Source organism: Polyergus mexicanus, unplaced genomic scaffold, assembly GCF_030449975.1.
Source record: "Polyergus mexicanus isolate NDT 795.1 unplaced genomic scaffold, iyPolMexi1.0 SCAF_15, whole genome shotgun sequence".
Classification (NCBI taxonomy): domain Eukaryota; kingdom Metazoa; phylum Arthropoda; class Insecta; order Hymenoptera; family Formicidae; genus Polyergus; species Polyergus mexicanus.
The window spans coordinates 2,346,953-2,469,864 of NW_027223335.1; the positions used below are offsets into that span (position 1 = coordinate 2,346,953).

General features: G+C 33.7%; 16 protein-coding genes across 39 annotated transcripts; 6 read left to right on the forward strand and 10 right to left on the reverse strand.

Moving 5' to 3' along the window:
- Positions 1–498: 498 nt before the first annotated feature.
- Letm1 (Leucine zipper and EF-hand containing transmembrane protein 1) lies at positions 499–5,390 on the reverse strand. 2 transcript variants are annotated; one of them, XM_070307659.1, is made up of 8 exons: positions 5,176–5,390; positions 4,199–4,656; positions 3,944–4,114; positions 3,376–3,690; positions 2,827–3,300; positions 2,287–2,727; positions 1,714–2,137; positions 499–897 (listed from the first exon to the last, which is right to left on the reverse strand). In XM_070307659.1, exons 1-7 carry the CDS (start codon positions 5,234–5,236, stop codon positions 1,739–1,741), a joined length of 2,319 nt encoding a protein of 772 aa, XP_070163760.1. In that variant the 5' UTR covers positions 5,237–5,390; the 3' UTR covers positions 499–897; positions 1,714–1,738. The 2 variants fall into 2 exon arrangements, with proteins under 2 accessions (XP_070163760.1, XP_070163759.1); XM_070307658.1 differs by lacking the exon at positions 499–897 and having other exon boundaries at positions 1,672–2,137.
- A 550-nt stretch (positions 5,391–5,940) lies between these two features.
- Endos (endosulfine alpha) lies at positions 5,941–8,049 on the forward strand. Its single transcript, XM_070307663.1, has 3 exons — positions 5,941–6,364; positions 6,832–6,951; positions 7,071–8,049. The coding sequence occupies exons 1-3, from the start codon at positions 6,323–6,325 to the stop codon at positions 7,242–7,244; spliced, it is 336 nt and encodes a 111-aa protein (XP_070163764.1). The 5' UTR covers positions 5,941–6,322; the 3' UTR covers positions 7,245–8,049.
- A 695-nt stretch (positions 8,050–8,744) lies between these two features.
- Bgm (acyl-CoA synthetase bubblegum family member 1) lies at positions 8,745–17,840 on the reverse strand. 2 transcript variants are annotated; one of them, XM_070307661.1, is made up of 12 exons: positions 17,713–17,839; positions 12,424–12,475; positions 11,965–12,172; positions 11,530–11,664; positions 11,166–11,361; positions 10,983–11,084; positions 10,746–10,892; positions 10,135–10,610; positions 9,797–10,011; positions 9,511–9,662; positions 9,313–9,438; positions 8,746–9,181 (listed from the first exon to the last, which is right to left on the reverse strand). In XM_070307661.1, exons 2-12 carry the CDS (start codon positions 12,470–12,472, stop codon positions 8,987–8,989), a joined length of 2,001 nt encoding a protein of 666 aa, XP_070163762.1. In that variant the 5' UTR covers positions 12,473–12,475; positions 17,713–17,839; the 3' UTR covers positions 8,746–8,986. The 2 variants fall into 2 exon arrangements, with proteins under 2 accessions (XP_070163763.1, XP_070163762.1); XM_070307662.1 differs by lacking the exon at positions 10,746–10,892 and having other exon boundaries at positions 8,745–9,181; positions 17,713–17,840.
- A 777-nt stretch (positions 17,841–18,617) lies between these two features.
- Positions 18,618–21,411, reverse strand: LOC138939778 (translocon-associated protein subunit gamma). The gene is made up of 4 exons (XM_070307947.1): positions 21,123–21,411; positions 20,472–20,599; positions 20,275–20,366; positions 18,618–20,081 (listed from the first exon to the last, which is right to left on the reverse strand). Exons 1-4 carry the CDS (start codon positions 21,250–21,252, stop codon positions 19,883–19,885), a joined length of 549 nt encoding a protein of 182 aa, XP_070164048.1. The 5' UTR covers positions 21,253–21,411; the 3' UTR covers positions 18,618–19,882.
- Positions 21,412–21,940: 529 nt separating this feature from the next.
- Positions 21,941–24,630, forward strand: LOC138939730 (TBC1 domain family member 20). Its single transcript, XM_070307820.1, has 5 exons — positions 21,941–22,576; positions 22,826–23,069; positions 23,159–23,362; positions 23,443–23,662; positions 23,731–24,630. Exons 1-5 carry the CDS (start codon positions 22,153–22,155, stop codon positions 24,034–24,036), a joined length of 1,398 nt encoding a protein of 465 aa, XP_070163921.1. The 5' UTR covers positions 21,941–22,152; the 3' UTR covers positions 24,037–24,630.
- Positions 24,631–25,168: 538 nt separating this feature from the next.
- Positions 25,169–28,263, reverse strand: LOC138939787 (lysosomal phospholipase A and acyltransferase). Its single transcript, XM_070307958.1, has 7 exons — positions 27,910–28,263; positions 27,578–27,720; positions 27,257–27,491; positions 26,908–27,135; positions 26,550–26,721; positions 26,346–26,468; positions 25,169–26,233 (listed from the first exon to the last, which is right to left on the reverse strand). The coding sequence occupies exons 1-7, from the start codon at positions 28,013–28,015 to the stop codon at positions 26,014–26,016; spliced, it is 1,227 nt and encodes a 408-aa protein (XP_070164059.1). The 5' UTR covers positions 28,016–28,263; the 3' UTR covers positions 25,169–26,013.
- Positions 28,264–28,614: 351 nt separating this feature from the next.
- Fam92 (CBY1 interacting BAR domain containing protein Fam92) lies at positions 28,615–33,331 on the reverse strand. Of its 6 annotated transcripts, XM_070307959.1 has the most exons (10): positions 32,940–33,331; positions 32,743–32,844; positions 32,500–32,628; positions 31,923–32,103; positions 31,503–31,727; positions 31,298–31,330; positions 30,964–31,125; positions 30,783–30,887; positions 30,579–30,715; positions 30,199–30,445 (listed from the first exon to the last, which is right to left on the reverse strand). In XM_070307959.1, the coding sequence occupies exons 1-10, from the start codon at positions 32,969–32,971 to the stop codon at positions 30,394–30,396; spliced, it is 1,158 nt and encodes a 385-aa protein (XP_070164060.1). In that variant the 5' UTR covers positions 32,972–33,331; the 3' UTR covers positions 30,199–30,393. The 6 variants fall into 6 exon arrangements, with proteins under 6 accessions (XP_070164064.1, XP_070164061.1, XP_070164060.1 ...); XM_070307963.1 differs by lacking the exons at positions 30,199–30,445; positions 30,579–30,715 and adding an exon at positions 28,615–29,731 and having other exon boundaries at positions 30,760–30,887; positions 32,940–33,329; XM_070307960.1 differs by lacking the exon at positions 31,298–31,330 and having other exon boundaries at positions 30,198–30,445.
- On the forward strand, positions 29,202–30,575 carry LOC138939790 (heat shock factor-binding protein 1). 2 transcript variants are annotated; one of them, XM_070307966.1, is made up of 3 exons: positions 29,220–29,552; positions 29,643–29,709; positions 29,991–30,575. In XM_070307966.1, the coding sequence occupies exons 1-3, from the start codon at positions 29,454–29,456 to the stop codon at positions 30,077–30,079; spliced, it is 255 nt and encodes an 84-aa protein (XP_070164067.1). In that variant the 5' UTR covers positions 29,220–29,453; the 3' UTR covers positions 30,080–30,575. The 2 variants fall into 2 exon arrangements, with proteins under 2 accessions (XP_070164066.1, XP_070164067.1); XM_070307965.1 differs by having other exon boundaries at positions 29,202–29,709.
- Positions 33,332–33,611: 280 nt separating the features above from the next.
- Positions 33,612–36,495, reverse strand: Sergef (secretion regulating guanine nucleotide exchange factor). 2 transcript variants are annotated; one of them, XM_070308257.1, is made up of 6 exons: positions 36,221–36,495; positions 35,501–35,531; positions 34,961–35,386; positions 34,351–34,608; positions 34,112–34,270; positions 33,612–33,820 (listed from the first exon to the last, which is right to left on the reverse strand). In XM_070308257.1, the coding sequence occupies exons 1-6, from the start codon at positions 36,296–36,298 to the stop codon at positions 33,651–33,653; spliced, it is 1,122 nt and encodes a 373-aa protein (XP_070164358.1). In that variant the 5' UTR covers positions 36,299–36,495; the 3' UTR covers positions 33,612–33,650. The 2 variants fall into 2 exon arrangements, with proteins under 2 accessions (XP_070164358.1, XP_070164357.1); XM_070308256.1 differs by having other exon boundaries at positions 34,961–35,531; positions 36,221–36,494.
- On the forward strand, positions 36,452–39,196 carry Cdc23 (cell division cycle protein 23). Of its 2 annotated transcripts, none has more exons than XM_070308254.1 (8): positions 36,452–36,664; positions 36,755–36,887; positions 36,965–37,620; positions 37,793–37,972; positions 38,062–38,226; positions 38,307–38,553; positions 38,626–38,893; positions 38,952–39,196. In XM_070308254.1, exons 2-8 carry the CDS (start codon positions 36,787–36,789, stop codon positions 39,060–39,062), a joined length of 1,728 nt encoding a protein of 575 aa, XP_070164355.1. In that variant the 5' UTR covers positions 36,452–36,664; positions 36,755–36,786; the 3' UTR covers positions 39,063–39,196. The 2 variants fall into 2 exon arrangements, with proteins under 2 accessions (XP_070164355.1, XP_070164356.1); XM_070308255.1 differs by having other exon boundaries at positions 36,452–36,648.
- A 542-nt stretch (positions 39,197–39,738) lies between these two features.
- Positions 39,739–44,924, reverse strand: LOC138939773 (kinesin-like protein Klp61F). Its single transcript, XM_070307931.1, has 16 exons — positions 44,740–44,924; positions 44,306–44,453; positions 44,048–44,197; positions 43,568–43,728; positions 43,350–43,499; positions 43,017–43,253; positions 42,492–42,867; positions 42,138–42,409; positions 41,864–42,003; positions 41,664–41,782; positions 41,229–41,582; positions 40,857–41,084; positions 40,538–40,717; positions 40,238–40,460; positions 40,051–40,172; positions 39,739–39,928 (listed from the first exon to the last, which is right to left on the reverse strand). Exons 1-16 carry the CDS (start codon positions 44,802–44,804, stop codon positions 39,872–39,874), a joined length of 2,982 nt encoding a protein of 993 aa, XP_070164032.1. The 5' UTR covers positions 44,805–44,924; the 3' UTR covers positions 39,739–39,871.
- Positions 44,925–45,305: 381 nt separating this feature from the next.
- LOC138939861 (probable oligoribonuclease) lies at positions 45,306–47,371 on the reverse strand. Of its 3 annotated transcripts, XM_070308111.1 has the most exons (6): positions 47,355–47,371; positions 47,021–47,178; positions 46,444–46,493; positions 46,191–46,352; positions 45,831–46,051; positions 45,307–45,649 (listed from the first exon to the last, which is right to left on the reverse strand). In XM_070308111.1, exons 2-6 carry the CDS (start codon positions 47,031–47,033, stop codon positions 45,523–45,525), a joined length of 573 nt encoding a protein of 190 aa, XP_070164212.1. In that variant the 5' UTR covers positions 47,034–47,178; positions 47,355–47,371; the 3' UTR covers positions 45,307–45,522. The 3 variants fall into 3 exon arrangements, with proteins under 3 accessions (XP_070164213.1, XP_070164212.1, XP_070164211.1); XM_070308110.1 differs by lacking the exon at positions 47,355–47,371 and having other exon boundaries at positions 47,021–47,325; XM_070308112.1 differs by lacking the exons at positions 46,444–46,493; positions 47,355–47,371 and having other exon boundaries at positions 45,306–45,649; positions 47,021–47,325.
- Positions 47,372–47,756: 385 nt separating this feature from the next.
- Positions 47,757–49,224, forward strand: LOC138939746 (histone H2A-like). Its single transcript, XM_070307860.1, has one exon. The coding sequence runs from the start codon at positions 47,818–47,820 to the stop codon at positions 48,190–48,192; it is 375 nt and encodes a 124-aa protein (XP_070163961.1). The 5' UTR covers positions 47,757–47,817; the 3' UTR covers positions 48,193–49,224.
- A 939-nt stretch (positions 49,225–50,163) lies between these two features.
- On the forward strand, positions 50,164–75,309 carry LOC138940025 (protein jim lovell). Of its 7 annotated transcripts, none has more exons than XR_011447932.1 (8): positions 50,172–50,779; positions 51,542–51,982; positions 52,063–52,165; positions 55,609–56,033; positions 56,132–56,350; positions 59,413–59,607; positions 72,371–72,574; positions 75,122–75,309. XR_011447932.1 is itself a non-coding variant. In XM_070308500.1 (6 exons), the coding sequence occupies exons 1-5, from the start codon at positions 50,282–50,284 to the stop codon at positions 56,348–56,350; spliced, it is 1,686 nt and encodes a 561-aa protein (XP_070164601.1). In that variant the 5' UTR covers positions 50,171–50,281; the 3' UTR covers positions 57,448–57,763. The 7 variants fall into 7 exon arrangements, 3 of the variants coding, with proteins under 3 accessions (XP_070164602.1, XP_070164601.1, XP_070164600.1); XR_011447934.1 differs by having other exon boundaries at positions 72,371–72,456; XR_011447933.1 differs by lacking the exon at positions 72,371–72,574.
- On the reverse strand, positions 57,069–78,888 carry Ninac (STKc_myosinIII_N_like and MYSc_Myo21 domain-containing protein ninaC). Of its 6 annotated transcripts, none has more exons than XM_070308496.1 (25): positions 78,773–78,888; positions 78,073–78,408; positions 74,684–74,974; positions 74,358–74,539; positions 71,420–71,524; positions 65,862–66,241; positions 65,678–65,768; positions 65,192–65,287; positions 64,924–65,109; positions 64,480–64,668; positions 64,212–64,411; positions 63,493–63,833; positions 63,179–63,389; positions 62,900–63,041; positions 62,235–62,693; positions 61,711–61,997; positions 61,304–61,560; positions 61,131–61,199; positions 60,702–60,880; positions 60,263–60,477; positions 59,957–60,054; positions 59,411–59,634; positions 58,398–58,585; positions 58,231–58,321; positions 57,069–57,750 (listed from the first exon to the last, which is right to left on the reverse strand). In XM_070308496.1, the coding sequence occupies exons 3-25, from the start codon at positions 74,904–74,906 to the stop codon at positions 57,442–57,444; spliced, it is 4,722 nt and encodes a 1,573-aa protein (XP_070164597.1). In that variant the 5' UTR covers positions 74,907–74,974; positions 78,073–78,408; positions 78,773–78,888; the 3' UTR covers positions 57,069–57,441. The 6 variants fall into 6 exon arrangements, with proteins under 6 accessions (XP_070164597.1, XP_070164595.1, XP_070164596.1 ...); XM_070308494.1 differs by having other exon boundaries at positions 78,769–78,888; XM_070308495.1 differs by lacking the exon at positions 78,073–78,408.
- Positions 78,889–81,968: 3,080 nt separating this feature from the next.
- Wnt10 (Wnt oncogene analog 10) lies at positions 81,969–97,575 on the reverse strand. The gene is made up of 4 exons (XM_070308140.1): positions 97,336–97,575; positions 89,790–90,040; positions 84,811–85,094; positions 81,969–82,966 (listed from the first exon to the last, which is right to left on the reverse strand). Exons 1-4 carry the CDS (start codon positions 97,440–97,442, stop codon positions 82,442–82,444), a joined length of 1,167 nt encoding a protein of 388 aa, XP_070164241.1. The 5' UTR covers positions 97,443–97,575; the 3' UTR covers positions 81,969–82,441.
- Positions 97,576–122,912: the final 25,337 nt, after the last annotated feature.

Below are 122,912 nucleotides of genomic sequence, written 5' to 3' on the forward strand. Positions count from 1 at the left end.
AATAGGTTTTTTTATCAAAGAACAGCAAAATATCTGTGTATTTAATTTTGATACTTTTGTACTGTTGATATTGATTGTGCCTTTTAAGTGTTCACTGTTAAAGTATAATGAGAGGTCAATCAAATTTTAAGATTATTTAGGGAAGAGTTTTATGAACATTTAGATGCAGATATATTACACCAGTATTCACATTATTATATATACCTTTGCAATTCTATATGTTTAATATGCTATTTTGTCATAAATTAAAAGCCATTTTATGTCATCTCACCATATTTTAATTGATTATTTAACCATGTCATTTATCTCTTCATTTGTATCCAAACAATTTAGTGACTAGCAAATCTCTATTGTTAAAAAGTTGTTAAAATTTATGCAAGATAAATAACTATATAAAATTATTTATTTGAATATCAAAAAATTAAAAATAATTTTTTTCAAACTATCTTTGCATTAAATGCAAAGAAGCAACAAAATGAAGAAACAGAACAAGTAAAATAGAAGCATGCAACAATTTTATAAAAATTCTTTGCTTTTTAGGACACTTAAATTTACAATTTTATTTTTGTTTTGAAATAGTATCCTATAAAAATTTAAAAAAATAATACATGTTTTTTCTTATTACATATACATTTGGACTTTCATGCGCAGAGGTAAAGAGATAGGTTATTCTAAATGTCCTTGTTGAAATTCATATCTATAATACATCTTAGATACGGTATTCATCCAGTCAACATATATTATAGATGCAATATAATGCAAATATACAATTAATATTTTCTATTTTCTTATATACATATAGCGTCCAAAAATCGATGTAACATAGAAATGTTTTTTTGACAAAATTAATTTTTTCTATGTATATTCGTGTACAAACTATTTTTACATTGCCCCTTTCTGTAACAATAGAATAAGTAGATATTTGTTTTCCTGTATTATATAAATGATAAAATAAATTGTAAATTTACACACATATTTATCTTGTTTTACACAGCTCAATATTGAGATTGCAAGATAATCCATGTGCAATGTAAAGTTGCTGTTCTTAATTATGATATATGTTCAAAATGGTATATCACAAATGATATACCAACAATATTAAGACAGATGGAATGATTATTATCTTGGTCTATACTGAAATTAAACTGCACTGCAATAGAAATCGAATATCTCTCTCTCATTTCTCTATCCCATAATTTATTATCAATGTTAAGAGTAATGATATATTATATATAATATAGGATTAAAACAAGTAACATTGACAATGAATTTCAGAATAAAGATTTTATGATGTATGTATTATCAATATAAATTTATTACCGCAGATGAAGGGGAACAATATAAATGATGTTAAATGCACCATAGTCCGCAATGAGAAATTTTAGGTTTTTATGACTGCTTATAATGAAATATGAAATTAAGATTAATTAAATATAAATCAACTATTTTGTACGGCAAATATGTAACGTATATCCACATATATATTTTATGTACATCATACCAATAAAATAGTAATGATTAATTATATTGATGAAATCATCTTTTTTTTTGTGTAAGTATAAAACGCTTCTCTTTCATTATACATTCTATTTGTTGAAAATCATGTCGGAAATCTTTTCGTACAAAAAGATGAAAATATGTGTGGGATACATACAGACGAAAATCCATATCTTTAAATCAATAAAAATATTGTTTTAATATAATTATACATACTAATTTATTCTTCATTGTACGTTAATCACAGGTGTTTTGAACCTTCTGCCTTTTTTGCTGGTGGACCTGATGTAAGTGGAGGATTTTTTATCTCATCAGATTTAATATTACTTTTTAAAACAGCAGCCGATTTGCCTTCCTCAATAGACGGACCTGTATAGGATTTGCTGGTTTCCCTACCAACATCATCTACTAACTCCTCCTTTCCAAATCCTGGTTCAATTGTTACTGGGGTAGCTGGAACTGTAGATTTATGTGTAGCTTTTATGTTATCCTCCCCCTGCGATGCCTTAAGATCTTTTTCTAATGATTTTTGTATTTGTTCCTCTACTTCTAATACTTCTTCTTTATCCATTAGCTCTATCAATTCATCCACTTGCTTTTTACTTAATTTAATATCTTCCTTTCCTATTAATTCTATAACCTATAAAAAATTATGTTATATAATTAATATAAAAAGTATATTATTATAATAAATTATATTAGAATATGTAGTTGTGTTTATGCATGCATACATACATACATATATAATGTATTATTGTAGTTAATGTAAGTTTATGATTTATCTTATACCTTCAAGACATCTTCTATTTTGATTGCACCATCTTGATCGTCATCAATTTTTTCCAAAATTTCTGCTATGCGTTTTAATCGATATTCATCAGGTACATTTTGAATTTGCTTAATGGCTGCAACCAATTCATCTATTTTAACTAATTCTTCGACTTCTTTGGCATCCCGTTTTTTGTCGGGATCTAATGATTCCAATCTCTGTTTAACTTTTTTCTCAGATTGTTCAAGCTCCGACAAAACGGCATCCATTTTCGAGATCATTTTGTTTACTTTATTAAATAGCCGTTTAGCACCTTTTGATACTTTAATATTCTCTATATCTTCTTGACCTTTCGCCTCTGCCTTAATTTGATCAAATTCTTTAATATCTTCTTGATACTCTGCCATTTCTTCTTTAAGTTCTTTGATCTCCTCTTTTTCTACAGCCATATTTTTATTGTCCTAAAAATATACAAGATTATATAATATTTTGAAAATTTTATAAATATTAGGGAGAAAATTATCTGTTACATATACTTATAAAAATGTATCTTTACTAACCTTGCCAATTGAATCCAGAGCTTGTTCCAAAACTTTGACATCTGTAATAGTAATTTCATCTTCTTTTACCTTAGATGCCAAGATGGTTGGTTGTGGTTCTGTTTCTTTCTTTTCATTTCTCTCTTCTTCGATCTTGCGTTCTTCCATTTTTATAATTTCAATATTTGTTTTAGGATCCATTTTACCCTCTTTCTCTCCAATAGCACCCTTTGTACGAGCCACAACCGCATCAGGTAAGGCCGAGATAGTTGCTTTTAACTTGTCTGACATAGGTATTGTTTCTGGTATCATAAGTGCTCGTGATAATAACAGTAAGGAGGGTGAAACCTTTTTATTTAAACTCAAATCTAACCACATTGATAATTGATCCCTTAACCTGTTTTCTGTCATTCCATAAGCACGCATACCACGTGCTCTGCATGCTTGTTGCAATTCGCCTCTAGTTAGAGTATCAACTCCTTCTTTTTCAATTAGCTGTCAAAAAAAATGTTTTAAATATTTTTAGCTGTATTAGTCTAAAATAATCACAAGAAGATTGTAAATATATACTTTATCATCTGCAGTAAGACTTCTTAATCTCATCCTGAGTAAGAATCGTAAGAAATTAGTAGTTCCAAGTGTTTGTACATCTAACACACGACATAAAGCAATTAATTGCGGTCGTGACAGAGAATCTAGCGTAATTTCATCCTCGAAAAGTTTACTAAATTTCATAATTTCTTCGTTACTGGCAACAGTACCAGTTGTTCGCACTTTGTAGAAGAATTCTGCAAATTCTTTAGCCTTTTCAGATCTGTAATCTGATGACTGTACTGCCATTTCATCCAATGTTTTTTGTAAAAATTTTGCCATTTCTATTTTGACCTGTTTATAAAAAATATTTATTATATTTTTTATTAAATTTTTATTGAAATATGCTGTTTATACATATAGTAATTTATATAATATACACATTTTTTTTACATGCAATAAATCTGGCTTTATACACATAAAAATTCATATAATTATTACATTACAATTATTATATTACAATTATACACATAATTCTTCTTATATTAAATATGTATTCTATAATATTAATTTTTTTATTATAAAATTAAATTTAGTACTTTCATACCTTTAAAGCCTGTTTAAGTTTGTCTTCCTTTTCAGTTGCTGTTTGAAAAGTAGAAGGTAGCATACCAGGGAACAATTTAATTGCTACTGGCAGTAAAAATTCCATAAATGGAACAATAATAAAAACGGAGAAAGGAATCAATCTGAACATATCTCCAGTTGTTTTTATCAGCTGTTGGAAGAAATAATTGTTTGAAATAATTTTAATATTATTGTGATATAAGATTTATGTAATAATTATTGTGCCATAACATACCAAACGATGTTCTCTTCTACTGAGCTCTTTTCCATGTAAAATTCTCCATATTAACTTAGCTGAAATTTTCATGTCAAGTCCTAATAACCGAAATCCATGATAATAATGCAATATTTCTCCCTTAACTTTTTGCCATATTGTGACCTTAGTAACAACTTTTTTTGGCTGTTCGCTATTTATTTTTATGGCATTTTCTGCCATTTTATCTTTAAGCTCTTTTTCTTCCTTAATATTCTTCACTGTCTTCTCAACCTTAGATGATGATTCTTGTCCCTTCCAATAAGGAGTTATATAAAACGTACGAATATGTAGATGTGTTATATTATTAATATATCTTGGTGACACTGTGCTGCTGTGTTCCAGCAATAATCTTTTTGGATCCTTCAAACCTGTATAAATTAGAGCTACACCACTCATTGTATGATTGGTATTATACCATAATTTAAATGGGGAGTATCCTGAAACAATCAAATGTTTTATCACTTTATAATTGTGAAATATTATAAAAGCAAAAGTATTTAGATCATTTATTCCAATGCAACTTAAATCTAATTATAAACACAAATTTATATTACTATAACCAAAATAAAATAATTATTAAATATTCGTCAGTTAATAAATTTACAAAAAATTGTAAAACAGCGATGGAAGAGGCATTAAATGTTTTGCGGTGAGTACAAATTATCAAATATCATAAATAATATGAAACATGTGGCAATATGACATAACCTGTGATTATATCTTTTTTTTACTATGTAATAGCGACTGAATTATAATAGAATATCGAAATTTGAGAGAACATTTGAACGATTTAAACGAGATGCAGATTTACAATAACGGATATATTCTAAATATATATATATATATAATGGAATTGCTTTATCTATGACGCATTATAACACAAATATTAAAAGCATTACAAAAGTGTGTCTTTAATCTATAATAGGACATGAAATAATACATATTGACACACGCACGTCGTATGACTCCACCGGGATGGCCGGTTATCATCGTCTTCGTATGGATTAGGCTATTCATAGCGTCTTATATTTTCTCTAATCGAATTCCTTAAAATCGTTATATCGTTTCGCAACAAATCACGACCATCATATACCACCCTTCACTTTGAACATAGCAGCTAGAGCCAAAGATCAGCTGGTGCTGGTACCATTATCACCGGTGTCACTATTCACTATCGTACAAAGATCATGGATCACTAAAGAGATGAGAAACTCTGGCTACATTTGATTCGAATTGTTATGAGTTGACCAATCGGAATAAAGAAAACTTTGCTCCTTCTTTCCTGATTGGTCATTAAAACGACGAAATATTTGTAACGTCAATTAGCATCTAATAATTACATTTTATCAAAATCTGACCCATTCATGTCAAATCCAAACTCATTACATATCGAACATTTGAATTTACGACAAATTGGATTTAATTTAATTAGTTCAGTTTAATCCAAACCTCAATCGAAAATAATAATAAATTGTTTTTATATTTTCAATGGTAGAAAAACAATAGCTCACAGACGAATCGTGATCAAACTCGCGCGTGATAAAAAGGAATCAATACCAATTTTCATGAATGTTAGCGTTTAATTAGAAATGTATTTGCATATACGCATATGTAAGCGTCAGCGCTACGCATTTAGAATTTTTTATTTTATATTCAAAATTTACTTTTCATCTTGTCAGTTTTCAAGTGTGGCTATGAAAACTGAATTGAATTGTATGATAATAGAAACTCGCCACGAGTCGGAATAACGGTCATCAGGAACACATGACATGACCCTGCATGTGACGCCTGATGCCGTTGCTGATTTTGAGTGTGTATAGGAAAGCGTTTTCATTGTGACAGTCGTTTGCAGCAGTTGCAGTTACTTGTTTTCTCGGGGTGTGTGCGTATATTTCGTCGGCTAAAAAAGCGTAACGTTTCGGGGATAGAAAATTTAATTGAAAAAAAAAAAAACTGTATTTGATAGCATCAGCCTTATTACGCCGCTTTTACTTAGCTTATGTATGTTGTATACATTAGTGTCGAAATTAGTATTCGGAAGATAATTGGTTATCCCTCCAAAAGAAGCGATTACTGACGAGAAGTGTCTTAAAATTTATAACAATGAGCGACGATCAGACAAACGAGCAGAGTCCGACTGCAGAGGTAAGAATTTGATTTATCAATCGGATAATAATTGATTTTAAGAAATGGGTTAAAAGAAAATAAAATAATCATAATATGATGTATCACAAAATTATTAAGTTATTAACAAGCTGACATATGATTTTTTTTATTTTGTTGTTTGAGAATCACTTCATTGTTCATCGATCGAATATACTAAACATTTTTCTTGCATTATTATGTACAAATACATAACATATTTAGGTGAAAATAAACAGTAATTTAGGTAAATTATTTGTATGTAGTAATTTCTAGATATAAATATAACATATATATGACAGCAAAAAAATAAATCATAAATACAGTACTGTATATTAATATAATTTTTAGTACAAGCTACAATCCATAAATAGAAAGTTGTTGATAAAAATTTTGCTTGTATAGAACATTTTGTTCATACAATTATTGTGTTTATGTAATGAACATATCTTCATTGAATTTTATTGTAGTTGTCATCGACTGATATAGAAAAATTGGAAGAAGCAAAGTTAAAAGCAAAATTCCCAAATGCAGCTGGTCGACCATTTGGTGGTCATTCTGCGTTTCTGCAAAAAAGGCTAGCAAAAGGAGTAAATATCAACTTGTTAACATTATCTACAGTTTTGATATTATAATATTATAGAGATATTTATATATGTTTCTTCAAAACACTCTGCTTTGTTAAGATTGATGATTACGTTGCTTTTAGCAAAAATATTTTGATTCTGGGGATTATCAAATGGCGAGACAGAAATCTACAGCTAAGCCAAAGCCAACTGGTGTTCTGCCAACAGGGGATGCTATACCAACACCAGAAACAGTACCACAACGAAAAACATCTATCATACAACAAAAATTTAATACATCAACAACATCTTCATAAGATAAGATTGTCATTTTTTAATCTATATTTTGTTAAATAGTCTTATATATTTGGATGCTGGAGTAATATGGTTCCTTATAAATAACTGGAGATTTAAACACAATCTCATGTTTAAAATTTTTTTAAATATATTTCTTTAATTATTTTATATAATATCATAAAATTCTTGTGTTTTTAGTGAATCAATTATTTCCTAGCTACTTATTCTTAAAAGAACATCTGTAATATTAGAATAAAAAAGATGTTCTTTATATATGTGCCACAATGGTATATCTAAATTTTATAATATATGCAAGTAAATAAGTTATTATTTCTTTCCCTCAGTTCAAAAATTTGCGAGCTTTTCACATTAGTACATTTTTATTAATTATTCTCAAATATCTTTATTTCGAGTATTTATTCAATATACAGTAAAAAACCAAAGATAAAAAATTTATAAATGTATTGAGATTATATTGTTAGTCATTAATAAATATACATTTTAGATGCATACATGTGTAAAAATTTATATTGAAAATATGAGAAAATAAATGAATGTAATAAGAATTAATATTTACTAACAATACAAGAACTTGTCTCGATGACATATAATTATGATAACTTATAATCCACTTGTGCATGATAAAATTGAGGGTAAAAAGATACACATAGATCTGCATTTTCAAAGCTGCTGTGATGTGCTTAATAAGACTATTTTCTTATGAAATATTTCGCATATATTTACTATGAAAATCTGTGAAATGAATATAAAAATTTTAAATGTGACTACAGTTTTGCTTATTATATATATATAAACCATATTTAGTATAATATATTGCAAATAAAAAAAACTTTCCTTTATTATTTATTCTTACCTTACCATTACATTGATTGATTTAGTAATTATAGCTGATTCATTATGGCACAAAAAATATTATAAAGTATATTATGTCAAAATTTTTTATTTCAAATTTCAACATTAGCATAAATACATTAATGTATTTACTTTGAGCATTGTCTTAGTACTTGGTTATTTTTATTTAGACAAAATACATTATACAATTAAAAAGAATCACATTATAATTTTTTATTTTACTATATTTGATTTCTATTATTTCTATATTGTTAATATTATAATTTAAATGAAGTTTTAATATAAATTTTCAGAAAACAAAATGGTTTTTGTACTTATTATTCAAAAAAGATTATATCCAGCTATAGCATGAAAATATATAATTTCATTCTCAATAATATTGCATACGCACGATTTCATTGATATAATTACTAAAAATAAACATATTAATTAAACAAGATGCACAATCTATATAATATTTGATCAATAAATTGTGTTAAAAAATAATTTTATTTAAAATAAATATAAAATCGCATTAATAATAACCGAAAAATATATTTATGATTATGGTAAGAAACATATAGATTACGTATAATGTAAATATAAACATATGATTCATTAGTATGATATTTTACTATGTCTTACACACACAGATAGTCTAAGTCTAAAATATATGTATATAATCCCACCTATAAATATATCTATACATATATAAATATAACAAAAACTTACATTAATTAAAAATTATTTTTTTTATACTTTATTTTGATTACACCTGTATTTAAAATATATATTATTTATATAAAATATCATATATTTTATATATATTAAGGCATTTGTATAAAATATACAAATTATATATTTTGCGACTTATTTTGATACTTATAGTTCCTTTATCTGTTCATATTATTCATTGATACATTTTCTTTATTAAATCAGCATACATGTTTATAACTATATTCCTTCTAAGCTTTAATGTGGGCCCTAATTCACCAGTTGGAATTGAAAAGTCATGCGGAAGAATCTCAAATTTCTGTACTTTTTGAGCATTACTTATAGCATGTGCGTTTGCTCTTTTGATCGCTTTGTCGATTTCCTCATATATCTGAAAGAATATGTTTTATAATATATATTATTTTCTGTATGACATGCGAGATATAAATGTTGTTTTAATCGCTTAACACATGTACAATAATATTGTAATAGTTATGAGATTTTTTTAAATATCTAACTTACGAGCGGATCACGAGAACTTATGACATCTGTGACTGTCTCGGCATTACTACCAATAGACTTTGCCCATTTTAATACATCGGGGTTCAGCGTATCTAAAGGTTCACCAGTTTCGGTGTTCATATTGCTCTGAAAATACATGATACAAATATCCAATAATTTATATTGAAAATTTGCATTTATATACTTCTACATTTATACCTTAAGTGTGACAAAAACAGTCAAATATTTCCTTTTATCTCCAATTAACATAGTATTACTTAACGCTGGTAATTCTGACAATATTGCATGCTCTATATTTAATGGCGCTACATTCTCGCCTCCACTTGTGATTATAAGTTCTTTTATTCTACCTGCAAATATATATAAAAGTATATATATTACTATTGTTTGCTTACATAACTCTATATATATATGATTATTCTTATAGGTATATTATTACATGATGATCGTTAATTGTATTCATTGACAAAAACAATGTTTTTACCGGTAATGGATAAAATTCCGTTTGAATCTATTTTGCCAAGATCACCACTATGTAACCAGCCATTTTTATCTTTAGCTTCTGCAGTTTTCTCTGGTGCATTTAAATAACCCATAAATACATGTCGTCCGCTCATGCAGACCTCCCCTTCACCGTGTTCATCTATATTGTCCAATTTTGTATATACTCCAGATAAAGAAATTCCAACACCATATAATCTAATAAAAAGAATTTTTGAATATGTTTATCAATTCTCGAAGATATTATATGAATAATAGTTTTTAAGAGCGAATACTTTTACCGTAAATGCAATATAAAGAATGAAAGCAAATACGATTTACCTATATTCTTTATGATTGCCTACGGTATGAGCACCACCACATTCCGACATTCCATATGCCTCTATTATAGGTATGTCTAAACTCAAAAAATATTTTTTAATATCTATATTTAAAGGTGCTGCTGCGGTAGCAAATAATCGGCATCTTTGTAGACCCAAAGCTGCCTTTATTTTGTCAAAAACAAGCCGTTTCGCAAAAATATAGCTCCAATTTTTATATTCCACGCCATTCATTTTATTCATGTGATAATAAAGCCCTTGCGATTTTGCCCATCTAGCAATCCAAGTCTTTATCGCACCGTTACTGCGCGCTTTTTCTTGCATTTTTTCATATATCTTTTCCCATACTCTCGGTACCGCTATCAAAATAGTTGGTTGCGCCACAAGCAATGTTTCTACTAACGAACCTCTGAGTGCATTTTTATCCGCAAAGTATACTGTACTTGCTGCGAGTACATTTCCTATAATGTCACACATCTGAAATTAATTAGAACAATACATTATTACAAATTTTATTTTTCTCCTCATCGCGGTAAATATTACTATTGTGCTAATTATTATATCCAGATTAATAATTTCATTTGAAATATATATAATTTCGAAAAATCTCACCTGCGCTGCAATATGAGATAATGGCAAATAACTAACTACAATCTCCGCCTTTATCTTTAACTCTATCGTGGTAAACAACGATTGTGCATTATACAAGAGATTATCATGACTCAACATCACAGCTTTCGGTTTTCCAACGGTTCCTGACTATAGGAATAATTGTAAATTACAAATTAAATATATATATTGTATTAATGATTAGATATCTATTTGATTGATGTGATGAATTCAACGTACGGTGTAAACTAAAGTACAACACTCGTTTGCTCCAATCGTCTTTAACACAGACAGTAATTTACTGTCCGATACCCTTTTACCTATCTCTAATAAATCGTTCCACTGAAAAGCACAAATACAATAATAAATCATATATTCTAAATGAAAAAAGAAAAAAAATCTTTTGGATAGTCATATACGCACGCTTAAAACATCTTTTTCGGTAGGTATTCCACTGTATTGAATGATCGCTTTCAAGTCAGGCAGATTTTTTTTTATTTGTAAGATTTTCTCCAATTGTTTCTTGTCTTCAACGACTATTATATTTGCTTTACTATGTTCAGCGCAATATTGGCATGCCTCCGGAGAATTTGTGGTATAAATTCCTGCAGCATGTCCGCTAAAATAGAATAATAAATCATTTATTTTAAAAATTAATAAGAATAGTAAAAGTGCATGCTGTTAAAAATATTATTATCGTTTTTTACCGTCGTATCGCTATAAAAATAATAACGTAAATCGTATATGTAGTGCATTATTTAAATATAGAGCGATCAGAATCTTTTACCCAGCATATATAGCTGCGAGATCGGCAATGAACCATTCCGGACTATTGAATCCTAATAAACAGACACTGTAATGTCGCTCTAAACCTAGTTCCAAAAACGCTTTAGCGACGATTCTTACAGTCTGTTCGTATTCTCTGTAATAAAGATTGATGCATTGTTGATCATTATATTGTTTATCATATTAAATAAAATTTTCGAACTTGTCGAATTTTTATCCATAAATTAATTCGAGATAAGAACAAGAAAGAATGATAAAACGAATTTATATAATCATATCTCGTGAAATTAGAATTAAAGAAATCAAAAAACAAAAGAATAATAATGTTAAACATTGTTATATATCATTCGATTTTATATTAATTTTATTATTTAATAATTTAAATAATAAGATAATTATTATCTAAATATTAACAAAATTTCTTTTATATACATACCGGTAAGTATACATGGTCCTCTTGCCATCGTCACCAAGACTAGAAACCAACGCAATATGATCGGGATAGAGATTTGCTGTTTTGGTGAAAGCTCCAGGAATTGATACGGGTATGCATGAATTACATTCGTTCTTGTCTAATTTTATTCGAACTTTACCATTAAATTCACACGTAGTATCCACGTCCGTAGCTAATACCTGATCAGGCCCTGAAAATAATCAATCAGCATTTTATGTAATGCGATTGCAAGGACATGGACCCATACAAAATCATCGTATAAGAGGAAAAGAGGAAGATGTACATATTTTATTGCAGGAAAATTTCATAAATGATATTACTCATCTAAAGCATGAATAAATAAAAACTATTGTGCTATTGTGTGACTTTAATTACGAAAGTCTATAATTACAAAAGTCAATAAGATGCAGATATAAAAATTTAAATATATAAGAGTATTACCATCAAGTCCAGTCTCACTAGCCGTTGCATATCTGACCGATTGATTCATTTCCTATAAATATTCAATAAATGTTACATATATATTTTAAATATAAAGATAATATAATATTAATATTTTAAATAAATTGAAGAGACTTCTAGTCTGTCGTAATAATGGTGAATTATAAAGCGAGAAAAATATGTATTTATGTCCGTAAAAGTAGTATGTTTTACCAATATTTATGTGTCTATACTATCAGAGATGTAATATATTTTACTGTATTTAATAGAGTATAGATTAATAAGATATATCGAATATACTGTTTTTTTTTTATATTCTAGATTAATAAATAACTATAAATTTTGATTAATCTGGAAATCTTAGATTTCCAGAAAAAAAGCAAGGAAGAATAAGAAAGAACTCTTTTCGTCATTAAAACTTGAGCAATGCCATATGTCAACCAGATGTTCAAATATGCTCAAGATTCGATCGATAATTTCTTTCCTGTTAATAAAATTCTGTTAAAAAGAACATTATAATTGAAAAATTGCGCTGTATAGGATATATTAGATTTTTATGTGTATATTATAAAAAATAAAATCACACTGAGAGACCCATTTCGTTAAATAAAACAAATTTATTATAAAGACAACGCATAACACGATTTTATGAGTTTTTTTTTTAAACGCTTAGTTAAACATTGCAAACATTGTTGATAATTTTCTGTATAATTATGCTGTATATCGATATGGATAAGTGATATTTAATGAACTTTATTTCCGTCAAACGTCAACATATCGATGCAATCGTCATGCAATAGATGATCAAAGTGCATCATATTAGCATTTATAAGAGTCATTGTAGTATTATGTTAGTTCATAAATCTTTTTAATCGGCAGGCTGACGCAAGAGATAATGCCGTAAAAACACAATTTCACATGTAAATAATGTATCGATCGCAATATCGCTTCAGACGGGGGATCAATTTTTTTTTACTATACAGAAGATCTACACATGAAAAGTATGAAAAAAGTACAATCGTCGTGCGCAAAATCATAACACTTAAATTGTGGATACGGATAATAAACACTATATAAAGTTTGCGAACCGTTTGTCTATTTACAATGTTAATTATAATTGAATTTGAAATTCATATAATTTTTATCAAATAAAAAACTCACATGTTTTTTTACAAGCAATTGTTAAATAATTATTACGTTCTATATCAGAAATAATATAATAGCAGTTTAAGCTTGATTTAAATTCAGAATATTTGCTATTTTGATTAGAATATCGATAGACAAAGCGATCATAGGTCAAATCACAGGTCTACGTGACTTTGCGGTCTAGAAAAATAAACAAGTAGTTTTCTACAGCTTTTTGTGCGCTGAATCCAAATCCGTAAGGCAAAATGGCCTATTACGTCAGGTTTTCGAGAAAAACAGGATTAAAATTCCCCAAAAACGCGTTTTTTATCATTTTTGAAAATTCGTAGCAAACGAACCCAATATGCAAAAGACTTCAGACAGGACTCAAATAAAAGCTTGAACATTGTACTTTAATATAAAAATATCGAATCGTTCACCGCAGGTATCGTCAAACCTCAGGCGCGCTTCGTTTGTTGTCGTGTTATGTTAAATAGAACAATTGCAATCCGATTACAAAACTATTGTAGTTATTAAGAGATATGCACTTATTATATAAGTGCATATCTCTTAATAAATTTATAATTATTACTTATTATATAAGTGCATATCTCTGGATTATGCAAAATCTCATGCGGTTATTTGAAAAAAATCATGTATACTTAAACTTTAAAGTTATGAAGTCTTAATCAATCGACGAAAGATATAGATAAAGAAATAATATGACATGTACATATCTATCATAAATATTAACTTCTTGTAAAAGGCTTACTTTTCTTACTACACAGTATTCATTACAAACGATAAAAGTCTGTTAAAAACAACGAGATGTTCTTCGTCTAATAATGGACAATACGTATCCGCGTATTGATTTAAAAAAATAAAAAAAAAACAATACAATTAAAAGGAAAAAAATTTGTTCTATATTTTTTTGTTTTTTCATAAAGTATCAATTCCTCATCGATATATTTTTTGTATGTTTTATTTTTCTTCGAATGATGCACATATTATCTCTCTCATAAGATAATATCAAGGTTTTATTCACAATAATAAATGTTACTAAGACCACCGAGTTTTCTCGTCATTACGTGACATTTAAAAAGTACACGTTGCATATTTGTCATATGATTGCATAAGAAATGCAAAATATTTGATTATATCTGAATGACTCGTAACTTCGAATTGCAGCAACTGCAGATTAAAATTAATAAATAATTGTCGTCAAAAAACACACACATACACATACACACACACGCACGCACATACACATATATTATTTTAAAAAAGGGATTCAATCCTACACATTTTTTAAATACATATATAGTATATATTTGCATATATAGATAGTGAATTCATTGACATTTCCAATATAGATACGTTAACTATTTTAGAATATAATCATTCTTTTTTTTACGTTCTAATTTATACACATAGTTTACATTGTCTATAAAAAAAGTCCCTGTAAACTTCATGTAGACAATACGTAAACAATTCATGTAGACGTAATTTTGAAATCTATGGAATAACTCTGAGAATAATAGTCTCTTTCTATCTTTTTTTGCAAAGTATTACATATCTAAATAATAAAAGTATAAAGTATTTATAAATTTTTGTGTATTTATATACATTTTTCATAAGTAAAAACCTAATATGTAACATTTTTCTTTAATTTTCTGATCTGTCATTAAAGTCATATTAAATTATGCGTCCGTAATTTATAGTTGAACTGGCTGTACTAGAGATACTTCAGAGTTTATCTTCTTCTCTCCCCATTGGAAGGAAAAAGATAAGCTCTGAACTAGTGCAGCCAGTTCAGCTATAAAGAACAGATCTTATATTAGGAGCGAAAAATATGTAAAATTTTTTTTTGTCAAGATAAATCGAAATACCTCAGATTACAAATAATTATACTATCGTATAATTATTAAATCTCTGACAATATATGTAAATTTTCTTTCTGTCTTTAAAAAGTCATTAGTAAGTATACAATAGAAATATGATACAATAAATTAAGATAATCATGAGTCAAATAATATAAATTTCAATTCATATAATAAAGAGTAAATCATTTATTATATATAGATATGTGTATGTATATGTATGTACAAACAAATTTTCAAGTATAAAATAATGAAATTATAATAAATGAAGATTATAGCCGAAAAGGCTTTAATCTGCAGATTAAATATAGAATTTAATATGATGAAAATATATTAAAACATACGTGACATAATTATTAATCTTTATGTTACATATAAAATATGAGGTTGTAACTGTTGAACTGATATCAAGTTTATTATCTTAATTTATCTTTATTTATATTAAAATTCATTTATGTGTAAGCCGGATATATGAAAAAATAATATATTCTTTTCTCTTTCAGCCTTGGCATATTGATATCATAATTTGAAATAAATCATAAATATATTGTGATGAAAATATTCAATAAAAAATTTGGTTACATAATAGAGAAAATGAAAATTTTTACAAGATCTGCAAATCCATCAATTTGTTGTTCAGGAAATAATATGTTTCGACTCTATAATTTTCAAAATACGCAATTAAAATAATTTAACATTTTACACATAGCAAGTGTATGATCGTATTTACGCAGACGTATTTTTCTCTCTGTAATATATAATATTACAAAAATATAAACATTCTCGAAGTGTAATTATTTAAAGATTTATGCAAAAAAAATGAGATTCTAATATTTATTATAAATCTTGCGTACTTCAATAGCAAATTTTGATTAATCGTTCCATTAAGAAAATATAATTATATCGTTATAATTTTTTTTATATCGGAAAAATCTATTATAAATCATAACAACAAATAATGCCCGCATATAGATACATATATATTTTTGTATTCTAATATTATAAAAAATGTATAATACAGGGCATTTGCGAGGTGTTTAATACGACAATAACAAATATGTCAAAAAGATACGTTATATAAGAAAATATTGTAGACAAAAATTGTAGAGAGGGTATAAAAAGAGAATCCCATAAAATATTCGAATATCCAAATATTAAAAATATTAATATCAATCGTAATACACGAGTTTTGACAATATTAGTAGTCAATACATCATCGTATAGTTACCTGAAAATTGATCGTAACTAGTCAATGTTACTTGAAAGCTTTAAGTTAATTGATATGGGATTTTGCAATGGTTATAGTACAATATGAAACATTAATGCGAAAGCATGCGTCGTCGCTTCAATAAGAATACAAGCATTTCCACAGTATGTATAGAATCATGTAAAAAAAATTATTAAAATACAACCATGTCATCATATTATACCTTATAGATGGAAGCTATCTAGAAATATATTTTTAACTTCTTCATTTTGTATACGTAGAATGCATATCTATTATTATTTCCATATATACGAAGTTTTGTTAGATTTAGAAATTCAAATATATTCCTGCAAATATATCTAGTTGCATAGAAGTAATGTAGAAAAAAACGCAACGCAAACATATATAAAAAATGTTTATTTTAATTTGATACGCAGAAAACTGGATAGGAAAATATTAATAAAACCTTTGTTTTATATGTTAAAATTAACATAGCGCAAAATTCATAATTCATAGGACACTTACGTATATATAGTGTAATAAAACGTTAAAATTCGAACTTTTCCAAATAATTGAAAAAGAATGCACGCGTGATAAAACCTTTACTACTATTATTTTTTTCACGGACTCATAATTTTCGATGTTAAAGAGTAAATTGTAAGTTAATGTTATATTAAAATATTTGAAAATTGCTTATTTGAAAACAATTATTCCGCTATTTTCAATCTTCATAATTTGCAATAAGTTCAATATTTTTCTAGAAAATATAAAAGGATTATTTCGAAGATACACCTATGGCCTATGGAATATTCTAATTTTTTAAACAAAGTTGTGAAATCAAATAAAAAGTTACATATCCTTTCTTTTAAGAAGAATTAACTAATTTAATTATTTATTGCAACAATTCTGTGCAATATTATAAAAAGCTCAATCTCTATATCATGCATAAAAATCAATTTTTTTATCACACGCACATTTTACTCTTCTTTTACAATTTCAATTATTCTCATTTTTATTTTATTGCAACTCAAATATATCTCCAGAGATGATATATCTCGTGTATTATGTCGTACTTACCCTGTCACCCTCACTTCTCGATCACTTATTAAATAAACAGTTTCCACATGCACGACTTGTTCTGGAGTAAAGAATTGGATTACGCCGAACCGTATGGAAGCTCTTGCAATACTAACTTGTAAAGAACTCGGTCTGCCTATGTCGATTACGCCACATGTGAAGCACGACGTTTGATATATTATACACGGCGGGAATATGTTATCAAATTCCTATGTAGCAATTCCTAATCACCGGAAGATTGAAATCGAAATTGATCAGTAGAAGTGTATCGGCTAGATTCTTTACTTAAATCATCTTCAGCCAACGGTAGATAATCTATTATTTGTCTATGTTAATCAAGAAAGACCTAATAAAAATCAAAACTAATTTTACTATAGAAACAAAAAAATAGTAAGAGGAATACTATACTTTCTAGCATGTATGTATCAATATCCGAAAATTCGTATATTTACTTATCGTATATTATTGTTATTGTTTGAACATATTTCGTAGATAGATAACGGTAATAGATTTAAATTTATTAGGGACCTAATTTTATTTACTATTAGAAAACACTTCGTAATAGTAATAACATAAGACTCAAAATTGTAATTTACTGATTTCGATCAAACTTCATGTAAGTACGGCAAGTTTCCCTGAATATACATTTTTTTCTAGAACAGTTTAGTCATTTCCAAGATAATCAGGATCAAAGTTTATCGACGGTTGCATAAAGTTTCGAGTAAAATATTTATCATACTTTAATAAATAAATGTTTATGATGTAGTGATGTCTATGTAAATCAATCATAAATATTCGCCTCATGAATAAAATTATCATTTAATAATAAAAGTAGTAACGCAACACGATGTTTCAATATTATTTATCTTTTCACATCTGACAATCTCAATCTGTAATGCATTAATTCCATACCGGTTCTTTTATAAATATAGTTGAATAACATAGATGAATAGTGAAAAGAACAAGCCAAAACTAAACAAAATTGGCGATTGATCTTGCGAATATAACATATCGCGTTACATGTATGTATTCTTTATTATTAAATACTTATATATATTGCAAAATGTTGCAATGGACAATATTCTATTCTATTTGAACATACAGTTATAATAAATTAATCAATTTATTGTTAATTATCATTATTCAATCTTAATTGATTGTCTTAAATATTCTTTTCTCTGGAGCCAGCCAAAAAATAAAATTTTAGTGTAACACATGACGAATATAAAAGATGTTTTTATCCAACTACAAATTAACTAATTTGAAAATCGCGATGTATAAAATGTTAAAAAATTAGACCGACAAACTTTGAAAGTAAAGAGGACTTGAAAAGAAATATTTTTTGTTAATACTATTTTTCTCTCTGATGTTTAGTTTCAATACTACTGTATTTTCTTCTATTTGTGCCAAAACTCGCTTTTCAAATCGCGGAGTTCTAATTGAATGTTGTCATCCTTGTCCATCCGATCTTCCAATAAAAGAACCGTTCTCTCATAAATGTCAATGAATAGACTAAAGATCTCTGTTCTATTGAGAGTTTGAATATGATATAAGAGCGAAACAAAACAGAGAGAAATATCATTAAGAAAAAATGTTTATTTTTGAGTCCTCATTTAATTAAAGTTTCAGTTCAACTTCAGTTTCACTTCAAAGTTTATCGGTTTAATTTTTTAACAATAATTATTTTTTATATAGAATAAAAAATAATTATTTATTTCTTGAAAACTTTTAATATAATTTGCTATTTTTGTCTGAAAAGAACAATAATATTCTTAAATTCATTATGCTGGCTCCAATTATTTCTGAAACTGTTGAATGCCATCTTCAAAAAAAAAATACTTATGTAAAATTTTTAATAAATATTATATTGCTTATATAGATAAGGTGTTAAATCAGTATAATACAATATATGATTTTTAATATAAACGATTTTTGAATCTGATGGTCAATGACTAACACAATCAGTGACTTTTATGGTTTAAACACGTTACCTAACTTGCATAGAAATAACACATAATTCATAGCAAATCATCTTTTATTATAAATGAAAATGTTTGTTATCTATATATTATTTATATGATTGTATTCATATCAAAATAGATAAATCAAATTGATGGAGGTATCTTATGAAATCAGTTAAATAGAATATATATGAATTAAATAACATACATTATTGAGATCCTGTTGATAATAATGCTAAGACTGCGCTAGTAACTCCTACGGAAAGTATATAGTTTACTGCAGGTGTGAATGTTTTCAGAATGTAAAACGAAGATACAATAACGAATGCCAAGAAAAGGGCATTATTGTAGAAAATTGAAAACGTTGTTGCTTCGTAATCCGCCACTTCGTTTTTCTTCCACAAAATTCTAGATATTTAAACATTATATGTTAATACATATAATATACAGAAATTATGAAAAATAATCTTAGAATGACATTGTCTGTATTCAAATTGATACTAGTAATTATTCAGGAAATATACTAAATTCAAAATATTACTAATTCATTTGTTACTTATGTTTCAGAAAAATATAAAGAAAAATGCAAAAAATATAATACCTTTCATCTTTTTCTTTCTTGCTCATCTTTTTATCTTCTGCAAGTTTGCGGCTTATTTCTTTCGTTACAGCATCTTCTCTTTTTACAGCAATCTGTATATGTAAAATATACAAAATTATTATATTTTTATTGTTATATAATTATACATTCTTATCATTACTTCTAAATATGTATTATAAATATATATATGTATATACCTTATGTTTGAGGATGAATTTTGTATTTTTATATGCCAATGCAAGAGCATATGTACTTGCCAATGTAACCAATACAAAAGAGATTAAATTGGAATATAGATCAATTAAGTGTATTCTCCAAAACAACCCTATAAACATATATAATATGTATTAAACACATATAATATATATATATATATATATATATATATATATATATATATATATATATATATATATAGTTAATGAAAACTAAAAATCTTATATTTATTTGACAATAAAAACCAAAAAATCAAATATAAATGAACAATGATACACTGGAGTATATGAAATTATAATATACTTTGTATTAAAAATTCAGGCTTAAAAATTATGTACTAATAAAAGAAAATTCTCTGATTTGAATATATATGTATATTGGATAATTTAAAAGTTGACATCGTAAATATTAATAATAAATAATACCAAAAATATATATGTAATCATAGAAATTAACTACTATATATAGTAATCCATTTCTAAGACATAATCAATCCAATTCCAGTTAACTGTATTTTAAATCAGATATCATTAAATCAGATATGATTATAAAACCAATGTAAAATTTTACAATAAGTCTACGCACGCAAAAAAGAATGATTAAAAGATAAATTTATAAATCTCTGCGCTCACAGATGGGTATCGCCGATACGATGAAAGCATTGCCGTAGAATAGCGCTGAGGATTTCGTCGAGACATTTCTGGAGAAATCCTGTAATAATAGCTCTTCTTCTTTCGTAAATGCCTTAGACTTTCCCGACATTTTCAATAATTTATTGGCAGGTAAAAGATCGAATAACCAAACAACTATTCGCTACGAGAATCGAGATGCGACAGCCAGAAACAAACGACACGCATGCGTAAAGAGACAATGTGCAGACGTGCGATATGACGACGTTGAACGACGTTGAACGACGTTGGACAACGTGTCCAGCGAGACGTCATTGCTATCGATATCGATTATAAGTCCTGCCTCTGTAGGCCATCCACTCCAAGCTTTCATCGAATATTTATTATCGACCGTAGCTACATTAATAATTTAGTTCATATATCTTCTTTCTCTCTTTTTTTTATAATTTTCAATAATATATATTTTCTGATAATTGAAAAATCCAGAGGAGATATATCAATAGGTCTTTGTTAAATTTAAAAAAATTGAATGTATATATATATATATATATATATATATATATATATATATATATATATATATATATATAAATACAAAATAAAAAATAGTCTTCAAAATAAAGTAGAAAATTTTTATTGAAATAAAATCCACTTTAAATTAATTATATGAATAAGATTTCAAGCATATTTTTTTCTTTATCTTCTTGATATTTGATATTTTCTTATGTCGTATTTTTACCGTTCGTCATCATTCATGATAAAGTTCATGACTAACTTTAGCAAGATAATTTTGGCAAGGTCGCCTCGCGCTCGCGTTTGGTTGGTGCCTCTGGTTCTGGTGTAACGTCAATCGGCAGTGTATGTCATCTCGTTTTGCTGTCGTTTCGTTTGTCATGTTTGACAGATTAGTAGCGGTTCCCCATTAGAGTTTCCAGATTCTTAAGGAACCTCTTTAACAAAATTATCAGTGTTATGACACGCGTTCTCTGATATATATCTAGTGTATAAGAGTCGCGTGAAAACTGAGTGAAGTATGGATACCGAGAACAAAAAGGTGCAATCCGCGACAGATGCGTCAACGCCGACCGAAAATCATAATAGCAATAAAATTCGTAGGAGAAATGTACCGATTGAATTAGCGAGCTTCGCGATCAAGGAAGACAATTTGTGCGATCGTGTGCCCCTCGTGATTCTGCCCGACTCCACGAAAGCGTGGTACGATGGTACCGCGCCGCGGATACCTGATATCACGGATGCGGCCACGTCGAGTAAACAGCAGAACGGACTAGTGCTGACTCACGAAGATGATCGCGAATTGAATGGCAATGCTTTGATGGATCCTCTTATCAATCGCGAGAGGATGAAGATGAGCGTTATTCACGGTAGCATCACCAATCCGGATCTAACTCTAGGAGAGCTAAGACTACTTGGTTGCAGTAGCGAAGGCTTCGTTAATGGTACTTTGTCAAGGTGACAATACATTATGATCAACGAGGAACCTTACAATGATCTTATTCTAAGCTTTATTGACAGATTTTGAGAAAATTTTTGACAGATTTGACAATATCTATGGTTATCAATGTAGTTTACGAATATAGATAGTATCATTTAAGCTGTATCTTGTAATGTTGTTTAAATTGGTTCCTTTTTGAGAATAATCTTATTCCTTGTAAGCCAAATCTTGAAATCATAAAGATGATCTATAGATGATATACGAAGGATACTGTGGCCAAAACTTTTGAGACTAGTACAAGAAGAGTTTATACCTGTTAATGGATTGGAAACTGTACATACTTGTATATCGAATGAGGTTTATCAACAGATTATGAAGGATGTGGCACGTAGCGGCAGTCATATTTCACAGAATGCAACAGAAAAGGAAACAGAAAGTTTCCAAGAACAATTGACGCAGCTTATGTGCTGGGTACTTCATAGGCATTCCGAATTAAAGTTAGTATTTGTAAGAGCACAAATATTGTTTTTTTTAAATACAAATTATATAACTTATTGTAATATAAAATAAAATAATGCGTACCTAGTTACTACCAGGGATACAATGATATAGCAGCAACTGTGTTACTTGTGATGGGATTACAAGCAGGCTTGTATGTGCTTGAAAGTATATCGTTAGAGTTCCTGGAAAGATTTATGGAAAAAACTATGGAAAAAGTAAATCAAGAGTTATTCTATATATTTGCATTATTGGAACGAGTGCATCCAACGCTTCTGGAACATTTAGAGAAGTTAGTTATACATTGAAATATAACATTAAAAATTTTTTATACAGTATAATAACTAATAGCAGAATTATTTTTTACCTTAGTGTAGAACTATTTCCACATTTTGCTTTGGCTGAATACACAACATGGTATGCACACAAATATGCAGAAAACAGGATATTATTACATAGATTATTTGATTATTTCCTGGGCAGTCCTCCACTCATGCCTCTCTATCTAAGTACAGTAATTGTTGCACATAGAGCTACCGAAATTTTCAATACTACACCTGACATGGGACACACTCATAAGATATTATGTACGGTAAGTATAATAAAAAAAAAAATTGGCAATCAAAAAAATAATATAATTATAGAAATTTATACTTTCAGTTACCTGATGACTTGCCATTTGAAACACTTTTAGTTGAAGCAAAAGATTTATATCAAGAATATCCTCCTGAATCTATCAGTAATGATGTCAAAGATTATGATCATAAGAGAAAAATTAAAGAACAAGAATGGAAAGCAAAGGCAGAAGCAGGTCGTCAAGAAAGAGAAAGACAACGAAAGTTAAAAATTGTCCAGTCAACACCAAGAATATCTTATCGTATCAGAAGTTATAAAACTATCACTGTTGTGACTATTTTAGCTTTGGGAATATATGCCTTTATAAGATCTTCGACAGGGCTTAACTGACGTTAAAAGATATTATCTGTTGTAAAAGAGCTTTTACAACAAGAGTTTTTACACATTTTTTAAAAAGACTCTACTTTAATACATCACACTAAATAATGATTTAGATTGAGAAAAGATATTAAGATTGAGTAAAAATAAGTTTTACCATAAAATAATGAAATAGCAAGAAATTATGTATTGCTAGGAGAATAGTTACAAAAGGTTTGATTGTCAGTGTTTCAGCAAATCTGTTTTAGAGTACAAGAATCAGAATTTTATGCATTCCTATGCTGCCTTCATGCTGTGTTCTTTGGAGGTTGACCTAAAGTTTTCACGTATATATGTTAAAAAAGAATCACAAATACATAAAAACTTAGTGAGGAAAAAAACAAAGCACATTATTTCAAATATTTAAAATTATTAAAAGTATGAACATGTAAAATCAATGTTGCATTTCAAAATTTATTTCTTAGAATAGAGTTGCATTTGGTTGACCTGTCAGGACAAAAGAAACAATTTCTTTGTTGTGATGGTTAATCAAACACTATTCTATTCTAAGGAGTACATTTTGAAACGCAGCTTTAGATGTTTAGGGAAACTTTAAACAAAATGTATATGAAAGTTTCATATATATATATATATATACACATATATGTATAGATTGTAATTACATTATTACAATCTGTGATAACAAAATTTTATATATTGAGTTAAATTATTGCAAAAAAAAATTACAATATGATATTATAATTAATAAATATCTTATTTTTCAACAACATTTATTTATTATCACCATTTATGATGAGTTTTTTGTAATAATTTACATTATTATTACAGTAACATTTCATACAAATGTGTGTGAAATTAGAGTTTGTTATACATTCATCACAATGAATTTAATAAATATTAAGATGGTATCAGAAATAATGAAATGATATCAATGCCTAGAAAACTGCAGAATATTTACTTTTTATCATTTTGTACATAAATGTAGTTTGCATAGATACATTTTTAACGTACTCTGATACATGTTTATTACATGTTCAAAAATAAGATATTTATACCAAAGAGAGAGAGAGAAAGAGAAATATATAAATTGCACATATGGATAAGATACCAAGAGAAAATTTTGAAATTATATTAAAAATCTTAGAAAGTTTATGTATCTGTTAATATATTTCCTACAATAATACTTTACATTATATACATTTCTTGATTTTCAAATACTATTCTAAACCATCATAAGCGTTTATTGCATACTATAAATAAAGATGTAAATACAACATTGACATATGTTTATGATAAAATGGGTTTGTGACTTGTAAACTGTGGAACTAGGATTTCATTGTTATTCTAACTGTGCTATGTATCAGCTATTAAATATACACATACACTATTGTATATAATATGGCGAGACTTGACGTGAATATAATTATTATACATCACTAGTCATATTAATTACGTCTTTGTTTCGTGTGAGATCATACAATTAGTACAATGTAAAAATGGATAAAACGTGTACATATGTATCGAGTATAAAAATATATATGTATAAAGAGGAAATGTGTAGTATTATATTTATAGGATATGAGCTGAGAAAGTTTACGAGTGGAAGTATTGATATTTACAAAATGTTTTTTTGTAATTGCACTACTTTATAATATTTCTAATTGAATTGGTATATGTTAATGATATATTTTAATGAACAATGTAGTTAATAAAAATATATTTTCAATTATAATGAGTTATTTCTCATAATAAATGAATCATTCAACTTTAATTTTACAGAACATTATTTTGTTGGTTTAGTAAAAACATTATTTGAATAAATTTCTTACAATTTTAATCAATTTCTCAATATTTTCACATTTGGAATCACTTTTTTATTATATTTGGATGTTAATTTAGATCAAAACCAAATAAAAAATATTAAAATATTAATGTTACCTAATTTGTTGCATCCTTTTGTGCCTAATAAAAATCAGTATTATAACCATGTTACACTTTTAAAACTGTCGCAATGTATGCTAAAATATCAGGATTTCTTAAGATGTTAGTATGATCTACTTTAGGAAAATCTTGATAATAAATTTTTTGTTTCTGTGATTTCTGCCAATGTGCACATGCTTCCAAACTCCTTATATTTACAGTTCCATCTCCATCTCCAAATATTAATTGAGGATAGCCATCTATAGCTGTGCCTGGTTTATAATATAACCTGTAGAAAAATGTATATAAATTTTAAACAGGCTCTTACCTCTTATAAATCTCTAATATCTCTAGTAATTATTTTAATTATCTAAATTTTCTATATAGTAAAAATGATATACTTTTCCACAGTTTGTACTTTGCTGCCATATAAGCAATGCACTTCGACACCTGGTGCTGTAAAATCTAATTGATATTTCTCATTGTCTTTTTTGAATTCCCAAGCGTTAGGAATGTCTATGTCTCTATAAGAAAAAATATATCTCTCAAAATATACAAATGAGAAACATATAAAGATATAATGATTATCTAAATAAATAACATACATGAAATATTGTTGTAAATTATTCAATGTGTAATTCTTTAAATCCGATTGTATCAAAATTTCTGTTTCTTTCCAAAATAATTTTGAAGGTAGTAACCATCCTAAGCTTGGACTTGTTATCTGTTCATTTCTTAATACACTTTCACGAAGAAAATATGCACCTAAGTCGTCTCCTATAAATTAAAAAAATGTATAAAAAATATACTTCTCATAATAAAATAATATTCATGATAAATATTTTTGTATGTATTAAACATTAATTAAGATATATCTATTAAAACTATAATGTATTTATTAATATTAATAATTAATTATTGATAATTATAAAAACAACTATAACATAAAACTGAAATGCTTACCGATGGCAAATACTTTGACAGCTTTGACAGATCCTGCCCATACAGCGCTAAGAGTGATGAAGGAATTTATATATTTAGCTTTCCATTTCTGACTCTGCCGTTGTAACATTATAAGAGTCATAGGTCCACCCATGCTGTGAGCCAATAATGTTACTGGTGTATTATTATTTAATGCGTATGTTTCCTCAACCAAGTTTTTCAATTTGGCAAAAAATTCTTCATTTTCATCTGAAATTTAAGGCCTGTATCTCGGTAAATTTGTTAACTGAATAAAATACATGTCACAAAATACCAGAATGTATAACGCCTATTTTTGAAATATTAATTAATCTCGTTGTATTATACATACTAGGTCCTTTTCTGAAATCATACGGCGCACCGCGCAATGATACATTCCTGACATATCCCATATTGTTCACCAACATATTCCCAATATCACTGAAATATGAGCCTGGTGAGGCTTTACTGGGGTCTATATACTCAACTACAAGTGGATTGCCCCAGCCTGGTATCCTTATATCCACTCCAGGCTGATTGCTTGTAGTCCTTGTCACATTGTCATAATTAAGCTTTAAGTTATCAATCTGCAATAAAATAAATTTAAGAGATGCATTTCTGGGTAAAAAAAAACATAAAAATGGAAACATGTATGATGAATTAACAATCGTACAAAGCAATCAATCACAACAGGTACAAGTAGTTCCATATTCAGCCATAGACTAAAATAATCGTTGGATACTTTCTCACAGATATAATGCACCACTGATGTCTTGTTAATCTTTGCTTCGATCTGACTACCGCCATCACCTGGAACTGTATCATGTTTCGCAAATAAATACACTCTTCATAACATTTCGATGATTCGTTATCTCTGCAATTCTACATTCTATGATGAAAATAGTATAGAAAAGGCCGAATTCTAGTATATAGCAGATAACCAATGTAATAGAAAGTGCTTTTTATCGAATAGCGCTTTTTAAAATATGAATCTAAATTACTTACTTAAAATAACGGGTGACATTTGTTTCGTTTTAACATGCCAGAGTTTCACCGATTGCACAGAAAGCGAAAAAACGATTATCGTGTTTAGAATAACCGCCAGGTGCATTGTTCGTCACAACCACGGTATCAGAATCGAAAACACACAGATTCTAAAGATTGTATTTAACACTTCTCAAATAAACTTCCCGAGGAATAATATCCGAGTATATTTCCTCAGAACGAAATGGCACTCATCTGACAGCGCTTTACGCTATTGTTTATAAAATCAGCTGATATCGCACATGCGTTAGGAATGCGAGACGAGGAATATTGACGATAGACCATGATAGCCAATCGGAGAAAGAAATGAAAGGCGTTAGAAGAAAACACCGTTTTATTGGTATAAACCTCTACTCGAAAAATTATGATTACATCATCCTGACATCATCCTATATTTACATATTTCAAAAACATGTATTGACAATAGCCAATTGGAGTAAGAAATGAAAGGCTTTAGGAAAAAAAACACCGTTTTATTGGTATAAATCTACTTGAAAAATTATGATTACATCATCCTGACATCATTATTCTGTATTTGCATATTTTTAAATGTTACTAATCCAATGGATTAAGAAATATTTATATGAAATTGATGTTTTTGTAGGAGACCGTTCGAAAATTTCATCATATGCCCTAATAGATTTTCTTTTGCATTGCACTCTTATTTTTTTTAAGTTTTCTTTTTTTGAAGCCTAAATATATAACAAGTTTATTTTCTGCGAAATAAAATGGAAAAAGTGCAAAAAAATGCAGATGAAACAGATAGATTTATAGATTATTTTTATTACGTTTTTATTTCGCTTTCGGTTTCATAAATTTCAATTGGTTAAAATGTTATCGAAGATAAAAATAAAAGCCTGTGCGCAAAAACAATAATATATGATATTCATTTATCAATCCGTATGATACACGTGATATCACGTGATATCTCTGACGTCTCGAATGTTTCGAATTACGCTAGTAAAAGCTTGTAATATGTATATGTTTTGTTTTGTATTTTCAATCCGTATGACTTTCTGTATCATTTTTGATAATAATATATATGTCCATCTTTTTTATACTCTTATATATATAAATAAAAACATTTCGTTTTTATCGCGTGTCGTTCCACATGCATTGGTGTTGAATTTATAATTCTGATTTCCTGTTTCCATATATTACGTGATTTTTCTAAGTAAATTAATAAATAAATACATAATAATGATGACTAAATAAAATATCTGAGAGAAAACAAATAAACAAATATCTGAAAATTAAATTCCTGCATTTCATATCGATATCTCGCCTTTCTCTATTTCCGTACGAAAACATGTGTTTAAGGTTTATAAAGATTGTTGGATCAATCATCGGTGCTTAGCACTATCCGTCACGAAGTCACCGTCATCGTGAAAGATGGAGACGTCGCGTCGCATGCGCCCGTTCATGGGAATCGTGGAATCCATTACGCCCGCGACGTAGACGTCTCGGACAAGCCGTTCAACCTTCGTTCCGGCAAGACATCGAGGATGGCCGACATCAAGCAGGATCACAAGAGCGAGGATGTCGACAATTACGGGATGAATAATAGCGCCGATCCGAAGAACATGCAGGAGTTGACGCAATACGTGAGTCCGCATACACGGAATGATGATGATAACAAAGCATCCGGAGACGCGTCGCGACAGGTCGTTGACGCTACGTTGACTCCTTTGCAGGTGCAAACGCTGCTGCAGAATATGCAGGACAAATTTCAAACGATGTCCGACCAGATCATAGGAAGAAATATCCTTTTTCTGCACTTAACCTAAAAGAAAATTACGCATAAAAATGTTAGATTCACATTGAAGTAACATTTGGGACAATTTGTAGATATCTCATGTATATTCTATAGAATTTAGTGTAACTAATTCTGTATTAATGTTTATCAGTTTTTTTTTTATATCCCTTATATGCATGTTATACTCTCATTTAATTAATCTAATAATATTAATTTAATAATATTATATACATATATATATTTGAATTTATATCATCGCTATAAAGAAATCCTTAATAAGAAACACTAGATGAGATGGGCAACAGAATAGACGACCTGGAAAAGAATATTGCAGACCTAATGACACAAGCAGGAGTCGAAGGTGGTGATAAATAAGTTCATTCTTCTTTCAAGTGCATTAATCTATAAGTAATCATTCATCCAAAGCATCTGAGATAGCCATATGTATACTTATATATATATATATATATATATATATAATTGTGGAAAAAGAATGTATACAAACACTGTGAGATATCCATCCTTTTGTTACAATACAAAAATAAACTTACACTTTTTTATAAATATATTTTGATATTATATCAAACAAATTTTATCGTACAATTAACTAAGATATCAAGAACATAAGTATATGTAATATTATTAGGTTTTATGTAATTTTAATGGAACATGTAACTTACGTTAATTCTTCATTCTGTCCTTACCTTATAAAAGCGATTGTATATATAATATTTTTTTCTTCTATAAAAGTAATTATTTAATACAAGTTTTAGCTTAGTCAAAATTTTTGTATCTATAGACATTTAAATTATGATGTAAAGTATAAGTAATCAAATATTTTTGAAAGATAAATAATATGTAATACAAGATTTACTTTGTCTTATTCATTTTAGAAGGTATACGGTATATTATAGATGATATTAAGGACTTCTGACATGTAGGAATTGGTGGAACAGGTTTGAGAATGAAGCGTTTCTTTACTTTACATCCCGAGTGTCTTGATACTGTCCTCTAAAAAGATAGAAGGACAAAGTTAAAAATATAATTGAAATTACATTGATTTATGCCTAATTCTCACAGGCTTCTCTCGAATTGATTCTGATTCTGTTTCCTCTGTACTGTCCGCATACTCCTCAACTTGAACCGATTCAGAAGAATTTGTGAATCCAGTTTGTACAGAATCCTGCAATTTTTTATATTAAAATCTAATAATAGAACAGTATTATAAAGAGAAACGTATATTCGAATTTTGCCCTTACGACAGATTCAGCTTCTCGATTACTTGATTTCTGCGATGTCATGGGAGAGGATGCAAATCGGCTGGCTAAATTCGTTAATGAATAAGCTTGTCGAAATGAAGTTCTATTCACTGTGTCTAATCTTGCAACGGAATCGGGGACGCGCATTGTCTCTCTAAATTCCTGGATAACGATATAATTGCATGCTTCATTTAAACAATGATTGATAATAATCGTAATATTCCATAAATTTTATATAATATTGAATATTTGGTAATAATAAAGCTATTATTGTGAAATGTAAAGTAAGGTATTGAATCGTAATAATACAGATATCAATTTCAAGTAAGTTTACCCCATTCATTTCTCCTCTCGCGATTTGAAAGTCCTGCACGTCAAAGGATACACAAGTATTGACTACACTTGTACAGATATCAATATAATGCAGTTATAGTATTTTATAAATTTACCCCATGTGTTATAAAGTAAATTTCACAATTCTCTTTCTTTTTTAATTTTACACAGGAACACACTCTGAAAAAATTCAAATTAAATCTTACCTCAAGATCTTTCATCTCATCTATAGCTGCGATATCTTGATAAGCTTTAGTCAATAGTTCGAGGGCCTTTGTATGAAAGCTCATCTCGATGGTGACAAAGTCTAAAAGTATGGATTTTAAATCGTGCAATTTTCTTCGTTCGAACGAATCGATTTGTTCTTCCAATCCTTTTACTACTCGGGATACTTCGACGGATGCTTTCATCAGCTCCGATTTGGCTTGCGACTGATATTCTTTTTCAGTTAAAGATTTTATAATAAAAGATGTTTGAAAAACACAATAATTTTAGTTTAAACATATTTTAGTTATATACAACTTTGAAATAATTTTATCAATAAATATTAATTTTAATTATAGTTTGATTTTTCATTTCATTATTTAATTAATGCTATTGAAATAAATTTTTAATTACAAGGATACTATCATTTGTTGATTCCTGGGATTTCTTTCTCGGACTTTGTCCAAATGTCTTCGTCTTGTGAGCTCCTTATCACGTGCTGCGAAGGTGCTTTTAACGTCATCACGAGCATGTTTGCAAATTGTTGCGTATTGCGAGAGAGGTGCGATTATCTTGGCATCTAATCTTTGTACCTCTGCATCTCTAAAGTAAATTAATAATTTTATGCAAATATTAAAATAATATTGAAAAGCTAAAAGTATTATATATAATTAAAATAGTATAGACACAAGAGAAAGAAAATAAATAAATAAAAAAAAAGAAGAAAGAAATAGAGCACGTTTCTTTTTATCTCTATTTTCTTTCGTTTGTCGAGAAATAAAAATCATGATTATTTAATATAGGAAGATAAATAAGATATAAATATTTTTAATTATGCAAGCAAAAATATATCAATATGACTTTTTTATTTCTTCACTTATTCATGGTCATATTAAACGTAACAATTTGCAATAACAAATAAATTAACATGTTTTTTTCTCCTTTTTTATACATCGCGAAGAAAATATGATTATCCGAAATGGAAAAGCAGAGTTTTACCTATAATCGCCGATAACTGATAATGTTGCCGAAAAATTAGCGAGCCCGGCGCACAGGGATCGATTTATAATCTCCGAATCAGCGTAGATTTGAATTATTTTAGCTAGCTCGTCGCTTTTATCGCGCAACCTGAAAAAAAAGATTAATGAGTAACGGACAAAACGGGACGCGAAGTGATAGGGGATAAAAGGTTTATGCGTATCGCCGACGAAAAATAATCAATATAGTTTTACGGAGGAGCACCTGGCCGCTTTTCTGGTGAACGCCGCAAATATCGTGCACAGCTCGGCAAAGTGTTTTTCCACACCCGTTATGCGATCTTGCACAAACTTCGCTTCCTGTTCACTAATAAACAAAAGATATTTATTTATATTTCACTCTTATATATATAATACGATCTGTCAAACGAAATAAACGTCAGATATATTCGCTCAACTTACTACACGCTGCTTTGGGACCGTGCTCGAAGCATTCTTTTTTCTATAAAAAAATATATCTGATAAACTTTTCTGTGCGATGAGTTTCTTTGCCACGATAAAGTTTTTGTAAAGCGGAAAGCACAATTTCGGCCGTTTCCCTTCCTACTCGCGACCGATGACAGTTGCCTACTGACAAGTGGTGAATTGCCGCAGGTGAAGTTGCGTGCCGCGCATTTTCTATACTACCTTCGGGCTAATAACGCAGGGGGGTCGATTATAGATCTTTGACAAATTCGTTTAAATTTTCTGTTCAGGATGATTCAAGGTCTGATCTAAATTCTTTATTATAACTCCACATTTTCCATTCCAATTGCGATACATTTTATGTTTCCCTCGCAAAGATTTGGAGGCACGAAATGCCGAGTTAGTATGATAAAATATTATATAACTAAAGATTTAAAATGTATTGCTATTAATTTCACGCGATTTATTTATCTTCATACATATGAAGAAAATAAAATTGTTATATTTTTTTATAAAGCCCAGAGAATGTGTAATCACAAACAATTTTACATTATTATAGTTGACTTCTACTATGTTTTTGCTTTATATTGCATTGCAATTGGATAACAAATTTGTAGGCAATATATTTACAAAAATATTTTATTTATATACACAATTGTAACTAAATATTAAAAAATAATTTTTTTTTGCGATATATTAATATTGTGACTAGCTAATATCCTTTATCACAGCAAATGAATGGCCTGTGCCAACACCAATAAGAACACCAACAGAATTGGATAAATCTGAAAGAAATTCTGGCTTTAAAACATTTTCAGTGTTTCCATTACCACAGTTTCCATGTTCATTCCAGCCCCAGCATAGTATCGCGCCATCATCTGTAAAATTAAATTATTACAAATAATACTAAAAATATTCTTTTCAATATATAATCAAATTTGATATTTTAAGATACTTTTGAAGCTTAACGCAAGATTTATATCCATCTCTTTTTTGATGAAAAAAAATTAGAAAAAAGTATAAGATAATTGGAAATCGAGAATATCCAATTTAAATTAAAAAATTATAATTATTTAATATTTATTTATATATTCTATATTACCATCCATATTTTAGCTTAATTAATTTCAAATGCATTTGCATATATTTATCATACAATTTAACAATACCAGTTAAAGCAACATTATGCTCAGATCCAACTGAAAGTTGAACGATTCTGGGGATGTGTTCAATATGTTGAAACCTCTCTTGCATTCTATTTTCTGAATTCGATAATGGATAGCCCAATTGACCATAATCATTTCTTCCCCATGAAAAAACAACACCATCTAAAATCATACAATTTTCATTTCATATAAATAATTTGATTATATAATAAGAAGCAAAGTTAGTTACTTAAGTTAGTTACTGCTTAAGATATTTATGTGGCTCCATCCTGCATGAATCTGAATTGGCGTATCGAGTTGTATGCCAGGAAGCGGAATACATATAGGTTGCCATAATCGCGTCTCAGAAAATGTTTTAGGACAAAATCCCAATTGTCCATGTTTGTTGTCACCAAAAACATATATATTATACATGTCCTTTTGATTTTTTGTTATGACAACAGTATGATACTGACCACAGGCAACATTTTCTACATTTCCCCGCATTATCAATTCTAGAACTGTGTTCACCTGTGTTTTAATTAAGTATAAACATTTTCGTTTTCCTATTGCACTATAGAATATTTATCAACTATTTGAGTTATATGTAACTCAAAATAGTAAATGATATAGACAAACATAATAAGCATAATCAATAAATAAGAGTTATAACTAAATACAAATATAAAAAATAAACATAAATGTAAATAATAACAAAACAATAAAAATATATAATTACATATATATTAAATACAGGGATTTAAAGTAAAAGTAGATACAAGTGCAATATTTTATACTATCAATTCTTTAGAATTCTTTAATTCAATCAATTTTATAAAGCAAAATACACCCAATGTGAAAAAATTGCCATACCTTTAGTGAATGTATCTAGAAGAATATAAGGCTTCATGGTTTTTGGATTAATTAGTCCTAACTGTCCTCTATTATTTGCTCCGCAAATATAGAGTTTGCGACTTTCTGCCACGATAGCGGTATGTCGCAAACCCATCGAAACAGATCTGATTCTTTCGCCAATCGAAATTTTACGGGGCTGCGATATTGTGGGAAAAATTGAATGATCCAAACCCAATTGTCCATAACGATTGGAGCCCCATACATATAATTCACCGTCTTTCGTTAACGCCGCAGAAGAATCCCATCCGCAACATACATCAACAATTATTTCATGTTGGAGAGCGCATATTTTCTGAAACGTTAAAACGTTTCTCTGTTCGATATTGCCGTTTCCAGTTTGTCCCTTGTCGTTCAATCCACAAGAATATATCCGACCATCCGTATCTAAAATCAGCGTGTGCCCAGCACCACCAACAATCTTCCTTATGCTTTCTAGTCTCAGGGAACATCTGGATAAATCAACATTTTGAGGTAAAATACATTGTTCGGATAATATACCTTGTCCTAATTGACCATGGGAATTTGCACCCTGTAAAATATGTACATTATATTTTATCAAATTTTTAATTAATTTGCTAAAGATATATATTTTGAAAAAAATATATACTCTATCCTAAATTTTTTACTATTTCACTATATCATCTCAAAGTTTGAATTGGTAAAGAATAGAAATGGAAAATATACGACATCAATTGTAGCTTGATTTTTCATTTTTTGACTTTGTCTTTGGAAAAGATAAAGTTTATTTTAGATTATATGATACTAATACATGTTTCACACACATGATATTTTGAAAAAGATATGTAAAATTTCAAATTCTCTCGAATCAAACTTTTAGATTGTTCACATTTTCATACAATAACTCAAAGTTAAAATTAAAAGCAAAAACATAATTAAAATATAAATTTCAAAATCTTTGTCCATTTTTAAGAATCGGTATAAATAAAATCTCTGGGTTAAGATTGAATGCTACGACTAAAATCAGGAACTTGCATTTCGTAGAACGAAATATGAACAAAAATGCATATTTAGATAATGTGAAAAAATATATATAAGACTTAGAAGATATGTGGATATATCTAATTTTTATCAAGTCTACCCTTTACTGTTAATATTTGTTCACATATTGTACTTGGTTCAATTTAACTATTGTATGTACACGGAAACAATAATTTTAAAAAATGGCAAATCTGAATATTTTATATATGATTGTCTTACCCATGAAATCAGATGATACGTAGACATCATCGAATGATTATTTTCTCTTCTTGATAAATTTTCATTCTTGTGATTCATAGAAGAGGTTATAGGATTTTTCCGCGTTTACATATTAATACACGTGCACTTATATTACTTGAAAAAGTTGGTACACATGAAATTATCTAAGTTCAACCGTTCAACAAGGATAATATGAGCATTTTGGCTACAATATCTAAAATTTTGACAAATAATCTCATATAATATTTAATAAATATTAAGTATTTTATCGCTATATATGCTCATGTCATCCTTATGAAAATGTAAATGGCTTTGTATGCAGCAACCTTTAGCTTTTAGTATTAGCGCCGAATTTTTTTTTCTGGCATTATTGCATCAGTACATGATACATGACATGATATATGTATTGTAAACAAAGAACGATGCCGGTACGATGAGTAAAATGTATCGAAAAATATAGATTAATTAAACAAAAAATTTCTGTCTTTTATTCCTGAAGGTATACAGCACTATGTAAAATGCTTATTGTTCTAGCGAATGACATAGGAAAGTAAAGTGAAGGCAAAATGCAAGAATCTGTGAAGTTTAATCTTAAAGAAGTTAAATCGGATCTTCTGCACGCGATAAGCGAATGTTCGCAACGCGGTTTGCTGCATACCACCAAATGGTTTCTTCTGAAATAAATATATCACTGTTCTACGCATTCATATACGTGTTTATATATATATGGTGTTTGTATTATAGGTTAGCGGAATTAAATTATTCCTTGAAAAATGTAAAATCAGATGTGCACGATTTGACTGCGGATATATCGGAGACGTTTCAAGAGGAGGATACTTATACTTTAGCCAAGACATATTTTGACTTGAAAGAATATGATAGAGCAGCTTATTTCACAAAGAACTGTACAAGTCCAAAAGTTAGATTCCTACATTTGTATTCACGTTACCTGTCAGGAGAGAAAAAGAAAGTGGACGATATGACAGATGTGCCACCAGACCCGATGAAAAATGATAACTTGAAATTGCTTTGCGCCGATTTAAGAAAAGATCATTTGGCTTCAAAGTTGGATGGTTATGGTTTATATCTTTTCGGTGTGACTTTGAAGAAATTGCAACTCGCTAAAGAAGCGACAGATGTTTTAGTGGAGTCTATACATAAAGAACCTATGCATTGGGGTACATGGTTAGAATTGGCTGCATTAATCACAGACAGGGAGAAATTGGAGAGTTTATGCTTACCCAAACATTGGATGAAATACTTCTTTATGGCACATATGTATTTAGAACTGCAGCTGATAGATGAAGGTTTAGCATTATATTGCCAATTGCAATCAATGGGCTTTCAGAAAAATGGTTATGTCCTAGCTCAAACTGCAATTGCAGTACATTATAGAAGAGGTGAATTAACAAATTTGTTATCTAGAATGGACGATTAAATTTGCAACTGAAAAATTTCAAACTAATTTTCTTAATTTCAGAATGGATTATTTGATTAAATATCTCTTATATGCCTTTATAATTCAAATATTTTTTCCATAATAAAGTATTATAAAAATATTTTTTATTCCAGATGTTGATAATGCAATAGAAACTTTTAAAAGGATAATAGAAGAAGATCCTTATTGCCTTGATAACATGGATACGTATTCCAATTTACTTTATGTGAAGGAAATGAAAGTTGAGTTAGCATATTTGGCACACAGAGCTACTGAGATAGATAAATATAGATTGGAAACTTGTTGTATAGTAGGTAAGTATTAATTGAATCTTTATAAGAAAGCACAACAATGTTATATTTAAAGAGCGTACTTCAAGATAAAAATTAAATTACCTTTTTAGGAAATTATTACAGCTTAAGAGCAGATCATCAAAAGGCAGTGATGTATTTCCATAGAGCATTGAAAATGAATCCGCAATATTTGTCAGCTTGGACATTATTAGGACATGAATTTATGGAAATGAAAAATACTAATGGTGCAATCCACAGTTATAGACAGGCAATTGGTAAAATCTTTGAATATTTTCTGTTTGCATCAATAATATATAATATATTTTTCATATATAAATTTGTTAACTTATCACAGAGGTAAATAGACGAGATTATAGAGCATGGTATGGCTTAGGTCAAACATATGAGATCTTAAAAATGCCATTTTACGGACTCTATTATTATAAACAAGCTCAGCTCTTAAGACCCCATGACAGTAGAATGGTTCTAGCCTTGGGCGAAGCATATGAGAAACAGGATAAAATTCAAGATGCCCTCAAATGTTATTACAAGGCATGCAACGTGGGCGACATAGAAGGAATGGCTCTCTTAAAGTTAGCAACGTATGTATTCAATGTATATAATATTGCAGGACATAATATATATACATATTTTACTAAATATTTTTGTTATAGGTTGTATGAGAAATTAGGAGAACATGATCATGCAGCAGCAGCTTATACAGACTTTGTGATGGACGAATTCCGAAGCGTTGATAGAACGGAATTGAGTCATGCATATAAATATCTTACACAGTATCACTTGAAGAGAGAACAATTAGATCATGCAAATCATTTTGCACAAAAATGTCTTCAATTTGATGAAACAAAGGAAGAAGCTAAAGTGCTATTAAGAACGATTGCTGAAAAAAGAGCAGAGAGAATAGGAGAAACTTCTATGGTGGTAAGTAAAAATATTTTTTAATAGTAATCGGCAAATTCATTCCATTTAACTATTCTAGGTGGATGATATGAATGAAACGGATCCTGTGATTGAACAAAGAACGCAACCAGATGCAACACCTGGGAGTCAATTGTCACCTATGAATCTTTCATTTACTCCTACACCATAAACTAAACAATATTTCCTGTTTATGGTCTATAATTTTATCATTTGTAATTATGTATATAAATACAAAATATAAAATAATTTTGTATTATACATTTCTGTATAGTAAATTGTTTTTCCTGAATATGTAATGTTAGTGTTTCCAGATAATGAGATGTGATAATAATGTAAGATTACAAATTATTAGATAATAAGTGCATCAATCAGATCAGTTTGCAAAATTTTAGTTTGATTACAATTTCGATAATCAAAAAAATGAAAGCTGTACTATGCTCTATAATATCCTTTTTCTTTCTCTATTTACCTCCATGATATATTAACAAATATAGATGAAAAATACAATATATGGTCATTTCACATAATTTTCAATGGAATTAGAATGTGAGATTAGCGTAAAAGTTGACACTCATCATAAGAGTTGATTATGCAGTGAATTTTTTCATTAATTTATTATATATTTCGTTTATATATTAAATTATATTGTGTGGTATTTTTTCTATATGATATAATACAAATTTGTAAAACAAATCTAGATCTGGGATGTAGATTTAGGGATGCATTCCGTTTGACATTATTTTCGCTGCCACACGTTTGATGTATCAATCAGGAAGAAGAATCTTGTGCTTCAAAGCAAAAATAGTGTCAAGCAAAATGTATCTTAGTTCTCTTAAACAGTTTTCTGTAAATTCTTTAATATTGTTTATTACATCATGTCACTGTATCAAAATATTATTACCTCACAGTAAATCTAATGTATAATTAATTTCTATCATAAGTATAAAATGTAATCAATTTCCAATTGAAGCGTTTAATCTATGTTTGGATTTGCGATCGCTTCTTCGGTGAATTATTATTTACCAACGTTGCTTCCTACAAAAATATAATACATTTTAATATTTATACATTTCACTATATTTATTTATGTAAATAATTTGTAAGACATTTTGTAGAAATATGTTAATATTTCCAAATAAATCGATATTTATATTTACTTCATCATCAGAGCTTTCATGGTAATTTCTTATTTTTCTGAACCTTTGAATGATTCGTTCGTGTGGCGAAGTTACGACCAAGCGTCGTGGATAATGATATTCTTTTTTTGCAGGTGTTAAACCTATAGAAAGATATTAAATAAATCTAGCTATTAAATTTAGCACTATATAAAAGTCGTAAACTTACCTGTTGGTGTATCGCGCCGTAAATCTTCAAGAAGAAATTTCCCAATTCTTTCTTGTATTGAATTCAATTCCGTTGTTGTCTTGTCATTCCAATCAGACGAAATTTCACTTTGCCTTTTAATTTCATCATCTAGTTCTATAAACATTTGTAGGTTTTTCCTTTCTTTTTCTTCTACAAGTTTTACATGATTATCATAACCTTCCATTAGTATATGATGAATATTCTGTAAAATATGATTAAATATGTGTATGTGTTCCATAAAATAATAATTTTAATAACATATAAATAATAAAAAGTTACTTCAATAAATCCAATAGAAGAAGAATTATCTTCCATGAATTTTTGTTCGATTTGTTTTTTGTCATTTTCCACACGTAATTTATCCTGCATTAATATATTGCAATGATTGTTTATGTTAGTTTGAAATTCGTCAGTTAAATTATGGCCTTCTACTGCAATCTGCTCTGCTATTGCCCGATTCTAACAGAATGAAAAAATCAACATACATATTATTTTTACTTCTTACACAGGTGTTGATAATTTAAAAAAGAATTGTAAATAAGATATTGTAATAAAAATATATAAATAATATATAGTATATAAAGTATATAAATAATACCTTTATCATATTATGATCAATATCGCTTTTAAGTATATCAATATTGTTCTGAATTTTCTGTTCCAGAGACTCATTTTCTCCAACAGTTTTGTAATAGTCATTGAGAATAATGGCATCCGTACTGTCACAAATTTCATTAACACGAGCTAAAGTGGTGCATGTATTAGAATAATTCTCGGTCACGTTTTTATTCAAGTTGTTAAATTGTTGCCATAAATTTTCAAATGACTGCAAAAAAAAAAATATATATATGTATATATTTTATGGCTTATATAAATTTGTAAATAAAATTATTAAAACTGTTGAAAAAAGAAATATTAGCAAAATATTATCATAAGATAATATTAAAATTATTAACAATTATGATCATACCTTCTTAAACTTTTCTTGTTCCTCCATAATTTTACCATCACTTTCATGAATAATTTGTACATTTTGTTTTATATCATCTAGATTTTTACGTAAATTGTCACATTCCTGTATCTTGTGATTACAAAGTTGTCTTATTGATTCATTTGTATATGCCAGTAACTTATCAAATTTCTGAGATACATCATCATTTAAATGATGTAAATTATTTGCAATTTGCAAGCTATTAATTTGTATCAAGTCACTTATTTTTGATGTAAGTTTTAGGGATGTGTCATTTAAAAATTCCTGTTCACGTTGAATCATGTCAGATGAACATATTCTTTCTGTATCCAACCATTGTTGATAATGTGTGTACTAAAATAGAAAAATTTGTGCTATATATATTCTTTGATTATGTTATTGATTTTTTTTTTTACATATGTGCAAATAACTCACTGAATTATTTATATTTTTTCTAAATTCATCCACTGTTGACTGTTCTTTATTAACAATATCATTTGACATATGATGGATTAACAAATCTATATCCTTTTTGAACAACTTTACTTGTGAATCTATAAAAATATCCTAATGTATATTCTATGATATCCATTTATATATGCACATAAATACACATATTAATAATTTTTACTTACCTATTTTATTTTTCATGGAAGTACAAAACTGTAGAAAATTTTGCGAATAAACTGTAACATTATTTTCCATGTCTTGAAACTGTTTTGTAATGTTACATCGAAATTGATGACTAAGATGTTCGTTTTCCTGTTCCAATTGCCTATATGTATGTATATAGAGAAGTACATTAAATATAATTTAAAATGATTATAATAGTAGCATCAATATTATAAAGTCATTACAGTGTTATCCCTTATCCTATATTAAAATAATAATAAAATGAGATGTAATTACCTTTTATGAGAAATTTTATCCTGAAGCTTATTTACATCAGTTGTAACTGTATCAGCAACGTTTAAAAGTATCTGTGCCTGTGACAAAAGTTCTTTTTCTGTAGATACATGTTTTTCTACTAAATGACTTTGTTCTTCTTTCTCACGTTCTGTCATTACTAAAAGTGCAGCAGTAGATTTCAAAGCATGAGTGGTAGTTTCTAATTGTTCCTTAGTTTCATGTAGATGATTAGTTTGCTCATTATGTTTTGCTTGTAGATCATCAAATATTTGCTAAACAATAAATAAAAATAAAATGTAAGATAACAATATAAATTACTATAATAAAGTATTATTAGTTGTTATATATCTATACCTCCTTAGTTTCCATAGTTTCTTTAAGCACTTTAATGTGAGTTATTTTTTCTTCGATTTCTTTACTCTGATTCTCAATCAATGATTGCATTTCATTATAATTTTCCTGTGCCAAATATACACCATTTCGTTCACGTGCTGCTAATAAATCTCTCCTAAGTCTCTCAATTTCCTCTGTATACTCTTTAAGTAATGCTTTTTTAGACAATTTCTGATTGATTTCAGGACGATTTGTGATATTTTTGGCACGGTGAGCATAATCTAATGTTGACAATGTTTCCTCTAAATTTATGTTTGCTGGAGATACTGTAGCAATAATTGATGTCTTCGTACGTCCACCTAACGATTCTTGCAGAAGTCTCGTTAATTTTGATTCCCTAATTAATATAAGATACAAAAATAATAAATTTCGGTTAATTTTAAATTACAAAACTTGAAGAAAAAAATATTAGGTTTTCTATTTATATGTATATATGTATATCCATATAAAATTATATTATTAATACAATATAGTTTCGTCGATTACCTATATGGTATGTGAGGTGCTCTTTCAACAAGTGCTGTTATAACTCGACCAAGAGTCAATAATGATTGATTAATATTTCCTGCTTCTCTTGCTCTCCTATCAACTGCACCAGATCTTCCAATATTCTCACTCCCAGCTAAATCTACTAAGTTTAATTTTCCAGTCTTAAGAAGTTCTTCCCCATCTACATTATTTTCTTTTATATGAATAGTAATCGAAAATACTGTATGAGAACGGCTGAAAATATGGTATTAAAAATGTTATTACAAGTATATAGTACAAAATACATTTAAAAAAAATAAATGACTAACATATATAAATAAAAATAACAACCTCGAATGAGCATTCATGAAAGTTGCAGCTGTTTGTCTTTTCTCAGATCCTTTTTCTAGAATTTTGTAAACTTCATTTTTATTATGTACAGTTACTTCTTCTAATCCATGAATGATTACTGAACCTTTTCTTGTAACATCTTCATAAAGCCTATACAAGATTACAAATATGATGATAATTTCACATTTTATTATTATAAAAATCCATTTTGATATTACCTTATTTTAGATGCATCATCGTTAGGCGAGAGTAAGTCGAATAATTCTTCATTATATAATTCCAGGAAACTAACTCGTACTGTATATTCTTGTACTTCCAACATACGTAATTCATCAAACAAATGACTCAATGCACGAGGTATAATTCCAGCTGTTGTATCCTATATGTATATATAAATTTATTTTATATAAGCATATATATGTTTGATATGATATTATTACATTTATATTGTGACAAAAATTGCTAAATCTAATAAAAAGTTTTTGTTTTTATAAAAATATAATGTTATTTTTCTATAATCTCTTGCATTTCAAATTTGATCATATAATTCAATAATCAGGAAACCTTGATCATTCTTCTTATATTAAATTATATTGAAAATATTACATTAAGTGATTAAGTCATTATATATATTGAAATTTCATACATGTTACATTTACTACGATAATATAAATTATTTTATATAAAATATAACTGACACTTTGCCAATGCAATGTTGGATCATTGCTAACACCTTCCATAGTAAATGTTTTTCCAGTTCCAGTTTGACCATAGGCAAAAACTGTACAATTATATCCTGCCAATACCTCCTCAAGCAATGGGTTAACAACTGCATTATATACATCTACCTATAAATTTCAAACAATATTATATTTTTTCCAAAAGTATAAGAGCTGCTCTTAAAATCTTTAATATAAAAATTTTAATTGTTTACGAAATAAAAAATATTTCTTTACTTGTTTTGAGGAAGGTCCAAATACTTTATCAAATGTAAACTTTTTCGAGTGAGTGCCTTGTGATCTTTCATGCACTATTACTTCTTTGTTAGATGGTAATTCCACTACTGAGCATGATTTTCCAATTTTCTCAGTATTATTTATTGGCCTATTAAAAATGACACCATTCCATAAAGATATTTGCTCAATAGTATAAAAATGTGTTAGTATCAGTGTAAAAATAAAAAAAAAAACAATTCCTATTATGTGTATATGTATATATGATTATTAAATTCATATTTATAAATAATGAAAAATTTAGATTCAACAAGAAAAGATAGAGACTTTATCGGAATTTTATAAAAAGAATGTAATACACTTTTCAATATCTACATAGGATTCAGTCTTTTGAAACAGTAAGACACTAGCTTTTAAAATATAATTTTCATGCTTACCTAACACGCACGAAAACCTGTATATGTTGATTTTTATCCTTCTTCGCGTTACGTGTATCATTCATCTTGAATAACTTTTTGTGCTCCGAATATTTCTCGTTACAACACAGCTGATACGAATTCACTTCTTTCACGATACGTTTTATTCCGCATTCACTTACTATTTGTAAACGTTACACGCCAGAAGTTAGGCACAGCATCCGTTGGAAAATTTGAATTGAGGTATTTTATGCGATTACCGCTAGGTGACGTGCAAGAGCAACAATCATTACTACCAATTGTTACACAAAAAAAAACAACATATAAATGGCAAATGAGAAAAGCTAGATAGGAAATTTGATTGGCTACGCCATATTGGGACTATTTCTTAGAATACAATTCGATATACATATTTTTGCCAATAATATATTTCATGTAAACTAAACAGAAAAATAGAAAATACAATTTTGTACACAAATATACACATATAATAATTGTTAAAAGACAGCATGATTATTATATCAAAATCATAAATACATAATCTATACACATAATACAAAGATAAGATTTACATATATATTTCATTATGCTTTTATTATGCTCGATGAGAAATAATTCTTGATTAAAATATATTTACACATTCATTTGTCACAATTTATAAGTATTTACAAATTTAATAGTATTGATGTACTTGATGGTTTTCAGTATTCGATATTTTCTGCTTTAAAAAGGATATATTAAATATATTGATAAAAATTTAATAACATTACACAGAGTTTCTTCTAAATATAAAAATTTATACTATTACTGTAACCCAAATATATATTTTTGATAATAAGCTAACTCCTTAATGCTTTCTTTTATATCATCTAAAGCCCTATGTTTTAATTCTTTTTTTGGAACAGAATCATATACACTTGGATTCCATCTTCTAAAAATTACAAAAATTTACTTGTCATAAATCATGTTTTATATTATCACTTTAAATATCTATTCTATAGCAGATTACTCTTAATTTTATTTATATTGTACAAGAAAAGAATATTAATATTACTGTTTGTATCAATATATGTCAATATACTATTTGTATAAATATAAAAGATTTGTTATACCTGACAACTTCCTTGATAGCACTAACATCAATAATCCTATAGTGCAAAAAATTGTTAACTAGCGGCATATATTTGTATAGAAAGAAACGATCCATGTAGACTGAATTTCCAGCCAGTGGACATACACCTCTAGGAATATATTTTTGTAAAAAGTTAAGCACCATCTTCTCAGCATTTTCCAACGAGATTGTACTTGAGCGAGAGTTTTCTGTCAGTCCAGTCTAAAATTCGCATATACACCAATTATATATAATAACTAGTTATTAATCAAATTAATTATATATAAAAATATTAAAAATTTATCAATTTGTAAATGTCAAGTTTAAAAAAACATATCATTCAAGTAAAATCAAGGCTTACTTTTTTATGCTGTCTTTTACACCATGTATTCATATTATCTAAAATTATATTTGATTGATGTATTATAATATTTAATTCTTCGCTAATAATTTTCAATGTTTTATCTGTTACAACACAGGCAATTTCTAATATATGATCTTTTTCTATATCTAGTCCAGTCATCTGTAATAATATAATTTGATCAATCTAATATTTCTGCATTAATTTTTGGTTGCTTTACTAAAATTAAATAAAATTTGTAATATTTTGCTACCTCCATATCAATCCAAACAATATGATCAGCATTGTCGGATATTATCCTGTCTATAACATCGCAAAATCATATAGATCGGACAATTCAGAGCAAGATTTAGATATAGAGAAAAGTATATTGTTTATTTGAGAATACATAAAAAAAAATTTTTTTTTAAATTAATATTTATTTTAGTACACATTTAGTTTTATGTAAATCACATACATTTCGTATTAATTCTAAATTATATATTAATATGACACATTATGTCACATCCGTTTAATTAAATATTTCTATTAAATGCATACGGACGTGTGCACTCTAATTTATATAATAAGTTAAATTAGTACAATAATGGAAAATGATATAATAAATTAATAAAATAACAGATAAGAAATATTTAATATCTTTTTATATGTTATAGATACTTCTTATATATATATATTATATACAATATATACAATAATATAAAAAAAAACTTCAGAAAGAGAGATATAACCTCTAATAGTAAATATAAATAATGTTAGTGACATACGTGCTTTCTCTTAGAAATATGTATTATTTTATATATATGCAGAAATTAAAATATAAAACTTACCGGAGAGAGACATAATGTCCTAAAAAAATATTTAACGATTTAAAATGATTATTGTTTTCGTCCAAATAAAACAGCAGCAATAACGATGAGACAGCTGCTAAAATACTATAGCGATAGCTTTTACGAATTCTCGACATGCGCTTCTCACTTCTCTCTCTCTTTAATCGAAATTCATATAGGTACAGTATGTACGTACAATTTATTATATCTGATTATATATGTATATTTTTAATCGTAATGTTAATTGCACATGTATACATATTCTAATAAATCCGTCCTACATTTGTAATATCATACGAGTGATTAACTTCGAAGATATAAAAATTTTCCTTACGTAAGAGTCTGTCAATTTTTGTCTTAAACTTATTAAAAAGTCTGTAAAAATAATAAGAAAGAACAATTTAACGAATTAAAAAAAAGTTTTTTTGTGTATATAATGTGGTTTTTTTTTTCTATTTTTCTTAATCTATAAGAGTTCTTTTTTACAGTTTGCCGATCGCTTTGAACGGCAAAACTCATCTTTTTTAGGGTCATACGCCGATCACAGCAGCAGAATATCAAAAGCCGCTTAACGTTCAACGCAGCTCTTATATATAGTAAAGCGACAGTAACGACGCACCAATCGCATAACGTTCTGCGTCCAATCGTAGCAATCTGGCACGCTATTGGACGCCCGAGATAACGCAGTATGGTATAAATAGTCGACGGAGCAGGTTTGAGCAACAGAACGTATCGAGGCATCGTTGGTCTCGCATCGGTAAAGCAGCTCTTGCTTGTTAATCGCAAATTTACTCGTTATGTCTGGCCGTGGAAAGGGCGGAAAGGCTAAGGGAAAGTCGAAGTCGCGATCCACTCGTGCTGGGCTGCAGTTCCCTGTCGGACGTATTCACCGACTTCTGCGTAAAGGAAATTACGCTGAACGCGTTGGCGCTGGTGCTCCGGTCTATCTTGCTGCGATGATGGAATATCTCGCCGCTGAAGTATTGGAGTTGGCAGGTAATGCTGCACGTGATAACAAGAAGACCAGGATCATCCCCAGGCATTTACAGCTAGCCATTCGTAATGACGAGGAATTGAATAAATTGCTCTCTGGCGTTACTATCGCCCAGGGTGGTGTACTGCCAAACATTCAGGCGGTCCTGCTGCCGAAGAAAACTGAAAAGAAAGCTTAACTGCGGATCGGCAATAATTATAAACGGCCCTTTTTAGGGCCAACAATTTTTTCATATACAAAGAACACATCTAGTTTGCATTTCTTTCTCTTCACACATCATAAACGATTAACATATTTTATTTATCATATTAAAAATTTGTTATTAAATTTGATATTAAAAATTTATTTATAATTGCTTTTCATAATGGCACTTTAATTTAGGTTATAGAAAAATTATATTAGAAAATTTAAATTGAATATGTTTGAGTATAAATTTATTTCAATTAAAAAGAATACAAATTTATTCTTCATTATCTATATTCAATGAATTAAAAACATTTTATATTTATGAAAATCGCATTATTTTAGAATTGTACATTGCGTGGAGTGTGGTTTTCCGTTGATTGTATAATTTGCCATGGCAAGCAGGATCACCCGTAAAATCGACTGGAGATAAAGGCACATATAAATTTAGGATCAATCATTATTCGTACATATAAAATAAATAATATATTGTTTCTCCCATAATGCATTGTGATAAAATACATTGCGGAAATTGTAGCAGGAAATAGCGACAATTCTAAATGTGATAAAATTGGAGGATATCGCGTGACTTTGTCGGACCATCTTTTCTCATGCAACATTATTCTGATAAAAATCGCCAAGTAAGGCAATCTTTCGGAGCATCAATTTTCTGCCTTGCAACAATCATTTCTACAAAGAAATGGATAGAGATAGATTACACACACATACATATATATAGAATATATACAATACAAAATAAAAATATATTCTTTAGCAATAATAATTCTCAATTATAAGTTACAAACACGCGATAATAAAACTCTCACATTAGAGCGAACTCAGCGATTCAAATTTATTTGAAATTATAATTTATCTACAAGAGAAGAGAGAGTGTATATAAAATAAAATAATATATTCGTTCACGCAAACACATACACATTTTATATTTATCATCATATATTTCATAATAGAATGTATGATAATTGTAAGAATCGAGAATCTGTAATAACTCTTGAAGCTAACAAGCAGAGCAAAAATGTAAATTATAGCTTCGTTTTATTTTTTATGAGTTCTACTAATCAATGTAAAATTTAGACAACACCCTCTCTCTTCCTGTTGCATCTGTTTGGGAAAAAAAAAAAAAATTGTAAAGATACAAATTACAATTAATTATTTCTTCGATTAAACAAAACAAACGCGTAGAAATACTGCTAAGTTTTCGCCTTGTATTTTTATGCTTTACGGCTCGGACGTGAAACAGGGTAGAACGTAGAACCTGATAGAATATAACGATTATGGAACTCTGTTAATAACGCACGCAAGCATGCACGCACGCGAGCGAGACGCACGCACGCACGCACGCACGCATGCACGCACGCGGGAATCGGCGGTGGTCGTATACAGTTGAATTGTACGCACGCGAGCACGCACGTAAGAGCACGCACGCATGCACACTCGGCTTCGTTTTAATGTAAGTCTACCGTGCCGTGGAACAACTTTGCTTTTCGATCTCCAACGATCGTCCGCCGCTATTTTCTTACGAAATAACGTTTCTTAGAGGAGTACAAAATCAATGTATAACAATAATATATATATATTCATGAATTGAAAATTATTCATAACTTTTCGAATTTTGCTAATTTTGGAAAATTTTCTTTATCAACAAAAAAATTTATCCATACTAAGAATATGTAAACGTGGCGGAAATCAAATTTTGAAAATTTTGTTAGCGTCTTATTATTTCTTTCGGCTATCGTCTCTCTTGCTTCTTTCCTGTTTCTTAAAGTTCCGAAATTTAAATGCATAACGATTTATTGCTACATAGATTACAGATACTGATAATAATGATTATTAAAAAGTTAATATAATATTTCTAATGGATATATGTAGTCTATTCGAGCGTTATTTCAACTGTTCTGTCTATATATATATATATATATATATATCTGTTTTACATTTATTGCAAAAGAATATGCAAAAAAAACTGTAGATTCTGCTCTAAAGACAAACGGATTTACTCTAAAGCTCTTATTTCATCGAATCCGATATATTATGGCAACGTTTTCAAAGTTGTGCGTAAATAAATGCGGGACCATATGGAATATCATATCCCACCGTCCTTTTGTGCTGTACGTGCAAAAGGTAACAGTCCTGTAGCGGAAGACAGGTTTGAAGCGGCACGTCATTCGAATTTGGCGCGCGAACGGGGACCAATAGCGCGGACGGCCATGCTGCTCGGTGGTATTCTCACGATATTTGTGCGTGCCTGGTACGACTGCTGTCCCACTCTCCCACTGTCGCGTTCGCCGTCCCCGTCATCGCGTGAGAGGGTCCCGCGGACACCACCGTGCGATTGCGTCCGCGACACACCATCGAGCGTGCCGTCCGACATCAGCCGCGATATGTCAAGTCAAATATGTCTAAAGTGGAACAGTTTCCTCAGCAATATCGCGACCAGCTTCGAGAGCCTATGGGAGGAAGAGGGTCTGGTGGACGTGACCCTCGCCAGTGACGGACAGTGTCTCACGGCGCACAAAGTGATACTATCGGCCAGCAGTCCCTTCTTCAAGAAGGTCTTCCAGGTGAGCTTGCTGCTCGTCGACGAACTTACGCGAGCCATTGTTGAAGTTTCTAGGAGGATCCCGGGATCTGTCCTCTCGTTTCGTAGTTGCATCGAACGCGTGTTGTCGAGCCTTGACAAGGTGATACGACAACAACGCGTTTGACAGCTGTCACGTAGCCTTCAAGAAGCTCTCATGTCGAGGTTAGAGATGATTGTCGCGATCATTTTCGAGATAAACTGTGCAATTATTGACTAGGATATGGTTATCAATTGTAGTTAGTTTAATCCAAGCTCTTAATCATGACGATTTGCTTATCTCAATTTTTGTTGACAATGTGCTTCTATATTTTTCTCTAAACAATGCGATAGAGATTGCGTTTTGTAATTTAGATAAGTTGTAGTTAGAATAATCGATTTAAATCTGTTTTAAAATATAAATATTTTTTCTATTAATTTTAATATCAATTTTATTTATATTTCTTTTTTCTTTCACATAAATTTCGTCAGTTCTGCTATGAGCTTTATCATGCATTTTCTGAATTGATTTGCCATACATGTATACAAACAATATTAATTATTTTTGAATAATTATATATATAACAATTAATTTATAATCAAAAAATAAGTAAAAGAAAAAATTCAGTAATTAAAAAATCTGAATAAATAACAATTTGTACATAAATACTATAATAATAAATTAATAATATGAATAATAATCTAATTTTTGAATACTAATAATATGAATATATATTTCGACAATTTTATCTTTTTGTTTTTTTAGACGAACCCATGTCAACATCCTGTTATAATTCTTCAGGATGTACATTTTAGTGAATTAGAGGCATTACTTATATTTATATATAAAGGAGAAGTAAATATTGAGCAGAAAAATTTACCAGCGCTCTTAAAAGCAGCAGAAACATTGCAAATTCGGGGCTTGTCTGGTGGAGATATTTTTGCAAAGGAGTCCTATAAACGATTAGCTGAATTAGAACAGGCTGTAGCCGAAGATGTACCGTTAACTAAAGAAGAAACATCTAAAAAAAAGCAAAAGGTCAGCAAACAACAGAATAATTCTATATTGGAGAAAGCTTTAACACCTAGAATACCGCAATCAGAGAACACAAATGAATCTGCGACCAGTGATCAAAGCGGGAAGGATGGAGAGTATATGTTGCCTGAAACATTACCAAATCCAGTATATCATCGTTTGGAGATGAAAGTTAGTTGAAAAAATTGTGATAGCAATGACGATGTATTTCGATATTATAATACAACACATTTAATTCAAATGCATTTCAGATAGAACCATTGGAAATGGCAGTAGATGATATCCAAAAGCGATCTCCATTAGATAAGGATCCAGCGGAAAGGCTAGATACAGGACAAGCAGATGGGAATCAAGGTTAGTGTCATAAAGCATTCGTCAAATATTTTTTATACCATAATTTATGTATATATTATGCTATTATACATATATAATTAATCATTGTATATAGATTATACTTTGTGTGTTTGTGTGCTGGAAAATTGTGTATTATATTAAATGGCAACATTAAGTCTTTTTTGCATTTTCACTGTCATATTATTATTGATGTGTTTTTCCACTTTATAATAATTAAATACAATTCTAGTAAATTAGCAATTTGAAGATATATTTTATATATACAAGCATATAATATACAGAATATTTTAACATTGCCATATATTTTCTACAATTGTTCTAAAGATATTTGAAGATGATTTTTCTCACCATGGAATATCTTCATCAAATTCATTCAACATTCTGTCAATTGAAAAAAAGGATGTGACTTATTCTCAGTAATTTGCCGAATTTGTAGATTATTAGTAGTGTGCATTTATTATATATATTATCTTTATCAGAAATTGAATGTCACATTAAATTTGATAAAATTAAATATTATTGTTATTAATCTATGTGTAAAGTTTTTATTTGAAATAATAAGTTGCAATCTAATGCAAGGGCAATAATATTTTGTTTTTTTCGAGATTCGAATATAAGTTATATATATTTAACATGTATTACTCTTATGATTTATTGTTTTCATTAGCACATACACAATTCATATTCTCACATAAGCTTTCTATATACAACCGTGTACACTGATTCATCATCTTTGCATATGTTTGGCAGCTACTATAGTATCAAAGCTTTTTCTTTGATACGGCAACTCGTAGCTTTTTCGAATCTTCAGTTTGCTTTCGTCACATATATTCTGTTTTGCTCGTTTTCTTTTGGCGCGCCACGTTTCCTTTATTTGCTATATCGTGAGAGAGGTAAAGACAAAGATTGCGTGCACGAGTAAAGAGTACTTTATTGAAAAGACAATGAGAGCGACGTAATTAGCATAATAAATGATAAACGTCTTCGTGATTCATTTCATTGCAGCAAAAATATTTCACAGTATTTGATACGCGCGATAGTATATCGTTGTCGCTATCCTGAAATATGATTGATTTGTAATAACTGTAACTCGTGCAAAAACTGGCAAACTCGTCTTCTTTCATTTCCGTCAAAGTTTATGGGAACGAAGTCGGTTTTTCGGAGTCACGCCTCGATATTGACGGTGCATGTGCGTGAGCAGTGCATACGTGAGATGGAAGATGCGTGATTGGTCCTTCATTATAGTCTTTACACTCGCTCGCATTTTCTTTATTATGTGCGCGTAATTCACGTGTGTGTCGGGGCAGCCCGTGTCTAAAGCGCGCTGTGCTGATGTGTGTGGCAGGGTCTGGGAACAGTCCTGCTGAAGACATTTCCGGTTTATCTGGCTTGTCCGGGCTAAGTGGATTCTCGGACGTCAAGCCGCTGCTTTACTCGTATCAGCATCTACCTTACGCCGATCTCCTACCGAGCCCGGACATAATCTCGACCTGGGCGTCGTCTCGACCGATGGATCACCTAGCTTGCGATCTCATGAAGATCCTTTTCACGCCAGAAGAGAGGATCCTCTGTAATGTCAACGGCAAAATGGGAAAACAGCAGTTTGATAGCAACAAAATACATTTAATCAGGGAGGTTCTGTTGCACTTCAGCGGTATAGCGCCTAACAGCATCGAATGGGAGGAAGCGTGGAAGAATTGCGTAACCAAAATCGACACGAGCAATAGGGGCCTGAAAAGGTATTTGTTTCAAAGGCGCTCGGTCTACACCCAATGACTAGGGCGTTTCAGGTCAGGGGTCAAACGGAAACGTTTCCACTGGCTGGAATAGGATCGTTCTTGTAAACCTGTCGCCTCGTTCGTCGTTCTCACGCGATTGTCGCGGGGTTCGTCCCTCGCTTGTTCCTCTTCGGTGTGAAGCTTTCGCGCAGCTTTACATTTAGGACGTTGTAAAAAATTGATGTAAGTAGATATTAAGGTTCGTGTATGGGGGAAGAAGAGACGGACGGTCAGCTGGCATGATCAAAAATCGTGAAGTTAACACGTGCAATAGGATCGGAGTACAGGTGGTCTTCGATTCGCGATTGATGATTCTAGGCTGTAGATTTCGGGGTGACAGGGTGATTAGGCAAGAGTATTATAGACGCGATTGAGTTATTTATATACGCTTTAGGTTCGCCGCTCGACATGACGAACGATCGAATAATTCTAAACCTTCCTCTTTCATTATAATTCACATTAAAAGGTATTTCTTCCGAGATACTTTGTTCAATCTCTCTCCTTATCTTTCTTGTTCTCGCACACCGCGTATTCAAAACAAAATCTTGACGCTTCTCATAACGCGCTTACGAGCGAAATCAATCGTCCAGCTGTCTGTGTATCTCTATGTTTTTTTTATAGTACCTTGAATAACGTTACATTCCTTCATTTATTTGCGGTATATTCAATGCGAGAATTTACTTTGACAGTAACACATTACGATATTAAAAAGTTGGCGTTTCAGAGAGACACGCGAGTCTCCCTTTTTCTCTTTCTCGCACTCGAATATAACACACACATACACATCAATATACACATACACATCACGCACTCGCTACGCATTATCGATACACGGACAGGATGTGCGTGTGTATAAGCATTCGTTACGCGTCCATGTGTACGATATATACACGGATGTGCACATGACTTATAGATATATGTATGAGATATGTGTATATATATATAAAATATAGATATATGATCGTGTCGGTCATGTTGGTCACGCGCGTGCGTAACGTAACGCTGCACGACCGCGGCAGCTCTATGTACACTTAAAGGAAGAGATACCGTAGTTCTGACGACGAGGAATAGTGATTTAAGACATGCTTATAGAGTATTTAAATCGCAGTAGAGGGTCACTCACACACACATACAGAATGTGCGTTACGAACTATTAGGATATACGTTGCGAATCAATGTGCGATTTCTTATCGCGTGCGTCCTTTCCTTAAGATTCGCGCGAAAGTGTTCTTTGATCTCCGTTTACTTGTAAAATCGAGTCGTTTTTATTGGTTGCATCTGCGATATAGGCGTTAATCAGTGAAATATATATTTTAACAGCTTCGAACCGACTATTATTTAAATCGATATTATTGTAGACAAAACAAACGACTGGTCGCAAATAAACCTATTTTACATTTTTAATTGTCCCTTTATTTCCGATGTACCTATCATACTTCTTTATTATGTATCCATGCAAAAACAAAATAAATGCTGCTCTTTATAATATTTAAAAGAGCGATAATTTTTTTCAACATTTTTTTTCTACAGAAAAAACGTAAATATTTTCCTATACATTTTATATTATGAACATTACTTTAAATTAAATCAAAATTGAAAGTTGCGCAATCTTATCAATTTTCATTTATAAAGAGAATTCAAATGATAGATTGAAATTTTTTACAGGATCGTTGAAACCGATTGTGACAGTGATAGCCGAAGCTCGCAATACTTCTCCAGACCCGCAAATGCATAACAAAGATCCGCTCACAGTTGAACAGAGTTCGCTGTGGAATGTCACAAAAATATTAGAGGATTCGCCATCTGATTCATCGAATCGTTTTCGTGTCGAACATGCGTTAGATCAACCGAAATCCTCGAATTCCTTTATGAAACGCAATCCTGGAGCTTCGCAGCCCGACAGTTTCTCCGCATTCACCGAATCCTACGGTACAGATTTATCGGACGGGATTATAAAAAATGGACCGGCATATCCGCCGTTTCCTTGTCCCTTCTGCGACAGGGCATACACGAGTTGGGGTTTCCGCAGAAGACATATAAAAGCCGTTCACACCATCTCTCCATCTCTTAATTGCAAGTGGTGTTTACAAGTAAGTTTCCAATGCTTTCAAATTATTGCAGGATATATGAAGTAAGCGAATCTAATTATATTTGCATTTATTTGATATTTTCTTTCCATTATTGTCAGATTCTTCCGACACATGCGGCTTGGAGACGCCATGTAATATCGGCGCATAATCTATCGGCCAGTGACGCACACAATGGTCTCTTAATCCTAGAAGAAGCACACATGGTTCTCCAAATAGCGCATCCTACTAGATTGGATACATTGGTTAACATTATTAAGCAGAGTTCTCAACAAAACTGTAGTCATGATAACTCACACACTCAACTGGATAAAAATTAGGTAAATGTTATCAGTCAGTATTTATAGTTTTTGTATCCAAAACTTGTTATTATGACTTTTAACTTTGTTTTAATTCTTGACATTATCATTGAGATCATTAACAAATATAATGGCAATAAATACTATATAGTCTATGTCTATATAAAGATCAAACTGTGTGTGTTCAAGCAAATGCAAATTTATCTTCTTATATTCAAAAATTGTAAATGGTTATAAATTAAAATGTATTTTTATTATATACATGTATGTATATATATTAGAAATAGAAATACATACATACATATAAATATTATATATAAGATATTTTAATATATTTTGTTCATGATTATGTGAACAAAGACGTACATTATATAATTTTTTTTATTGCTGTTTTTATATGATGTTCTCTCTAATTCTAAAAAACGGCATCTTAAATATTATTTATTAAGATTGAATGCATAAAGATAAATGGCAAAATAATATACCTTTTCATATATATAAACTATTGTGATATATGTATAGACAAATTATTATCTTTATGTGAATTATTTTATATCAGTATTTTTATATTTTTCCATCCACATCATGCGTGTTTATTATAAATGTACAATATTATTATAGTATACTAGGTATAATTTCATTGATGTTAAGTTTTTCATAATGAGATTGAATATTGATTCTGAGTTATTGATAATAACATTAAAATGAATATCATAGAGGAGTAACATTCTATTATAAATAAGTCATCGTCAGAATATTAATTATATATTCATACCTAGCAATTGTTGATATATTTAATCAATAATTTCGCAGAAATATCTATGAATGATTATAATCTTCATCGTTTATAGGTTTTGTTACAATGTTGCATCAGTAATCGACAATTTTCAAGCTTTAAGCTTGAATCAAGATATATGTATCTTAATATCTAATCGCTAGACAGAATCTAAAGTTTTGGAGGAATCAGGTGTATTTCAGTTTCCATTAAACTTCAGCAATCGTTTTTCCTTATCAAATTATATCTCTAGCAATGACAAGTATAGAAAAAAAAGAGATAGTTTGATTAAATACAACATAACTGATATTCATGCAACCGATCTCTCTTCGATATTTTATAGCTCAACCACTTGGCCTTTAACGACAATGCCTGGTGCAATCTCCGTAGTAACACTTTCGTCGTCATTTGCGCATTTCTCATTCCACGCGTCCTGCTGCGCGTATTTCTCTGACATGAGAATCATCTCGTTTGGACTCCACTCTGGTGAATCTCGAGTACCGCCATTTTTGTTGGTGAGATTCGAATTGCATAAGTTTTCGTTACGGTGACGATAAAATTCTGGCATTGACGGCGATGTGATGCTCTCATATACAGGATTGCGTTTCATCGAAGCACGCTGATGAGGAGTTTTCCGCAGCATCGCCTAAATTAACAATATCTTTAGGGAAGATTGATAGTTTGCTAATCTTTTTTGAAGTTCGTGATATATTAATTATTTCATTTTTAATATCTTGTTATATAATATCTTAATAATTTAAATCACGAATTAAAGAAATTTTATAATAAATAAGACCAATATTACGATATATAAGATTAGCTTCAAATTGGTAAAAAAGTAAGCTCAATAATTTTATTTAGACCGTTCAATTTTTAATAAAGGAAAAAATATTGATTTTAATTAATATTTTATATATTCTAAAAAATTTACATTTATAAATAAAACAATATAAATATTGATTTATGGAATTAAATATGTTTAAATTGATAGTTTCTGTAAACTTTCAATAGAGATCCGAGTAATTTTATTCAACAGATTTCTAATAATAAAAATATTATAAAAATGTTTATATGTGTGTATATAACTGTATAAAAAGAATGGAATAAGTAAAACAATACATTTTACCTGAAAGTTAAACGGAGGTGCGTCATCGTTTTCATCATTGTTGTTTCTAACTTGTTGTCCAATCATTTCTAATTCCTTGATGGGATTTACACTGTAATGAAAAAGAAAGATTAGGCTACGAGAATTTATTAATTAAAAATATCATTTATCTCAGCAATGATATATACCGAATATTATTATTGATATTGCGATTAAGTCTATCCTCAAACTTCCAGCTTGAGTCTCCATCAATATTGTTTCTGTTTCGAACATCTGACTCATAATGGTTAAAATTTCGCATTGTTGAAGGTTGCCCTTGATTGAATAGTGGTACTTTTTGTCTGCAACGTGCTGATCCATCATTATCGATATTGTTCTATAAAAGTAAATCTTTGTATATATCTTATAAGACTAATCGTAATTATATCTTTCAATGTAAATTTTGATGCATAATATTTTGTAAAGCATATTGTCTGGATATAATATTTCTTTTAATACTATATCAAAGAAATAAAATTTTGAACTAAAAGTTTTGAGTTGTAAACAATTGCATGTATTAAAAGATTTTATCAAATTAAGCATTTGGCATATAAATAAATCTTTATCATTCAATCATGTGTTTTATAAATTTGCTTTAAGAAAAACGTTTAATTTATTTAATGATGTGAAGATTAAAAAATAAAGATTTATGAAATAATGAGAAAAATTTCACTGAGAAGAAATGTTTTTAACGAAAAGTTTTTTTTTTAATAGACGTATAACAACTACAAGTCAATCAAGATGTATATATTATGCATATATAGGGTGTATCTGAAATGATGCACCAAACTTTAGGAGCGTATTCTAGAGGTCAAAATAAGACTTTTTTTTCTTATGAACATGGGTCCGCAAATAAAACTCCCTCTTGGAGTTTGGCAAATTAATGTTTTCATAATATACGTTTTTATTTTTTCATTTTAGTAGCTTACTTTACTTCATAATTTACTAGGCTATACCAAATTTCTGCCATTTTTTTAAAAATACAGTCAATTTTTAATTTTTTCCCCAAACTTTAGAGACCTCTAGCTTGGAGAAGGGTTCATTTGCGGACCTATGTTCATAGGAAAAAAAGACCTCTTTTTGACCTCTAGAATATGCTCCTAAACTTTAGTACATCATTTCAGATACATCCTATATATAACAGCTATATTTATAAATTTACAGAGTAAGGAATGCGAGATTCGGAGGATTGTATGGTGTCACGCTCATTTGCAATTTGAAAGCCGGGAGCTCGATTCTTGTGGCGAGTTGGATCCACCATTGGACACTGAATCGGAACATTAGGATCTCTGGTGAACGGAGTGTTGATCAAACTTTGTTCTCCTCCAATCGACAAACGATGAAGGGGCACGTGATGTGGTGAGTTTGTCGTTTGAACCTCTACATCTAAAAAAAATGTATCACATTAAAAGAGAATTTTGCTTTTCGGGTCTACTGTTGCTTTTAAGTTTGTTTTACTTTTGTACCTTAAAACGCATTCTAAGCCTGCTATTTTTATCATTTTTCTAGTGAATTGCATATTATACCTATGATATAAATGTTATATATCAACATTTTTATTAATTAAAAATTGTATCAAAATTCGCAAATAATATATATGATAAGAGTCAATATAGAAAAAAAACTGCGAATTTATACATATGTATATTGAATTTGCTTTAAGTTCTTAGAATCTTAGAATTTTTCTTTTTATCGAACATTGACGTACCTCTAACGTTAACGTTATTGTTGGCCCAAGGAACGGTTTGCCTACGTAATGGTGCGTCCCAAGACTCGTGTTCGTCGTCGCTTATCGTGGATATTGATCTGTGAAAGTGTTTTTGAAATATTAAATGCATTATCTGCATTTGCAATTTCGTGTTTTTAATTTTATTTAAGATTTTTTTTTAATTCGCGATGTATTACATTTGCAGAAAGATCAGTTAATATAAATTTTATGCGTATCTTGTAATCAGCATGTAGATTGTTTCCATAGATAAAAGTCAAAATTGGAAAGATATTTTCGGCAATTTACCCTGCATGTTTAATTTTTATGTTCGAGGGATCGTTCATATAGCTTGTATCGAAGTATGATAGTTCTTGTTGCATATTGAAAGGTAGTTTGTAAACTTGAGGTGGTTTCATTTTACTGTAGGCATCTACTTTGGCATTTGGATCGATTTTTTCAAGAGATACAGGTTTATTTGTCTCGTTCAAAGTTGCCACTATTGATTGATTGTACAGATGAACCTGTCGATATGTAAAACAATATATATATATGTTATACTTGATATTTATTTATATATTCATGATTTCATCGAAAGTTATTATTATATTACATGTAAAAATATATAGGAAATTTAAGGTATAATGAAACGCAAAATACTAAATCTTATCGATCAGACGCGTTTATTTTTCGCTGCGAAAATTCTTTAAAGTTTCAATTTCTTGATAATGCATTTTCGTCATAATACCTGTTGCGAGAACTGCACGAGGTCTTGATAACGGGCTGCACGGTACCGTAGGAGGACTTGGAACATGCTCTTCGATCTCCACCTGCTGCAATAGAATTTGATAAAATCCTTCGTTTCTTGATTCATATCTCCCTTCAGCAAGGGCCCCATTTCCTTTCTCACTATATGTCCTCTGTATGCTAGTGAAGTGAATATAATATTAAAGTTATATATATATATATAAGAAGAGAAGAGGAGAGAGGAGAGAAAGAGAAGAATGTTTTATATAAATATTTTTCGACAAGTTTTTAAACATTTTATAAATATCCGATTGAAACGTAAACTTGGAATGTCAGGACTTATTTATCGGACATATTTAAGAACATATTGTTTAAATAATAAATAAAAATATTATATTTTTCGGAATCCAGAATTAATATTATTAGTTACCTTTCTGTATCATCAATGCCGCTTCATCTTCCGAAAGCGAGTCTTTTTTTTTGAGTGACGCTTTTTTTTCTGAGATAATACACGTTACCATTGATCGAAATACATATATTCATCAAAATAATTGGAAAATTACATTTACTATGATTCCCTTAATGATGAATTTACATACTTACCAATCTTCTTTTTGATGCTCATCTTTGAAACGATGTTCTTGCGCGCTAAAAAGGCACGCATCATACACTGTACTTTTATGATCTTCCTTACTTGTGTTTCGTATAAGCGCGATAGATATTCTTCATTGTAGTATTTCAAGAAGACCTTGGTCTTGCCGATAATCCATCCTTCCATCTTTAATCTGACCAGGAGTAATCTGCAATTATCTTTCGTGATCTCGACTGTTTCGTTAAAATCGAAGGCCAGAAATTTATATCTGTAATTAGAAATAGTCGTCTTTGCATTTATACATAACAAAACGAGTGTTTTTTTTTTACATTCAGCTTTATATTAAAGGAAATATGCATACATTTTCCGATAATTTGTTATTCGATTCAAAATGTTATTTTTAAGATAATTAAATTACCTGCGAAGGAATTCTTGGAAAGGTATTCTATATGGATAACCGCGTTGTCTGGCTTTTGCTGTGTCAAGTACTGCTAACGCTCTGATTTGCTGTCTGACAACTTCCCGATAAAAACCTTGAGGAGCATCCTCGAGGTCGGAGCGTATGCATCTAACAAAATGCGTGCCACTTCCCGCGCCTATCGCAAGATTTTTCAGAATTTCGAGACTCGTTGCTCTGAACGTTAACATACATGTCCGCATTTTGCGAGTCTGCGAATATTGTCCTCTAGACGCAGTATTGTATTTCTGTTGAATTAAAATAATAAGTAAGATTTTAGTTAATAAGTAAGTTAAGGTAACTTAACTTAGAGCAGTTTAGTTTTTGCGAAAAGTTCTTCATCTCCAAATGTTTCTAACACGTTTAAATTAAAATACAAATGTTTTGAAATATAAATAGAAAATATTGATTTTAAATAGATCAAATATTCTGTTATTAAAATTAAAATTGTGATATATTAAATATTTGTTTATCATCTAACTTACGCGAAAATTGGAAGATTCCTGCATAAGAGCGCTCCATTTATTTTTCGACGTTTTCTTTGTCGCGAGACAAGGTTCATGGACAATCGTCAAATTGCCCGATTTGGTCAGCTTGTTGGTGAACATTTGCTTAACTTCATCGTTCGAGGAATATCTCATCGTGCCGATCATTTCCGGCGGCACGAAATCTCGGTTTTTCGTTGCGATTTCGCTGGCGTCGTATACCAATTTGCCGGTATAGTGTGCGATCGTGAATTCGTGCGAACTTATTGGTTTCACATAAATGCCATACTTATGCCTTTTGATCCTCTCGAAAATGTACTGAGCGTCCTGCATTTGTCGCGAAGCATCATCGATAATACGCAGGAGACCATTCTCCTTGTTCATCAACTGATCGATCGCTTCCTTATTATCATAAAAGCGTAATCTTCGTGTGGGTACATCTTCTTCATCTTGTTCTTGCTGAAATAGAGGAAAAGAATATGTAGTGTACAGGTTTTTACGTTTTTCTTTAACATGTAATCGATTTCATTAGCATATTCGTTATTTGATACGTAGAGGTAAAAGAACTCGTAACTTCATTAATTAGCTTTATAAATTTTATAAATTTGTTATAGGTTTATATATTTTAATAAATTAGCCATTTACTAATTTATAAGGAAATTTACCATTTCCCAAGTAAATATTCTCTGATTATAATAATATTGCATTTGCTCGTTCATTGTATTTATTAGCAATTGTTCCAATCGATTTACCGAGAAACATTCAAATCCAAAGTGATCGAGGATGCTGATAGAATATTTGTCGCCACTGGAAATTAAAGTATAAATGGTGTAATGTTGTATATCTATCAATAGGCAGAGAAAAAATTGAAAGAGAAAACAGTTTTATCGTTTTCATCTACTACACAACTACACACTTCTATATGAAATTTCCGCGTAACTTACTAAAGACTACGAGTCATTGAGAGCTTATAATTGATGACATTGATTATCCAGTCTACTAAACGCTGATAAAGAGTATTCGCCAAGATATCTCGTGCTTCTTTTGCCTCTTCACAAGTGTGTTTTCTACGCACCACCGATCCCTTCACGATCAAGCAATAATTAATGAGAGCCCAAATAAATTTTCTCCGGTCTAAGCCAAGGAGTTCGGCTACTGCAATTTGAAACAGCTAATCAGGTTTTGCATCTAGCGGACAAGTATTTTGATACGATTTAATATATCAAAGTAAATCTTTTACGAGAAGTGCATTCTTCACCTCTGTTAGCGGCTTCGTTGCTGTCCAATTCAGCCTCTCCGTTATTACCTTCAACGAATCGGATCTCCCCGAGTATCAAAATAGCTGCGAGTATTTTCCAAATGGTCTCGCAGTGCTCTTTCATATCCAGAAACTTAAAATTTTCTATAAGTTCCTCAAACTTGACCGCGTTGTGCTCTGGATCGTTTCTCACTTTGAACGCTCGTTTCTTCTCGTCATTCTTGTCGGTTATTCTAAGATATCGAAATCTTCTTCCACTTGGTAGGCAATAGTTCTTTAATTTTCTCGACGCATCGAGACCGTCGTACAAGTAATAAAAGGCATGGAAGTTTGATTGATTTCTGGAAAAGTATTTTCTTGATTTAATATATTTTTGAGATATTATCTTAAAAATTTAAAATTTTTAATATTTTTCTATTTTATCAGATTTTTAATGTTAATTACATTATATCGAAATTTATTTTTATCGTTTTAAAATCAATTACACTATTTCCGCGTATTATAAGAGATTAAAGGTAAAGAATTGTCTCTATTTGTTAGCTGATGCACCTGAAATAGTGACTCGTTATACATAAGAATATAGAATACGGCATATTTTTTGTTCGATTAGGTTTGATAAAATTAAATACCGCGAAATGATCAGAGATCTTTAATTAGAGAACTAAAAATTTGATTATTATTTTATAACAAAAAAAAATCTCGTTGAAGAATAGAATTACCTGTCACGAGTGGAAACACGCCATTTTTCCAATTGATATAGCCAAAATATCGCGCCCGATGCTTTGCCCGTTGAGCCGAAAGTTGTCTGTATTTGCAATATGCATCTAGTGGAATTAGCATTAAGCGGTGTCGCCGCATTGATAAAAGCATGAATAATTTTTATAGCTCGCAGCACTCTCATTCCAGTATCTTGCAGACCCTAAAAAAATCATGATCACATTATTCGTAATTCTATTTATATACCAAATGTATGCGCATTCAACTCACTTTTCCGAGGAACAAAAGATGTTTCACTAAATGCAGCATGTTTGTTGTTTTTCCAGAGTTGCTCTCACCAGCCAGCAAAATGTGCTGCGGTTCTTCGTTATGCATAACGTCTTGAAACGCGCTGTCCGCCACGGAATAGATATGAGGGGCGTTATCCGATCGCGATTTGCATTGATATTTCATATGATGCTGTAGATAAAATCACGCACATTCAGATTTATGGTACAATTTACGATATAAGATTATTGCAATCTCGCTATTGAACATGGGCTGGATAGCGCTTCGAAACGCTTTTTTATGTCTAATAGCGATCTTTGATTAGCAAGTGAGATTTTAAATGAAATCTGAAGCAAGAAGTAAGGAATGATATTTTTATTATAAATGGTTAAACTTGAACAAAATTCTTTACCAAGAGCGCAATCGATAATCCAGCATAAGACTTACGTAAGCACCGTAAATATCGCGGTTCTCGTTCGGATTGAGTATCAGTAGAATATCGCCGACAAATGTGTGATATTCACCCCGCTCTAGTCTTTCGCGAAGTTCATCCAGGATCATGTCCTCGGTTAGGATCTCCAGCGCCGCCAAATCCTCCGTAAGCATCTGTTCCGCTGGTTCATCCTTACGAGTCTGTCGAGAAAATTGTAGTTTTAATATACATTGTAAGTTGATCATTTATTGTATTTGTCTTGTGATTTATGAAAGTCGCTACCTTGAGAAAACCATTACGAACTATCGACTCCGCTTTTCTTTGTTCTTTGCCCTTCTCGGAGACATCCATCATCAATGATTTTATTTCTTGCGTCAGCTAAAAATTCATGTTGCGTGTATTAGATTTTTTTGGTCATTGCAAGAAATTATGTCGATTAATTAAACTATTTGTTCTCATACAAAAGCTATATCGAGCCTATTTATCTAAAGTGCTTAAAATTATAAAACCAAGAACATTTCGAAAGATGTATTAAATTTTATCATTCTTAATAAATAAAACAATTTTTTTGTTGATTATTATAATTTGTACTATTTTTAACGCTATCAATTGATTTTAAAGAATAAAGAAGGAAGTTTGTGCATTTTTGAGATTTTATATGTTCGAAGACTGCGATCCATTCATATCCATTCATATCTACATGTTGTAATTTATCTTTGTTAATTCATAGCCTGTATCGCATTGAGATATCAAATCATATTGTATCACCGTGTAATCGTTCTCGGGTAACTCCGACAGGAAGGGATGCTCGATGATCTCCACTATATATGGTCTGTTCTCGGGATTCTTTTCGAGGCATCTGAAACAAATGTATCAGACGTGATCCTCGCGTCGTTTTATTTGCGATGTTCGTTCATAATAAAGAGATTTTCATATCTGACTGATCACGTACTCCGAGATGAAGTCGTTGAAATTCTCCGACCAGTTGGCAGGTCGGTAGACGGTCGGCGGTGGATTCCGGACTATCTGGAAGAGAGCGCGCGTCGGATGCATGTCCTCGAAGGGTGCTTTGCCATTGGCGAGCTCTATCGCCGTGATGCCGATTGCCCATACGTCGACTTTGTTATCGTATCCGCTATCAGCTCCTTTGATGACTTCCGGCGCCATCCAGGACGGCGAGCCTATGCAAGTGTGTCGTTTCTCGAGCTCGTTATTCAGTGTCCTGGAGAGTCCAAAATCGACCAATTTCACTTCACCTTCCTTCGTTAGAATGATGTTACTGGCACGGATGTCCCTGTGAATTACATTGTGCTCGTGCAAGTGGATTAAAGCCTGAAATAAAAAAAAAAAAGGAATATGACGTGTAGTATTTGGTTTTAGTAATTATCGCGCGTTGTACATATTTATTTATTTTACTTGATGAAACCGTGAAATTATACCATTGACACAGAAATAAGAAAAGACTCATTATTATCATATATGTTATTAATTTAGCGATAAGAGAATATTTGATTGATTTAATTTCAAAAATTGGAAAGCAGCACGAATACTATAAATGTCACATATGATATCGCGCATGAGATCGCAGACTGAAACGGCCAAATCTCCAAGAATAACGTGCATGTAATATCTTTGAAACATGACGATGCGGAAGGGAAATTGGCAACTCGGCACCTTCAGTGTATTGCAAGAATCGTTTTTCTAGATTTACTGCAAATTGAACGATCTATAATTTGCGGCCGACCATGCTCGCAGCGCGTAACAAGCGCGAGTCAATGAGCACTCTCAACGTGGCGTGGGCATGAAATCATTAATACCAGGCTCATCAGCAAGTTACCTTCAAAGGGTATTCTGCACTTCGAAGTTAAAGCTAAATAATTGCAAAGTTGCTTACAATAATAAACACCGAAATTCTCATTCATCTTTTGCAGATCTTTAATTCAATTCTGATAAACTCGCATGCTTCCGACTTGCCGATCTCAATATTAGATTAATAATATTAAATAATATTAAATTTAAATCATTTATAATATAATTTTATTTTATTTTAAATCTATATTAAAATCGATGAATATATTTAACAAATATTTTTATTAAATTTATATTTTACGTTGCACGTTTTATATTTTTTTGATATTTTGAAAATAAGGTAGAGAGAGTCACACGCATTCTCCAATATGTTTGTTGGTGGAATGATATACAAGAAAGAGTTACAAGGATAAGGAGAAAACTCGAGGGACGAACGAATTGTTAATTGGCAGATAAAGATTAAACAGGATATAACGATCGTATATGGAAGAAGCATAGTGGTAGTAGCCTCCATTCGTTTCTCGTTCTTTATCCGTTTTCTCTTTGTGTTTCTGTTTGGAGCACTGCGCACTGCTCTTCGCGGGCATTTATTTCGCGTGTAATTTGCCGGCATTAAACGTCAACGTGGTCTGATTTACCGCACGAGTGACCGTGGACGAATCGCTACCGGGCCCATGGAACACGTATCCGTGAGGAAAGAAGTGTGTGAGGAGAACGGGAGGAGAGGAAAAAGAAAGAGGGAGACGGGGTGTTGCGTGCAGTTTCCGAGGTAGAAAAGGAACGATACGGGGCTGAGTCGGGAGATGAGGAGGAGGATACGGCGGGGACCGCTAGTCCCAGTGGCGAAGGGCATCGGATTGTGCGTGCATACGAGGCATATCCGAAAGGTATGGACCCACATAATGATTTAGTGACAAACTACCTGGATCGTAAACATTATCGTCATGAACCATGAGAGAGTCACTCGCGAGAGAAAGAATGCCGGGCCCCATTATGCGCGTCGTGCCTTTTCGGTGAACCTACGATGAGACAGATTTTTGATAGTTTATTAATTTTAGAACAATTATACACGTTTTCTCCTTTTAATTAGATTGACTTTTATAACTAAATAATATATCAGATTATATGTTAGGCTTTATAATAACATGAATGGAGATACTTTGAAGAAAGCAAAGGTTCTGTAATGTACTCATCGATCCTGTCTTACTGCTCGCTTATCTTGTACTAGTACAAAAGAGATGACAGTAATCATATATTTTAAACGCTTACTGTTCAACGGTTCGTGATGGTTATAATACCGTGCTAGTCTATAGTTACGATGATGTATCGATCAAATAGCGATTAGGATACAGTCAATGGAATAAATTTGTACTGGTACTGGCTCATAAGATAAGAGTTCGATACACACAAAGATACAAAAACAAATTATTTTTACTGGACAATCTCTTACTTCTTCATTATTATCTAATGTTCCATTTTGGAGACATTTCTCTTCTAGCAATTTTTTATTAAAAATTTTTATCAAAATGCGAAAATGAAAGAGAAATATCAATAAAATATATAAATTAGTTATTGCTTAAATAATATATCAATAGCATAGTAACATCGCCACAGAATTTTATCCATTGTCTTAATTATTTCATTCTTTTTCGCGTGATCACAATTAAAGTACTCACGTCTTCGTTATACAGTTAATATTGATACCGCTACATGCACATAAATGATAATAAATAAAGAAAAATCAATGAAACATGAATCGAAGAGGAAGCAGTCGCTTAACTTTCATCCTGCTGCGTGTCTCAGTGTCATTCGTTTTTTCTTTTCAATTCTCGTCTCTATTTTTCCTTTAATACGCGCATGGCTTCTTAAGTTCGCTGAGAAATGAGCACGATATCCTCGCTAATTATCCGACCTCCTAGGAGAGACCGGAATCATGGAAGGCACTATTATTGTAAATAAGCGAATCCGTCTGCTGTGATCGTTAACTATTAAGCAAAATCATAGAAGCCTACGAAATGGAAGAGTGTTTAATTTTTCGTTCCTCCTCGACCGTGTCTTCCCTTTCTCCCTTTTCGCCTTTCCTTTATTTATGTCTTCCTTGGTCGAGCATTTGTCTCAGTTCGCGTTTCATTCGCATTTCCGAACGGAAACAGTTTGTGTTTTGCCATCTACTCTATTCTATGCCAGTCTTTACTTTTTTCTTTCTCGAAACTGTCGTGAAAAAAATTAACGGCACGGCTTATGTTTTACGATTGTCATAAACAAGAGTAATAATCAATTAATGCAGTGGCTTAAATTTTTATCGCGACGTTAACTGCATTGACCATTAATGTTAATAATGATAAAAAAAAAAAAAAATAGATATTTTATTGGATACAAATTTTACGAATTCATTAGGCTATTGCCTTGTTACGATGAAGATTATCTTATTTTTTTATCAACTTTTGTTAATTTTACTCGTATATACATCTTGATAAAATATCAAACTGGTTGCTTGATCTTTTCATACGGTAAGAATAATGAATTAATATATAAAAGGAAAATTGAATACGTATTTTTTTTGTATTGTCTACGTTAAGCACGGTTGTTTTGCAATTGTCTAACACAAATTTTTACTACATAAAATTGTTAGAGTGAAAATATAAGTGTAAGCGTGAGAGAAGAGGGCGAAGCAGAAGTCTTCGTGCTTGATTTTTTGAGTAGATGCAGTTGTATGAGGGAGAAGATCACTAAGGGGGAACTCTTATTTGTGTGCCGAAGTTAATTAGCGAACCAACTCACTTGTCTTATTATAATTTATACGTGCGGCGCCTATGCATCTCTGTTGATCTTAGGAATCTTCACGTACTATTTATAATCTCAATTCTATTTGTTTCTGTTTATAAATTAAATGGAATGTATGTGTAAAATGTGAAAGTTTCTAATGGGCTTGAATAATGACGCTATTTTTGAGAAAATGTATCAAATCACAGGCAAAAAATTTAATCTTTTCAAATTACTGATACATTCGGCGTAATTATTGTATCATTAAATATTTTATATGAACGCATAGCAATGCTTTCAATAATAATAGAAAAATTTTAATAATAATAATTATATATATATATATATATATATATATATATATATATATATATAATTTAGAAAATTAACAAATATTATCAAATGAAGATATTTTATGATATACGATTTTCTTTCATACTTTTGAATTTAAATAAAAATGCTTAGAAATATATACTGATTAAAGAATCATAGATTTAGATTTTTGTTTGAAAAATGACGAAATTATATAAACATAGCTTTCTATAAACATAGAATAGTCATTTGCGTGTATGTAATTTTATTTTCTTTCCAAATATTACGCTTCAAATTCGCGCGAACGTTTGCCTATATATGACGTATTTGGATAATAGTTTAGGAATCAGCGCTTCGATGTCGTGAGACTATTCGGGAAAAAGGAAAACATTATAAATATTTCACTTGAGATGCTACAAATGCTTCGAGGAGTATAATTGACACGTGATAGAAGGAGCAAAAAATTTCTCTCTCCTGATTGGTCAATCGAACGCTTCGAAGGACTCGTAACGTTAAGTAGAGTTGCACCATCTATTATAGTTACTTATCGATGCCACTAGTTAGCGCAGTCGTATCGCCCGCTTGGCGCCATGTAAGACGCGCGCGGAATATACTCGAGTTTTTTGTGCCTTCAATCGCGCATTGCACGGGTGCGTGTAATTAAATCGGTGTCAATCGTCTTCTGTGGTCGGCGGGATAATCTGCCGTGGGATAAGAGCATCGCCGAGACATATCGTCGAGCGCATAATTGTATCGTAATAACGCGAGTCCATCGCCGTGGCTTACTATTATCATCTCTGTCGGTTCATCGATGGTTCACTCCAGCTCTCATACACAGAGGTAATATATTTTTACTTTTATTTATTACGTTCTTATATTTTGACAGAGAAGAGGGGGGGGGGGAGGGGGGAGAGGGAGAAAAGAGAATAACGAAAGATAGCGAGAGATATGGTGACTGGTCTCTCTCTCTCTCTCTCTCTCTCTCTCTCTCTCTCTCTCTCTCTCTCTCTCTCGGCTACCGAGACCGTATATCGCTTCGTATCTCGAGCAAAAACTAATTACCTTAATCGAGCTTGCTCGTGTTTTCGGTCAGTCCGACTTTTTCTCGCGTTATAACGTCAATGATTTATTATTAATCGTCTTACGCAAGACGTGCCTCTTACCTAAAGTATCTCGATCACCGCGCCTTGTATCTTCGTTAATTAATTTTAATTTTTGTATTATGTTCTTCTTTTAAGACCATATTTCGGTGACGGTAATTAGTTTTTGCTAAAGTTACTTTAATTTTCACATCGTCGTTTCAGCCATATCCTTTTACGATAATAATATTTTATATAATTTACTTCTCGCATGAGTAAACTTTTTGTTACGTATTTTTTTTTAATTACGTTAAAAATACCATATTTTTATATTTAAAATTGTTTTCTAGTGTTTGTTTCATAATATATGTTACGCAGATTGATATTTTAAATAAAATAAAAAAAAAAAATATATATATATATATATATATATATATATATATATATATATGATTATCGTATATCACAGTATTTTTTTCTTGTTATATATCAATACATATATTTTATTTTATTGTATATTGATATTATATAACAGGAAAAAATTTACCTTGATCACTTCCTTCAAGATGAAGGCGATATGCTCCTCTCGCATTCTTTTGTTATTTGCGCTCATCCCGTGAACGAGATCCAAAACCGTTCCTCCCTCGCAAAACTGTAATATATAATTAGATTTAGTTAATTACAATCATATAATTTCGAAGTATAAAATATAAGATGGATGAAGAGAGCAAACAGCAAATTTACGCTCATTTATCGCGTAAATACTTAAATTTATTATAAATTTTATGAGAAAAAAATAACGATTTTTCATGCTAATGTAATGACTTTTATGTAATAATTATCAACTTCTTCATTTACGTGAATGTTAATTGAAATGCCATTCTATATTATTGCGGAAGTAATTTGGATTATACTATAGGAGAATAGAAATTATATTCCGTATTTATGTGTGTTCATTTTGGCAAATATCCGTCTTTCCTAAAATTTTTTTAGAATTCTTATAATTTTTTTTTTCTTCTTCAAAATATCTCGCCTAAACTTGCACAAAATTTTCATTACGAATATTTAATAATTTTTTATTTGTTACGCTTTGCAAACAAAAATTAATTCAGTCAGAGAAGAATTCTCATAATTGATATTTGTAAGAATTAAGTCTGGAGAAATTATATTCAAAGTGTAATAAACTTCATACGTCTACAATTACATGAAACGTGCGATAATCTTGATCCAGCGTGCTTCGTCCACACATTATCTCAGCTTACGGTCACGTATGAACCGCGAATCGTAACACCGCGTAACAGATGCTATCTTTCTTTCGTGGTATGTTTTTTCAAATCTTATGTTTTCTTGTCAAGAGATCAGAAAAGATATTTACAAGATTATTATTATTATTTTTTTTTTTTTTTGTAGAAAATTGCATTTGCATAAAAATGTCCCAGGAGGACATTTATTATTAACTCTTGATTCAGATGTCTTAAATACAGCTCTCTTTTTCCAGGATTAATCGTGAACAGCTTGTGACGCGGCTTTTTTTCGGATGTTGCATGCGATGCAACGGATTCAATGCACTCGTGCCGTATATAGGTGAGCTTCTCGTCGTGATTCCTCGACTGCTACGACCCTACGCATATCACAAGGGATGGGGGCCTACCGGAGTCTCATATACGCGCCCGTAAAACTCGCCCGATATGAAATATCACCGGTAATAAATCCTTGCTACATTAGCTGCGTTTCGATATTCACCGCCAGTATTGAAAATCTATAGTTTATATCACGTATACTATAAATTTTCAGTACTGGCAATGAATATCGAAACGCAGTCATTGTCATTGCGTATTACTCTCTCTCTCTCTCTCTTTTTTATCTTTCCTTCTCAGCGCTCGTTTCTGTCGGAGAGCCAACTTAAAGTCGATTGACTTACAAAACTGCTATTTGATTCACAACGAGGGATACTGTCTGCCGTGTTTCCCTTTTACCTCCATGGCGTTGGTCGCCGCGGTCCGTTGCCCCTTTATTGCGTGTAATCACCGACAACGAGCAATCAACGGGCTTAACGTAGCGACCGGCGACTCATTACGTTTCTTCGTTGCGGATACTTAGCCCGTCTCTAAGCTTCGCACGCGATTTCAAAGTGGATTGCGAGATCCAGACGGATCTCTTGTCGTTTTTTGGCGCGTTCTTGAATAAAAAATGCGAGAGAGGGAGAATATAGGTAGTCGGAAAGGTGATATAAAAACTTGAAAAGCTCTTGCGGATGTATAACGTGTCAAATACATATGTGATAATAGATTAATCGAGATTGATTAAGTACATAGATCGATTAAGTACATGTTTCAAGATGATATTTTTCAAACGAAGAAACTAGCAATGAATATACTTATCAATCTAGATTACAATAATGGAGAAATTAGATTGAAGAATGATATATTCTTTCTATTCACTTAATTTTTTTATCATTGTTTTTTTACAACAATATAATTTCCGAACATGATGCAGGAGGTATATCATATCTCACTGTATAAAGTTATGTAAATTTTATGGAAAGTTTATGAAATTTAATGTGCGGCTTCCTTCAAGAAACGTGTTCTGTGCATCGAACGATAAAGGTGTGGCCGAAAAGGCGCTGATTCTCAAGATAACTCGGCCGATTTTCGAGCGCACGTATTACGTCAACTATCGTCGCTTTATCCGAGATAAATAATAATGTTTCGAGCGCACACATACACATACACCGCGGAGGTCCGTCCGTAAATTAGGCCCGCGACGTGCCGGGCCTCACCTGCGTACACGAACGAGTTTAATGATTGTTTAATGGGAGCGCGCGTGTCGTAAATTATCCATGTATTCGACGCTCAAATGCTTGAAATTGCCTCCGGGGGTCCTGAGCACGGGTATACACGGCAACCCTCACTTCTGGCCTCGCTTTCTCCCCTTCTCCTTCATGCCGCCTTCATCTTTCGTTCTGCATCTCTGTTTTTTTTGTCTCTCTTTCTTTCTCCCTTCCCCCTTCCCCCTCTCTTTTTTTCTCACTCTTATTGGGGAATTACGATGTTAAAAGAAATGCATTACGGATATATCGCGCGGCGTCGATAGGAACTTTGCTGCGATTTCGACCTTCGATGTAATAATAACAATGATCGCAACGATAATACCTCTTCGGATCAATTGAGCTGTGATCTACAGACCATTTGTAGCGCTAACAATAAGCCGTTTTTAAAAATAATGTCGTCAAATATATACAGATTTTTTATGGAGAAATAGATAATATGTTAGATGATCAATGTTTAAAAGACTTAAAGAAATCTGGATAAAAAATACTATATATATTGATTCTATTTGTACATCAACAATCTTTACGAAATTTAGTATAGCAAAAGTAAGATATGTGAATGATAGATTTAAAGACGCACAAACAAATTACGGAAATGTAAACTTATCAAATTTGAGATAATTAGTTACTTTAATTTTTGCAATTTAACGCTTACCTCCATGATGAACCATATCTCGTCGTACTCGGTTTTCTTCGCGGATCGTCTGCGATATATTCCGTAGAAATCGGGGAGATTTGGATGACCGGAGAAATCGCGAAGAATACGATACTCCTCCACAATCAGAGACTGCGTTTCCGGCGTGAGCTTTTGTATCTTAATGGCGATCTTTTTATCTCCTGAAACAATCGATATTGTATTGCATCTATTCCTGTGCACAATTATTTTTTGCTATTGCAGATTATAATTTTCCTATGCTTCTATATATTTGCATCTTGACACTTATACTGACGATATATGCATTTTTTTTTTTTTTTACGTACCAGCTTGTTGATCAATTCCCTCGTACACATCGCCGCATATGCCGACACCGATACGATCCTTCAGCGCGTATCTTTTCCCCGGATCCTGAATGCTATCCAATCGTTTAAGAGTCCCAGGCCCTATGTCAGGGTCCGGGTTCCTATTTTCCATTTTCCGTTTATCTCGATCGTTACCGTATCGATCGTTATTTGCTCTCCGTTTTCCGTAACCAAATTCGTTCATCTTGCCGATAGACAGCGTTTAAAATGTGCAGAGTTTGAAGCCAAGATAGTCTTTTATGTATAGGTTCTCTGAAAAAATAAACAAAATATTCGTAATATGAAAATATAATTATTGAAATATGTATATTGTAATTTACTTTACATAATCCGAAATTTTAACGATATGCCATTCAATACCATTATACAGCACATTTATGGATGTTTTTTCTTTTTCAGAAACTTATGAACGTGTGAACATCAAGAAAAATATTCAACGCCCTTTTCGCATCGTAGAAAAAAATCATTATCAACGCCTCTTTCTCGTGATCGAGCCGCGGAATTGAAGAAAGGACTCCGGACGTTCCTGGAATATTTTAAGAGGCGTCAGGATCTGTCGGCCGGTCGAATGTTTTAGCAGTGTCTCGGTGAGTGCTAATTATATTCTCTCTCCCCGTGAACGAGTGGTAATCGTTAATTAGTAGCTTGTTTCCTGAAAGCTTCGGCAGGCGTTGTCGAAGAAGGATGCAGCGAGAAAAAGATCGAGAAGGCGTTGTTGGCTACGAACCTGATTCGCATCCCTGCCTATTTATCGGTCGTACGTTTAATCGAATTATATTAAGCCTTTGTGTGCCGCGATTTAATCGAATTCCTTCTTCTCAAACAATTAAGACGCATCTGTCGAAATGTCTTATATGCTGAAACTGTCTATGCGCATGACAGGAAATAATTAAAATTACCAATAATAGCGCTAAACTTTTTTTCGCGTCAATAAATATTTCCGGTTAGTTAGGATTAAAATATTATATATCTATCTCGAGTAGTGTAATTATATTATATTTTATTTATCACAAAGTATGCGCGTAAATTTTATTTTATACGACGTACTAACATAAGTATTCGTTTTCTGACCTTTTCGCAAATATTAATGTTTATTGTAAAAAAAGATTGCTAATTTTATTTTATTTACATCGAATATTAAGACTTAGTAGATCTCGTAAGTGCTTCAAGATGTTTCATTATTGCTTTAGTCGATTCTATTATTTGTCTTATTCGCGAATTAACACCTCCGAACATCTGCGAAAAAATTAATCTGCCTTTTTTTGACACGCATCTCCGCCAATTGGTATAATCCCTATGCAGATCAACGGGGAAACACTGACCGATACGTAGAGTGAGAACAGAGAGAAATCGCACATCGTTAGCCAATTCATTTATTCCTGGTCGGCGCCCGTCCAGCATAATCTGTCGATTTATCGGCGCGGCGTGCCCCGTGTAATGCCGCTTCTTGCCGCTTGTAATCGAGTCCGAGAGAAGGAGAGCGACTCGAGCGAGAGGACGGCGCGTCACTGACTATATGCGAACGGTCGTAAGAAAAGCAACTCGATCCGGAGAACGTTCACAGTTCCGTCTTTCAACTCCTTTCCCTGCTTCTGTTGTTAAATCTCGGCGCCCTCCGAGATCTTCCTACCTTTGTCTCTTCTCTTTGCACCCTCGCTCTTCGTCGCCTTTCTCCTCGCTTTGTACCAGTGTCGGTTTATTAATACGGTAGGCGCTAAATTATTGATGCTTGACTGCATACGTCGCGAGACAACGAAGAAGGAGAGGAGATACAGGAGAAGAAGGAGGTAGACGACGAGAACGGATCCAGTGATTTCGAAAAAAAGCTTTCCGTGTCACTCGATCCGTCATTCGGTCTTTCCGCGACTTCTCCTCACCCTCTTCTCTTCGATCTCTTCTGAGGTGGACTCGAGCATCTCTTTAAAAGGAAGGAAGATCTGCAGGACGACGAAATGCGCGTTTGTGAGAAAGTTTCGCGAGATGTTTACGAGGAACCAACCAGAAGAATCTGTTAATAAAGGGGCGAGTCTGATCTTCTCAGGCTTCACTTCTTTCTGAGAAATTGACTACCTTGCTCCTCACTTATGTTGCTTCATGTTGAACCGAGTAGCAAAAACATATGCGCGAGCTTGAATAATCGCGATACTTCTTAAGAATAATTATTATTGTTGAATATAGAGATAAATATATTGTTTTAATGCCTTCCTTGTTTTTATTATTGCTATTTTAAAAAAAATTACTATAGCGCTATTTCTAATGTTTTCAAAAATAATATAATGATAAAATAATATGATTGATAAAATAGTTATTATAAATTTCAATATAACTTTTTGAGAGCATTGCTAAAATTAAATTTAATTGCACGATATATTGAGTAGAGATACGTAGATAATAGCAAGATGTAATTGCTGCAAGACAACCGCTGTTCTAATTCCAACTCCTAAATGTATCTCTCGTGCGATTTACCGTTAAAATAGAGATCGATAGGTCTTTCGACATTCATTTCCGCGAAATGGCAGAGGAGGGAAGACGCGTTTGCTTCTCGAAAAAGCAACTGTGGGAAAGTCGATATCCGTTTTGGTCTTGGAGAATTGTCGTCTGCCACGACGGAATGTTAGTACCGCGAATCTCTGGGAAGAAACAGCAATGGTAGTAGTGGAGCGAAAAAAAGAGGAGTGAGAGGGAGAGATTGAAAACGAGTGTGGTTCGAATCTGACCGGACCCGGTACGGAACCAGTTGAAAAGGGTACGACACTCCTCTCGCCGGAAAAAGTACTACGGTGAACCACTGACAAGTGTCTTGCTCGCGTCTCTTCCGTGCCTGTGTACGAACCGTGCATTTGCATAAAATCGTTAATCATTTAAGCCTTGCTTTCCTCTTGCGATCAATCAACTATCATGACGATTAGAATGTCTAGAGAGCTTTCGTTTACAGTTTCTATAAAATCGAATCTTGGATATGATAAATGTTTAAAGTTTCTGATTGTGAAAAATATACGAGCGTTTGAAGCACCGGGAACGATATAGACCTAATAAATTATTTTCTGATTATTTCGGTAATCAAGAAATCATTCAAATAATGTAAAAACTTTTAAATATTGCAGTACGTAAAATTAAGAGTTATTTATTTGACTTTTTTTTTATTATTTTTCAAATATTCTCCTCTCTTCTTCTCGTTTCTCCAAATTTTTTCTTATAGTTTGGATCTGTATCACTCTCTCTCTCTCTCTCTCTCGATGCAAGTACTTGCAAGGAAGGAATCGTTGCACATGGGTCGAGTCTTTCCGCATACTGGTTTGAACTACTCGTAAAAGCACGCATCTATCTATCTCGAAGACGGGACGCCTTACGCTGTCCTTTCTTGCTTCGTGCCTTGTCCCTTTTACAGATGTTCAGCGATCGATGCTTTCGGCAGATAAAGCTCGTCACAGCCTTCCGTTTGTAGATTCCGAGGTACTCGAGGTGTCGCAGCTCTCGCGTTCTCGTCGCGAAAAATCGCACCGATCGTATGCTATCTCCGTCAGCGGATTAATTGATACCAGGAATCTGATCTCGGTCTTCTCTTCGTCGAAACTCATGAAATATTTAACTTCTCGGTATATTTTCTTGGACTCGTTCTTGGACTCATTCTATTTCCAGCCTTTCCTTAGTTTTTTATCCCATTTCGCTCTTCACCGATATAAATGCTAATACGGGCATAATTACCATAAATAACTTAAGTGACTATTATATTTAATCAACGCTATACAATTTTTTTCTTGCGCTACTCGAGTAAAAGGAAAAAAAAAAAAGATTATATGCGTTATAACTAGTCCGATTAAGCTCGATTTCTCTCGACACACTTCGTTTCCGTCCGTATTAATATTACACTTCTGGCACATGTTATTATTGAGGCAGTACCATGTATACATTTGCCATTCTTTGACTTTATTATTTTTCGCGTTATTACTCTTTCTTTTCTCGCGCGGTTCTCACATTCGCGATGTAATAAACGTAACGAGAGGAAGACTTCGCGCTCGCGAAAAGCGCGCGAAAATTGTACTTACTTACGTAAGGAACGCCGCTCTCTCAAGTAGTCCCGTGAACAACGGAATTCACCTCTAATTAAAACACGTTTGGCAAGTCGTCGTGCCCCGCGGCGTTCACCCTTGCCAGCGCGGCCTTAACTAAGCGTACTGTGACGCATTTGTGTAGGGTGGCCGGCGATCTACGTGGGCGAGGGATGCAAGCGCGATGCTTGGCTTCCATGATCCAATAATGCCGACTTAATTAGCTAACTGTCTAACTCCGAGCAAGCCTGTTAGCTCATCGATTTCACTCGACAGACTGCCGTTTGTCCCGTTACCCTCGGAAAGATATTCTCCTTTATTCATCGTTAATAGAATCGCGTTTTAAGTTCAATCAATTCACGTGGATTGATCCCTCTTCTGACTCTCATTCGGACTCTTTTCAAATTGCTTATCCGGATCGAGATTCTCGTAATAAATTCGCTGCGAGCGATGAAGCTTTTCAGCGCTTTCTCTTATCGATAGACGTCTCAATCTTATTCATAAAATACTCGCGCATGTGAAAGGAAGGAGTTACTTCTTATAACTTTTGTGGAACTTTACTTTTCAGCCTAATACTTCATTGTTTTATATCATCGTCGTCACTGAAACAATACTCTAATTTTAAATTAATTTTATTTGTTAGTAATAAAAAAATATAATAACAGTAAAACATATAGTAAGTAAAATCTTAGTTATTAAGTATAATTATTAAATGAAATATTTATATATTAATTTTTATTATTACAAATATCTGTTGTTGCATCATAAAAAAACTTTTGCATTATTTTTTTTATTAATAGTTACATATATATTACCACGTATATATATTAATACCTTGATTTCTTTTATCATATTACTAATAAAAAAAGAGATGATAAAATTTACTTAATCGTAATTTTATAAAATAAAACATTCGATTATTCTCTCTTCCGGCCAAGAAACGTTTAAAATTTGGCATTTAAAAAAAGAATTAAATTACATCTGCCATGCTTTAATTTTGATGAAACAACATTTTCTTGCGCCCACTTTTACATAGCGAAAATGTAAAATCATTATATGCATATCCGGTATCCACAATAAAGTAAATGAAAAGAGTAAATAAATAAAACTAGTGAAGAAAAAATAGTGAAAAAACGATGGCGCACGTTTGCTTCTAGTCTCGTTTCGTTCCTTAAATCGAAAGAGATCTCCCGGGAGGCGGCGCGCGCGCGATAAATTAATGCGCTTTATCGCGGCTTCTTCAGGGTTATCCCGGCCGCTGTCGTCGTCAAAGGAAGCCGCGTTCGTCGTTCACGGGATCGTACAGTTAATGCGGATGCGCTCCTTCTTGCGTCTCGCAAGTGCTTCCTTTCGGATTTCGTCCTCTTATATCGCGACCGCGTATCCTGTCTACTTTGTTGCACGTTTCTCCGCATCATCAACCTAACAGTTTGTTACGCGCGAATATTCTCGGGAGCTCATAAAAAAGTAATTAGCTCTCTTTCGCTTGAGAGATTAAAAATAATCTTCTGCAGTTTATGATAATCTTTGTACGTGGCTTGTGTTGCAACGGGACCACGAGCTCGCATCGTAAAAATTATTCTGTTGCACTGTATCGGGTTGACTGGAAGAAGCTCTATAACGAGCTTTTTTAATAATGAGTTTTTTTTATAAATAAATTAAAATATAAAAAGCATGTGGTAAAAAGAGAGAGAAATTGAAACTAAATTGGGTAATTAAATATATTATTATATATAACAATATATAAAAGATTAAAACACTACGACGCGTATATATAAATTATAATTATATTGCGGATACAGACTGTGCGTAGAAATTTGATCACTATGGGGGTCCATCTTGCGACCATTGTCAACTAGCTTGATGCTTATGAGTTATCCCTGTTATGCCGATTACGTACCAGTCGCGCGAATCGCGGAACTTATCTCTGTCTATCTTGCTCACATCTTGCTGTTCATCGTCTCATACAAAATCAATAGCTCTTTCTCTCTCTTTATTCACTGGCCTTCGGTCACCATGTATATCTTTCTTTCTTTATTTATTCCCTTTACACCGATCCACTGTTTCTTCGCGTCTCTCGCGCTTTTTTCGCGATTGTCGGAGCAAAAGACGAATTGTATAATAAAGCTTGTACCGGTCACACTTCGAAATATTGGCGGCTCGTATTAAAGAACGGTAATCATACGGTATCGATATCATATAGTAATAATTATATATTGATATATGTAATTTGTTATGATGGTATAAAATATTGTATTATGAAGGTAATTTCTCAATATTTTTTCATTTACACTCTTATCTAATTCGAAAAATCGAAATTTATGTTTTTACATGAAACATAAGCCTGGCATTTATTAATTGATATCATGTGCAGTATTATCGATAGCAGTAGTAGCACAAATGTATTGCCAGACAGAAGTCACGCGTATGCGCGCACGAGTAAAATGATAAGACAATTAGCCTTGGTTGCTAGAAACTTCGCGGCTTAATTCAAACGCGCTTTTTTTCGCTAAACATAGGATTAGCATAAATTTTTTCCAAGGTTTTAACGCGCAGTAATTTATAACGATGATCCCTAAAAAAAAGTCGCTCGCATATTTTTCCGATTCGAGCGAGGCAGTAAAAATAAAATTCTGAAAATATCTCTAAATATAAAAAGTTAATAAAAAATTAATCAAGAATTAATACTTACATTATAATACTTACGAAATACCTGACAATGAGTACGATGGGAGATATAATTTGAAGGAACTCTTTTTATTGTACGCGCGCATTGTTACGTTGTATACAATTATGTTCATCGAATACGCGTCTCGTCTAATAATACTGTGCTGGAGGTGTTACAGTTCACGTAGAAGTTAAAATTAAATATCAATTAAATAGAGCGTCACATTATATAAATAAATTATAAGTTTGCTTAGTCTACGAATTATTTTTTATATTATTCGCGCCACATTACGGAGTGTATATATTACTTGTGCAAATTCTTTTTTAATGCGATTAGATCTCTGCGATTGATTCACGTTTCCCCGAGATACTTATCGTTAGTACAATTCGCAAACGATCGGTATATTAAGGTATAATTTCCGTAATGGGCGTTAAGTAATGTACGATTTCTGTCAGTCAGTATTTTGTTACATTAAAAAACGCTTATGCGAAATTTGAGTTTAGATTCTATGATAACATGCAAAACCGGTCTGTAATAAAGACTGCGTAATTTTAAATGATGACGAATGAAGTAGAAGATCGAATTACTATTTCATTCAAAGATTTCCCGCCTTCTGTAGAAATCCGATTTAATTTTACTAACAAAGATTATTATCTTTCTAATACATTCGCAGAGATTTAAAGGTAGTAGGGTGCGAGATCTGCTCTTACATTGTGATTGTCCAGGAGATATTTGTGCCTGGTAATCCCGATTTGAATAAGAACTTATATTATTAATCCTCTCGACTTGCGTCCTTTGATTGATTCTTGCGAACGAATAATCTCGCTGCGCGCGTCTCCTTCGAACGATGAATACCCGGAATTAATTTCTTCTCTTATCGTTGGAACCGTGCGAGACGTATTATCATTGTATATTTTATCGATCGTCGACACGAAAAACGAAAAGAGAAAGAAAAATCCGTATCAGTCTTTGACTTTCGTCTTCCGTTGCCCCCTTATCGTCTTATTTGCAAACCGTGATCCATTCCTCCACCGTGCAATTTTGACATTGCACGAAGCAGCACCAGTGAAATTTGCACTTGCACCGCTCCGTTCGACGCTGTCGTACCACGTTGTAACCCCTGCCGCAGCACAAACTGGCACATCCGTCACCGCCGGTGCTGGTCTTGTTGCACCGGCGACCGGTGGTGCCGGCGATGTCGGCCGTCGGGTCCCGTTCGCAAAAGTTGGGTGATTTCTGATAGTAGAAGAGTTGCTTAGCGAGATCCCGGGGTTTCCTCCTGCGGCCGTCGCGATGCTTCCTTTGTCTCTGCCGATCGGGTCGCCTCCGACGCGATCCTCGAATTCTGACCGACGGTGTCACGCTGCCCAGATTGCTCTGCGCCACCAGCACGGCGCTCCGGAAACGTTCCTTCAGGGTCTTGCCGACCATCCGGAAGTCCGGCGTGACTCTCCAACAGGTCTTCAGCTCGCACGAGCCGGACATGCCGTGACACTTGCAGCGTACCTGCATGTTGCTCGCTACTGCCTGCAATATTTGTTTGTTAGGCTATTTTAAATTGGAATTGAATAATTTGCGATCGATATTTTATTTGACGCCGAATGCAAATAAAATAAATATAGCAAGATATTAATTGAACTCGGATAAGGTCTACGAAAATATACGCTAGTAAAAGGATTTATTTCTCTCTTTGCAAATTTTTGCATGTTTCATTGCTCATTGTATCGGAATTCCATGTTTCTATTAAATAAAATTCAAATCAACTCAAAATTCATTCAAGAGTTCATAGATATATGAGAAAAGGCGCGATCAAAGATGCCTTACGCATTGACGATCCTGAGCGACGAAGTTGCGCAAAAAAAGCCGCTTCCACGTCGATTGACTTTGTACAAAACGGTCTGTCGACTTTTTTTCTTTTTTTTTTTCTTTTTCATTTACATCTGCCGCCCGTTCTCGAATCTCTTTTTCGTTCATGGCCGATTCGATCCGACAGAATCGGATCCTTTCCTCGGATTGCGATATCCGCGATGCTGCCGTTATACATCGGACGTCGTCTGAAAAACGCCGGCTCTAACACGCTGTACAAACAGGTACGAGTCGCACGGATGCGCAGGATGATCAAGAGGGCGAGGGAAGGGAGGAAGGGGGGAAGGGGGAGGGGTTAGTTTCTTTTAAACAAAGAGGTGTCGCGTACAAAACAGTTAATGAGTCTACGGCTGGGTGGTCCAGCCCGAGGCTTCGTCTTAATAACGTCGAGGCGAGAGAGCGAGCGTGGAGAGGTCCATGGAGGAGAGGAGGAGCCTTCTCTCTCTCTTCTCTGCTGTTCTCTCTTACTTTCCTTTTCTCTCTCTCTCTCTCTCTCTCTCTCTTTCTCTTCTTCCATATATCTTTCTTCGTTTCTCTTTCTCTCTCTCTCTCTCTCTCTCTCTCTCTCTCTCTCTCTCTAGCTCTCTCGCTTTTTTTCGCTCTTTTATCACAACGATAGGAGGGAAGGAAGAAGACCGCGCACATCGCTAAAAAGTAAAAGCCGGCGAAAAGGTAGAAGGGAGAATGAGTAGAGGAGGATCGCGCGCAGGATAACTCGAAGCTCTCTCACGGATCCACGTAGGACGGCGTGCGAGCTATATTATTCGCAGACGGACTTGGCACGCGATTGCGAATTCGCTTCCTCTCTTCGCCGACCGTTTAACGGTACATTTCTTGCGCGCGTGTCCGTGCTTTAAGATTTAAGATGGCGAACGTTATATTTATCATGGGAAACTTTGCGTATGTGGCGAAGGTTGCTATAAAAGATGATAGTTTTTTTTTTAATAATAATCTATATTAAAAATGTAATTTGGCTTTTTTTTGTCGATAGGATCGTTTAACGTTTGCGCGTATATAACTCACAGTATAAATTAGTATATAAAACGGAGTATAACTAGAAAAAATTTTACGCGAAAGATATGAATATAAGATTGAAGCGAGCGAGATACTGAATAGCTTAATTAGCATTTTTTTTTTTTTTTTAATTTCATTGCACAAGCTCTGTGTGTCAAAAAAAGATATATTTTGAAATTACAGATATATACAAGTGAACTACACATCACGAGAATTTATAATAAATTTTGAAAAATTAATTACTTATCTATTACAAATTTAAAGATTATGTTAGAAAAGATTAATACATTATAATTCGTATTACTAAAAATAAAATATATCTCTTAAGTAAATTTTTTCCGATTACGCAACTTCGCGATACAAGATGATGAAATTTATACGGAAAATATAAACACAATACGGTAATATTCCTACCTTTTTCTACCTCTTCGTTAATGAATACACTCATATCCGGAATTTAACGATGTCAGAATTACGAGAGTAGCACTTACCAAACGCCCGGCTTGATTATTGTGTAGATTCACCGTAGACTGTATGTCGCCGGCTTTCTCCCGCGTGTCTAGGAACTGTCTCGAGAACTCTATGCCGTAGTCGAGATTGTGAGAGCAGCCACCCCACTTCCATTGAACGCCTCTGGCATTCGCCGGCGTTTTACCCTTGTAGCTCGAAGGATCGCAGCCGCAAGAAAGTAGGCGACCCATACTACAGGCACGAGCCACACTATGGGCTACGCCAGCGGCCGAGATCGCGTACGCAAACGCCGTCTCCCTGTAACCTATAACAGATCGATAATCGGTTCTCCATTCATCTTGCATTCGTGTCTCGACGATGGTGTCAAAAAGCGAATCCTCTTTCATAATTCATCTATTGTAATGAATTGACATACGAAATGCCATGTTTTTTTTCTCGCGCTAATATTTCCATAAACGATTGCCAACTTAGAAATGTTCACGGATTAAATTTGATGACAAATAGATAATACAAGCTTATTTAATGTATCGTACATTACGGGCTGCGTCGATCTTTCAATATACGAATGGTGGAGCAGATGTACGCCGACAGGTAGTTCGAGATGCGACTCATTCGAGAAAGACACCCGTAGTTGTCTCCGTTAGCAAATTGCTATCCGTCGTCGGCGACACCGACGGACACGACGCGGATAATATACGCAAGACTCGCACTCTATCGCATTCGCTCCTCTCTCCTCACGTGGGTAAAGACAGAGATCATGAAACAGCGGGATCCCGGAGGAGCTTCCGTAGAAGGAACTTGGGTAGCGAGTTCGGGATGCGACGGGTCGACAGACAGACAGCCATCAGGCGCAGTTCAGAGGTAGATTATTCAGCCGTCCGTCAAAACAAAGCACGGCCATCAGCGGCGGCGGCCAGCGGGTACATCCACATGTTCGCATGTATAATATAAACGATCTCGCGACGGGGTATCCGAGAAGCGGATACGATGCCAAACTCTGTCCCTGCGAGAGTCCGTTCGCGAACAAATCTCGCCCATTTCTCGCCCGATTCTACGGAAGTGGCGAACGATCGATATCGAAACGGTTCTCTCCTTTCCTCGATCTTTTCTTCGTCGAAAGACGTGATCGGTATTTATCCGAGAATAATAACATTCACGAAAATTTATGAAATTTAAAAAATTGGAAATTATGATATTAAGAAAACTGTATGTAAATAAAAATTACACATAATTTTCAATCCTCGAAATGAAATTTCTAGCTTCGCAGATATTGATATTTCTCTCCATCGTAATGAGTTTATTGGACGATTGTAATACACGTCGGATCCCATAGCAACGATCAGTATTTAATACGAAATGCTGTCCCTTTCATCGTCGACGAACGATATAGACGACCAATATCAATGACAATGAGAAATCTTTTCGGAATCGCTGTCAATTCCGCTACTAGATCACCCGACAGAATAGACCTGTTTAATCGTTCGGTATAGAAGGTAATCGGACAGCTGGCAGCTGATTACGTCGCTCTTCGAAACGAAACACGATGACGTTGAAGAGACTTCTCTGCGAATCCTGCGAGCATCTCCGGAGCATTTTTTCTGAGATTCCCCCGGGCCGATAGAAATGTCAGGGGATGAGAACCCACCAATTTTCGGCGCGTACCATCGAACTCGATATCGCGACTCGATACCAAGGACGCTAAAGTGCGCGCCGAGAAACGCGCATTGCTCGTTGGAATGAGACAAGGGAGAGGTCCTTTATATGGTCGCGTAGTGGGAGGGGTGGTTGAGAGTTTTCGCTATATACGGCTATTGGCAGCAATGGCTGTTTTATAATGCAGATAGCTACCGTGCCGCGAGACCGTCGCTGTTTCCCGACAGCGAAAAGGACGGAGGGAGCGCATAATAAATCCTCCGCGGAGAGCTGTATGTCTCTCCTCTCAGGGACAGCGGAGAACCCAAGTTGGAAGGCGGGGAAGAATCCCGTGGAACGCGCAGCGATCTCTGTTCCTTCGCTTCTCCGTCGTAAAAGTCTTGACGTAGCGACGTAGTGACGGATGGTGGCGCGGATCCTGCGCTACTCTCGCGTGTCAGGCCCGAATCGCTATTTAGATAACTCAATAGATAGCGCCCGGGAGGTCCCAGCAAGAATACGACGAGCGTCCTTCGGGAACGAATAGTCAGGAGATACAAATCAAACGGGTTCAACGAATCCGTTCGATTAACGACAAGCCTTTCCTTTATACTTCTCTTTTATCTCCACATTACTTTCAAACCGTTGCCAGCATATATATAATTTAAATTTAAAAAATAAAATATGTGCAAAAAATATTTTACAATTATAGATATATTAGATGTTTAAATAATTTTTATGAAATTTAATTATGCTTAATAAGTATAGCAGAGAATACATAATTGAGAAGGCTTGCGTATATTGTTACTATTATTTATCGATATCTTGTTACGATAGATTTTTTAATAGTGTCAAAACTTCTATTGTAGAAAGAATTGATTCGTATAATTGTTTAAACGATTTAATAGATAATGCATGCTCAAGAGACTCGTGTATGAATGTATCCTTCATAGTTCTGAAATAAAAATGTGTGAATCGCAGATCGTTATAACGAGTTTACTCGATTAATGGGATTATCTTTGTTCGATTTGAATGAAAGTACCTATCACTTGCGTGGATGTTCGGCTATTCTTTAATTAATAGACAGGAGATACATGCAATCTTTGTTTATACGTTATCATTATTTAGGCTATAACAATTTCATCTTCGTATCTTAACGATGTTTCTTAACGAGTTTTACATACGAGTTTTACCACGTTTCATTTTTATGGAATCCTTCGTTGTTAGAATCCGAGGGGGTCTGTTCGAAGGGTCAAGGAGTGAGAGTTAGTGGTTGTTAGAAATAGAAGAAAGAGTTTTCATTTCGACGTTTTAGACGTTTTCATATTTATAACTATAAATCCTGTCATCGCGGAGCATCGTTGCGGCGATTCGGTGCCGGCAACGGGTCCGGTCTTCTTGTGTGGGCCTTACGGTCCGATCTCGGAACGGTCGGAGATCGGTTCCGTGTACTTTTCATAATACATTAAGTCGTTTTGCCGAAACCGGACGATAGGCGAGAAAAGCCGGGGCAAGAGGGGCCGGGGGGAAAGCAGGATCGCGTTGAGAGCAACGAGAGGGCAAGAGGACCGTGTCTGAGTGACTTAGCTACAAGCGGTTCTTGTCGAGATGCCGGACCCGGGGCCCGAATTTGACACGGTGGATTTCTCGCAGACCGTCTTCTCTCTCTCCACCTGGCCACTGATCCCTTTAAAGAAGGGGACGGTGACTGTTGGACGGTGCGCTTTTCTCGGAAGCTACTGCCCTCTGACTCGAGAGCCAAAATTTAATAACGACCGACCGGTTGTTGCCGATGTTACGGATAATCGGTGAATCGAACCTTTTTCGCGTGCTCGTTCCCGCACTGGGACGAATGTAAGGGGGTTTTCGTCGCGCGCGAACATCCGTGCGATTGATGTGACCATCTGCGATTCCTCCGCGAAATAGCATACTATTCGTGCAGCGACTAAACACATTGTACACATAGGGTATGAGAAAAAAATTCGTACCATTTTGTACGATGAAGGGCAACGTATTTTTACGACGCAAAAATTTAAAAATTAATGATCGCATATATAATTCTTTTTATCTATACACTTTATTTCTTTGTCAAAACAACAGCGTATGAAAAATGAATCGAGGAGAATGAATGTGATGGCGAGCGAGGACCATATTCGCAGAGCGATTTTGCGAAACGCGAGAAAGGGAATTAAACTCGTCGGAGTAAGTATCGAATGTATCTCGTTAGAATTCCACGATCGGTGAGGACGGGTCGCTTTACGTAACTCTTGAAAAAGTCGTGGAATCGACACCTCCTTCCGTCTCGCGGGCAAAAAAAGGCGTACCGATCCACGGAGGCAGATAACGAGGGGCCGGGATGCGGGCCCCCGGACGAGCTTAAGCTTTCAGGTCAGGTGCGCCCGATGTCGCGCTCTCGCGCATTCGTCCGACACGATATATGTTTCCTCTTTCGGCGCACGTACGCGCCACGACGAATTTATATGTCACACCGGAATAGGCCGACCGCAGGATCTTCTTATGGAATTGGGACAGGTTTTCGGGGTCTGCCGCGGGTAGGTTACGCTGTGCGCTTTGATTTAAGAAAACGCGTCGTTCCCTCTTCCCTCGCCGGCGTCCCGCCGTCAACGCGACGTCGTAAAAGATTCCACTTTGTATTATTCCTTCAAGAAACACGTACCTGGCGATTACACGATGAGGAGTCATCCAGAACTTTTGTCCGTAGACGCGAAATATCATCGATTCAAATTATCTGGAACCATTTGTTCAGCACGTTTTGTACGATTCAAAATATTGTGCGTTTTGAATAAATGTATGATACTATTTTTCTGATAGTCACAAAAATATATATCTCTAACAAATAAAAATATATATACGTTGCATTTATATATAATAATGTAATAAAGTATCTTTTGTTCGTGTCATCTACGATAAATGTAGATTTGAATTTTATTTTAATTTATTATTATTATGATTATTTGAATAATTGGCTTTCTTATTCCATCAACGGGCAAGATGGATATATTTTCACTCGTAAAGATTACTCTGTTATATACATATAGAATGATCTAATTATACTCTAAAAAAATTATATCTAGAAACCTGTTTCTCTGAAATTATATTGTTTCGAGACAACACACGGTATAAAAACTTTCGGTTGCTTTCGTACCGTTTTTCACATAATTTTACCAGTCGTTTCTCTCAGTTCTTTAATGGAGTCCTATTAGTTTCGTTCATTTGTACTTACAGCGCGAATCGAGACGAATTTAATGATCCAGGAAACATTAATTTGCCATTAGCGAGGCGACAGCTTATTAATCACGAGTTCAGTTTTGATCAGATAATTTCGCTCGTCAAGTATTCTCAGTACCTCGTTGAAGAAGGACGCTGCTCTGTTGAATTCTGCTGCTGGGTGTGAGGGACGAGCAATTCCACCTGTGCCACATGAACTGATGCTGACACTCGGATATTGCCATTTGCAGCCCCTTCGTCGCGGCTACGGTAACATCGGGATTTCTGTGGCAAATCTCGCGTTGCTCCTTCGTTAATCCCGGGATGCCGTTACAAACGACGCTGCCGCTCACCCAATCATCCACGGAATTGCTCATTAGGCTAACTGCACTGAAAAAGAAATATTAATCAATTCATCGCTCATTTCTACGATCACCATAAGCGATTACGATTAAGATAATAGACCGTGTCGTGATTAAATATGTAAAATGAGATTCGTCTTTTTTATCAAGATTAAATGAGCTGGGAGATGTATGGGCGAAATAAGTGCGATCTTTTATCGCTTCTGTATCTGATAAGAAATCGTATAGCGTGTACTCGAACAATGTAGTTACGTCATTTCAGACTTCTTATATAAATGCGCAAGAATTTCTGAAACGCGAGAATTGTCACATTGAACGCGGTACGAAAGCGTAAAAAGAGTAATGGAGCATTTACATTTATTTATTTATTTATTATTTTTTTTTTCGAGTTTCTTTACGGCTGATAAAAACGTATTATTGATGGACGCGCGCAATTAATTCCGTCCGTTCAATTTAAATTGCGAGTTTCAAATAGCGAAGCGAATGATTTTCTCACGGGAGCGGTTTTTTTAAGTCGCGTTTGATTTAAGTGATTTTGGCTCCGGGAAATCTAGCTGGAGGCATTCCTCGTGTTCACGATATGGCATGATCTTCTCAGTCGTTCACCAGCACCTTTAACGCTCTCATCCTCTACTTGTCTTTCCTCGTTCCCGGCTATCGGAATTCCCGATCACGAACGCGTACCACTCGTGAATCAGACGTTTATTAAAGATACCCTGCTTTTCCTCCGCTGCTTTATCTCCGCGACTTTGACAATTCTTTCGATTATCAAGTACGCAATGCGGATATGCAACGTGTGAAAACGTTAATTAACCCCTTTTACGCCTTTTTCGGAAGAGAAATTGCATTGCGTGTCATAAATCACTATCTGATTTACCATCATGTCCGGAAGTTTTTACGAAATCTCCAATATTAATTTTAATGAGAAATTCTTTGACCGTATTGCATAATTGAATACAGTGTTGCTTCCCTATCGTCAAATCTTGAGATAATTACAGTATCTCATAAGAAATTGACGAAGAAAAAAATATGTAATAAGCTACAAGTATTTACTGCCAAGTTAGAACCCGCATCCTAGCCTTTTCATCGCCGTTATTTCTCTTCCCGGTTGCGAACGTACATATTAGTTTAGCATGTGTCGAGTGTAATTAGTGACGACGTGCGGAAGCACGGGGGCAGCCGGTCAAGCTCGCCACCTGGTTAAACTCGCGAAACTGATTATCATTGAGTTCTTCCCAGGTAACGGTGCGCAAGCAATTGCACCATGGATGATTACCGGTATCGAGATAGTATTAGGAAGCATCGATATTTAACGATAAATATTTCAGAAAGAGAAGGGGAAGTATAAACGATATTTATCGATATGCTCCGAAGTAAATTATTTGATTAATTAGCGTTTTTTGCTTTCGATTATGTACGAAATTGTCTTTTTGAATATAACAGAATCTTGGATTGTGGTAACGAATAATTTTTGAAAATATAACCGCACATTATTTTCAATTTCTATTTCTATTTAGATAATACGACGTCTTAATAATGATGTATCCATACTATTATTTAATTGATATTTAAATTAATATAATCGACGTCTCTCTGTTTTAAATTGCGATTTCTATATTTCACCTGGATAGATAGAAACTCCTGCCTAATGATAACGCTCGTATTAAAATATCGCATATCGAGATTCGGAGCCGGCTGCATCTCCGAATATATACGATGTACGATGCATCACTAATCGTGGTCTGGAGCACCGATTTTTACGGCCGCGCGAGGCACGGCGCGCACTTTTGCGCACGCGTGCACCACGTACGGGCGTCCGCTTTCTTTCGACTTTACGAGGCCGAGGTCAATAGGTGCGAACGCTCTCAAAGAACCGGATATAAAACCATTTCTATATCTTGCCGTCTGTTTCTGCCATAGCAGCTCGCCCTGCACGAAGGGGCCACGACAGAGGAGAAGGCTCGCGCGTTCGGTTCCCTTCCCCCTTGCGCGTTCGGCCCCCTTCCTTCTTGCGCGATGCGTGTCCTGTTCCCGTCCCCCGCTTAGTGCGCGATAACGGCATCCATCTCTTGGAAGAGGAGCTCTTAAAGCGCTATCTTAAGTGACGGCTGCTGCCTAATGGCCGCGTATTACGACGTACCGGGTGTTAATTAATTTCGAGGTGGAGAAAAGAAAGGACAGAAGCGTGCGTGCATGCGTGCGTGTGTCGAAAACGCGCGTCGCTCTATCGAAAGAAAGAGATAGAAGGGAGGGTTGCCCAGTTCGTTTCGTTCGCCGCGAGACCAGCAAAGTCGTCATTTCCTGTTACCGCGTGCTTTACCAAAATGCTAGGCGATCGTATTATCAGGATTTTTTACAGCCTCTTTAATAGCTTGCTGGGTGTATTTGCTGGGTTAGTAAATGGTAAGCGATAAAGACTTGTATCTATCGAATTGTTGGATTAACATTTCGTTTTTCCTGGATACGGATTAAATCCTTCAATTTTTCGAAATAAAATGATGTATATGTATAATAAAAGAACAGAATTTTAAGATTTGAAAATGCTCGTATTTTTAATAGATTATTTCTTACAAAAAGAATTGTGAAATGATGTGTGCGATCATTCGAATAGCATTTTTATAATACTAAAGCTAAAATTATCATTTTTAAATTGATTGAACAGTTTTTTTTTCTCTCCTTTTCTCTCTCTCTCTCTCTCTCTCTCTCTCTCTCTGTGTAGCAATTTATTTCGAATGTGGCAAAAAAATTAAGTGCAGCCAAAGTTAAAAATTTCCTGCAATGCATTCAGTCAGGAAAGCTAATAATTTTATGAAAATTAACGTAAGCCGTTAACATGTGAAAATATGGTAAAATGTTCCTATCGACGATCGTGAAATTCGTAAGATTGTGGTCAGCAGCGCGAAAAGATCGCCGTAGCGTCCTTCACGATCATTAATCTGCTTGTAGCGCCTCGGAACGGTTTATTTTTTCGTCGAAGGGACTTTCGGAGGGTTCCGCAGGATGTCACGGATGCAAGGCTCTTCGTGGGTCGCTCGGTTATCTGCGGGTACAAATTAGCGGACGAGCTTCTTCTAAAGTAAAAGCTGCGTATAGCACCCGCGTGAACGAAGAAAGAGGAGCAAGACGAAGAAGAAATCGACGGGGGAATGGATGATAATAAGAAAAAAAAAAGGAAAGAAGATCCCGATGATACTACGTAGTGTGGGAAAAGAACGACGGGGGTTTTAGGGTCGCGAAGGTTATTGAGAGCTCCCATTACCAGTACACCGTTGCAGCGTTGCTATCTTTCGCGCTATTGATGATCTACCGAAAGCAGATTAATGATCTTAACTCCTCCAACAAATTACGAAAGACACCGAGTACCTGCGGAGGTAGTCGGATTGTATCAAGAGATTATTCCTACTACCTCTCGCGCGCGCGTTTCGGCTTCCCCACCGCTCGTGCACGCGTCTTACTTCGCGATTAAGGTACAAGCCGAATACGTGAAGCGATTATTCCACCGTGTCGCTTATAGTGACAGTGCAATCGCGATAAGAGAGTGCAAAACTTTGTTTACCAATCGCTTTATTATCGGTAGCAATTATTCTAAACTATACATATATTCTATCGAGAGGATAATTTCTCGATCAAAATATATTTCGATAGATGTATATGTGCGATTAAAAATGAATGGAAATTTTGTATAATATTTTTCAAACATTTGTCTATTAAAAAATTCTTCGTTATGGTTAAAAAGATCGATACCGTCCTGTGGGATTGATTAAGAGTTAATGTCAAATAAATTAAAGATTGATTATTTTACGATAAATACAGCACGATATATTACTAATTAAGAATTACATTCGTTCGATGCTGTATTTGGAAAATGAAGTAACAAGATGATGTAAGCGCGATTTCTTACGCAAACGCTTGACATTGCGCTTTTAGCGTTATAATTCCATTTCGCTTCGGACGCTCGATCTCATGGGAACCCGCTCGGCAAATCGGAGACGAGATACGCGAGCGCGTGTCCCGCATTTTTGCAATAATCCAAGGGATCGCACAAGAATCCAAGATGGCGACGATACGGGGAGAAAGAGAGATGCACGTATTTTATTTAACCCCGTTCTTCGTTCTGCTCGCGGAGATGAGAGAGGGGAACACGGTACGGAATTTCACATCTAATGGGATATACCTAGTGGGAAGAAAGAGAGAGAGAGAGAGAGAGAGAGAGAGAGAGAGAGAGAGAGGAAACTCGCCCTTTTTCACTATCCAACTCACGAGAATACCTGCGGTAAATATCGAGCTGTCTCCCTCTTCCCTCGATCTTTACGAGAGTAAATCGATTTCGCGGCGAGTACATTGTAAGGAATGCGATAGTCCGCGAATTACGTTCCGCAGATGGTATCTAACGCGTAAGTTACGGCGACCTGTAACTTTGCGATAAAACAGGATTCTCCTCTGGTTCGTCAATTGCCTCGTGCAATATTTCGCATTACTTCTATCGTTAATAAATTTTCAGGCATCCGATTATTTCTTCTTCCTAATAATATAAATCTCTTGAAAATGAAGTTGTATCGAAGAGGCTGCAAACCGCGACTTATCTATTCGGTTGTTAAGTTATTACACATTTTGTAGACTCTCTTTTAGAACGACTGTTTTAATTTTCTATCCTATATGTCATCTGCAAACGATGTCTCTAATATTATCAACCTTATCGAGTTTCTTTCTCTTCTCAATTATATTTAATGTGTCATTTAGAATCAACATCAAGATCAAGTTTTAATTTTGAAAAAGAATTTTATTAACATAGTATATGCGCGTATTACTTTATACTAATTGTTCAATTAATTGATTGTGAGACAGATAAATTCATATTTGATAAGATTCATATTCAATAATAGTGCTTACTTAAAAAGTTTGCCGTTGAAAAATCTAATAATAATGATTATATGAGTAAATAGCCATATCTTTCCATTTTAACAATAAAAGAAATATTTTAAAGCTTACAGATTTTTAAATGGACTTTATCGACTCGTAAGATATTTAAAGATACACATAACTATCGCGCGTTAAACTTTGTCATCATCAGCAAGAAATATCATATACCATAGTATATATCGGGGAAAGCTGTGTGCACATACGTGTCAAAATGTTGAAGATGCGCGTGTCGTGCGCGCACGAACTAATTTATTGACTATTATATCATCAAAACTGTAATTCAATGCCATCCTGCAGGTTCGACTCGTACACAAGTATACGTACGTGAATGTGCGTGAATCTACTCCCATATGCGCCAACGCACCTTCTATTCCCGGATGTTAGGCGTAATTATTTACAAGTGCCAGCGTGGGTCTCAGAAAAGAGCCTGTCCGCTATTGACGAAGAGTCGTTCGTGTGTATATATTTCGAGGACTTGTGGCGAATCATTGGCGATTATCGTGTACGATACCACGCCGGACGACGACGAATGAGAAACATTATTATCACGAAGCGCTGCGATTACAAAATTTATTACTTGACACTTTTATACGCGCGATACCAGATTTTACGACTATAGTATCTGATTGACAGTTCTACAAGTTTTACTAACGCAGCGATCTTTACTCATCGATGCGATAACTTGATGACGAGAGAGAAAGAGAGGCTCTTACATAAATGAGTGTTATATAAATGAGAAGATATTTTTTAATATTGCTTAATATGAAATATTATTTGCTGAAAAAAGAGAAAGAGTGCGCCTCGAAAGAGAAATCATGCTTCTCTCGATTAGCAATTGTAAATAATCTCATATGCAATTCTTTTTTTTTTTGCGTTTGATTTGGAATTTAGCATTTATAACTATTAGAGAATTTTTTAATTAACTATATAATTCTCTTTAAAATGTGTATTTGCATATTTATACATATATCTCAGTGTTATCTAAGCGACTGAAGCAATCTTTTTCAATTCGAATGCGCATTGTCCGAAAATCATGGTGTCACTTTTCGCAAAAAAAGAAATCTAGTTTGGGGCAATCCCGGGCCACAAGGCGCGCGATTAGTATTACGATTGAAGAGCTATAATAAAGATCGCAGCGGGATCCATTCTTCGCGATACAGAACCCGGTTGGAACGGCCTATTTGCACTTCGTCATTGTGCATGTCTGTGGACCGCCGGATCGAAGAAACGCGCCCTATTGACGGATTCTTTCCGCAGAGGAAACTAAGAGAGTGGACGACGGAGTCAGGAGCATAGAAGACGCACCGGGGGAAAAAGACGAAGGAAGAAGCCGGTCGTGGCTACCGCGGTCGTAAATTTCTCTCGGCGAGATTAGACACGGCGACCGCTGCTCTCGTCGCAGCTTCTCCTCGGTTGTTCCGCGACATTGTCGTGTTCCTCGTGTACTTTCCATCGCGGGATGGACAACGTGAATTTCGTGAACGATTTCGCGATTTGAAGCGCTTCGTCGCAGAGCGGACGAATAAAAAGCCGGGTGAGAGTGACGTTTTGACGTCTGCATTATGGTGCATCGTGTGGATCGAAGTACGAGGTATAGAACGAGGCCTCCCCAGAAGAGTAATCGCGGCGACGGTGAAGTGTGAAGTGTGAAGAGAAAAAAGGAGAGAATGTAGAGGACGAGAGAGAAGGATCGGAGAGATCGTATATCGTGTAGTCAATCGCGAAGAAGAATTGATCAAACGTTTAAGCGAAAATAAATTGGCGATGTGAACGAATATACGTAGCGAATAATGAATACGTAATAAGCTAACGTGTGCGTAATATAAGAACGATTATGCGGTCATCTTGTAAATTTCATATGAGATGCTTTGTATAACGCTATATTCCAATTTATGAAATTTAAGTAAAATTGAAAAAGATGTGCATACTTGGAATCTTGTACCTAAAGATGCATAAAAAATATATTACGTCATTACATTTTATTTTAGGATAAAATTAAGATATCAGTATTGAATTTAACGTAATCAATTTTCACGAATATGAAGAAACACTATTTTCCATTTTAGATATTAATGAAGTTATAACATATCAATGATTTCTATAATGGCATGGATTTTTAAAATAAATTCGTCATATTTTATTTTGCTAATTACAAACATAATTAGATTAAAAGCAAAGTTTTTTGGCTATTATATTATTAATTATAATAACTAATTAGTGAATTAGATTTATATTATTAATTTGTGACCAACGCATATATGAATTTATTATTTTTACAGCAACGATGTGATATCGAAAAGTATTCACATTTTACAATTTTGATTCTACAAATCGTACTTCGAAAACATTGAAAAAAGTTAAAGGGGTTTATGATTATTGGATGATATTTGCGATGATATTTACCGACGATGTTCGAAGAGAATCAGCAATAGGGCAACAGCGGGGCCGATTCTCGTGGCGATCCTGGACGGCGGTCTTTCGTATGCGCGTCCTGTACGAGACGGAGGCATCCTGTCATCGCCCCGAGGACGTTCTCCTCTTCTTTGCGCGCTTTGCCCACTTTAAAAGAATTGAGCGCGACCCTTCGTCCAGGGCTGCGCACCCCTAGCACCCAAACGGAAGGACCCCTTGTTCGAGACGATGCTAAAGTTGCTCCCGTTTTTTCTCTCCCTCTCTCTTTTTTCCTTCTTCGCTCTCTCTCTCCTTCTCTCTTTCTCTCTTCGTATGCCTTTCTCTTTCTTTGCCTGTATTCTCCGGTCCCTCTCCTACTCTTTTCGCTGCGGTGCCTGTGATCAGCAGCCTGGCACGCGTCGAGGACTCCACCTCGCCCCGGGCACCGGCGCTTCTCCTTTGACGTTCCGTGCGATTCGAGAACTCCCAGTTTCGCTGCTTCGAGGGTTCGTTTCGAAAACTACCCCGAGACAATAATATTCCGCGGCGATCGGGCAATTCATCGAGTGTGTATGCGTCTCGATCTCGGCTCTCGTGGCAGCTTATTGCGTCGGCACGCTTGCTCGATGACGAGGTTCGTTCTCGAGATGTAATCACCTTCCTTCTTGTGACTCGTTTGTCTGGTAATGACGCTTCGCTATCCTTTGATGCACCACTTACGTGTATGTTCTCTCATTAAGGATCTCCGTTGCGTTTATCGACGAGAGAACGATGTTTGACGGTCGAGAATTGTCGAGGCAATTCTCGCTCAATATTGTTAGATATACTTATCTTTGGAAGGGAAATACTGTCGATATTTTCTGAACGAAATGTGGAGAGCTTCAGCGTACTCCAGACTTGGTCGAGGTATACGATGAGGTCACTATCACTAAAGTCTTTGTCGCACCGGCTCTATTCTCGTCTTTGGCATTCTCTTCGGCGCTGAAGGAGGACTTCAGCATAGCTCGTCTCTGAACGGTGTTTCTCCTGCGAAGATTTCTTTATCCGATTTGTACCGCAAAGTCGCGGATCACGACACCTTTCTCGGCAAACTCTATCCGAAGATCCAGTGACATCCTGTCGTTCTTTCGCCCTTTGAATACGTTCCAGTACGCTTCTATCGTTTTCTTCCAATTTCTCGATGCGTTAGACAGAAATGGAGAGGAGAGCTTGATGTCTCACTTGGCACTTCCGGTGTGTGTGCGCGCTCGCGGCGAAGTGTCAAGCTCAAATAAAAGAAAAGTCGCCCTCGGGATCCTCCTACTCCTCCCACACACGGACCATCACAATCTTCCCCCTTCCCCGCCTCTTAGTTACAGGTCCTCTTCCTCTTTCTCCTCAACCACCGCTTCTTCCTCTTCTACCGCGACTTCCTCTGCCTCTCTTACTCGTAACCGCGCCTATCTTTCTCTCCGCTCGTGCAAACAGTCAAATAGCAAACTTCCCGCGATCGTCACACACGGTGTGACGGTGACGATAAAACCAGGCGAGGCTTTGAGGATTGCGGAAGAGAAAGACGTGGAAGAACGAATGGGGAAAGGGAAGAAAAAGAGATCGGATCAGATCCGCTTCAAGGGACTTTAGAAGCGGAGGTGTCAACGCATTTGATCGAATCGCGTTTGTGATGTGAAAAGATTCCCGCCAAAGTCGAAGAAAGGATACGATCAAAGATCGACCGAGGTCGTTGAGAAATCACAAATGAGACAGAGGAGACGGTAAAAAATTTCGTGAATCTGGGAGCACAGTATGATCGGGACGCAATGATGATTCGAGAGCAACCGCCCGTTCGAAGAACGCGAGAAAATCGCGCACTTTCGTTATCCCCCGTTATTCTTTCCTATTTTCCGTTTACTGACACGCTACCGTAGAACCGAAGAGATGGACAGAATCTGGACGATTCCACCTCTGTTCAAGACCGACGAGGAGCTGTCAGAGAGATCGCTCTGTCTATGATGAACTCGGTGCGCAGTGCGCGGCTACGGGGGCTCTCCTCGCTCTCCCATAGGGAGAGAAAGGAGAGATAGGGAGCAGTATAGGCACGAAGGAACCAACTACCCCCCCACCATAACCACCACCATCCGGACGCGACTACCACCACCATCGGCCGCTACCCCGAGATTCGATGAGAGAGACGAAGAAGGACGGACAGAAACGGAACTGGCTTAGACAAGGACGGCGTGATGTTGAGAGACCGTGACGGGAAAAGAGAAATAGCGGAGATAGAAGGCGTGCGAGAAAGAGAAAGATGGAAAAATGCATGCACCATAGCTCGCATTCTGCATCTTTCTTTTCCCCTTTTCCTCCCACCCGGATCCGTTTTTTTTCGCTTTCGGGGCGGCTCTATCTCATTCTCGAAAAATTGCCCAAAAATATCTTTCCTTGGCCCAACGGGTATGGTGGCATTAGCTATCTGCATTTCTGCATCTCGGGATGCGTTTATCGTAATACGAGAAATCTTCATTTTTCTCTCTATATTTTATTTATACATCGAGATTCATAAATATGTACTGTTTTGATGCATTGCATTGTGTGCGCGATGCTATCTTATTTTATATTTTATTATTTTCGTGCGGCGAATGAAGAGAGTTTTTTATGCTCTAAATTTTTTGTAAGAAAACCAACAACACTGAAAAGGAAAAGTAGAAGAGCAGTATTTAAAAGAGATTATTTTCATTTGAATTGCCCAATTGGCTCAATACAACTATTTCCGTACATCAGTCATTAATACTATTAATAAATAATACTAATATTAATCAATATAAATTTTTTTTATTTATAATCGATTGTTTGACATTTCTTCAAAGAATTTCTTTAAAGCACGATTTTTTTCACACGTGTCTGTATATATTTTTTAACTTTACATATTTGCGTTAAAATTTTGATTAAATTATCAAATTTTATTCAATTGTTAAAGAGTATTATCTCGCCTTTTACCAGTCTTTTAGTCCTTTATTCTTTTATCACTCAATTATTCGTCGAAACATGACCTTATGGAAACCAATGCAACTGTTTGTATTCATCTTCGTTCCTTAAAATGCATATTTTGCTTTACTATTATATGAACATGCGGATTATCTCCTCGTTCCAAAATATCTCGTTGCATTTTCCCGAATCCGGCTTCTGAAGATTTATACCTTCCGCTGGACTGAAAGGAAGGAAAACAGACAGGAAGGAAAGAAGGTTGTCCGAGATCACATGACAGGATAAGTGGGAGGAGCGAAATTCCCCTACCTAGCATCACTTGGAGGAGTCAATCGGTATAATTGAGGTTTATCTTCCTCCCTTATACAAACTACCGTCCGCCTACTCACTTCCCCTCTATTCTTGAAATTTTTCCCCGGATCCTGTGATGCGATGTAAAAAGTGTTATTGGTATTATTTTATCAATCTTTTCTTAACGAGGTGATAAAGGGGCGACAATCTCCGTTTGCATTGGTTCAAAGATATTTAGTATTTCCTGCTGTTATTTTTCGCGTGACTAGTGAATCAGGTAAATTGTAAGGGTATAATTCGACGATTTTTCTCTTCCCATTTTTTTAATTACACAGTGCGATATCGAGATGCATTTCTTTTTTGGAGCAAAGCAATTTCAATCGTTAGATGGCTATTTCGATACAAACACAATTGACAAGAAAGGTATTTATATTTTTAAAATATCTATCTCCCGACTACGTACACGCGCGTAGTTCCTTTTCACCGTTTACAATCAGACATAAAAAACGTAGCGGAGAAATATCTGAATCGAAATATCTACACATTGCCTATCTACGCGTATGTCTCATGGTTTTTCTCTGTATAGCCAATTAGCAGCGCATCCGATATAATATCCGTCGTACGAAGATCTCAGTCGGTGCCGCGATCATGAGAATCGCGAGGCAGCGAGAGAACTCCCTGTATTTATATCCCCCGTCTCTTACCCTCCCCTTCCTCCGGGTTACCTTCGATCTCTCGTCGATGCGATATGCAAGTGTAGATTTCATCGACGTGGTCGCTGAACTGGCAATTAGCCGCAACGACCCCGGCTCGTATACCGCGCGTGTAGTCACCCCACTGTGCCACGTGGTCGAAGATCAAACGACGTCCTGACACAAAGCGCAGCCAGTTAGTAGGGTCTCTCCCGATAATCGGTAGCGACGCCGTCCTTGTAGAGGACGGATGAATCCGCGGCGACTCGTTTGGTCACCCTCACCCGCGACCTTTGACCTATGTTTAATTAGGGCCCACGTGCCGACGAAAGGCAGGTGCGCAATTCGCCGGCAATCGTCTACGGTTGACGAGATCGTCGATTCGGATAAACAAAAGTGTGTAAATCAATTTCTATCGACAAGAAGTAACTAAAATAATCGAATTAATTAAACATTACTTTACACATCATCACTTGTATAATAAAAAAGTTTTATTATTATTAATCATTTTAATTAACTTCCATTAGCATATTATGTTAAATTTGTCTAATCATCGGAATATTAACACGTTAGATTGTTTTAATTATTACTTTTTAATTACCGATACGCCTTCAATCTTCACATTTTTATCTTTAAAATGTAAAAAAGGATAGAAAAAAATGTACTTTACTACGCTCAGTCTTATCTTTGACGCAAGCAGTTCAATATCTGTCGTGATTCGACCGTAAATCAGCGCAATATTATTATCGCATGTTCCCAAGCTAACGAACAACGTATCTTATGGCGCATAACGTTATCTCGGAAATTATAGGTAGATCGAACGGTGATTTATCGCGGTAGATCATTTTATCAGTAGCGCGTATATTAATGAACACGTGGTTTCTTTTGCCTCGCGGATCAGTCACGTTCCATTCATTTCGCAGAGGAACACTGCCGTTTTATTGCCGGTTTTGATATCTTTTACAGATAATATCATTCGTGCTTCTAGAGGAAGACCTGAAAGTATGCTTTTTTCGTGCCCCATTTCGTCTCTCTCTCTCTCTCTCTTTTCTCTGTCGTACTTCTTAAGAGTATGCATCCTATGTCATTCTATCAGGGTGCATTATTTATCGGGCTATCGAGTGTCCTGACCATGATCCTGGCACGCGAGCACTGATACGATCGGGTCGTTCGATCATCCTATCACCGCGCAATGCACGCTAGGTCGCTCGGCAACCTAATTGGCCGGCTCGGAAAAAAGAGAGCTCGAAAATCCTTTCATGAAGGACGATGTATAAGAGAGAGAAAGGATAATGTCGTGCGCATTACCGATTTCTGTGGTACGACGATCCTCGCAAGATTCTCTCGCGATCCGGCGTTTCGGCCAAGCAAGAAATGTCTCGGTTAATTGAATGTTCTCGTAAATATTCGCATACTCGCGTCCGCGCGTTATTGCGACGCATTAGCGAGGGGGTGATTTATGCCACGGTAAAGGAGAGAGATTACTTTAGGGCTTGCGATTGCCGTATCATGGCCGTAATTTATTGCACGATTCAATGCTAATGATCGTTTTCTCGAACGATGCGCAATGAGAGAGGTATCCTGCCGCGTCCACACACTCTTCTATTTTAAACTACGTAACGCTCGCGTATATATCTCAGCTTATCTTGGACACGAGCGAATATTTCTCGCGATCTGAAATTATAATTTTAAACAGTGGTATTAATATCTTCACACTTTTTTAACTATATACAATTTATTTGCATATTTTTTAATGGCATGTTGAACATATAATTATGATTTATCATTTTTTTATGATTATACTTTCTTAATAAATGCAGAAGTTATTTCAATCATATTCAGTCGCAACGCATTTAATGATATATGTAAGTTTTTTTTTTTTTTTTTTTTAAATGATAAAACTGCATACATATTATAGCGCAATAATTGATTGATGCGCGTGCAAAGCGTAGTTTTACTTTTCGCAAAGTAGCCATTACTATGTCTTTAAAGGGAAGAGGAAGCAAAAGATCGCAAGAAAGGGAGACGCGATAGAATGGCGGTGTGAAAATCGTTCGGTAATTGCAGTCGATCGGCTTCGATCTTAATTGAGACATCCGCCCGTTAGCAAGAAGCTAACTACAGGAAGGCAATGAAGAAACGATAATAGAAACTCGCTATCGTCTCTTCGTATAATATCCTACAACAAAAATCATGAGCAAAAAAACCGTTTATTTCGATTTTTACAAAATGCTTATCCTGTTGACATATATTGTACATACGTGTACATATTTTTAATATTTTTTAATTATAAATTGGAGCCTCTTCTCTTCGAACAGTTACTTTTTTCGACACGACAAATTTTTTTCTTAATATACAGTACATAAAAGGGCATCTTGTATAGAGCTTTCGTTACGAAATATTCGTCCTTAAAGTTATTTTTCTATTAAACTGACGCACTACCATCCGCGTTTCTGGCTCTTATTTTAGTCCGCGATTATTTAAATTATATAATATTAAGAAATGCATATTATAGAGTATAATCGAAAAATGGAAATAATCAATCATAAGCTATGAAAAATGTTCCTTTTTGGAACATTTATTGGGAAAGATGATACGAGGCACAAGAAAAAAAGACAATGGCTAACAATTTGAAAGATTTGCTCGCCATGGATACGCTACAAGTTATGAACCCACCGGCGTCCCTGCAGGGCATGTCGAGCATGGGGAGCACTCTGGAATGTTTTAATAATATGCATACCGGTAGAGAGACGAACTTTTGTAGTTTCGAGGGATGGGCAGGGACAGAGAGGGAAAAGCCGATGGGGATGAACAGAGTCGATCCGCGATACACTTTATAATAATGATAATAGGCCTTCCATCTACCTGCGTTAAGGATACTCGATTTTTCACGGACGATATTAAAATTCGCTTATTCACGTGGGATGAGTAGCTGTACATAATTATAGACTTTCACCTATTGCGTGTGGGCTGACAAGAATGACGACGTGTTTAAAGGATAAGAAGAGCGAGATAGATAAGATAATTTACAATAATTTGCACAAACAGCTTAAACTTACGGCGTAATAAATTTCTCGATCGTTATTATATGTGTGTACAGGAGATGCCTATATCTTGTCAAAGAGACGGTACGCTGACGTTTCTCCCAGCGAATGGTCGACATGATTTCGTCGTTAGCGAGCTAGGAATGTTCACGATGCTGAATGAGTTGCTAAACATAATCGATGCTAGTTAACATATTATTGACGATGCATTTAACGATGGTAAAAGCGTACTAGAGAAATTCTTTGTTTTTTTTTACATATATCCTCTTTCAATGCAGCTATCAGATAGGCAAATAAATCATCTGTTTAAATGTAAATTGTAAGATTTTATTTTAAAATTGATCGAATATCACTAATTTTTTAGTGCAAATATTTTATCTCTTGTTAACTTTGCATGTGCGGACTCTTTGAATATTTTATTTTCTCTTTAATTCTTTTTCTTTCAAACTTTATATATATAGGTATATATATAAATATGTAAAGTATAATATTTGTAGTATAAATTCGCACGTGTATGTGATGTTTACATTTTAAATACTATTAATGTTTAGAATATTATATGTTGCATACTTTCCTTTGAAAATCGAGGATATACATTAACGATGCGTGAAAGACATCGATTGGTCAAACCTTCGAGTGCACAGTCAACTTTAAATTTGCACATATGGCGTTTTGGTCGTTTATTTTTTTGTCATTCGCTTACGGCCAATAATTCCATTCATTCGATTAACGGGATACGCTGTAGTGTAGAGATATTTCTTTCATAGTTCAAGCGCGTCATGTCATCGCGCATTAAGGATTTTTTAAACGATATCATACAGAGAATTGTCAGTAATATCAGGGGATAACAAGTATATAATTTTCATCTTACATTGTGTCGTTAAATGATTTTTCCATGAATTCAAAATTCCGATATCGCTTGAGAGAAAACGCTTATTCATACTGTCATAGAATTTTCCACAGTGGCTTTTACAATGGCACAAACAACCAACGTTTCTAGCGATGTGAAAAGGTTGAGTAACAGCCATTTAAGTCTATTACTACGGTCGTAAATAAGTTTGAACAAGAATAATTCTATTTACAATCATTTTTATTGCACATTATATGTAAAGAAAATCTATGGAGAATATATACGCGAAGATTTTTAATAAATTACAAAATATGAATAAAAAATGAAAAAATGCGGCAAAAGAATCAGCTGATTTGCAAGTATTTCCGAATAATGTGCGCGCGTTTAACTCTTCGTATCTTAATATAATTATATTGTATCTTTTAAATTTAAAATAATTAATTTTAAGATTAAAATATTTCACATGGTAAGCAAATTGCGTGGATAATCTTTCTATGACGTATCGATCTACGTCATTTAGAAAAAAAGGGGAGAATTTCTTTGAGTAATGTGCTAGAATTTAATCCTTCGATGTTTTCTAGCTTTCGTTTTGAAAAATTTAGCGCGGTGTTCTTTGACAATTATATTATAAGATTCAATGAAATCGTGTAATCGCGAGCTCCACAAATGAACTATTATGTCGACTAATAGGCGGTCTAAATAAATGTATTATCTACCCCGGAAGAATGAATGAATGAAGAAAATTACGCAGATGTTTGTCGTGTCACGCCCCCATCTTTCAATGTATCGCGGTTACCCCGTTTGCAGGTTGCTTCAACGCGAGCAAGCCAGGAGCAAGCTGCTGAAAGGATCGCTTAACATTATGAATGTTCCGGAAAGGAATAAAAGAGTGCAGATCTCGCGTGTGAGGCTGCTGGGCGAACACTAGAGTCTCATGATATTGCACCATAATAATAACAACGATATCTAATGACATATTTTGTAAAATGATTCAAGATTTATATTTCTAATTATAGAGACAAGCAAAACGTCAAACAAACAACGTATATTTAATATCATTAATAAAAATTTTAACTTGAGAAAGAGAGAAAAAAATAGTATTAATGCGCATAATCTCTAGTGACTAATGATATACATTTTATACTTTATATATTATATTTATTATCTTTTATATTATATAATACTGCTTTTATTATTGAAATTTAATTGGAGAAATGTCTAGTATTTCCTAATATGTTGTAATATGAAATTTTTTTTTCTAATGATATTACTCGTCAAATTTTCATTGAAAGAATATCGACTTCAAATTCGTTAAGGAAATGAAAGCTTTCTTTAGCCAGGAGGAAGTACGGTAGCTCAGGTACACATTATAATTTTCACTGCGCACCGCTGTGGTATGAACAGCGGCGATCGGGGAAAGGTATCCATTGCGATGTATAACGCTCGATCGCAGGATCGACAGGCCGGATACGCCGTACGTATCATCGCCGTCGTTTTTCCGTTAAAAGGCACTTGTTGAAGTGCGTCCGAGCGTGCGTCGATCTGCTCGTTAAAGTAGCCCCAATAATCTGCTTTCGAGGATCATAGAGATTCCGCCCATTTACGTTTTACGCTCGTCGTAGGGGGAGCACCCTCCTAGCTCCTGGACGGAAGGACTCGCGTTCATCCTGCTACCCCTCGGATGCATCCACGCGTGTACGCGCGTTTATAGAAAAATCGGGAAAAATCACAGCCGAGAAAACACAGTACTTAAGAAAGGAAACAAGAACAAAGTCTCTTCGCAACGTCTCCGGTCTCGATGTCTTTTTTTTTTTTTTTCCTTCGGGATGCAACACGCACAATGAACGCTTCGATACGCGAGAAATCCTTTCTACCGATCTTCGCTGTAACGACTTAAGCAGTTGAAAGAATCTTTCAAGGATGATTCTCTGCTGTGAGTTTCTCTTTGTTGCACGGCATTGTGCCGTGTGCGTGCACGCGTGTGTACCCGTGTTTTCTTTTTACAAGAGGGAGAAAGAGAAGGCGCGGCGAGTATACCGATGTATCTCGATATCGTGTTCGTGCTCTTTTCTTTTCGTATCGATCACCGGATGATCGGTTTACAACTCAAGTAAATCATCGTACGAAGAGTAGGATCATGCCATAAATGGATTAGCTCTTATCCGATAATAAGCTGTAAAAAATTACACGAAAAGAAATGCACGGAAAAAGGAGATTTATTTTTACTTGTTAAGCAGTTAAGGGTTCAACGGGGGATAAAAAGGGAGATAACAGAGATTTAACGGAAATAACTTGGGTGTTTAGATAGAGAAATTCTGAAAATCTGTTTTTCAAATAAAATAGCACTGAATATAAGTTTTCATATTGTACCTGAATTATCCCTGAAATGGTTACATACACATACATATCTGTCGATAACAAAAATATTTGAATGACAAGACAAATGAGTTAGCTTGTTCTAATACTTGTTCCAAAACACTAAAATACAGATTTTCGAGAAACAAAAATATACACAATGCATACAAAACTACAAAATACATCTTTCTTTATCGTAATTTTGAGAAACATTAAGCTAATTGTAATAAAAGATACTTTTCCTTGACAAATTTTTGTAAATATTTTCAAACTAATTCTAATACTTTTCCTTCATTTTTCTCTCCATCATTTGTCTTTTGAAAATTTTTTTCAAAATTATTACGTTTTATAAAAATATTACATATTTAAATTAAAACGCAGATCATAATTATTAATCGATGATTGGCAAATTTATTTCAAAAATTTTATAATATTGTAGTAGCTTTTTGTTTTTCATTTTCACGGTTAAAGAATCAATCCTCAACGATTAATATGATTTAAGTAGATACGGCTGTCAAACGAGAGCGCGTCATTGCATTTCTGAAAGCATTTTCATCGATGGCGAGCGCGCGAATCGGATGCAACACCAAGCATCCGCGTAGATGAAGAATAGTAGCCCGCGAGCGAGAAGGAAGGCCGGCGGGCCATTGCGGGCGGCGGGCCACCATGCTTGCCTATTATGGCAACCGAGCTATGGGGATTCGAAGAGTGGTCCTCGACCAATCCGAATAAATAAAAAGGGAAAATAAGATATATGCGTGTGGGTGTGGCGGCAGGCGGGACCCGGGCTCATTGCCACCTCCGAAGCTGTCGGATCTCGCACTCGCCGATAGCTATACTGGTATGCGTACCGGGTGGGATTCTTTGACCGTATACTACTATATCCAGCACCGCGTGTGCACCTTTTTTCTCGACTGTGAATCCCTATCCTCCCTCCGTTACCTCGAAACGTTTTTTCAATCGTTGCCCGACGTTTTAAATCTTGTAATCTTGTGTCCCGAAGCAATGTTTCACTCATTCTCGTGTGAAATGTCGGCTTGTGATTTTTCCAACCGATTTTCGACGGATTCCTAAAATTTTTTTGCCTGAATTTGGCGTATGTTTTATTTTTGTCCGCCCCCTCCCTCCCCCCATATAATGCAGTAAAAAATGAACATTATTAATTTTTAATGTTATTTTATATTCTAAATTTTGTTATATGCTTAATTTTTAATTATCTATATAGTATATATGAAAAATGTTTAAAAAAATATATTTAATTTATAAATAAGAAAGTTTAAATTATTTTAAATTGAGAGTTAGGATAGAGAGAGAGAGAGAGAGAGAGAGAGAGGGAGAGAGAGAGAGAGAGAGTAACATATAGACACACACACCATAAAATATAGAATTCTTAAAATGCTATTTCATATTAATGATATTCATATCGTCGATGTTGAATTATCTGAAACTTTGTGGAAAACATTGTTTTTTTTTTTTCTCTCTATCGCGTGTCCGGCATGGTAAATGCGAGAACGAAGGATCGTCGCGCGATTTAAATCGTATAAAGGGTTGAAGTTGATAAAGTGTCCTTTCTGAGCGACTCTTATGGCTAGCGATGATTATCTCTCCCGGAGCCACCTACGAGAAAGAAAGATTAGAACCAGTGGAGAAAGTACGCCCCGGAGAAGCTTAATCGCCGTTGTTCTACTTGCGGCCAAGATTCCGGTTAGAATCTCGACACCCACGCCGAGGATGTTCGTGAGATGCGTTTATCTACGTCATGTCAACTTTTAGATATAGCCTCTAACTATGCGAGTAAATAGAAGTGGGAATAAGAAAGTAAAACAGAAGTATTGACGCTTATATCATTGTATATATGAGATATCCGATGATGGGTCTAAGAGCCAATGGGACAACGGATATTGTGAAATTTATGTTATTGTGAAAGGAACAATTGAAACGTGCTAAGATGTGTTAACGCGACAGTTGGATTTAGACAGTCGCTTATAATAAAACCGGCGCCTGAGAGGTATCGATTGTCAATCCACTTTCGTCAATCCATCTCCCATTACCGAGACAGAAAGTTTAGTCTCCTGCTGTGACCATGATTTTACACATGAAAGGAAAAGATCCGTATTATTGTGAAACAAACTCTTAAAAAGGAAGGATTATGTTTTTTTGACAAAAAAAATGAGAAAAAGATCTAGCTGATACATCCGATATTTTTCTAAGCGTATTTCGAAAGAACAGTCGTAAAAAAAAAAAAAATAATAATTCTAAAGACAGCATTAGTATTCGGTAATATATAATACAATATATTACCGTTTAATGATTTTTTTTACTGAAAATACAACGCGATAAAAAAATTATATCAACCGAAAAACGCGATAGCATTTAATGCATTAATAAAAGTTTATGTAAATTCTGAGAGATCAGACTTCTCATATTTGCTCGTCCGAAAAATTAGCGCTACAGTTAATCGCAAAATATTAAACGTCACGGTAGTATACATTACCGGTCGTATTCTTCCCTTGCGTATCTGAAATCGCTTCTCCATACTTTTCTGGAATTTTAAATGTACGATGAGAAAAACACGCGTAGCGTTGCGCGGTTTCAGGTGAAACGGAAGGGACTCGGTAAAGCGGTTTTATTAGCTCGTTTGTTCTCAAAGGTGGCGGTTTCTTTGTCGCGACTAGTAACGATCGCGTTTTACTACCGGTTTCAGCGATTAGGGATATCATGACATTTCGCAAATAAAGAGAAAAGGGAGAAGAGATGCCGGATGATTTAGCGCTCGTAAACGATCGTAATCAACCGGGGCCAAGCCTCGTCAGTGTATCAGGCACTTTAGGGTGTTCGGGAATTACGGAGAGAAATATATTAGCTAATATAATATAAGTACTTTATGTTCCATTTGACAGGAGACACTCAGTCCGACAGGATTTGCAGCCGTTCGCGGCCCGATAAGCTCACGATACGAGCATATTTATCTCGGCCGTGCTCCTTTTATTGGCACGTTTCCTCTTAATTTTTCGCGACGACAATATTTTGAGCACACTTCGTATATATAATCCTTATCGAGAGCTTAGTATGTTTGTCGGTGCACTGTCGCGTAACCGTCCCACTTTCTCTTCCCTTTTCATATTAATCTTTCGGAGCATTCGTACAGCGCGAGAAATCATTTTAACATTATCCAAGCATATAGGAATCATATTATTTTATTCTTAGCGTTATCAAAAAGTCAAAAACTTAATCGAATAGTGTTTCGAAATATAATATCGTTCATTTCTTTTCGATTTAAGAATACGAATAATATAAATGTTGGAACATGTTTTAATTATGTATTGTTTTATTAAAACGCGTTACAATTGAATAAGATGAAATTATTATTAGTTTGATTTTAATATTTAAATTTTAATTAAAACAATTATAAAATCTATCCACAAAGCAAATTTATCGAAAAATTAAAATGTATTGGTCTACTTGGTGATAATAATGTGACAATTTCGACACAAAGATGCATTAGCTACAATTTATTTTATTTATATAAATTTTATGTTAACGAGAAAATTTTATGATTAAAAAATTTTTTTTTTATTTTTTTTTTTTAATTTTGCATATACATATTATATTTTACAAATCTTAATAAGAACATTGAATTATTCATAGCACGGAATAAGAAATTACAATGTACGCGGCAAAATTGAAAAATGTAAAAAATACTGATGCATAGAAGAGAGAGGTGGGTGTTTTTTTTTTTGGGCAAAAGAAATGTTTTTTATTAAATTTATATTATATCTTAAGATCCATTATATATAGGCATATTGCGAGATCGCATCGCGAAGTCATTTTTTTCTTCGTGTGCTGTTGCTGCGATTCGCGACGATTCACCGAGACGAGCGAGACGAAAATTAATCGAATAAAGAAGTGTTAATTGCGTTATTATGAGCGGCCAGCTTATCGAGGGCTCGTCCGTCCACCGAAACGATCGCGATCTTATCGCGTCACGTCTTCCATTGTACGATTATTAAATACGATGATGCGGCTCTATTATTCAGGCATCTCTTGATGGCAATGATCGGTGAGAGCCGATCTCCGATCTCTCCCCTCACTCTCTTCCCTCTCGTACGATCGAGTGCCACGAAAAGATCGACGAGACTTCCTGCGCGGCTGCTGCGGTGGGTCTCCCAATATGATCCGCGATGATCTCTGTTTCGACAGCGCTATAAATAACGACTTATATGATATTTTTGTATCTTTATTTAGAGCACGTGAATATCAACATTAATATAAACAAACTAGATTTTTGTCAATATAACAGTGAAGAATAATATTTAAACATAATAAATATTACACAAGGTACCCTTCTCCCTCTCTCTCTATTTTTGTTTACAAGTTAATCGAATATCTCGTCTCTCATAACATTACTGTCATATCGGCGCGGTAACAAAAATTGATAGCGAGCGATACGTGGCAAAGAAGTTCATTACCAAGTCAAAACGTATCACATTGTACTTTAAGCTTCCAACGATTTAAAGCGCAGATCTCGATCGAAGAGAGACCACCCGTGCAATCACGTGTGCGCTCTCGAGATAAACGCGTTTCTTCGTGAATCTCCCTGGATGTCGATCGCGATTTGCGATTCCTCGATCGTTGAACGAGCCTTCTGGCGTGCCCGGGGGAATCGTGGGACTCGTCTTGATCCGTCGATCCCGATAGATCGATTGTCGTAAAATTGTGAGCGAGATTTTACTTACAGAGATCTTTATATAGATTTTACATAAGTTGTGTTTTTTATGTGTCTTAATGCAATTAGTAATTCAGTGTTTTTTCAAATAAAATTGGCACAATGCGATAAGATTGCCATTAGATGTAAAAAAATTAGAAAAAATTTTTTCGTCAACATAGAATTTGGCAAATAAAATAAATCGATATTAATTGTATCCCTATTAAAATTATCGTGATGTTATTACAAAATAGATTACTATATATTAATTTCTCAATCAAATTAGCTTTGGATAGATTTTTTAAATGTTTTTTCTTTTTTATATTAATTTATTTATTTTAAAATCTAAACTTTAAGTATTAAAATCAATTTATTAATGATGTCACTGTATTTGACTTAATTGTCAACTTTCAAATGAGATAAAAATCTTAATGACTTAATATACACTATATACACTATATGGATATATAGTGTGATTAAAGTTAAAACAATGTTCGTATTGTATATTCTGTTGCATACTCTGTTATACATTTTAACTTTCTCTTAAATCATTTTGATCATAAAACGCTTCTATATCATTGTGACGCCTTCACGTTTACAAAACTTGTAAACGATGACCGCAGTCGCAGAGATTATCTTTCGCGCGTTCTTTAATTATTTATTTAAGAGCTCGTAGGTCGCGACAGTAATCGATATCTCGACGTGTGTGCTTCTATTAATATGCCTTTATCTGTGAGGCTATTAGATATCCGTGAATTTTTAATTTGTCTTCTCGTATTTCTCTTGGACCAATCTATCTTTCTGGTTGAAATTACGTCTGTCTTTTTGCTTACAATCACACGAGAGAGTACAATTTTATTAATATCGAGAGAGAGAGAGAGAGAGAGGGGGGGGGGAAAGAGAGAGTTTGTCAGATGATTTTTTATGCATCAACATATACAGTAGAAGTTTGTTGCCTGTTATTATTGTTGCACAAAATTTTTAAAAATTAAAAAATAATATCGTCTAATGTCAATTTATAGTCTTACAATTTTTTGCGAAAATTTATAAAAATTATATTTGTAAAATTAAAATTATATTAAAATTAAAATTATATTATATCCTTAAATTTTGGGACTAGATTCTTTCATACAGATCAAACTGCTTTATACTCTCGTACGTCTAAAGATATATATAAATAATTTAAAAAATACAATAATGACAATCGATCGATGGCTCAATTGAGGTTCACATGCTTCTACAATATATACGTGAATAAAAAACATATGTCTCGCGCGACAAATATATATATATATATACATATTTTTACGCATACATATGTACGTAAGCGTGGAATATACCTCAAACAAGCGATCTTTCCCTTCCCTATTGCTTTTCTTTCTTGCTCGCGCGAAAAGAGCCGTAGATCGGCGTTTTGTTTATATGTCACGATTAGAGCTAATCGATCCTACGGCAAAATGAGGCATAATATAGAGCCGCGACGGGTTCATAAATACTCATTTGTATGGGACAGGGTTCGCTCCCTGGATTTCCACCGCCGCCCAAGTCGTCTTCGTTACGCTTATACGGATGGCGAATCCAATATGCGAATTTCTGCACATAATCAACCGGCGGTTATTAGCTGCCGGCTATATTTATTGTACCGGCCGTCTTTTTAAATATGACTGTAACGTCGCGAGATTGTCGTAAAGCCAATAGGCGCGATGATGGGGCAATATCGGTGATAAATAAGTAATTGCACCTTTTAAATAAGATGATTAGCTTACTTTAGCGATCACGATAAATTATATTATGAAATATTTCAAATCGCACGATCATCGCGATTACTTAATCGATATAACGGAATAACAGGTTTAACTAGTAGCGATAGAGATGATTGTCGTACGATAATGATATTCTCTATAATTGCGCGATAATCGTTGCTTTTTTTTTTTAAGTACGTGATATCAATCAAAACAATGATATGCCACAATTTTAAATAATAATATAATAATATAAATGAAAATTATAAATTATAAATATGAGATTTATGCATTTTATCATCCATTTTTGTTAATACGACAAATTATAATTTTTTATACGAAATCAATTATGATGTAAATATATGGTTATCTTTATTAATATGAAAATTACGTAATCAACAATTTATTTTTTTTTATTTATATCAATTTACGGTTGATGATTTTCATACTAATAAATATAATTATATGCCAGATTTTATAAATGATTTCGCAATCATAGCGAAGATGTAGCGTTGGATGAAGCAATGCATAATTCAAGCACGTTAGATCGAAATGATAGATAATATATATCAGTATGTCGATGATTAGAAATTTCAGAATAGCACGTACAGTAGCATAACATTTTAAAGTGATTTCGACGTATAAGGTAAAATGTCAGAGAGTAGAAACTCGCAGCTCCAAGAGGCAGTTGATTATCATCGCGTGTTGATCCGCGAATCGATTAAGGATAGTTAGGTGCTTTATATCGGCGGCTCGTGGATACATCGGTGGCGGATTATACGCAGATTGGATCAATCTACGATTCGTTTCAGGCACAATACTCGACCTTTTCTCACGCTACCACTTCTTCGCCTAGTCAGGAAGTAATCGATGTTTTATCGTTAGTGCGGATTTATCATATCACCGTTTCTAATGTATGATTTTTCTGTTCCGTGATAGATTCTCCATGAGTTTGTATAGCTAAACGAAATTTATTCAGATATTCAAATTTATTTATTTATTTTTATAATAAATTTGCTTCATATAAACAAATTTTTATATAATATTATTAAGCTACAAAGTAAAAATTATGATTTCCTATAAATCGCGGTATATATGTATAATATGTATTCATAAAGGTCATAAAAATTAATAATGTATAAAAAAAACTTTGCATTGTAATCTGCAACTGTCTTCTCTGATTTATATTAATTGGTTTAACGTTAAATATCAAGTATTACGAAAACGAATTTCATGATCAATCAATATTACCAAAGAAATTAAAACGATTACATTTAAAATCTCGTTTGACGAAACAGCGTAATTAAGATCTTTATGATAAATGCAACGATCGAACGCGGCGATGCTTATAATGACACTTTCTTTCGTGTGAATTCATCGCGCGATACGCTGTGTAATGCAAAAGCCCACAATGCACCGACCACCTACGAGGTGAATAGTCGTGGGAAATATTTAACATTGTTTCCCATCTTGTAGAAACCGATTTTTGAAAGATTTTGCCGAAATAAAGAATTTCATGAATGAAAGTGGGTTCCTCACTTCTCCGTAATCGCTTTTCCATTTTTCTTAGTTAGTTTTCCTTTTAACTTTTCGGATTCTCCTGGCATCTATATGCATATTCTTCTTTTCACACACGTTACAGTTCTCTTTCGTTATACCTGATGATCGTTTCGAAAGACGCAGACGTTATATTTTATTTTTATTTTCTCCCTTTAAACTCTCTCTCTCTCTCTCTCTCAATCTTTCTCTCTCCACCCGTTTTCCGCCCTTCCTGCTCTCTCTCTCTCTCTCTCTCTCTCTCTGTCTTTTTCTCTCTCTTTTCGTGTCCTACCTTTTATTTTTTAGAGCAGGATTATCTCATAATCGACCGGATGATTCTGCCGTCCACTAGAATGGCATGGCCTGCTGAGCATACGTTTGAGTTCGTTAATGTTCGCCCATGAGAGTGGATCTAATGAATTTGATGACTCCTTTCTCCGTTGATCTTGCCTTCTCCCTAGCCAAGCATTCCTTTGACCGCCATTCTCTTTCTCTTTGCCCGGAGCGTGTTTCTTCGGTGTCGACGTAACACATGGTATCTTTATGATCCCAGCAATAAATCGAATTGCTCGAGATGAGGGTTTTTACGGATACAACAGACTCGAGGAATCGCGTTTCCAGCGACGATAACGACACTTTGATAAACACTTGTATCAAGGAGGTTTCGAAATATATTCGCTATAGAAATTGTAACTCATTGCAAATGTCAATAAAAAATTAATATTGGTAAAGTTAATTTTTTTACAGATAAAATAATCTTTTTATATAGATAGCGATAGGTAAAAAGTAGGTGTATAAAACTCTTTACGAAAAAATAATTTTGTACCCTTGCAGAAACTTATACCATTCATAATTAATTTTAAGAAAAGAGCATAGAGTAAGGGATGATTTATTAACAATGAATTATACCGATACGCGCATATTTCCTGCTAAATTATTCGTGTAGCCTAATATATCAATATAAATGTTCGCGCCTCTTAATATCATCGCACTGATCGTCTTTAGGTCTTTAGTGGAAAACAGATATTACATCTAAGATGGATAGAGCCTCGCTGAAATAGGCTGAGGTAAGTGATGGCCACTGTGGCGATTGGAGGGGGAGGAGGGCCCCGTAATTAACAATCCATTTTGTATTCGGCTCACCTGATAGCGTCGTGTGCGGTCCGTGACGTCATAATTCGGGGCCCCTTCGAGGCGTACCGCCCCCTTAATGCGGGCCCCGACACCTCTCGGCTTCGCGATGCAGCACGCACTCTTCCTTCTCTCTTCTGTCTTATTCTCTTTCGCCTCTACGAATAGGTACAAGCGAGAGAAGAGGAGGGACCGTAGAGAGAGATTAACGGGTGAGAGAAGAGGAGAGCGAGAGCGAGAAAGATATAAAGAGAACTCCTCTCTCGCATCTCTTCGTCCTCGCGCGGTGTGTATGTATGCCTGAAGATGCCTGGATAGTATATACATCTCGAAGGCGGTCAAGGGGGATATAATAGCTCGGCCGGACTTCACACGATGCCGACTGGTACACCGGCCGGGAGGATGATACAGAATCTGGTGAGGCCGTGCGAGAAAGAGAGATGAAACGAGAGTGGACCTCCGAGAGAGGTTCTGAAATCGCGGAAGGAGCTACCATCATCTCCAATCTTCACGATCCTCGCAGATCGTTCTGATCGTTTGATCTTCCGGAATATGTCACGTGATTGTGTTTTGATTTTTTACTGGCTAGTTGATTTTCATCGATCAAGCGCTTCCACTATGACCCGTGTCGAAAATCATCGATGTAATCAATGATGTAATATCGCGATCATTCTCGAAGATATTAAAAGACTTATTTAATTAAAGACGCGTGCTACGAGAAGCGAGACAAATTATAATAGGTTTCGAACAATAGAATCGTTCTATTTCTAATATTACTGTTGAAAATATCACGATCGTGTGCCTGTTGCGGATCGAGAAACAAAAGGGAAGAGAAAGAAGCTTCGAAAGAGAGGCAGATTAGGCTGCTCGGAGGTGTCAGGGTGAAGAGGAGGGAGAAGAACTCGTGCAGAGAGAAGAGTCGAAGGGTGGGCCCCGTTATCCGGCTTTGTACAAGGGGCCCCTTGCCGCTGTCAGCCCGCGGGGGCCTTATTTCAAGACCGTACCGAATCAGGCACGACAATCGCCCTAATATCCACACGAATGCCGTGCCGGAGGCCCCCACGGTGCAACGGGGCCCGCCGATGAGGGAGGCAGCGGAGTCCTCGCGATGAGTAAGAGATCTTTCTCTTTGTTCTCTTTCTTCTCCTCCTCGCTCTCTTCTTCCTGTTTGTTGTTTTTTATCTTTAACCTCGCGTGTCTTGAAACTTTGCTGGATTTTGACTGTCTCTCGTGAAACTAACGCGTTTTCGTTTCAAAACAAATCGTAGATGTTTACGACTCCGCAAAACACTTTCAACCACACAATCGTTCGAGTGCTTTGATTTTTTTATGTTAAAATATACACAACATTCACGTGTTTTCAACAATCACTCGAATCACGGAATTATTCATTTCCTTATTAAAAGCAATAATATTTAACATTCTTTTACTTTATTAAAATTTAACGATATAATAATTTCAGATTTGTTTATAGTCTTCAATATGTTACATTTATTTTTCTTGTTCAATTGCAAATGACAGTGTATCTTGCATGATAGCAAACTTATTAAATTTTACGTTAAGAATTAAAATGATAAGCTAGTAGTTTTTTTAATTTCTCAATACACTTTATAATACACATTAGAAATATTTTAAGATATTTTAACTTTGCGCTCACTCGACATTATCGCTCGCAATTAACATCTAACATTATCTATCGATCATTAATAATCTTGTATTTTGTGGGGGATCTTTTTCGGGGCGATGCTTACGCGGGGGCCTATGGCAGACCTGCGGGATAAAAACACGTTGTTGCTGACGCAACTACGCTCGCATTGTCCGAGGATGCAGCGCGTCATTAGTGGAAGCTTCAACGCTACCATCGCGCGCTTTACGTCGGCATTCAGCGATTCGCCTCGTGGATTCGTTCGCGAGTTCCGAACGAGTAGGTGGCTAGCAGCTAGCCGGTCCTCTCGGGGAAGAAGAAGAAAAAAAAGGAGGTCGTTTAGAGGGGTTTAATGGGGACCCACGAAGGCCCCGTGGGGCTTGGTTTACCGAACGCGCCCGCCACAAAGCCCCCAGCGAGGGAATAAATGCAATCGTTACGCCGGCATTTGCCGGTGTTTACGCCGGCATTTAATTGTTTGCCCTTTCCTTTCAGACCGCGTTTTTTCCTTCTCTATCTTCTGTGCGAAGATCCTCCTTTCTTTCTTTCTTTTTCTACACGATATAACTTCTGGATTAGTTTGTAACTGTCAGTAGTCGGATGCGATGAAAGAATATTACATTGATTGCATTATATATACCATATATATAATATAAGACTATTTACATATATATTCGACATTATTATAAATGCATTTTTTAAAATTTTCAAATAAAGATTTAAATATCAAAAGTATGTAAAAAATTTTTATTTTTAGAAAATGTCTTAGTTGACATAAAAAAAAATTGCAACTAGATAGTAATTGGTTCATAAGAACTTAATGCGCCTAAAAAAATAATATAATCAATTCAAAAAAACAAGATGCATTTATTAATCAAAATTTTGAATTCTTTTCTTATCTCTTTAATGAAATATAAGAATATATGTAATACAATTTGTGTTGAGAAAAGACAATTGTTTAATATTTACACTTTAAATGTGAATATGAAAATAGTCTTTTTGCGAATTATGGATCACTAGTTTCACACTAAAATTGCTCTCTGCAGATTGCTTAAGATCATTCAAATTAGAGCATATTTATCAGCGTGTAGCGTAACTTTAGATATGGCAAATAATCAATTCGTTACCGAGAGGCAAACATGACAATTTATTTCCATCGTTAATCGTCGTTCCATCTCTTCTCACCGCCTAATCCACGAAGTTTCTTTTATCCATTTCGATGGAAGCGAGTCGTGCATCATGGCACAGTTGATAAACGGATTAAGAACTTCGAATCTAATTGGATCCCAGCCACGATTGTAAAAAAAAAACCCTCTGTTGGCCTTACTGCTATGAGATTAGGATTCGTATAGTGCGTGTATATGTATTTACCCTCCCGGGGAGAGCTTATCTCTCTCCCATTACCGGCTTCCAATCTATCGTTGGAGAACCTGCCTGTGTTTATCCATATTTCTCGGATTTCCAATCGTTTTACGGTACCCCTTAATCGTCGCTTCCGCATACTTCGTCCACTGTTGGGCGCGTCGTTATCGGCTATGTTATCAAGACTAATACAGTGACTATTGCCGTAGGAATTTTTAATAACGAACTACCTGTCGTATCGCGTCGCTTTTCTCTTTCGATCCCACCCAAGAGAGAACAGTTTGCTATTAGTTAAGTCGAATATATAGACATAAGTTATCGCTACAGCTGATCATTCGAGGAGATATCTGCTTCTCTTTTCTGAGTGAACGTTTCTGACTCGCTGAGATCGAAAGTTGCACGTGCGTTTCTCACATGTTGTTAGCGTAAATTATATTAGAGGCTAGATAGATATACAGTATTTTGTATTTACATGCATATCATACAGTTGGCAAAACGAAGTAATGTTTAAAATATATCCTCTCTATTCTCTCTCTCTCTCTCTCTTTTTTTTTCATTAAACTCATTTTAATAATTCAACTCACACAATTTTGTATCTTATTTTCTTTTTTTTTTTTATCCTATTGCTATATTGCTACATTATTTCATGAAATTGTGTACATAATACTCACATATTACAGATAATTTATAATGTATAACCGATAAAAATTTTTTACGAAATTTTTGTGGCGTCCTTATTTTAACTTTGTTTGCGAAAGTATATGTTGTCGAATATTTAATTAATCGAGGTTTTGTAGCCTTATGTCGTAATGAATCCGATTTTCATTATTCAAAGAATTAAACGCGCGAAATCCATAAACGTGGAATATTCAAAAGAATCGACGTGTTGGTGCGAAGGAGGAAGAAAGGAGCGAGCATGGTGCCGCGGTATCGCGGCATAATAACAGAGCGCCGCACACAGGCCGAGCTAGCTGATGACTTCATTGAACTGGGGCCCTCTTAGGCTTCGGGCCCAGGACCTCCCTGAAACCGCCTCAAATTATAACACCGGCTCGGACTAACCCAGGCCCGCTTTTGATGGGTCCGAGACACATCGTGTGTCTCTAGCGAGACACACAAACAGATTCGGTCACGAAATCTCGATTGACAACACGCGAACGAGGAAGAAATTTCTATATTCCATGTTAATCGATTGCTAATATGTTAATCAAGACAATATTTTTTTTTTTTTTATCGTGGTCGTTTCTGATGTATATATTAAAAAGATGCCACATTATAAAGAAATTATTGTCAGGAAAAATGTTTTAAAGATTAATGCAAGATGTAATCGTGTACACGCGTGTTTAAATATATGTCCAATTTACCTATTATTTCCAGATTGAAATCGCAAAAACTTACATACACGATGTTAAATTTCGAATTATTAATAAAGAATATATCACTTTTTATTATTTTAATATCTTGCTTCGTCAATTCGTTTGTATTATTTCATTTACAACAGGTAATTAATCATGCATGATAATGTTCTAATTGTTTGTAGAGAATGATCGCGTTTGATGTCTCTTACTCCTACCAGTTTTAATATATTTGTCGACCTCTCCATGGTATTTCGATATGTGTATAAATAATAATATGACATGTGCCATGACCTTGTCATTTATGCGGCGAGACGCGAGAGAGCAGGTAGCGGCGTAAGTCGCTCTGTGTGTCGCATTTCACTTCGAAACGTGATCGTGAGAAATATAATCGGAGATGTTATCACCATAGCGAATATATTCATTTTGATTATAGAAATTAGCGATTTTGGAAATTTTTTCTGAAATTAATTTCCGCGCGATCAATCCCAACAGACGTGATACATCTCAACAATTATTTAATAATTAATTTAAGAAATTCAGAGAATAGAATATCTTTACAATATCGCGATGGTCTGCTATGATCGTAAAAGTTTGCGATTAGCCGTGATTAACTTATTTCCGCATTAATTAATTCTAGTAGCAAATGATTGCGGTGACAGCTATTTATTTATAGTAGCAAGTATTTTGTGCGATTTTGAAGTAGGAATCAAAGCGATATGTGTGAGCGGTCAGTTATAAATTATCGTTTCTCGAATTATTAGAATCGAGTTTATCTTTTATGGTACTTTAGATTTCGGCCTGATTTAAATATAACTTGCTCATCATTTTCTTGAATCGAGATCGCAAAATAATATATTGATGGCAGGATCGAATGATTCAAATAATTTGAAATCTTGGTATATTAATCGTATATTAATAATATGTTTATTTCGTGAATATAAGGCAATGTATATTACATGTTAGACATCGCCGACTAATTAATCGTGGTGTCGCAAATGAGTATTATGCGAGTGTTACGAAGAAGTAGGAAAGAATGAACAAGAGAGAGAGAGAGAGAGAGAGAGAGAGAGAGAGAGAGAGAGAGAGAGAGAGAGAAGAAAGCCCGGGAAATCATCAGTCGACGGCGGGACAACTATAGAAGGTGAATGATATATAATTTATTTATTTTGTGTTTATCTCTGCGATGATAATTGATTTTCTATTATCGTGGAAAATAATGCAATAACAGAGATATATAATAATGTTCCAGAGATATATTAAATATATTAGGAATATATTTTTAGAGATTTTATTTTGAGATTCTTAAAATATTTAAATAAAAAATTATAACAATTAATATTTTTATATATTCCTATAAATAATTTAATATTTTTTATTAAATATTTATATATATATATGTAGTGTTAAAGAAAGAGACATATAAATTTACTTTTCTATAAAGAGACACATATTTTGATCGAGAATTAACAAGGATAAAGATTGAATAAAAAATTGTCTTTCTTCAAGAAAAATTCTAAATTTCTGTGTCCGTAAACTGATGAATTATTTACGAGCAATATAGCGACCGGAATATACAAGAATCGAAAGCTCGATCGCGGCAATAATATCGTAAAAAGGAGAAGAGAAATAGAATGAGAGAGATTTAAATGGCAATGTCGACCATGGAACAAGTGGAGAGAACACGCTGCGTACATGAAGTCACCTAGCTAGGTCGGGTCAATCGGCTTATCCTCTACTTCTTTGTTCCCTCCGATCCTTCATCACCAATCAGAACGTATCTATATCCGTTCGCATACACATTATAAACGGGAGACCTTATGGGAAATAGAAAGTAGGCACGCGACGTTCGCAGTTGCTCCATGCGTTTAGCTTATTTGAAATTTACGAGCCGAGTCGCCTCGTAATTATCATTGT

Excerpts from the sequence above, each read along its gene's own strand:
- Endos (XM_070307663.1), top strand. The coding sequence starts at position 6,323 with ATGAGCGACGATCAGACAAACGAGCAGAGTCCGACTGCAGAG. Across the intron at positions 6,365-6,831 it reads AGCAGAGTCCGACTGCAGAG|TTGTCATCGACTGATATAGA; the intron begins GTAAGAATTTGA and ends ATTTTATTGTAG. Across the intron at positions 6,952-7,070 it reads AAAAAAGGCTAGCAAAAGGA|CAAAAATATTTTGATTCTGG; the intron begins GTAAATATCAAC and ends CGTTGCTTTTAG.
- Cdc23 (XM_070308254.1), top strand. The coding sequence starts at position 36,787 with ATGCAAGAATCTGTGAAGTTTAATCTTAAAGAAGTTAAATCGGATCTT. Across the intron at positions 37,973-38,061 it reads GGAAACTTGTTGTATAGTAG|GAAATTATTACAGCTTAAGA; the intron begins GTAAGTATTAAT and ends TTACCTTTTTAG. Across the intron at positions 38,894-38,951 it reads TAGGAGAAACTTCTATGGTG|GTGGATGATATGAATGAAAC; the intron begins GTAAGTAAAAAT and ends TAACTATTCTAG.
- LOC138939730 (XM_070307820.1), top strand. The coding sequence starts at position 22,153 with ATGGATACCGAGAACAAAAAGGTGCAATCCGCGACAGATGCGTCAACG. Across the intron at positions 23,070-23,158 it reads CATAGGCATTCCGAATTAAA|TTACTACCAGGGATACAATG; the intron begins GTTAGTATTTGT and ends ATGCGTACCTAG. Across the intron at positions 23,363-23,442 it reads CTTCTGGAACATTTAGAGAA|TGTAGAACTATTTCCACATT; the intron begins GTTAGTTATACA and ends TTTTTACCTTAG.
- Fam92 (XM_070307959.1), bottom strand. The coding sequence starts at position 32,971 with ATGCTTCGAGCACGGTCCCAAAGCAGCGTGTA. Across the intron at positions 32,629-32,742 it reads TTCACCAGAAAAGCGGCCAG|GTTGCGCGATAAAAGCGACG; the intron begins GTGCTCCTCCGT and ends CTTTTTTTTCAG. Across the intron at positions 32,104-32,499 it reads TCAGTTATCGGCGATTATAG|AGATGCAGAGGTACAAAGAT; the intron begins GTAAAACTCTGC and ends AATTTACTTTAG.
- Sergef (XM_070308256.1), bottom strand. The coding sequence starts at position 36,298 with ATGAATCACAAGAATGAAAATTTATCAAGAAGAGAAAATAATCATTCG. Across the intron at positions 35,532-36,220 it reads CGTATCATCTGATTTCATGG|GGTGCAAATTCCCATGGTCA; the intron begins GTAAGACAATCA and ends CATATTTTACAG. Across the intron at positions 33,821-34,111 it reads GCATAATGTTGCTTTAACTG|ATGATGGCGCGATACTATGC; the intron begins GTATTGTTAAAT and ends TTAATTTTACAG.
- LOC138940025 (XM_070308500.1), top strand. The coding sequence starts at position 50,282 with ATGCGGGACCATATGGAATATCATATCCCACCGTCCTTTTGTGCTGTA. Across the intron at positions 52,166-55,608 it reads ACAAGCAGATGGGAATCAAG|GATCGTTGAAACCGATTGTG; the intron begins GTTAGTGTCATA and ends AATTTTTTACAG. Across the intron at positions 56,034-56,131 it reads ATTGCAAGTGGTGTTTACAA|ATTCTTCCGACACATGCGGC; the intron begins GTAAGTTTCCAA and ends CATTATTGTCAG.
- LOC138939778 (XM_070307947.1), bottom strand. The coding sequence starts at position 21,252 with ATGTCGGGAAAGTCTAAGGCATTTACGAAAGAAGAAGAGCTATTATTA. Across the intron at positions 20,367-20,471 it reads AATTCATCCTCAAACATAAG|ATTGCTGTAAAAAGAGAAGA; the intron begins GTATATACATAT and ends TTACATATACAG. Across the intron at positions 20,082-20,274 it reads AAGAAAGAAAAAGATGAAAG|AATTTTGTGGAAGAAAAACG; the intron begins GTATTATATTTT and ends TTAAATATCTAG.
- LOC138939773 (XM_070307931.1), bottom strand. The coding sequence starts at position 44,804 with ATGAATGATACACGTAACGCGAAGAAGGATAAAAATCAACATATACAG. Across the intron at positions 43,254-43,349 it reads TTCATGAATGCTCATTCGAG|CCGTTCTCATACAGTATTTT; the intron begins GTTGTTATTTTT and ends CCATATTTTCAG. Across the intron at positions 42,868-43,016 it reads GCACCTCACATACCATATAG|GGAATCAAAATTAACGAGAC; the intron begins GTAATCGACGAA and ends TATATTAATTAG.
- Letm1 (XM_070307659.1), bottom strand. The coding sequence starts at position 5,236 with ATGAATAGCCTAATCCATACGAAGACGATGATAACCGGCCATCCCGGT. Across the intron at positions 3,301-3,375 it reads GTCTTACTGCAGATGATAAA|CTAATTGAAAAAGAAGGAGT; the intron begins GTATATATTTAC and ends TTTTTTTGACAG. Across the intron at positions 2,138-2,286 it reads AAATAGAAGATGTCTTGAAG|GTTATAGAATTAATAGGAAA; the intron begins GTATAAGATAAA and ends AATTTTTTATAG.
- Wnt10 (XM_070308140.1), bottom strand. The coding sequence starts at position 97,442 with ATGCCTCCGTCTCGTACAGGACGCGCATACGAAAGACCGCCGTCCAGG. Across the intron at positions 85,095-89,789 it reads CAGCGTCCTTCTTCAACGAG|GTTACAGGGAGACGGCGTTT; the intron begins GTACTGAGAATA and ends GATCTGTTATAG. Across the intron at positions 82,967-84,810 it reads ATAATCAAGCCGGGCGTTTG|GCAGTAGCGAGCAACATGCA; the intron begins GTAAGTGCTACT and ends CAAATATTGCAG.
- Bgm (XM_070307661.1), bottom strand. The coding sequence starts at position 12,472 with ATGAATCAATCGGTCAGATATGCAACGGCTAGTGAGACTGGACTTGAT. Across the intron at positions 11,665-11,964 it reads AGGACCATGTATACTTACCG|AGAATACGAACAGACTGTAA; the intron begins GTATGTATATAA and ends TCTTTATTACAG. Across the intron at positions 9,663-9,796 it reads CGGAATTTTATCCATTACCG|GTAGAATAAAAGAACTTATA; the intron begins GTAAAAACATTG and ends ATATATTTGCAG.
- LOC138939790 (XM_070307965.1), top strand. The coding sequence starts at position 29,454 with ATGGCCGACATCAAGCAGGATCACAAGAGCGAGGATGTCGACAATTAC. Across the intron at positions 29,710-29,990 it reads CGACCAGATCATAGGAAGAA|TAGATGAGATGGGCAACAGA; the intron begins ATATCCTTTTTC and ends AATAAGAAACAC.
- LOC138939787 (XM_070307958.1), bottom strand. The coding sequence starts at position 28,015 with ATGCACCTGGCGGTTATTCTAAACACGATAATCGTTTTTTCGCTTTCT. Across the intron at positions 26,722-26,907 it reads TGTCAAAGTATTTGCCATCG|GAGACGACTTAGGTGCATAT; the intron begins GTAAGCATTTCA and ends TTTAATTTATAG. Across the intron at positions 26,234-26,345 it reads AAAGTACAAACTGTGGAAAA|GTTATATTATAAACCAGGCA; the intron begins GTATATCATTTT and ends ATTTTTCTACAG.
- LOC138939861 (XM_070308111.1), bottom strand. Across the intron at positions 46,052-46,190 it reads GTAAAAGACAGCATAAAAAA|ACTGGACTGACAGAAAACTC; the intron begins GTAAGCCTTGAT and ends TGCGAATTTTAG. Across the intron at positions 45,650-45,830 it reads GCTATCAAGGAAGTTGTCAG|AAGATGGAATCCAAGTGTAT; the intron begins GTATAACAAATC and ends TGTAATTTTTAG.
- LOC138939746 (XM_070307860.1), top strand. The coding sequence starts at position 47,818 with ATGTCTGGCCGTGGAAAGGGCGGAAAGGCTAAGGGAAAGTCGAAGTCG.
- Ninac (XM_070308495.1), bottom strand. The coding sequence starts at position 74,906 with ATGAACGAATTTGGTTACGGAAAACGGAGAGCAAATAACGATCGATAC. Across the intron at positions 61,200-61,303 it reads GAGCATCAAAAAGAAGATTG|AAAAAAAAGCGTCACTCAAA; the intron begins GTAAGTATGTAA and ends GTATTATCTCAG. Across the intron at positions 60,478-60,701 it reads TCGTGCAGTTCTCGCAACAG|GTTCATCTGTACAATCAATC; the intron begins GTATTATGACGA and ends ACATATCGACAG.